Genomic DNA, 108,234 nt, shown 5'->3' on the forward strand with positions numbered 1-108,234 from the left:
AAATGGTTGATGGGCTCTGGACAGGTGTCTCCATCTCACAGAGGCTCCCCACCCCCCTGCTCTTTTTTTTTTTTTCTTCAAATCTAAGCCTCCAAGGAGCCTTTGCACCCACCTCCTAGGCCCTTGGATCAGACATCTGGTTGTGATGAGAGCCTTGCCCTCCTCTGCCCCACTCTCCACCCCCCCCCCCCAGGCTGGCAGCTTTCCTGGGGTGGAGGCCTGCACGCGGCATCAGGAGACAGCCCCACCATGGGATCGAGGTGCCAGAGATACCGGAAGAGAATGGGAGAGAAGGAGCAGGGAGGGAGGAAGAGAGCGTGGGTGGAGGGGCGGGACAACGGGGCGGCCAGACGCAGAGGAGAGAACACGGGAAGGAAAAGATCTAAGGAAAGGAAGGAAAATCTGTGACCAGGAGAAATGGGGGGGTGGGGGGGTGGGGGGAGGGGGATAAAAGAACAGTAATCAGGAAGGAAGTGGGGAAAGAGAATGGGGCTAACACCAGTACAGAAAGGAACCAGACCAGAAAGGAGTAAAAAGTCACTCAGTTCCTTGGCTCACCCAACCTCTGACAAGAACCTTCTCTGCCCCCAGACCAGGTGAGGGCGAGAGATGGGGCGGAGCCCCTGCCAGGTCCCTTTCCGGGGAGCTCACGCTCCAGCAGGGAAGATGGGCATTGGCTCCTCACTTGAGTTCACCACGGAGCGAGGCGAGAGCCCATTCAGCACACTATGCTCATCTGGGACCTGGAGGAGACCTGGTAGGGGTGGCCGGAGGGGGCCTCGGGAGTCCTGATGTCACTGGTGGCTCAGGCTCCAGCCCCTTCCCTGGCTCCCCTGCCCCTCCCTTTTCCCCCCTCCTGGACTGGGCCCCTCACCCCAAGAATAGTTGCCAGGGCTAGAAATCAAGCGTTCTCTTCAAGAGCCCGGACTGAGGGCACGTTCTAGAAGAGAATGGGGTGCCGGCTGGGCCTGGATGTGGGTAGCCGAGGGGAGAGAGGGCCAAAAGCAAGGGGGATCCAGAAAAAGAGCTCAGGAGAGGGAAGGGTGGGGGAAAGAAACACAGTTTCCTGGAAGAAAAAGAGGAGGGAGGCAGAAGACAGACAGACAGACAGACAGACAGGAGTGGGGGTGGCTCCGAGCAGGCAAAGAAAGAAGGACAGGAGGGAGGATGGGGCATCTACTCACTCTCCTCCCCTCTCAGCTAAGCTCCTCCTCCAAGCCGGGAGCTCTCCGACCCCATTTCCTGGCCTCCCACTTGCTCCCCAGCTCCTCCCAGTGTGGCTTCGCCACCCACCGAAACTTAGGGCGCTAATCAATCACCGCCATGTTGCCAAACCCAGGGAGCATTCCACCCCTTGTACTAATTCTCTCTGCAGCATCTAATTCTCCCTCCTTCTAGAACAATCTTCCCTTGCACCCACCAACCCTGTCCTCCGCGCCTTCCTACTCCCACTCTTGTCCTGTCTCCCGTGCGTGCGGGGCTCCTCCACCCCTTCCCACCCCTTCAACCGTGAGGGTCCTTATCGCTTCTCGGCCTTTTGGCTAAGATCGAGTGCGGCCATGAGGGTCCTCAGGCTCATCCCAGCCCTTCACCGCTCCTGCCTCCATGATGACGCCCTCCACACCACCGTCCTGGGGTCCCACGTAGGGCTGTCCTCTGAGCTCCAGACCCAGCCACCCACGGGTTTCCCGCACCTTGCTGACCGGACGTCTCGCGGCACCCAACACCCCACGTGGACAGGCTTCCTCCCTCACCTTCCCCCTGAGCCTGGAAAGGGTGGAAGAGACGGAGGGACATCTCGGAAGGCTGAGGGACTTGGATGGAGGCTGAGGCTGAGAGAGAACAGAGCCCGGCCTGGAAGCCAAAGAACTTCGCTGAGGCTCCAAGGGCCCCAAGGGAGGAAGAGAGGATCCCACACACTTGGGGTCTGCCCCAGACTCTGTCCCCAGGGACCCTCGACAGGACCCGAGCAGAGCTCTGTGATGGGGACCCGTGGAGACCAAGCTCTCCACTGCAGTCACACTCTCAGAACCCCTCCCCTTCTCTCTCTTCAACCCTCTCCTAGGGTCCCTCCATCACCAGCTGCGGCCAGGGTGGGGTAGAGGGGCATTCTGGAGGGTCAGACTGGGGAAGGAGAGTCAAAGCAGCTGCAAAGGGCTGATCCCCACCCCCCCCCACTGCCCCCAGGTGCACCACTTCCTCCTTGCCCCACACCACAGAGTCCAGACGGGGGACCTGGGGGGGGGGGTCCCGAGGGAGGGGGGGAGCTGGGGCACCCAGGCCTGCCCTCTCTCTCATGGAGGGAGGGCACTTGGGGAAATTTGGAGAAGCAGAGAACTCAGAGCTCAGCATTTTCCTCTTTCTGTTTTTCTTCTTGAGGAATTTTTTTTCCCTAAGTGCTGATGACTTTACCATTGCTTGGGGTGTGTGTGCGGGGCGGGGGGTGGGGGAGATTTTTGGCTTTTGCTCCCCCCCCCCAACTCCAAATGCCGGACAAAGCCTAACATTCCAGAAGAAGCCAGAGCTTCAGAGTTTCCTAAAGATGAGGTGGCGTCTCCTCCCCTCTCCCAGCTCCCTCCCTCGTCCCTCCGCCTCCCCCCCCCCCCAAGTCTCAAACCCAAGGAGGCCCAGCCAGGCTGGGAGGAGACCCCAAGCACATTCTTCCTCTCGCTGTCATGCTGCAGAAATTAAAGACACATCTTTGGGCTGGGTGCCCGCCAAGCGTTTCAAGTCGAAAGTGGCAGAGGAGGCCCTGGGCCTCCGCTCTGTGCCACGTGTAAAAGAGTGTAAAGGATGCTTGGAAAACCTCTCCCCGCAGCTCCGGGGACAGAAGTCTGAAACTGGATGTTGGGGCAGTGATTCTCACACACACACACACACACACACACACACACACACACACACACCACCCGCCAACCTCAGGGGTCCCTGAACATCCTTCAGAACCCCGGGCCCAAGAACCCCAAGCTCCTACTTCTCATCCGAGGCTTAATCTCTTAAGACAGGCGTGGGACAGCCTGGACCAGGGGACTGCAGGCTGGAGTCAGTCAGGGAGGTTGGCATGAGGCACCAACCCTCACCCCAAGCCTGTGACGCCCTGCCCCAGGCGATCACTGCCAAGCGACAGGACCCTTGTCCTCTGTTGGGGGGGGGGCGCCCCTTGACCCTGACCCACACTGGGGGGGGGGGGTGCAGAAACTGCCATCTCAGCACCTCAGCCCCTGTCCTGCCCTGCAGTCGCTGGCACTAGGCGGGGGCAGACCCTGGGCCACAAGCTGCTGCCACATGGTGAGGATAATTGATGAAGGCCCGTCCCTCCATGGCTGTCTGCAGCCCTGCCTCTCTGGAAACTCTATATTTTCCCTTTAATTATAGCCCCTGCACTCTCCCTCTGTCGCCCCACCCGCACTGCTCATCCTGGCTGCCCACGGCCCACGCCGACGTGGCTCCCTCCCCTTCTGTTCCCTTGGTCTTTTTTTTTTTTTTTTTTTTCCTTTGCCTTCGTTGCACAAAACCAGCTGGGGGAGGGCGTGGAGAGGGGCGGGGTGGGGGGGAGGCAATGGAATCTTGGATGGTTTGGGGGAGGCGGGGACTCCCCGCTTCCACGTTAGCAGCTCTGGAACGATGGGGGTGGGGGCCCCAAGGCAGGAGGGCCTGGAGTTGACGGGCATTGCAAGGGACCCCAACTGGCTTCTCTTGGGCCCCCAGATTGTGGTAGAGCCAAGGGTAGGGTGCCGTTGGGAGGTTGGGACACGGGCAGGGGAGGACACTAGCTTTGGGGGCATCTCCCCCCAGTAGAGCCTGTTGTTCTTGGGATCCTCACCTCCATGCAGGGTACAGAAGAAACTCTCCTGGTGCCAGGGGCAGAGAGCAATGCCCCGGGGTTTTCAGGAAAGAGGGACAGCAGTGGGAAACATCCTCTAAAATAAAGTCATCAACCTCCCCTTCAATTCCATCCCGAGCCCCCAAAGCCTAGTCCCCCCCCCCCGACACCCAAATTCTCCCTCTGTCCCCAACTTCAAGTCCAGGTACAAGCAGAGAGCGGCTTTCTGCAGCTCCCGAGGGAGCACCCTCTCTCTGACCCAGTGCCTTCCACCCAAGTCTTCCGCTATGCTGTGTACGGGGGTCTCTAACCAGGCCCTGGCTGCAGCCTGGGCCAACCCCCCAGAGGACCCTTTTCTAGGTCACTAGCGATCTTGGCGCTCCCCGGTGCAAACCCACTCGCCTGGGGGTAAAAGAGTCCCGGCCACTTCCCACGACCACTCGGCTGCCCGGCCACTTAACCACCAAGCCTCCTTCTGGAGAGACCACGCAGTCAAATTTCTCATCCAGTGCCTCAGCCTCCCCACCCCATCCTCTCTCAGTCACGCCTCGGGTTTGGGGGAGAGCGTTCCAGGCTTCCATCCTGAAGCCTCAAGCATGGCAGAATTGACATCCTCAAGATAAACCCCTTCTGGCCAACACCCCCCCCCCCTGCCAAGTATCTGATTCTTAATGTCTGCAAAGGAATCTCTAACGTGTTCCCCAAATATGCCTAAGCTTCATATCCCAGCCACACCAGAAGACACCCCTAAACGGGCACATCTTTTAGAGGGAGAACCTGGTCTCTTCCTACCCATCCTTTAGCTGTGGCGGGACAGGTCAGGAAGGCGAATGAGGCATGGCCAGGACGGCCCTCTCCCAATCACCCCCAGTCCTTCCACCTCGGGAAGGCTCCCCTGCCAGCCCCTCAGTTCCAGATCCCCCAGACGGAGGGATCCCAGGAAGAAAGCCCAAGGGGGCCCCACGACCCAGTCTTTAGCCCGCACTGTACTGAGGACCTAGCCGTCCCTCCGCAGCAGCACCTCTGGCCCAGCCTGGGCTGGGGGGCTGGGGAGGCAGCCCTTCGAAGGGGGAAATGCGTGGTGGACTCCCTTCCCCGTCCTCCCCTCCCCCTCTCCCTTCCAACTCCCAAATTGGGGGCCGGGCCAGGCAGCTCTGATTGGCTGGGGGGCGGGCGGCCGGCTCCCCCTCTCCCAGGGACCGAGTTCCTCCCCGCACTCGGTCAGGATGGTATAAAAAGGGCCCGGGCCAGTCGTCGGAGCAGACGGGAGTTTCTCCTCGGGGTCGGAGCAGGAGGCACGCGGAGTGTGAGGCCACGCATGAGCGGACGCTAACCCCCACCCCAGCCGCAAAGAGTCTACATGTCTAGGGTCTAGACATGTTCAGCTTTGTGGACCTCCGGCTCCTGCTCCTCTTAGCGGCCACCGCCCTCCTGACGCACGGCCAAGAGGAGGGCCAAGAAGAAGAAGACAGTAAGTCGCAAACTTTTGGGGAGTCCAAGGCTACTTGGTACCTCGCCCTGCGCTCTGTCCCGGGGGTCCGCGACTTGAACTAAGACTCGGGATGCTCCGGAGACTCAGGGACGGAAGGGAGATGGCGAGGGCTCTTCCTGGGCGCCCCGGGAGAGAAGGCAGTGTACCCTGGTGGGGGGTGTAGAGGAACGCGCCCCCCCCCGCCCCGCCGGTAGTGAGAGGGGAGAATGCAGCGCCGCCCGAGTTGGCACAGGAGGGAGTCCCGGGCTCGCTCTGTGGAGCACCACGGGGGAAATGGGGGTCTGCGCGCCGGGTGAGGGGAAAGTACGTCGGAGATGGGATGGGGGGCGCCGTGCTGGGAATCTGGAGCCCGAGATGTAAAAGGGATCAGGAAGGCTTGGGATGATTCATAAGGAAAGATTGTTTGCCCTCTCTGCAGGCTAGACAGTGTTCCTGGGGCTGCGGGGGTGCTGGGCTGAGGGGGGAGGGGGCGCGGAGAGTGGGCGGGTTGGAGGACGAGAAACTTTGGCGCGGAGTTGACAGGGCGGGGTCCTTGCGCCCTCTGCTGATCCGCACGGAGCCCCGCGCCTCCCGGTCCAGCGCTTCCCCGCGCAGGGGCTGCGTGGAGTGGACGGGCGCTATTGCCGGTTGTGGACCCCGCCTCTAGACCTGGGAAATAAAACTGGGGACCCGGTAGCCTCAGTCTCTGAAAGAAGTGGCCGAGGCGGAGGAAATTGCTTAGTGTTGCCCGCCACCTAGTGGCTGTCTGGGTAGACGCTCGCGCGGTGGGCGTGGTTAGCTAACTTCGTTACTATTTGCGGACTTTTTGGTTCTTTGGCCAAGGAGTGACCCAGAGGTCCTGGCTAGGTTTAGGAAACGGAGGTTGTCCCGAGAGAGGGCTTTTGCGATGTCTGGGGGCTGGAGGGTGGGGTGTATCCTACTTTGGAGGTATAATTCAAGTCTTTGGGCGGGACCTCAGGCCAATAGGCCCCGCCCCATCCTCCTAGCACCGCCCACGCCATCCCACCTGCCCGGGGATGGGCGGGATGGGCGGGATGGGGGCTGGACCTCCCTTCTCTCCTCCTACCCGTCCCCGCCCCCGTCTCCACCCAAACCACTCCCCAGGAGCCTGCCCTCTGGTTGGGGCCCCTCTTGTTCTCCTCCCCAGTCCCCCAACTCCCCTCCCCCACCCAATGGCTTTTTATTTCACTTGGCTTCAGCGCCGATGGGCTGGGGTTGGAGTTGGAAGCAACTCCGGCCTAAAGCTTTGTTTAAATTCCTGAGAACTGGAAAGAGTTATAGCCGCCCTGGCCGGGCGCCTCGGCGCTGTCACCGGCCCTGATGAGGAGCAGATGAGCTTTTAAGGATTTGGGGAAAGGGTTGGGGGGCGGGGCGGTGGTGAAGGAGGCGGCGGGAAATGGAAAATCTAAATGTGTCTCTAAGACAAACGGGAAAGGAGGGTAGGGCTGGGGGTCCCTGGAGCCCCGAGGTGGGGGGTGGGGGCTCGAGCGCCGCTGACAGCCCCTCCTTTCCCCTCTTGCCCCAGTCCCACCAGTCACCTGCGTACAGAACGGCCTCAGGTACTATGACCGAGATGTTTGGAAACCCGAGGCCTGCCGGATCTGTGTCTGCGACAACGGCAACGTGTTGTGCGATGACGTGATCTGCGACGAAACCAAGAACTGCCCCGGCGCTCATGTCCCCCCGGGCGAGTGCTGCCCCGTCTGCCCCGACGGCGAGGGTACGGCGAGGGGCCTGGGGCTGGGGGAGGGCGGGGCCGCCGGGAGCACCCGGTGCAACCCCGCCGCTCACCCGCGTGTCTTCTCCCCTAGCGTCACCTACCGGCCAAGAAACCACAGGAGTCGAGGTAATCCTCTGCCCTCGACTTTTGCCACCGCCCCCCCCCCCAGAGTCCTCAAGCGCCTCCCTTCTCTAACTCGACTTCTTTTGCTTCTTCTCCCCCTTACCCCATAGGGACCCAAAGGAGACACTGGCCCCCGAGGCCCAAGGGTAAGCGTTGCGCTCTCTGCTGTCGGGGCTGGAGGTGGGCGTGGCTCCAGGCCTGCGCTCACCGCCGCCCGCCCTCTCCCGCTGCAGGGACCTGCCGGCCCCCCTGGCCGCGACGGCATCCCTGGACAGCCTGGACTTCCTGGACCCCCCGGCCCTCCCGGACCCCCCGGACCCCCTGGCCTCGGAGGAGTAAGTGAAGATTCAACACACTCCTGGCAGACCGGCCCTGGGTGCTCCCCTCACCTCCTGTTCTTTGGTTTTCTGTGTGTTTTTTGGCAGATGGCATACTTTGTATTTTGAAATGGTTCCAAACTTACAGAAGAGCTTCAAGAATAGTGCCAAGAACTCTCACATACCCTTCGCAGTTTGTCACATTTGCTTTGTCAGTCTCTATGTATACATATAATCGTCGTTACTTTTCTTTCTGAACCATTTGTTCCAGAATCAGTTGATGTTGTGTCCTTTTGCTCCAAACTACTTTAGCTTTGGTTGTATTTCCTGAGAACAAGAACTTTCTCTTACGTGACCGTTGTAGAGTGATTACATTTCGGAACGTTAACACTGATACATAACTATGATCTGAATATACAGTCCCTATCCAAATTTCACCAATATCCCAATAATACCCTCTGTGGCATCTTTTTTCTGGATCCGGGATTATAAATTGCATTTAATTGTCATAGCTCCTCGGTTTCCTTTACTCTGGAACATTCCTCAGACTTCCTTTGCCTTTCATGACCCTGGAGTTTTTTGAAGAAGCCAGTTGCTTCGTAAAGCCCAATTATTTTAGTGGCCCTCAGCTCAGGTTGGCGGGATGTGTCCCCATAATTGGAGTTGGGCCGTGCCTTCTGGGCAGGAATATCTCACAAGTGATGTTGTTGACTTTCTTAGTGCATCAAGCCAGGAGGCATATGTCAATATCCCATTGTCAGTGATGTGTTGCCTCTCAACTCACTGATTTCTCATGCCCTCTCCTCTCTCTTGTTTCTTCTAGAACTTTGCTCCCCAAATGTCTTACGGCTACGATGAGAAGTCAACTGGAGGAATCTCTGTGCCTGGCCCCATGGTGAGCCACTGGGGTGCAGAGATGACAGAAGAGGAGCCCGTGGGAATCTAGACAGGATGGGCCAGTGGTGGTTTATGGGGGGATTTCAGAGGTGGTTTCAGAGGTGGTTTATGGTGGAAATTCAGAGAGGATGCCAGACGAGTGGGAACACTCCAACAGGAACCACTGGAAGACAGCAAGATCACACCCATGTTGCATCTTCCTACAGAGGTATCAACACGGCCGCTCTTTTTTTTTCCCCCTTCTGTAGGGTCCTTCTGGTCCTCGTGGTCTCCCTGGTCCCCCTGGTGCACCTGTAAGTATCCAGGATATCATCATACACCACCCTGGGCTTTGGTCTTTTGAAGGGAGGATGGGGATGAGGGCAGGTCAGGTGCTCTGAGAGATCTCTTGGTGAGATGGGGAAAGACTGACAGGGACCTGTCCTAACTGAATTCCTCTTTCCTTGTCCTCCAGGGTCCCCAAGGTTTCCAAGGCCCCCCTGGTGAGCCTGGCGAGCCTGGAGCTTCAGTAAGTGCCACCACCCCCCCACAAGTTGTACTCTATCCAAATACATACTCCCTCTACAAACATGTGGATTGTCCTATTGAAGGACTCCTCCACCCCTGCCATCTGAAGTCTTCCTTGACTCCTCCTTCTAATCCCAGCCTCCCCCTTCTTTTTTTCCCCTTATCCTGGTCATTCTAATCTCCTTTCTTCCTGTTTCCTCTAGGGTCCCATGGGTCCCCGTGGTCCCCCTGGTCCCCCTGGCAAGAACGGAGATGACGTAAGTAACCCAGGCAAGATGATCCCATCTAGCCCCCAATGCCTCCATGGGCTAGGTTCCTGTAATCTCCACTCCAGTGCCCCACCACCTTTGAAGGTGATACCCAGAGAAAGGAGGCCAAGTTCTCCCTGATGCATGGGACTGCCCTTGAACAATGATCTTCACCCTTTATGGGATGTTCCCCCTTTCCCCAGTGGAGGTGACTGACCCTCCCCTCACCCCAGCCACTTCAAAGCAATCCCCAACACTGTCCCTCGGGGTGAATGACTTCCTGAGGCTTGACTGCCCTGGGCACCTCAGATTTGCTCTCCCTAAACAGAAATAAACAGAAATAAACAGAAATTCCCTCGGAGGGACTCAAAATTCACCAAGCAAGGATTTCACTGTAGATTTAAGCTGTGCTCTAAATCCAAAGACAAGATTCTGGGCTCCTAAACCTGACCTTCAACAATGCCAAGAAAATTCAGACCTTCCACCCGTTTCCAAGGCATGGGCATCATGGCCTTTTCTCTCCCTCTCAGGGTGAAGCTGGAAAGCCTGGTCGTCCTGGTGAGCGTGGGCCTCCTGGACCTCAGGTGAGCAGGAATGCGTGGCCGGCCCTGGACGTCGCCACAGGGGGGCTCCACTTGGGCACTGGGTCCACAGTGGCGTCTTCTAATGGCCCTGCCTTTCTCCTTTTCTTTTCTCTCCAGGGCGCCCGGGGATTGCCTGGAACTGCTGGCCTTCCTGGAATGAAGGGACACAGAGTAAGTCCCCTTTGTAGCACCCCACCATCCTACCCCTTCCCCCAAAGGATCCTCCTGTGGGTGTCGAGGTGGGGTGGCAGCTACAGAAGTCCCAAGGGATAGAGAGTAGACATCCAAAAGAACTTCCCTCCATTGGGAAAGAAATCTCCATAGGATTGGGTGAGATCTTGGGCCAGTTGGGGTCTAGTCTAGTGCAGAGACAGGGGGGTGGCTGTGGTGACCCCCTGAGGCACCGTGCCAGGTCAACATGAGGGCCAAGGTGGTCCACCCCTTCCAACGGCACTCACCTTGGCCCTTCTTCCCTATCTTAGGGTTTCAGTGGTTTGGATGGTGCCAAGGGAGACGCTGGTCCTGCTGGTCCCAAGGTAAGAGGATGCCTGAGTATCCGGGGCCCCCACCACCCAGTCCCACCACGAACAAATTCCTAACTTCATTCTCTGTTCTCTAGGGCGAGCCTGGTAGCCCCGGTGAAAATGGAGCTCCTGGCCAGATGGTGAGTGTGTCCAGTTCTAGAAGGAAGAGATGGAACAGGGTAGAGGGGCGAGATGGGATTTGGGGGGAAGAGTGTGTCTCTGATCTCACTCGTCTTTCCTGGCTTTTGTCGTCAGGGTCCCCGTGGTCTGCCTGGTGAGAGAGGACGCCCCGGAGCCCCTGGCCCTGCTGTAAGTCCTCTTGGCCCCTTGGGGGGATCCCGGGGCACTGGAAGGGGTTCCTGAGGGGTTGCGGGGACCCGCCAGCACTCGGTGCACGTGACTGGGGCCACCCCTCTCTCTCCCGCAGGGTGCTCGTGGAAATGACGGTGCTACCGGTGCCGCCGGCCCCCCTGTGAGTACAGCCCCCGGGTCTCTGTGCCTGGGAGCCCCGAGGGCTCCTGGGGCTCCCACCGGGGGCGGGCCCCGTGGCCACGAATCCCAGGACCTCTTCTGCCGCCGGGTGTGACTCACAGTGGCCATTTTCCTTCTCACTAACGGCTCCATTTCATTCACAGGGTCCCACTGGCCCCGCTGGTCCTCCCGGCTTCCCTGGTGCTGTTGGTGCTAAGGTGAGATCCCTGCCCCCGCTCTGAGCCCAGCACCCACAGGCAAAGGGATGGGCGCCTCCCTGCTCTCCAAACCCAGAGAAGCCCATGCCCCAGCACCTTTGTCCTCAGGTCCTCTTCTGTGATCTTGGAGTCCTAATTCCTGCTCTCCTGTCCCTGCCCTCCACCCTCACCTCCCGGCGTCCAAAGATGCGCTTGGGCTCCTGACCTGTCCTTGTCTCCTACCCAGGGTGAAGCTGGTCCCCAAGGAGCCCGTGGCTCTGAAGGTCCCCAGGGTGTGCGTGGCGAGCCCGGCCCCCCTGGCCCTGCTGGTGCTGCTGGCCCTGCTGTAAGTGCTCCTCAGTGCCCCCGTGCCACCCCCCAATTCAGAGTCCTCTCCTGTCACTCACCCTCCTCTCTCCGGGCCACAGGGAAACCCCGGTGCTGACGGACAGCCTGGTGCCAAAGGTGCCAACGTGAGTATCCTGCAGCTTTCAGAGCCGCCCCCGGCGCCCCCCTCCCCCCTGCCCCACGCCCTGCGCTCCGGGGCTCAACCTGTTCTGCCTCCCACAGGGCGCTCCTGGGATTGCTGGTGCTCCTGGCTTCCCTGGTGCCCGAGGCCCCTCTGGACCCCAGGGCCCCAGCGGCCCTCCCGGTCCCAAGGGTAACAGTGTAAGTATCACTCTCTCACTTGTGCCCACCCGCGCGCCGGCTCTGTCCGGCGTGGCCCCGCCTGAGAAGCCTGAGGATGCGAATCAGCGCCCCCCCCATCTTTTTTTCCCTCCCGCAGGGCGAACCTGGTGCCCCCGGCAACAAAGGAGACACTGGCGCCAAGGGAGAGCCCGTAAGTCCCCCCGCCCGCCCCCCCACAGCTCAGCCCATCTACCCCCGGGGGACCCCGGGAGGACGGGAGGGGGCCCCCAGGTCAGCCCCTCACCGCGGGTCCTCCCCTCATCTCTGCCCCTCTCCAGGGCCCCACTGGTATCCAAGGCCCCCCTGGCCCCGCTGGGGAAGAAGGAAAGCGAGGAGCCCGAGGCGAACCCGGCCCCACTGGCCTGCCCGGACCCCCTGGCGAGCGCGTAAGTGTCCCCTTCTTCGCCCCCAAGGCCAGCCCGGTGCCCCCCGTGTCAGAGCTCACTGGCCTCTTCTCCTCCTGCAGGGTGGACCTGGTAGCCGTGGCTTCCCTGGCGCAGATGGTGTGGCTGGTCCCAAGGTAACTTCTCTTCATGGCTGGGGTGCTGGCCCTGCTCCGTGGACATCACCTGTCCCTCCCCATGTAGTCACCCCCACCCCCCTCCCGCCCCCATCAGTGCTCCGCGCCGTGGCCGCGCACTCTCTCTTCACACTCGGCTTCGCCTTGACCTTCCCCCTGCCACCGTCTGAGCCACCTGACCCTGCCCCACCGGAGGAATAAGAGGCTGGCCGTGGTAAAAAAGAAGCCCGGACTCAAGCCCCTAATTGTCCCTGTGACTCCCCCCCGACCAGGGTCCCGCCGGTGAACGTGGTTCTCCTGGCCCTGCTGGCCCCAAAGGTTCTCCTGGTGAAGCTGGTCGCCCCGGTGAAGCTGGTCTGCCTGGTGCCAAGGTGAGCCCCCCGCCCCTCTGCCCCGCTTGCCCCGAGACCCTTGCCCTGTGTGGGGGCTGGAATGAGGCACCCGGAGCGGGACCGTGCATCTGCCCTCTGAAGGGCCCTCTCGCCTCTTCTGTCACCCTCACTCACATGTCTCTGTCCCCTCTCTACTAGGGTCTGACCGGAAGCCCCGGCAGCCCCGGTCCGGATGGCAAAACTGGTCCCCCTGTAAGTACCGCTCCCCCGGGGCCCCTCCCCCGCTCCCGACCGCCCACCTTCTGTCCTCGCCTCCCATCTGTGCCTTCCATCCGTCCGTAGGGTCCCGCTGGTCAAGATGGTCGCCCCGGACCCCCAGGTCCCCCCGGTGCCCGTGGTCAGGCTGGTGTGATGGGATTCCCCGGGCCTAAAGGTGCTGCTGTGAGTATTCCTCAAGGGACGTCACAGAGCCAGGGACAGGCATCTCCCGGGAGATGAAAGGCCTGGGCGCCAGTCCCAGCTTTGCCGCTGGCTTGCTGTGTGGCCTCAGGCCGCTCACTGCCCCTCTCTGGGCCTCAGTCTCCTTATCCATAAAAATAGGTCCCAGAGGAGGTGAAAGCCCTTTGCAGGCAGGTCACCGTAGGCATCTGGCGGCGAGAAGGAAAGGGGGGGCGGGGGGACAGCAGCCTGAAGGGGCATGTGGTCTCAGAGGGAAGAGGCCTCAGGGAGACACCAAGGGACCAGCAGAAAAAGCCAGCAAAGCGTTTCCCCAGGCCCAGAGCTGGGCGAGAAGAAAACCCCTAAAAGAACCACTCAGGGTAAACAGGAAGGACCCAGGGGACCCGTGTTCCCACTTAAGCCCCCTTAACTCCCTGACTGTCTTTGCCCGTAGGGAGAGCCTGGCAAAGCAGGAGAACGAGGTGTCCCTGGGCCCCCTGGCGCTGTTGTAAGTATCGCCCTATGGTCCCCTGTCCCCTTCCTGCCCCTGCTCGTGACACGTCCCCTCCCCTGCAGGAGGGGCGCAGAAGGCCACAGCCATCACCAGGGCATCAGAGGCCCCCCAGCGGGGTCTGCCCTGTCCCCCCACCCCCTCCTCGGCACCCCACCTGCCCTGCTCCCTCTGTCGGCTGCCCTCCTCACCTCCCTGATCCTTTGCTCTCTCCCCACAGGGTCCTGCTGGCAAAGATGGAGAAGCTGGAGCTCAGGGACCCCCCGGCCCTGCCGTAAGTGTCCCTAAGAGTCAGCCTGGGGAGGCCGCACTGTGGAGATACCCCCCCCCCCCAACACCCCTTTCCTCCTGGGTCTTCTGGTGACCGCAGCGTTCTCTCTGTGACAGGGCCCCGCTGGTGAGAGAGGCGAACAGGGCCCTGCTGGCTCTCCCGGATTCCAGGTGAGGCCTCAAGGCTGGCCGGGGGTTAAGGTATGGGCTCCCCTTTGTCCTTTTTCAGATTCTAATCCCACCCCCTCCCCTCCCCCATTTCCCACCTCCAGGGTCTTCCTGGCCCCGCGGGTCCTCCCGGCGAAGCAGGCAAACCTGGCGAACAGGTAAGAGGTAGCAGGTGGGGAATGCGGGGCATTTAGTGGGAGAGGTCAGTCCTCCCGGCTGATCAGATAACCCTCGGCTAGGATCAAGGTTAGACCCCCTCCCCAGAGGACTTCCTTCATGAAGGAAGCCACACAGAGGGAAGCTGGGCGCTGCACAGCAGCATGATATGATCTAGAAGTTTCCGCATGGCTGCCAGTCTGGACGACTTTTTTTTTAGAGCTGCAGGGATACCTCTGACACTCCCTCAGCCCAGAGTTTGAAGAGAGGGCCGTCTTTGACACATCCCCAGGAGAAGTAGAGAAAGCATCCCAGTTCAGGTCGTGAGAGGGGCTGGTCTCTAATGACAGACCCCAAGGGCCAGCCCCCAGGAGGAGAACAGGAATGCTTTCTAGTGGGGGGGGGGGTGCTCACTGTCTGTCCCTCCCTCCCCCTCAGGGTGTTCCTGGAGATCTTGGTGCCCCCGGCCCCTCTGGAGCCAGAGTAAGTAACACTGTTCCCGCCAAGATGCCCTACGCCTGGCCCTGTCTCTCGAGCAGCCATCACGTGCCCTGTCCTTCTTTTCCAGGGCGAGAGAGGTTTCCCTGGTGAACGCGGTGTGCAAGGTCCCCCCGGTCCTGCCGGTCCTCGGGGAGCCAACGGTGCCCCTGGCAATGATGGTGCTAAGGTGAGGCCAGCACGGGGACCGGGTCTAGCCCCTCTCGAGGCAGGGGCGCCTGGCCATGGCCAAAGCCACCTAGATGTGGGGGAGGGCTGGGAGGGGGACAAAACTGGGCGGGGTCCCCCAGCAGCCTGAAGTTCCAGGCTGGGAGCCTTTCCTCTTCTTAGCCGGCTCATCTTTATCCTCGCAAGCAAGCCTGGGAGATCTCACGAGGGCGCTCGGGGCTGTGACCCACTCCTGGGACCCCAAAGCTCATGGCCGTCCTCTCGGTTGTCACCTAGGGTGATGCTGGTGCCCCCGGAGCCCCCGGTAGCCAGGGCGCTCCTGGCCTTCAGGGAATGCCTGGTGAACGAGGTGCAGCTGGCCTTCCTGGCCCTAAGGGTGACAGAGTAAGTCCCACAGTCCCACACCTCCTCCCCTGATCCATGTAGGGTTCCCATCTCTGTCTCCCTCTACTTTGGATGCTTCAGCCTCCCTCTTTACCCTCCCTGGGGTCTTTCCCTCTTCTCCTTAATCCTCTCTTCTTCCCTTCTGGCCTCTTCACTGATAAATCCTCCACCAGCTATGCAGGCTCTTCCCTCCCCCTGAATTACCATGGTAACGGGAAGCAGGGTGGCCTCCTGGATGGGGGAATCCCTTATTCATCCCTCCACACAAGGCATGGGCCTCTTAACCTAGGTTCCACCACGCTCCCCTGAAAGATCTCGAGTCCCGAGCACAGGTCGGGGCAGGGCAGAGCTGGGGAGGAGTGGAAGCCGGTAGCAGGATGCTATGGGTCACCTCCCTGCCCCCGCCGGAAGTCTCAGGCCTTCCCTGTGTCTTTAGGGCGATGCCGGTCCCAAAGGTGCTGATGGTTCTCCTGGCAAAGATGGTGTCCGTGGCCTGACTGGCCCCATTGGTCCTCCTGGCCCCGCTGGTGCCCCCGGTGACAAGGTGAGGTGGCCCCACCATCTTCCCTAACACACAGCTTCTCCGGCGAACCTGGGCGTGATTCCGGCCTGGGGGAGGGAGGTCCTGCCATTCTGAGCTGGTGACCTGAAGGTGGGAGGTTCCAGAAAGGAGGGGAGACTCTCCCGGGGTCATCTGCTGGGAGCGCTTAGAGCGCGCAGCTGACCTGCGCCTCTTGTCCCTCCCTCTCAGGGTGAAGCTGGTCCCAGCGGCCCCGCTGGTCCCACTGGAGCTCGTGGCGCCCCCGTAAGTACCGAAGACCCACACGCCGCCCGCCCGTCTGCTTCACCCTTCCCGGCCCTCTTTCTGTGCCTCGTCCGCCTTCGCTCTCACCTGCTCTGGGCCCTGGGGCATGCTCCTCAGGGCCCCGCTTCCCCTCCTGCCTGCATGTCCACCCCGCCTCCCCCAGATCAGAGCCCCTCTCAGTCTGCCTCCTTTTCTTCTAGGGAGACCGTGGTGAGCCTGGTCCCCCCGGCCCTGCTGGCTTCGCTGGCCCCCCTGTGAGTACCAAGACCCCCATCGTTTTCTATCACCGCCTGGGACCAGGGACCTCGGGTGACCGCATAAGGACAGAGGCGTGGAGAGGGGACGGTGTCCCATTCAAGCGTCTTTGTGCCTGGACTTACCGCCCTTCCCCAGCCCCGCGGAACCGCCCAGTTCCCCACGCTGCCCCATCCCCCTCCTCCGCTCACCACACCCCTTCCTCCCCCAGGGTGCTGATGGCCAACCTGGTGCTAAAGGCGAGCCCGGAGACGCTGGTGCTAAAGGCGATGCTGGTCCCCCTGGTCCCGCTGGCCCCACTGGACCCCCCGGCCCCATCGTGAGTGTCCCACCCTCTGAGCCCCGAGCCGCAGGCGGGCCTGGGCCTGGGTCTGGGCCTGGCCCAGTCTTCATGGCTCTGTGCTCTCCTACAGGGCAACGTTGGTGCTCCTGGACCCAAAGGTGCTCGAGGCAGTGCCGGTCCCCCTGTGAGTATCGCCCTCGGTGCCTCCGCTGGGGCTGTCACTCCAACCTGGGTTCAGAGATGGGGGCGCTGCGCCAGGTGAGGGGGCTGCTGTCCTCCTGACTCCTTTGTCGTCTCCTGCCAGGGTGCTACTGGTTTCCCTGGTGCTGCTGGCCGAGTCGGTCCTCCCGGCCCCTCTGTAAGTATCTGTGGAGGTGACTCCATTGCTCGGGGAGCGGGGGACAGGCTGTCGGGAGGGTGGCGGGCCCATCTGAGGCCTCAGCGGCGCTCCAGAATCCACCGGAACCTGACGGCCCCTCTTCTCCCCGTCCAGGGAAACGCTGGACCCCCTGGCCCTCCCGGCCCTGTCGGCAAAGAAGGCGGCAAAGGCCCCCGCGGTGAGACTGGCCCCGCTGGGCGTCCCGGGGAAGTCGGTCCCCCTGGTCCCCCTGGCCCTGCCGGTGAGAAAGGATCTCCTGGTGCTGATGGACCTGCTGTAAGTGCTCCGGAGGGGCCCCGGGGCGGGGGCCGCGCTCCCGGGGCCCTGCAAGGTGCCTCACCTTCATCGCCCTCCCGCAGGGTGCTCCCGGCACTCCCGGACCTCAAGGCATTGCTGGACAGCGTGGCGTGGTTGGCCTGCCCGGTCAGCGAGGAGAAAGAGGCTTCCCTGGTCTTCCCGGCCCCTCTGTGAGTGCCCCCCTCACCTTGGGGGACCCCGAGAAGAACCATCACGGGGCTTGGAGGCTGCAGGGGCGGGGGGGGGGGTGTGTGTGCTGGGGCCAGACAGGACAGGTGTGGTAGACGAGCTTGGGGGCCCTCGGGCCCTCCCCCCAGCCCATCTCTGGCCTGACTCCTTCTTCTCCTTCAGGGTGAACCTGGAAAACAAGGTCCTTCTGGACCAAGTGGTGAACGTGGCCCCCCTGGTCCCATGGGCCCCCCTGGATTGGCTGGACCCCCTGGCGAGTCTGGACGTGAGGTGAGCGGTCGCCAGCCCCACACCCGCGCCCTCAGCATGGCCATTTTGGCCTCTGCCTGAGCCTGACTTCCTCTGGCTGACACTCACCTCACGCTCTCTCTCCACAGGGATCTCCTGGTGCTGAAGGCTCCCCTGGACGAGATGGTTCTCCCGGCCCCAAGGTAAGGTGGCTGCATCCCAGGGCCCCAGCCCCACCTGCCACTCCCCTGCCCCAGCCTAGCCTCTTGAGCTGGGACTGATTCATAGCCCCCTCCCCTCCCCTTCCCAGGGTGACCGTGGTGAGACCGGCCCTGCTGGCCCCCCTGGTGCTCCTGGCGCTCCTGGTGCCCCTGGTCCTGTCGGCCCCGCTGGCAAGAGTGGCGACCGTGGCGAGACTGTAAGTAGCCAGGCCCCGGGGACTCTCCGGGCCTGCCTACGGGCCCGCAGATGGACATCTGGCTTCACCTAGGCTGGGGGAGGAGAGGAGGTCTTACACGACATCGGGGCCCCTGGCCTTCCTGAGAAAACTGAGCCACAGCTCAGTCCCGAGGCCCCTCCCCCAGGCAGTACCACCCTTATTCCCCCGGGGAATGGGGTTCGTCCCCAGGTGCCTGCCCCAGCTCACGTGAAGCCTGAATTCACATGAAGGTTCATGTGGGGCTCAGGAGGGATGGGCACGGCGGGGAAGGGTGTGAGGAAGGGTGGATGTGGCCGAGGGGTGGTTTCGTCCCGCAGCTCAGGCTGTAGCAGGATCTAACACACTCTTCACTCTCCCCAGGGTCCCGCTGGTCCCGCCGGTCCCATCGGCCCCGTCGGTGCTCGTGGTCCCGCTGTAAGTGCCCTGCTCTGGCCCTCGTGTCCTCAGAACCCAGCCCAGAGGTGGGCTATGCCCGACTCGGTGCTGACGGATCTTCCGCCTGACAGCCTGTCCTCTCCTCTCTCCTAGGGACCCCAAGGCCCCCGTGGTGACAAGGGTGAGACAGGCGAACAGGGTGACAGAGGCATAAAGGGTCACCGTGGCTTCTCCGGTCTCCAGGGTCCCCCTGGCCCTCCCGTGAGTATGCTCGGCACCCCTCCAGCCCCCAGCTGCCATTGAGCCCTGCCGCACAATGAGGGGCGATTTTGCCTCAGTTTCCCCTCTTGATAGTCATTTTCACTCCTCCTTAGCGGGGACCGGGGCCTGAAGAGTTATGGGCATTTCCAAGGGGCTTCTGTGACGGCGAGGCTCACAAAGAGGGGTTGTGGGAGGCGTCTTAGCCTGTGGACACCTTGGGACTAGACGTCCAGAATAACGAGGCGGGGGGCAGGTTGCTGACCGCGTGTGACCCCCACTGAGCTTGCGTCGCCTTTGCATCTGTCCTTCAGGGCTCTCCTGGTGAACAAGGTCCTTCCGGAGCTTCTGGTCCTGCTGGTCCCCGAGTAAGTCACGCCTCTGTCTATCTTCTCCTGCTGGGACCCAAGCCCAGGCTCCCTTCAGGGCCCTCTGCCTGGTATACAGGTGTCCCCGCCCCTCTGCAGAAGGGTCTGGGGGCAGGGGTCGGGAGAAGAAGGGTCCTGGACAGTCTTGCCCGACTGTGGCAATGGCCGATGATGAGGTCGTGGAACCAGAGGCAGGCAGGGAGGGTGGTGGGTTTCTCCGAAGAGTTGGGCTGGTGGTCCTGTGCTCTCTGGCAGGCTTTCTCCAACCACCTTCCCCTTTGCAGGGTCCCCCCGGCGCTGCTGGCTCTCCTGGGAAGGACGGACTCAACGGTCTCCCAGGCCCCATCGGCCCCCCTGGTCCTCGTGGTCGCACTGGTGACGCTGGCCCTGTTGTACGTAGCCCCTCAGCCCGTCTGCCCCTGGCCCTCCAGCCCCAGGGGCGCTCGGACCCTGGTAATCCCGACTCCTCTCCCTTTCTGTGCAGGGTCCCCCCGGCCCTCCTGGACCCCCCGGTCCTCCCGGTCCTCCCAGCGGTGGTTTCGACTTCAGCTTCCTGCCCCAGCCACCTCAAGAGAAGGCTCACGATGGCGGCCGCTACTACCGGGCCGATGATGCCAACGTGGTCCGTGACCGTGACCTCGAGGTGGACACCACCCTCAAGAGCCTGAGCCAGCAGATCGAGAACATCCGGAGCCCCGAAGGCAGCCGCAAGAACCCTGCCCGCACCTGCCGCGACCTCAAGATGTGCCACTCCGACTGGAAGAGCGGTGAGGGCCTGCCCCAGCTGTGCCCTTCCTCCTCCTCCTCCTCCTCCTCCTCCTCCTCCTCCTCCTCCTCCTTCCCCCATCCTCCTCCTCCTGCCAGCACGGGCCTGAGCCCTGAGGGGCCCAGGGGCCCATGTATGTCCCCACTGCCGTACCTCCCCTGACTCCATCCTGCTCGGTCCCGCTGCAGGAGAATACTGGATCGATCCCAACCAAGGCTGCAACCTGGATGCCATCAAGGTCTTCTGCAACATGGAGACAGGTGAGACCTGCGTGTACCCCACTCAGCCCCACGTGGCCCAGAAGAACTGGTACATCAGCAAGAACCCCAAGGACAAGAGGCACGTCTGGTATGGCGAGAGCATGACCGACGGATTCCAGGTGAGGAAGTTGGCCCTGGAGCCACTCTCACAAGATGGGGCGGGAGGGGAGGTCCGCGCCGGGCTAGGGGCAGACGGAGCTGGGTGGGGAGGCTGGAGTCCTGGGTCCCCGATGCTGGCTCAGACATCCGATGCCCACGCATGATGCCACTTCTGGATGGGGGAGGGGTCCGCCGGGACGCCGTCGGAGGACTCCAGGGAGGGAGGCCAGGACTAGAAGCTCCATCGTGGTCACTCACCGGCTTCTCCTCCTCCCCCCGCAGTTCGAGTATGGTGGCCAGGGCTCCGATCCCGCCGATGTGGCCATCCAGCTGACGTTCCTGCGCCTGATGTCCACCGAGGCGTCCCAGAACATCACCTACCACTGCAAGAACAGCGTGGCCTACATGGACCAGCAGACTGGCAACCTCAAGAAGGCCCTGCTCCTCCAGGGCTCCAACGAGATCGAGATCCGGGCCGAGGGCAACAGCCGCTTCACCTACAGCGTCACCTACGACGGCTGCACGGTAAGTCCCTGGCCGGGCCCCTCTCCGGGCCACACTTCCGTCACCCCCTCACTCCCACCTGGTGACACCCCTCTCCCGTTGTCTCCCCTTCACCCCAGAGTCACACCGGAAACTGGGGCAAGACAGTGATCGAATACAAAACCACCAAGACCTCCCGCTTGCCCATCATCGATGTGGCCCCATTGGACGTTGGCGCCCCAGACCAGGAATTCGGCATCGACATTGGCCCTGCCTGCTTCCTGTAAACTCCCTCCCACCCAACCTGGCTCCCTCCCACCCAACCCACTCGCCCCTGACCCTGGAAACAGACAAACAACCCAAACTGAACCCCCCAAAAAGCCAAAAAATGGGAGACAATTTCACATGGACTTTGGAAAATATTTTTTTCCTTTGCGTTCATCTCTCCAACTTAGTTTTTATCTTTGACCAACCGAACGTGACCAAAAACCAAAAAGCACATTCAACCTTACCAAAAAAAAAAAAAAAAAAAAAAAAAAAAAAAAAAGAATAAATAAATAACTTTTTAAAAAAGGAAGCTTGGTCCACTTGCTTGAAGACCCATATGGGGGTAAGTCCTTTTCTGCCCGTTGGGCTTATGATACCCCAACACTGCCCTTTCTGCTCCTTTCTCCATCCCTCCTTGGGGCCTCCCCTCCACCGCTCCCCAAATCTAAGTCTCCCCAAAAAAGACACAGGAAACAATGCATTGTCTGCCCAGCAACCAAAGGCAATGCTAAAACACCCAAGTGACCCCCGCCCCACACTCCCAGCCCCCTCCCCTCTCACCCAGCAACCCCCAAACCCTGGGGGGACCTGAGGTTCGCAGACTACCAAAGAAGCCTCACCATCTGGCGTCCCCGTGGCTCCAGCAACATACCCCCTTCGTTTTTGAGGGGGCATGCGGGGGGACCACCGGCCCCTCGCTGCCTGCCTGCCGGGTCTGGAAGAAAGTCAGGAGGGGCCACGACAGAGCGGAAGGAAACATCGGATTCATTCGGGGACACGTGTCAATCCCCCGTGCGACAGGGCTGGGCGGGAGAGACTGCTCTGTTCCGCGTGTAATTGTGTTGCTGAAGGACTACCTCTTCCGTGTCTTTCTGTGTCACCGGGGCAACCGCGTGGGGGCGGGGATGGGGGCAGGGTGGGAGGGGGCTCCCCATTTTATATCAAAGGTGCTACATCTCTGTGATGGGGTGGGGTGGGGAAGGAATCACTGGTGCTAAAGAAGTCGAGACGCCCCACCCCCCAGGCCAGCAAATGTTCCTTTTTGTTCAAAGTCTTTTTTTATTCTTTGGTTTTTTTTTTTTTTTTTTTTTTTTTTCTCCTTGCGGATGGGGACTCGTGAATTTTCTAAAGGTGCTATTTAACTTGGGGGGGAGAGAGAGCGTCGCAGCTCTGCGCGCTCCTTTCCACCCCCTCTCCACCCCGCTGGCCGCCTCTCTCTCTCCACCTCTCTCTCTCTCTCTCTCTCTCTCTCTCTCTCTCTGGAAGCCCTCCTCCTCAGCTGCACCCCATCCTCACCGCCTCTCTGTCCTGTGTCCTCTCTCTGGGTTCCAGAGCACAACTTCCCAAAGCACAAAGCAGTTTTTTTTCCCCCTAGGGGTGGGAGGAAGCAAGATTCTGTACCTATTTTGTATGTGTATAATAATTTGAGATGTTTTTAATTATTTTGATTGCTGGAATAAAGCATGTGGAAATGACCCAAACATATCGGTAGTGGCCTCCTAATTTCCTGCCTTGGAGTCTGGGGAGGGGAGACCTGGGGAAGGGGCTTTGGTGGGGGTGGGGGAGGTTGGGGGATGGGCTCTCCTGTTTCCTGCCCCTTCCCTCCTCCTCCTCATCTAGCACCCTCCACGGGGAAGGGGCTCCCGGGGCGGGGGGGGGGCTCCCCCTGCCTCTTGCCTTTCTTATGCCTTAACCCTTTCCTCCCCACCTCCACTTATGCAGGCTTCCTGCTATACAGGCAACCCCCCCCCCAGCAGGCGCCTCCCTTCAGATCCCCGGCCACCCAAACCTCAGGCCCACCCTCCACCAACACCATCAACTCCGCCGGGCACCCTGCAGGCTTGGGGGGCTGCGGAAGGCACGGCCCACAGGGCACTAGGAAGCCCACATGTGGCTGAGGGAGGTGGGACCGGTGGGGAGTACCCGGGAGCCCCTCATCTGGCCACCCCTTCCTCCTGCTCACTCTGAGTCCCCCCCCCCATAGGAGCAACAAGCAGGCCAGCTGAGAGTCCCTGAGCCTGTCCTGAGGGCCTGTGAGGAGAGAGAGGAAGGGCTCCTGCTCCAGGGTTCCCGGGGAAGGAGGCAGGGAGCCTCCCCAGGGCCTTCGGAGAGCTGCCGTCAAGGCACTGACAAGGTGCTGTCCTGAAGGCAACAGGTGCTGACCCTTCTGAGCATGGGTCCCTCTTGGCCCTCTAAGTCCCTGTAACACCTGGGTGCAGGGTGGCCTGGCAGGTCATTGTGCCCAGGCCCCTGCCTCCTGCCCATGCCTTATCCTTTTTTTTAAAAAAAAAAACTCTTGCTTCCTCTTCCTCCTCCTTCTCTCTCTTTTCCCTTTGCTCTCACCCTCTGCCTGCCCCTCCCTGCCTGCTGGTGAACCTGAGGCCCCTGGAAGGAAGGTGACTGGTCAGCTCCCCAGTCTCAGGGAAGGGGGACGGCCGTGAGCAGTCACGGGGACACAGAGGTATCCAGAGGGTCAGAAGTCTGGAGCAGACACGGCACCCAGAGACTTGGAGACAGGGAGAAATTGAAGCTGTGCCCCACCCAGCCACCCAAGGTCTCAGGGCCGATACCTCAAAGGCAGGAAAGGCCCCCAAGTCCCTCCCTCGGGTCTCAGAGAAATGGACAAGTCTACAGAGCCCATCGCCTGCTTACTAATGCCATCGCTGTCGTTAAGTGGCCGTGGTGATTAATTGTGCCTTTTAATAATTCATCGTTAGCACGTCCACCACAATCTGGACAGTGTAGAGAGGGAATTAGTCTAAAGTGGTTAAGAAATCATGACACAGAAATGAAGGTTTCTTCCTATGCAAACCACCTGAGCCGCTGCGCTGATTGACGGGTGAGGCCTTGGTAACCCCCCTCTACCTGTGGGGAGGGGGCCTCCAGGCTGGCTCAGCCCCCACCCCCTCCCTGGGGCCAACCAAGGCCCTACCCACCTGTCCTCACAGCCCCCTCCCTCGCCCGCACCTGTCACGCTAGCCAAAAGGGGTGACTCCAATTCTCACAGAGGCACCACCCTTTCCACCTCTAGGCCTTTCTTTGTGTCTCTTCCTCTGCCTGAGCGGACAGCCCTTCTCAATGCCTGCTTAGCCCCACCGTCCAGGCCACGCTCAAACGTCTCATGTCCCCTCATTCTCCTGCCCAGCCCAGGCCCCGGTCTGCCCTCTCTCAGTTTCCCAAGCTCTCCACACCTGCAAAATTCATCTCAGCCTTACCGGCAGACACGGCCTGGCAGGGGCTGACTGAGGCCAGACACCAGGTGTGTGTGCCACACGGGGCTGGGCACCAGGGCCTGGGCCAGGGCTTTCTGCAACGAAGGACACTCTCTGTGTGCTTTCCAGTACCACAGCCACTAGCCACACGTGGCTATGGAGCCCTTGACATGTGGGTGGTGCCCCTGAGGAACTCAGTGTTAAGTTGTGCTTAACTGGGATTAATTTTTTTTTAATTTATTTTTTTTCCAATATATGAAGTTTATTGTCAAATTGGTTTCCATATAACTGGGATTAATTTTAACAGCGACAAGGGGCCCGTGGCCGCCACATCTCCGCACGAACGAGAGAATATGCCTCTTGCTATGTATGTACAAATCCGCACATGGGGGCATGCGTGTGGGTGCGTGTGTGTGTGTGTGTGTGTGCATGTGTGTGTCTGAGGGCACCTGAGGTGACAGCGCCCGGTAGGGCTGTGGTGGCGGGCCTGGTGTGACAGCGCTGGTGTGCCGTGCCTGGGTCACGTGGGTGCGAGGCCAGAATGTGGTTTCGGTGTGTGTGCAGGACAGGAGGAGAGGGGGACAAAGGGGCCATTGTGCCACATTCCCAAACTCAAGCCCTCCTTTCCGCTGACATCACGGCTGCCCTAAATAGAGCTGCCCAGACCCGCTCCCCCAGACCCGGGCTGCCCCCTGCATCGTGGCGAGGAGCCGGCTGTCCCCAGTACCGCTCCACGGGACTCACCTTTGCCTTCTCTGTGACGAGCCGGGCCACGTTGCCCTGGCTGACTTCTCAGCCGACTTCAGGTGGAAAATTCTAGAAAGGAAAGAGGCTTCGTTGGGATGTGTTATTGCTGCTGCCGCTCTCAGAATCCTGGGTCCCTTTGGTGCTGCGAGCCCACCTCCTGGCAGGATGTTTTACGACCGAAATATGGCGGACTCCCCCTCCTTTTTGGGGTCAGCTCTTTACTCCTCGGCTGCCTGGGGGCCTCCAAGACTTTTCTGGATGGACACGGGTGAGCGTGAGGGGGGAAGAGGCTGGGGAGGGTGGAGTGTGGGAGCCTCAGGTGAGGGGGCACGTTGGGCTGTGAGTAGAATGGGAGCGAGCGTGGGGCTGCTCTCAAAACCAGGACCCACAGGGAAGGCTGCGTGGACGCCGGGACTGTGGGCCGCTGTGTGAATGGGTGAGGTGGGTGCCACCCAGCCGTCCCAGTGTGGATGAGAGTGCGTCTCACTCTCTGGTGCCCACCCACCCGTGAACACGTATGTCTGTGCTTGAAGGGGCCCTACACACGTGTGGGTGTGTTGGGGGTGGATGGGGGGCTTTTGGGGGGGGGGGACGGCTTCCCCCCACACACGACGGCAGAAGAGATGACTGTGAACTGAGACCATAAGGGTCAAGCCCTGGGGACGTGCGTGTGCCTGGGCATGACAGAGGGCACAGGAGGGCCTGCTGATGAATGGGGGCAGCTGATCAGGAAGGAGCTGGGAAAAACCAGGAGAGCTTGGGTATGGGGGAGACCATTGTCCTTGGGGGAGACCATTGTCCCAGGGCCAGTGGAGCCCTAGTACTTGTGAGCAGCTGTGTCTCTGTCCTCTTCCTGGTGTGCCTCCAGAGGGTACCAAGCAGAGCTGAGAGATGTCCACGGACCGGGAGGCAAGACCCCGGAAGAAGGATGGCCCTTATCCTTAAGGGCAAGCAGACCCTCACACCCGGAGATTTCGATACCTTTTTGGAGCGTGCGCACTGCCTGGAGGGAGGTGAGTCTGGCGCGTGCAGGTGCTGGAGAGAGTGGGGGTTTCTCTGCCTAAGACAGTGGGAGGAAGAGGAGGACGGGGTGGGATGGGGACCAAAGCACATTTTAGAATAAGGAAGCCACATATTCAAGTTCTAGGTGACTTTACTGCTGTGGGCAGACCCCCACCCCCCCCTCCCCCCGCCAACTCCTCAAGACTTTGGAAAACTCATGCATGCACAGAGGTCTGGTGTAAGCCGGCGTTCTGGAGGAAGCAAGGAAAGGGGCCGAGCTCTGGGTCTGGGGCGATCTGGAGTGGAGATAAAGGAAAAGCCATGAAGCCAGCGCTGCCCAGTAAAAACAGAAGGGAAGCCGCACACGTAATCTTTCGGTTTTTTGCAGCCGTCGAAAGACCACAAAAAGAAAACAGGTGACGTTAATTTTAATAACAGATTTCATGGAACCCCAATTTACCCCCACGTAGCATTTCACTGGCCAGCAGATCAGCGCCAGGAAGCATGGGAATTTCAGCCTCTGGCCCCAAACTTGCAAGGGCAGCTTGAACCCTTCACAGGGTGCAGAATGTAGACCGAGCTCATGTAACCTGGGCCTTGGGGGCCAGGGGGACCCCCCGGGGCCTCTGGTGCGGGGGGGGGGGGTGATCATGCCAGTGCTTGTATGTGATAATGTCTCTCCACTCCTGGGCGCTGGCCAGACACTGATCGTTATCACCAATCTTCACAACGGCCCCGGGGCACTTATGATTAATGTCTTACGTGTAAACTAGTCGTCAGAGCCGAGATTTGAGTCCCGCTCGCTCTGATCCCAAGTCCCAACAACACAACACAGCCTGTAAATGGTGTGTGTGTGTGTGTGTGTGTGTGTGTGTGTGTGTGTGTGTCAATAGTAAGGGAGACACACGCCATATGGGGACTGAGGCAGGCTGTAGGCAGGGCCCTGGGTCCCCGCCCTGGCAGAGATCCTCCTCCAGGATCGAGAGGTGGTGAGGGAACATCTAGAGGCAAGCTGTGGCGGGGCTCTGTTGAGGGTGACAGTGGAGGCCCCACACGCCGTGGGACTGGCGGAGCCGAGGGTGGAGCCGGGTGTGAGGCTGAGTCTCAGGGTGCGGGGGCTGGGGGGACACCGTGGCTACTTTTCCTTGGCTGTGGAGGGTTGGGCGTGACCACCGCTGGACTCTTGCCCCTCAGTGGGAAGAGAGGGGCCGAGGACTTCCACGCCCTCCCCGTGTGCCGCCTGGGTGCGCTCACGCCATCCTCCCGGCTGTTTGTCTGGGCCACTCCCTCCCAGGCCGGCAGCCAGGCTCCCGTGTGCTCCTTGGAGCCAAGATCCCAAGGCAAAGCCGGGAAGCCCAGGGGAGCGAGGGGGCTGGCCCGGGAACTCTCCCACCCCTGGCTGGTGCACAGGAAGAACACGGAGGCCTGAGCGGGCCTGGCTGCCAGGGTAGGAGCAGAGAGACGGGGAGAGGACAGCCCTTGCCTCCAGGGGGGCAGGGATCAAGGACCCCAGATGGCAGGCTGGCAGCTCAGAGCCTCCAACCTGAGCAGATTCGGCACGACTCCAGGTTTCCACCGGATGAGGGGCCTCAAGGGAGAGGAGGAAATGACGCACGAGACAGAAACACTGTCTTACCAGAGGACCCATGTGGTTGGGGGTGGCCACCCCAACAGGCCTTCAGTCCGTCAACAAACGTCTACCGAGCGCCTCCCGTGTGCCGGCCCTGAGCCTCTGCCTGCCTCCGCAGATGCTTATGGGATAACTAACCAGCTAACCAACCAACCAACCAACCAACTAACAGGTATGGGATGCCCAGCAGGGGGGGAGGAGGGGGGCCGAACATAACCATAGAAGCACTTGCAATGGCCTTGCTTACCAGCTTTGCCCAGAGAGGAGGAGTGACTTTCTTAAGAGCTCTGAGCACGCCCAGACCCGAGCACTCCTTCAGAACCTCTGCCCGAGCACCTACTGTGTGCAGCACTTCCCCCGTCCCCAGTGGGCACCAGAATCCTGCCCTCCTGCAGCGTAGGTCTAGGGTGGGAAGCCGGCCTGGAACAAGGGACCCAGACACAGCACACCCTCTCGGAGCACAGGGAGGGTGCGGGGTGCGCTGGAGGCAGGGGGGCCGGAGGGGGCTCTCCGAGGAAGTAGGGGGGCTCTCTGAGGAAGGGGGGCTCTCTGAGGAGCTGCTATTTGGGCAAAGACCAAAACAAGCACAGTGAGAGTGCAGTTCCGTGGATGGGGGCGGCGGGGGGGGGGGGGCACTGGGAGTTCCCAGCAAAGATCTTGAACAGAAGCATGTTATGAGGCAGTAGGGCTGCGGTGGGCGTGGGAAGAGCAGGGATGAGGTCAGAGGGCTGGGCAGGGCCAGCACGGCTGGTCAAGAGCATGGATCTCACTCTCAGTGTGACCGGAAGACGTTGGAGCGTCAAAAGCAGGGGGCGAGATTCCCGATCTGATCTTTCTCCTGAAAGGACGGCCCGGCTCCTGCTGGAGCTGAGGGGCTCGAGGGGCAGGGAGCCAGGGGGGCGCTGTGCAGGGACCCCGGGAGCCAGATCCTGCTGCTGCACCGGGAGGGTCAGAGTGGAGGCCGAGAGAAGCCGATTCAGGACACGCTTGAAGGTGGGGATTCCGGGGAATGAGAGAAAGGGCAGGGGGTCCGAGGGCACCCTCACCACCCCTTTGCCTGTACATTTCGGGACACCCGGACGCAGTATTCACAAACCCAGGGGTCCTTGGCCCAGGAAGCACCACCATCAGACTGGGGCCCCTCCCCATCGGCCCTCAAGCCCGGGGCCCTGCCTCCAGGGAAGGGAAAACCTCCACCGCCCCATGGCAGCCCCCTTCAGGGAGCGAGAGAGATGATTAAGAGTCAGTTCCAGGATAATGGGTAGATCCCAGGCCTGGTGGGATTTAGAGGCCACCGTGGCCGATGTCTTGCCCTTGTTTGGATTTTCTGGGAGATGCCTCCTGGAGCCAGGGGCCTGGGACCTAGGTCACAAGTCCTTGCCCCTCTGCCATCCCTCCTTTATCTGGGTCCCCCCTCGGGTCTAGTCTCTGGCTCATCCTCGAAAGGGAGTGGTCAGATGTGAGCCTGGATGTAGGCTCAAGATGTAGGCCTGGAGGTAGGCCCCTGCAGTGGGCAGGGGCACGGTGGCCCGGCGAGGTTGTAGCCACCTGGGAAAAACCAGCTCGGGCCTCTTCCTAGCCAGCCGAGCTCTGCAGGGCCAAGCCGGTGACGCTCAGCTCAAGGGTTCCAGGTCGTGCAGTGTCCTCTGGACCTCGGTCCCTGGAAAAGCCCACTAGGAAGGGGGTCATTGAGCCCGGGCATTCGGGGTCCTGTAGCTCAACCCCTTCTCTCCACATACAGACTAGGTTCCCTGGCAGCATGCGTTACAAAGGGGCTCTTCCCCTAGGGGATCTTGACAGGTAAGAGCCTCTTGCTTCCAGAACCCTTCAGCCCTCCAGAAGGCAGGGTAGAGATGGACATGCCAGGTTCTAATCCAAACTCTGCCACGTGCTTGCTCTGTGACCTTGGGCAAGTTGCTTACTCTCCCTGGGCCTCAGTTTCCTCATCTATATAATGGGGATAATGACGCATCACTATCAGGTTCACGTGAGGATTCAGACCAGGGCCACAGGGAGCTGGTCCCTCCCTCTTTCTTCCAGAGAAGGTGAGAAAACAGCAAAACGCCAAGAGTCCAAAGGGCAGGCTGGCAGCCCCTGGCTGCCTCTGAGGGCTCCCAGGAGGCAGAAAGGGAAACTGAGGCAGCGAGTGCTGGTGGGAGGCTGCTGAGAAGAAGGTGCTGGTGGCAATAGGTGAGCAGAGCGGCAGCTATTTATTCTGGGGGTCCTGATCCCAGACACCCTCACCTCCCCCACTGCCGTCTCTCTGCTTGTTCCAAGCCTGGGGGCCATGAGGCCGGGAGCCAGAATCAGGAGGAAGTATGTGGCTGTGAGTCGGCTGCTCTGTGCATGGGGGGAGAAAGGAGGATGAGGCTCTGGACCTGGAACGGCAGAGGGAAGGGATGAGGGGCCGTGAGGCCCAGGCCCTGGTCCTCCTGCCCTCCTGGCCACCCCAGACCTCTGACACCCCGAGTGTTTGGCCCTGTGGGGCACAGCCCTGGCCCTGCCGAGCAACCCCCACCCGTACCTCAGAGGAGCGGGCAGGTCTGTGTGCCCCTTCCCTGGACCTCACCCTCCCCACCGTCTGCCCCAGCCTTGAGACAGAAGCCACCTTGTTCCCCCAAATGAGGCTGGCACCGCCCACCCAGACCCACCTGGCTGTGCCCTCAGTGCTGGTCCAGGATGAGGGGCACCTGGGCGCTGTCCACCCGGGGGGGCAGCCGCTCGCCCGTGCGCACGTTGAACATGGGCAGCGTGGAAAGCGGCCGGGGCACCTCACGGCTGGATGCCATCTGTCGTAGTTCCTCCGTGTTCCCGCGGATCGTGCAGTGGTGGACCATCTGGATGCTGGGGGCACAGAGCCGGCAGAGTCATCAGCCCTGGGAGTCAACCCCCGTGAGGTGCAGCGTGCCGCTGGCTGCGAGCCCCCCTGCCACCTCCCCCACCTGGGGGAGAAGCTCGCACACACGACAGGTGAGGGGAGGACAAACTGGAAGGTCTTCGGTGACAGCTCAGTGGCCAGTCATGGGAGCAGAAGCCGTGGCTGCAGACGGCCTGGATTCAAAGCTCTGTGTCCCTGGCAAGTTGCTTAACCACTCTGCACCTCAGTTTCCCCAACCATAAAATGGGGATGATAATAATAGGACTACCTTCTAGCGCTGTAGCAGCAATTAGGGGAGAAAAGTGTTTTTAGAAAAGCACCTGGAGCATGGTAAGAACTTCCGGGATGCTAAGACATGAAGAGATACCCACGGTGGATATATTATTTCCAGAGGCCGGTGTCTGCTGGGCTTTACATACTGATGACCCTGTAGGACCCTTCTAGCACTCAGCTCCCTCCCCTAATACTCTCTCCTACCACCTACCGTCCAGCCCTCCCCGCCTCATCCCTGTCTGAGTCTGGCAGACCTACCCCCTCTCTCTTCCCACCTCCCACTTTTGCTCACGCTCTCTCCTGCCTGGCCTTGACAGTCTCATCTTCTGGCTCCTCCCATCTAGCCTCCCCTGCCTTTGTACCTTGACCCCTCCCAACCTGCTCCAGTCTGCCCCCAGCACCAACTAGCTCTGGACACCGAGTCTCTTCTTCCTGTCTTTATTTCAGACCAAGGCTCCTTGAGGCCTGCACCAAGCCCCGGGCTCAATGGGCCTGGAATCCCCGCGTCCTTCCTGAACTCAGTTTCTTCCCAGAAGGCTCAGCCTCGTTCTCATCTGACAAAGTCTCATGAGCTTGCTTCCCGCTGTCTGGGGCAAGCTTTAGTTCACTCTGAGAAGGAGGGTCGCGCTGCAACCTAGCACGAAGACTTGCTTTGGGTTCGAATGTGAGTTCTCCTCCTTCCTGGCTGTGTGACCTTATGCAAGTCACTTAACTTCTCTGTGCCACGATTTCCCCGACTGTAATGCGGTTGCTGTGCAAATTAAATGAGTTAATGCAGGGAAAACAAATCTCGCCTGGTCAGCATCGCGGCAAGCGGCAGCTAATATTACAGGGAGCTTGCTGTTGCTATCATAATTATCAATGTTGTTTTGTTATAGCGGGCCCACTGCTGTGCTTAGCCTCCAGTAAAGGGACGTTTCCGAGCCCCTTTCCACGAACCCACCCACATTTGTGAGTCCAACTTGGAGATATTTTCCCAGACTACTGGTTGCCAGGTGAGACAGCACGAACCTTTCATCACAAACAATAAAGGGCTGGGGCCCTAGGCAGGGCGGAAGCTACCCTACTTGCCTCTGGGCTACTGATCAAATGGGGAAGGGGCAATGACCCCCACCCCTGTCCAAGTCTCAGTTAGTGGACTGAGCTAGACTCCAGCTAGACTCCGGCTAGAACCTGACAGATGAGACGACAGGTCAGACTCTCTAGCTTCACGCCGAACGGGCCACACTCCTCCTCGGGGGTGGGGGAGTAGGACCAAGTCCCGTCTGGTTGGCGGGAGGGGGCGGGGTCACCCTAGAAGGCCAGGGTAGGATCCAGATGAGCTCTTGAGTCTGGAATTTGGCAAGCAGAGTTGTCCAAAACACAATTTTCCATTCCCAGGCAAGGGGAGGCTGAGGGAGAAAGGAAGTAAGCAACATGTGGATGCTCAGGGCTGGAGGCAGCAGGGCAGGTAATGCCCTGGGTAGGAGAAGGGCCTGAGTTAACGGGCCCCCTCCCTGCCCCCAGCCCCACATCTGGGTCTCATTACTGTGGCAACACACACAGGTGGAAAATGTTCTGGGGGATGTTTTTCCAGAGCAGGAGGAGAAGCCAGACCCGCATCGCCTTCTCCCACAGTCCTTCCACATCAGCACTTGGACAGATGAACGAAGGGGCAGGCATTGCTACACATGCACGCACACACACACACACACACACACACACACACACGGCCCACTACCAATACACAACGCTCGAGCCCTGTCTCTGGCACACAGACCACACGAGAGGGTCAGGCTGGACGGCTTTCTGGCCAGCAAACTCTGATACGGACAGCAGAATCACAATTGGCGGTTTGGAAAAAAAAAAAAAAAAAGGTCGTTTCAAAAAACTTATGAAAAAATGGTAGACATTGAACAAGCAAAAACAAGAATTGAATTTGTGGAGATAAATCGACGCAAGCCAACAAGGGCTAATATGGCACCTGGTAAACCCGGGGATTGATTGAAACTTGATGAAGATTTTCTGATACCTTCGGAGCTACAACACTGACCCAGGAAAGCTGGCCGCTGGTGGAAATGTCAGAAGAGGATTTCCACAATGGCAGAAGATGTGAGTGATCAAATTGGGCACGGCCAAAAAAATGGAAGAATGAAATCTTCCTTGAAAAACGTACATGGAAAATCCTCTCCCTCTCTGGGAAAAAATTCTATCAAATAAAAATGAGAATAAGAGGGGCGCCTGGGTGGCTTGGTCGGTTAAGCGTCCGACTTCGACTCAGGTCATGATCTCACGGTCCGTGAGTTCGAGCCCCGCGTCGGGCTCTGTGCTGACAGCTCGGAGCCTGGAACCTGTTTCAGATTCTGTGTCTCCCTCTCTCTCTGCCCCTCCCCTGTTCATGCTCTGTCTCTCTCTGTCTCAAAAATAAATGTTAAAAAATAAATAAATAAATAAATGAGAATAAGAAAAAAAAAAAAAAAAAAAAACAGAGGCTTTCCATTGCTTTGTGGTCAAAGATGACCAAGGAATCAAATCGACCTAGGTAAGTTGAAGAAGTACATTTCCGTTCACTCTGGAAAATATTTTCCCCATAAAAATTCACAACTGTTGATGGGGCACCTGGGTGGCTCAGCTGGTTAAGCGTCTGACTCTCGATTTCAACTCAGGTCATGATCTCATGGTTTGTGAGTTTGAACCCCGCGTAGGGCTCTGCGCTGACAGCACAGAGCCTGCTGGGGATTCTCTCTCCCTCTCTCCCTGCCCCTCCCCTCCTCTCAAAATAAATAAATAAACTTAAAGAAAATTCACAAATGTTGGTATAATTCTGATTCTAAAAGTGTTTCTATTCCTCAACCCAATGGGTTGCGATGGTGGGGTCAAAATGGTGGGTTGGAAACCAGGGTCTCAGAACCCCCTGAAATCAGCTGGCACATTCGTTTCAAAACACGCATGCAGATGGGAGGCCCCACACCTCAGCCCTTCTTCCCGGGGTACCTGGCTTGTCAGATGCCCACACTACCTGGCAGCTCCCGTCTGCACCTCCCAGGAGGGAACGATGGCACTATTGTGACCCTCACAGGATTCTGGTGACCTCACAATGTCCCCCTGAGGTCACCACAGAGATAACCTTGCCGCCTCCTGCACCTGAGGCACAAGTCTGTGAGGCCAGCCGTGGGTGATCATCCTTGGTCCTCCTTCTGGCCACCCAGGGGAAGGCTTGGGCCGGAGCCCTCTGCGGGCAGAAGCCTCTGAGGGAACCAGGAGCAGAGACTCACCTCACCCACCGAGGAGAGACTAAGGGGAGACTTCCGGCCACCACCCTGGAGGTCCTTGCGCCTAGTTCCCTTCACCCGCCCCAGGGAGAGATGCAAAAAAAACACTTCGCTGCCGCCCACATCTCCACCCTTGGCCTCGAACGCTCTGCAGGGTGCGGGCCGGCAGGCCAGCCCATCCGGAACCCCTAGCGAGAGTGAGACTGGGTGCCCAGACAGCCCCAAAGTCCACCAGAAGCCCAGCATATCCAAGGTGATCCTGGGGGTTGTGACCCACAAGGGGGCGCACAGACACGTGACGCTGACCACGCTGAAGAAGGCCGTCGCCACCGCAGGCTACAACATGACCCAAAACGCCTGGCGCTTCAAGCGAGCGGTCAAGGGGCTGGTGGACAAAGGCATGCTCAAGCAGGTGACCGGCAAGGGGGCCCTGGGCTCCTTCCGCATTGGCAACAAGTATGCCTCCAAGGTCAAGGGCAGGTCCCAGAGCCGGCGCCAGTCTGGGCAGCGCCGGTCTGGGCAGCGCAGTTCTGGGCAGCGCCGAGCCGGGCAACGCCGGCCTGGGCAGCGCAGGTTGCAAGCAGGCTCCCAGAAGGGGCACAAGCGACTAAACAAGGGGGTCCGCAGGGTGGCCAGATGCCGCCGCAATTAACGAGGCAGGCCAGGCAAGCAGGCAGGGGTGCCAGGCCCGCCAAAGGCTCAGTGCAGTGGAAATAAAAGGAGCCTAACTTATTTCACGTCTGCCTCCTGGAATCTTTGGGGCTCAAGGGGGTGGGAGGGGAAGAAGGCTGGGAACAGAGGAGGGTAAGGCCGTGGGGAGCGGGCACCTGGGCAAAATAAGGGTGAGACGGATTTGGGAAGGGCTGGGGGAATTGAAAGCATCCACGGACATTTAGCTAGTTCAATGACAACATCAGTGATGTTGCAGGTGGAGAAACCAGGGCCAGAGAGTGTCATGGTAATTGTGTGACAGAACCCAGCCTGGAACCATACGTGGTGTGAGAGTGTCTGTGTGTGTGTGTGTGTGTGTGTGCGCGCGCACGCGCGCGCAGCCTCTTAGGTTGCTTCTCAACCCCCCCCCCACGGCGGCAGCGAGCCCCCAGACCTGGCTGGCTCCCCACCCTTGCCCATCCCAGGTTAAAGTCTTCCGTGGAGACCAGGAAATGAGAAGGCTGGGTCAGGAAAGGTCAAGCCCAGCAACCAGTCAGCCCAGAACTGGAGCTCAGAGGCCAGGGGCAGACCCCATCATCCCAGGGCAATCTGGCTTGTCTGTGCCGCTCATGGAGGTTAGAGGGTCCACCCCAACAGTCTAGGGGGGCTCCCACCCAGCCCCCCGCTTTCCCCTACTCACTCAGAGGTGGCCAGGTCTCTCTTCAGCCTGTGGGAAAGCAAGGGAAGGGATTAGTTATTACCCATAAGCCTCTCCTGGTTCCAGGCCAGGCAAGAGGTCCCCACTCCCTTCCTGGATGAGGACCCTGCTCCCTGAGAGGTCTGCGTACCTGGGCAGCCACAGTGCCCTCCCTGCCCTCTGTCCCCCACACTCACCGTCCCTCCCGCCGGCAGCACATGATGTAGGCCAGCAGCAGGGTGAGTAGCAAAGCCACCAACAGTGGCACCAGGAGGGTGACCAGCGCGTCAGTGAGGAAGTCTCGGGCCGTGGCCTCAGTGGGTGGGCAGAAGAACGGGTCATGTTCCAGAATCCCATCGCCTGGGGTGGGCACGTCATCTGCAGGCTCTGGCACTGACTTATCCACCTGCTCAGAGAGCCCAGTTGGCTAGACACAGAGACCCCACGGGGACAGGGCAGGGGTGCCCCCATGCCTGCCTCCCCCAGCTTGACCTAGCAGGACAAGCACTGGAATAAGAACCAAGACAGAAAATCTAAGAAAGGCAGGTCCATACAGTGGTTAGAGCACACCTCTAGGGTCCTCCCACCTGGGTTCGAATCCTGATTCGGACAAATGCTATGCTGGATGACTTACCTCCAGCTGCCTCAGTTTCTTCCCCTGCAAAGTCAGAATGCTAATAGTGGTACCTGTCTCTGGGGTGGTGGGGAGGGTAAGACATGTTGATTGGATAGTGCCTAGCACACAGCAAGTGCTCAGAATTGTTGATTATCAGTCTTTGGCCGCACTGTCGGTCAAGTCACAGGGACAGAGTATTCCAGGGGTTCCCAGCCCGGGGAGCCGGGGTCTCTAGGAACCGTAGATAATTCTGTTCAATATCCCAAAGGGCAGTAGCGAGCATCTTTGGTTTATAACTTGGAGGTGGAAACTATCTGGAAACTATCCCAGGCAGATTTGGACACCTTGGAAGGAAGCAGACAGAGCTGTCCCAAAGAGTACCCTTGTGGGGAAAGGGTGCTGGAATTGCTCTACAGGGAGTGAAGTTTCCAACTATTGGAGACTGCTGGAGCCGGGAGATGCCTTTCCTGGATTATGGACTCTGTCGCCCTCTCGTGGAACGAGGTGGAACTTCGGAGCGCGCGCATTCGAGCACGGAGGGGTGGGGGGAGGGGGCGGGGGGGGGCTGTGGCGCGCAGTGTCTACTCAGAGAAAAGAAACAGGAACAGAGAGATGGGGTGGGGAAGAAGGGTACGGGGGAGACTGTGATGGGAGGCATGCCCCATCCCCATCCCCAGAGCCAGAGCCCCTCCTCACCAAGGACACATTGCACCAGTCCACACGAAAGTGAGGTGCCAAGGTGTCGTAGCAGGACAGAAGCGGAGGCTGGCCCTGGGCGCAACGAGCATGGCTGTCGGGAGATGCCACCATCTTCAGGCAGGTGGAGAAGGGTGAGGCCGAGCCCACCTTGATGTAAACCCTGGGCCCAGACAGAAGCCACGGTTAACAAATTGGGGAGGGGATGTACACTGGGCACTGGAGGTTTGGGGGTTGCGGGGCCACCTTGAGACCTGGGTTATGGGTGAGAGTACATAGCTCCACATCCTTCTAGGGGGACTTACACTCCCACGAATGTCTTTGGATAGCTGGATCATTTACGTCCTCGGAGGGTACCAGGGAGTGCACCGTTTGGGGTAACTAAGGTTTGGGCTCCTCCTCCAGGTGGCCCTCCCGGATTGCACGCTTACCCTTCCTTACGACCCTCAATGGGAAGGGGGACGCGACCCCCACGGTCCAAGGCAGAGGTAACGTTGAGTAGCTGGAGCTCCCCTGACTCCCAGAGCCCTCCCAAGGCTGTGAGAAAGCGACTGGCAGGCGTCGAGGGCAGCACTTCCTCCACATCGTGGCTTCGAACCAGGAACTCAGCCTGGTAAGGCAGCAGGGGGCCTGGAAATGCCAGGTTGGCACCCAGTTCTGCATGGATCCTTCCCAAGCCTCCCCCCCAACCCACACTCAAGCCCCTCCCCATGCCCCCTGACTCCTCCCTTCCTCCCTAAAATCCCCATGCGTCACAGGCCCCAAATGCCCTCCCCATGGCCTCAAGGACTTGCCCAAGGCCCCACGCACTGTCAGCAGGACAGCCAGTTTATACAACTCTAGAGCCCTCCCATGATGCCCGGCTCCCACTATGCCCAAGTGTCCCCTTCACACCCCCTCCCTCCTTCCAAGGGAAATCCCCCGAGACGGGCTTGGTGGGTGGGAGTGGGGCAGGGGTATGGCTGGTGGTACCTTCTGGGTCTCCAATCAACAGCACCAGCCTCTGCCAGGTGGTGTCAAAGCTGTCCCGATTGTACGCTATGACCTGGCAGGGGGAGGGGATGGGGAAGAGGGCTGAGGGACAGGGTTAGGGGACAAGACGTGGAGAGGACAGAGACACCCTCACCTAAGAGGCATCTAAATTATGTAAAGGAACATGAACGAATGCCCACATGGGACCCAGCCACTGGGGTCCCTGCTGGTACCTCGATGACCTGGCGCCCACGATCTTCTGGGGTGGGGGTGCCGTAGAGGAAGCCAGGGTGGTGGGGGCTGCGCTGGGTGTAACGGAGCCACCGAGGCAGGTCTGGGTGTCCCTGGAGGTGGGCGTGGTAGGTGATAGGGACGGTGGGTGGGACATCTGGTGAAAGGGAAGAGATTGGAGAAATGACCGGAAACTTCGCCAGCCCCTGGCCAGTCCCCAGCCGTCCGCCCAACGCCCTTGGGGCCCCTCTCACCAACGTGCTCAGAAAGACTGGGGAAGGTTTCCTGGTCCAAGGTGTGCACAAAGACGCGGCCCACAAGAGGCTGCAAGGTGGTCTGCTGGGCCTCCGTGTCCCCCAGCCCTGCCAAGAGACCTGTGGGGACCCCAGAACCCCCAAACACACGCATCAGCCTTAGTGTCAGGCAGGGGATGAGCTCCTGGTGCCCCTAAGAGACAGAAGTGGTGGTGGCGAGGCCGGGGTGGGGCGGGGGGGGGCTCTCAGGAAAGGACAGGGTGGGGCCTGGCTGTGACAAGTCCTAGACCTTTGTTGGTTTGGGTTCGTGGGAGCCCTCTCCCCCACTCATTTTAGGCTTCCTTGGAGGAGTCACAGTGGGCGGGGACTGCTGTCGGCCTGAGAGGGGTGTGAGATGGGGGGGTGGTGTATGTGTGTTAAAGGCACTTGGAAAAGAACCCTTAAGAATGCTGGGTGTCTGGGAGGCTGGAGGGGAGGGGGAGAGGGAAGGAAATTTTGGAGGAGGTGGGTAGCCATTCTGGAACCCTCTCCCCTTTCCCCGCGTACGCGGGAGAGGGACCCACAGGAGAGGCCAGGAAAAGCTGAGCCAGTAGGAACCTGTGCCCCAGGGAGAGTATTTGCCCCAGCGGGCCCCCACACCCTCACGGCCAAATTTAGCCTGGGCCTAGAAAGAAGGCAGACCAGCCAGCCCATTAAAGGGCCCACGACGCTCCGGGCCTGTGCCGTCAGGCCCACCTCAGCCTAGGGCACCCCACCCTTCAGAGCTCCCGGCCCCCCACTTCCCGGAGCCCTGCTCCCAGCCCCATTTCCCTGGACCTCCCACCGGACACAGCATTAACACCCCAAAGTCCTTCTGGCTCCTGCCCCCAGACTCCTCCCCTGAGGGACCTCTGTACTTTCGCCTCTCCACCCCTAAATCCTGTCCCTTCATCCTGGGCCTCCTCCCAGAAGAAGGCCCCAACTTGCCCACAAGGAGAAGAATCCAGATTACTGCTGCTGCCATGGCTGCCCCAGCCTGCCCGGCCCCCGTGAGTGACAGAGACAGGAGCGGTGGGGAGGAGAGAGGGAGGGGAGGAGGGAGGGGAGGAGAGAGGGAGGGACAATGGGGAGGTGTCCCAGAGCAGCTGGCCCCAGCTTCTGCCGGCGGGTCCCTCCCCATTCCCACCCAGAGCAGGCACTGACCCTGGGGTGGACACTCTCTTCACATGACAAGGTCCCTCCAACGATCCCCTCCAGGTGGTCAGAGAATGTTCTCCAAGCCACTAACCTGATTCCCCCCTAAAAACACTAAGGGCTCCCCCTTGCCCTGAGTGTCCGGCTGTCGATGGCTTTCAGACCCTGCCTGTACCTGGCCCTCCTGTCCAGAATCCCCTCCCCTCCCCACTACCGACCACACACACACTACCCCAGGGCTTCTGCACAGCCTCGCCCCACCCCTGACACACTCCCCTAAGCCTCCCAAGTGCCTTGCACAAGCTTCGAGTTCCCTTCCTGCCCTCCTCCGGCCGGCACACTCCGTCACCTCGCAAGGACTCGGCACAGGCCTCCTCTCCTCCCTGAAGTCTCCCTTTGCCCCCTCCTTCCGCTAGGCTGAGCTGGGTGGCCCCTTGGCCCCTGTGCACAGCATCGCGGGGCGGACCAGAGTCTTATTATCTTTGTATCCCTGGATCTGACGCAGGCAGGTGTAGGGGACTAGGTGACGGCCTCCTTACGAGTACGCTGAACAGCCGGGTGCCTGTTCACCCAGCCCATGTCCCCAGACCCAAGTACTCCCAGCGTGTACCCCAGGTCTGGGAAGACAGACTGCGGCCTGCAGGCCTGGACGCACATCCTCCCCTTGACCACTCAGCTGGAGACGGGGGGGCGTGAAAAACTCAATTGCCCTCTCTAGGCTCTGTTCCGGCAACCTCAACTTGGCCAGGACACTGCTTACCTCTCGACGCCCTTGTGAGGAAGCCTCAACATCATGAACTCTGGCGCATGCGTACAGAGCACCTACCGCGTGCCAGGCACCGAGGAAGCCTCGACGGGCAGCACCCTGCCCCCCACGGAGCTTGCACACCACCGGTGGGTAATGACAGGTAATCCCCCGCCCGCCACTCTGCTCCAGGCTTTACGGACATTTCCGGGCAGTAACTCGTTCCATTCCCCCAGCAGTTCCGTGAGGCCAGTGTTATTTCATCCCCATTTTCAGGTGCGAAAAGGGAGGCATGAGGGCTGCTTGGCTTCCCCAAGGCCATGCTCCTGACCAGCTGAACACATGTGAACCACTCAGCCCAGTGCCCTACTCAACCCCCGTGGGGCGGCTGCTCTTGCTGGTGGGGCACCCTTCCCCCTCCTTCTTGCCTCCGCCCAAGGATCTTGGTCCAGGCGCGAAGGGGGTGGGATGCCCTTCTCTTTGGGGGCTTCTTGGAGCAGACAGAGGGGACTCTCCCCAGCTGCCCTGAGGAGGAGGCAGAGACCCACAGGTGCCAGGGTTCCAAAATGCTCTGCGTTCGGTGAGCACCCCTCCCGGGCCCTGAGATGAAGGGCCCTGGCATCTCACCGCCATACCCAACACCCCAAGCAAGGGTGGTGGGGCCCGAGGGACAGGGTGTCGGCCTGCCGGCGGGAATGACCAGCACGTGGGCAGCTTACTTAGTCCTCGTCTTTTTTGCTGTCTCTCCACCTGACCGTCCCACCCGTCCCTGGAGAGCCACCAAATTCCAGAGTCAGCGTCCACGCAGGCTCTCAGGCAGGGCAGGCTTTGTCCCAGAATCACCTTGGCACCTGTCCGCCTTCTCAGAGATGGAGGGCACGAGGGAGAAAGGTTCTGGAGAAAGCGCAAAAGTCAGAGGGCTCTGGGCGGGAGAGGGGGGAGGCAGAGGTGCCAGGACTGGCTGGCGGCCCAGGCCTCAGCCCCTCCGTGGCTCCATGTGACTCCTCTGCTATATTTGGAGCGACCCACTCACACCCTCCGCTGTTTTCAGGTAGCAGGGCCCGAACCCAGTGCTGCCAGGCCCACAGAGGCCAGCTTCCTTACGGATCCTTTTCCCCTCCGCCTCCAAACCAGGGGACCCGGGGACTGTGCCAGGGGTCAGCTGGAAGTCCCCTGTGGCCCACCAGAGGACCTCTCCCACTCAGAGCTGTCTGGATGGTAACTTGCCTCTGTAACTCTCAACACTTGTGTTCCTTGGGAGCCTGGGCGGGGGAGGGGGGGCGGACAGAGAGTGGGGTCACACATCCTTCAACTTCTTACTTTGCAAATTTTACCTAAAACCGAAGTCCACAGGCCCCCCCCCCCCCCCCCCCCCGCTCCCCGGTGGCTCAGTCGGCCACTGACTTCAGCTCAGGTCATGACCAATCGTGATCGTTCGTGAGTTCGAGCCCCGCATCGGGCTCTGTGCTGACAGCTCAGAGCCTGGAGCCTGCTTCAGATTCTGTGTCTCTCTCAAAAATAAATAAACATTAAAAAAAAAAAAAAAACTAAAGCAAAACCAAAAACAAAGCCAAAGTCTACAGAATTTAAGAACGAACTGCCACGTACGCATCCCCCAGCTTCAATAGTTAGCAGCTCGTGGCCAATCTCCCGTCACATATACGACACCCGACTTTCCCTCCTAATTTCCTCTGTCAATACTTTGGCATGTATCTTTGAAAGATAATGACTCTTTTTTAAACAAGCACAATCATTACACCTAGTGCCTTAGTATTCCTTAAAGTTAATAATAATTCCTTAAATCAGATCTATAATGTTCAGGTTTCCATCCGTCAAAAATGTCTTTTTTTTTTTTTACAATGCATTTGTTTGAATCAGGATCCGAATAAGTACACACACTGCAACCGATTAATGTGTCTCCTTTATATCTCTTTAAATCCATTGGTTCCCTATCCAATCCTCTCTCTCTCTCTCTCTCTCTCTCTCTCTCTTTTTCCTTGAGGGAATCAGGTCATTTGTCGTGCAGTTTTCCAGTCTGGTTTTTGCTGATTTGCATCTCTAGGGTGTTCTTTAACATGTCTCTCTGGCCTCTGTACTTCCTGTAAATTGTATTTCCTGTACATTGTTATTTCCTGCAAATTGTAGTTGGATTGAGAGTCCTGATCAGGCGTAGGTTCTATTTTCTTTAGCAAGACCGCTTCACAGATGGTGGTATTGCTTCTTCCATCCCAAAGCACGGGCAACCACTGATGCTCTGTGCCTCATCTATCAGCCTTTCCCCGCCTCCCTCCCCAAAATGGTGATATTCCCATTCAATCACTCCTTCCTTTATTGGCTGGAAAAATTCTAGACCCAGCAATTGCCCCTCACTTACTGTTTGGTTACTGAGTGGTATGAAAGCAAGGTGGGATAAATACTTGATTCTGTTCTTGTATTTACCAATTTTGAGATAATGAATTGATTCTCTAGCATCCCTCGAACTTTGGCCGGTTACCTTTTTTAAAAAACGTTAGTAGCACAATTATGACTTTATGGCTTTAAACATATTTGATCTTCAATCCACGGTGACTGGTATCGCTCCTGACCTTCATACTGTCCCTTCATGAGCTCCCGCTGTGGCCCCCTCCCGCTGGAGCATCCTTCTGGGGCGACTGCATCCTTCTGGGTCATCTCTGCATCTCAGTGTCTCAGCCTGGTCTCCACCTGTGCCACCCGCACCTGTCTCCCCAGCCTTCCACCTGACCTTCGCCTGTCAATGTCTCAGTTTAAGTCCTCTGATCCTTTGTCCCTGGCTCTGCCCATCTCAGTGAATATTTCCTGAATGAATGAATGATTGAATGAATCAATGCATCATCTCCCCAACTCTCTCAATCTACTCTGTCTCTGTGAGCCTCTTGATTTCTGAAGGCCATATTTTCTTCGTCTGTATCTGCAACCGGGGATTATTTGTTGTCACGAGGGACAAAGGAAAGGGATTCTCATCATTGTGATCTGATTGTCGCATCTGCCTCCCAGACTCCACCCACATCTTTCCTCCCCTCCTCTTCGCCGCCCCCAGCCCACAACAAAGGATGTGATCTGTCAGTCTGCCACGAGAGGGCGCGTTCGCGGCTGCGACCCGGACCTGCGCCTGCGCAATGTTGGGACAGAGCAGGGCCTGGTGGGGGCGGGGGGAGGGGTCGGGTAGGGGGGCGGGGGGAGGGGCGGGAGCGCCCCGCCCCGGGTTGGGGATGCGCGTCACTAGTGTTGGCTGAGAACCGCAGCTAGAGGAGGCGACGCAGGAGGAGGCCGACGGCCTCGAGCCTTACCTCGTCCTCCCCTTCCGGGTCCAGAGGATGTTCTTCCAAGTGGGGAGGAGAATCCGCATGGAGGCAGGGAACTGGACACAATGCCCTCTTCCCCACCATCCTCATCATTTCTTATCAACCCTCTGACTTCCAAGCACGTCTATCTTTGCCCACGGCATTGGGGGCACCAGTCTGAGGACCTAAGGGTACCCAGAATCCGCCCTTTATCCTTGAACTTCAGCCCTCAAAGAGGTTTCTTGAAGCCTTGTGACCGCCCAGGGCAGTCAATCCTGAGTCTGAGAATCCCAGAGACCATCCCTGACCAAACTTTTTAGCTTACAGGAGAAACAGAGAAGGGGAGGGGACAGTCAGAAGTCTCACAGCACAGCATTCTGCCCAGCTAGCTCTCCGGACACGGACACGCACGGAGCGGAGGGGAGACACTCCTTCCCTGGAAAGCGGGGGTAATAAGAACCAATGAGATAATGGAAGCCAAAGTGCTTTGTAAACTGTATAAAGCTCTGGAGAAAGGAAGGGGTCTTTTATTTATTTATAGCTGACGGTGCAAGACAATAGCTGCCCAGGGCCAGCCCACTGGCACAGCCCGAGAGCTGGAAGAAGTCAGATTTAGAAGCTACTGCTCAGTGATAGAAGGATTAGGGAAAGAAAATAAAAGAAAGGAACTCTCTGACATTTTTCGCGGATGGTATGATTATTTATATAGAAAATCCAAGAGATACTACAGGCATGTCATGAGGGCTATTAAGGGAGATCAACAAGGTTGCTGGACCAAAATTAACATCCAGATGCGATTAAAATACCAAATGCCACGGTGTTCCTGGACACTCGCAATGTTACTGGAAACTGTAATATATTTTTTTAAAAATAAATTATTAACAATACTATTAAGATTGGGCAGAACCCTGAAAAAACCGCGCGGATCCTTATGAAGAAAAACTGTGAGCCATAAAACTATAAAAACTTTAGGCTATAAGAGGAATAAGCGGAGAGATGTATTGAATTTAGGGGGTGAGAAGCCTCAGTGTCCAGAAAACAGCTCTCTCCGTATTAATCTTCTGATTCGATGCGAGTCCAATAAATACGCCAATAGGACTTTGCAGAGTCAGGCAAGGCTCTTCTAAAATTCATACGGAAGAGCTGGGGACCAAGAGGCCAGACAGTTCTGAAAAAGAATAAGCCCCTGACAGATACCAAGACTTCTTTGAAAGCGATATTAATGAAAACAATGTGGTATCAGTGCCGGGCTAGACAAAGAGATCAATAGAAGAGACCGCCCAGAAACAGATCCAAGCATATGTGGGAACGTGATTTATGATGTCAGCGGCATTGCGACTCAGTGAGAGGGAATAGGCTATGTAATAAAAAGGGTCTGGAATTTTTAAAATAATAATAAACAAAAGGTTAGCGTCCAAGATAGAGAAAGAACTCCTGCAAGCCGATAAGGAAAGCACAGACGTTTCGAGTGCCACCCCAAATGGCATTCTTTCCCTTCCTCCCTGCTCATGGAACCCTGGTCTGATTCAGGAATCAGGACTCCAGGCTTTTGAGAAGGCTGGGCCTTCCCCAGCTGCGTCAGGTGAACGGCGATCGGTCTACATATAGCATAATTCAGTTCCTCCGGTCCGTGGCTGGCTTAGGGGTGGACGTGTATGCGATTCTGGCCGCCAAGACCAGAACGGAGATCTCCTGTGGGGCCTCTGGAAGAAAACGTCCACTTCCTTCTACCTTCTGGACATTTGTCGGCACACGACACCTGGAGCAGAGGCCACTTTTGTGGCCCATGAGGGGCTGGTCCTAAGAGGCAAGCCACCGTGATGAGGAGGATATTGTGGAAAGATGGAAAGAACCTGGTCCTTGACTGTCACAGCTGAGATTCTGAATTAACCAACCCTAGGACTTCTTGCTACAAGGAGGCAACAAAATTCCTTTTTTGCTTAAAGCACATCTAGTTGGGCTTTCTATAACTTGTATCAAAAGGTGCAACAGGGGCGCCTGGGTGGCTCAGTCAGTTGGGCGTCTGCCTTTGGCTCAGGTCACGACCTCACGGTTCAGGAGTTCAAGCCCCTTGCGGTTCAGGAGTTCAAGCCCCGTGCGTCGGGCTCCCTGCTGTTGGCATGGAGCCTGCTTCAGATCCTCTGTCCCCCCCTGCCCCCCTCCCCCACCTCTCTGCACCTCCCCCACTTGCACGTGCACTCTCTCTCTCAAAAATAAAATAACACGTTAAAAAAAAAAAAAGGTGCAATGGATAGCAAAGGAGACGGGTCAGAAGCAATTCGACCAGAGGGAACCCAGATGGCCAACAAGGACGAGAGAGTGCTCGACTTCTCGCAGGCAGGGGACGCAGGCTCAGATGAGATACTGCTTCACACCCATCAGACCAACAAAAATAAAAAGTCTCCCAAGAGCAGCTGTTGGCAAGGATGTGGTCAGACAGGACATCTTGTACAAACGTTGGTGGCGAGGGCACAAAGTGGAGCCGTCGCTGGGGAGAGCAGTGGGGCGGAACCAGACAAGTTGAAAGTGTGCCTGCCCACGCCTCCGGCTCTCTTGCTCCGGGGTGTACCTTCTCCGGACGGGCTCACACGAGTACCGGGGTGTTCATTGCAGCCCTGTTTATAATGACGAAACACAGAAACACCTCAAACGCCCTTCAGTAGAGAGGAACTGATAAATAAATTGTGGCTTATTCCCCTGCCGACATGACAACCAGAAGTTAAAGTGAAGGAATCGAAGCCACACGTGTCGGTGGGGCTCCGCTGTGAAAGTCCCGCCAGATGAGAAAAAGACACAAAATGATCCGCACGACAGGAGGGTGGTTATATACATCCCAATAATGGAAAAAGCGTTACTGTCTCCTGCTTTAGGAAGACATCAATGTGTAGGGGAAATATCAAATTACGGGCTGGACTTAATAAAGCGAGGAAATGCTGATCACATGCTACAACACGGAGGAGCCTCGAAGATGTTGTGCCAAGCGAAATAAGCCAGGCACAAAAGAACATATGCTGTATATGATTCCGCTTGCATGGGGTACCGACAGTTGTCACATTCATAGAGACGGACAAGAAGTAGAACAGTGGTTGCCAGGGGCCGAGGGGAGGAAGACACGGGGAGTTGGTGTTTAATGAGTACAGGGTTTCAATTGGGAGGACTAGAAAGTTCTAGACATGGACGGTGGTGTTGGTTGGTTGCAGGACAGTGTGAATGTCCTCAACGCTACTGAACCAAACACTTCAAAGGGTTGAAAGAGCCAATTTTATGTTCTTTTCCATATTTCACAATTTAGAAAAATAATAACTTGTGGGCTATAAAGGATGCATCCCAAATTTATGACGGTGGGTAGGGTGGGCAAGGGGACCCGGGAGAAAGAGAAAGCACCAGCTTCTGTGTTCTGTTCTCTTCTATGAAGGAACCCGAAGCAAAAATGATGCAAGGCTAGCATTTGTAAATTCTGTTTGTTAGGTGATTCTCTGAACTTTTCTTATTTCTAAAGAAACTTTTCAAACTGAAATTATATACGTCGTGTATCATATATATGATATATGAGATCATACGTATCATATATGAGATCATACATATCATACATGATATATCTCATATATCATAGATATCACATATATCGTCACACTTCTTTTTTTTTAGAAAGAAGAGTTTTCTGAAATAGAACTGCTCTGAAGTGGCAGGATTTGTCCCCTCGAGGTCACCCGAAGCACAAGGGGTCGAAAGTGGGAGGCGGGAGAGCTGGCCTGTGGAGGTTGTACCTATGCCAGGTGCCACACCAGGCTGAGCCTGGCAGAGCCAGGTGGGAAAGGGGCCGCATGGGCAACATTTTCTTTTCCCTGACCCAGAGCAGGTGAGGCAAAGGCGGATGGAGGAAGGGAACTCTGAGAGCCGGTCTCCTCCTCAGGCACCCACTGCACAAGATCCAGAGAGCACATGAAAAACAGAAGCCACCATCCAAACACAGGAATGTATATTATTAGCAGTTGGAGCAGGCACTGGCGTCCTTCGAATCCGCTGCCGACCAACTATATTGCCCAATCCTTCTGGTTAATTTTTTCCTTTGACCTCCCTGCATGTCTCTGGAGCTCCCACAGCTATGGCTGTCTGCGTTGCAAAATACATATTTACAGGCCCTCTAAGCCTGGCTAAATATAGGCTTTCTTTTAAAGCAACTGATGAGTTGGAGAAATCTTTCTTCTGTCCCATCCCTTCCCCACTCCCCAACACACACACACACACACACACACACACACACACACACACACACTGACTCTCCTTCCACCGGTGGGCCCCAAAGGACCCCTGTCCTTGCTTAGGCAATGGGGGACTCTTGAGGCATCAACAGCAGGAATGAAAAACCCTTTGGGAAGTGGAGAAGGGAGGTCACTTTCACTTCAGGGATGACCCCAAAAGATCTGGAGGACCTTCAGGCAGGGGGCGTTTATATTTCAGAAGTCCACACAATAGACCTCAGAAGGAGGGGCGCCCTGGTGGCTCAGTAGGTTGAACGTCCGACTCTTAATTTTGGCTCAGGTCATGAAGTCACGGTTTCAGCATCAAGCCTTGCATCAGGCTCTGGGCTGAGCATGGAGTCTGCTTGGGGTTCTCTCTCTCCCTTTCCCCCTTCTCTGCTTTCTCTCTCTCCCTCTCTCTCGCTCTCTCAAAAATAAATGGACATTACAAAAATTAATAAAAAAAAATACAGCTTAGAAGGAAACAAGAGGCTGGAAGCTTCATAAAGACCCGCATGGATGGGGCGCCTGGGTGGCTCAGTCGGTTAAGCGGCCGACTTCAGCTCAGGTCATGATCTCTCGGTCCGTGAGTTCGAGCCCCACGTCGGGCTCTGTGCTGACAGCTCAGAGCCTGGAGCCTGTTTCAGATTCTGTGTCTCCCTCTCTCTGACCCTCCCCTGTTCATGCTCTGTCTCTCCCTGTCTCAAAAATAAATAAAACATTAAAAAAAAAAAAAGACCCGCACGGAGATGCCAATGTGGACGCCCAATTTTGGCCACACCTGCTCACACATGTGCACACACCTCCATACATGTTCAGATGCACATGCAGGCAACAACAGGAGATTACCAAGCTCCTACTTTGTGCCAGGAGCTGTTCTAAATGCGTAAAGCACTCACAGAACTCATTTAATCGTTAACACTCTGAGGTTGCTATGTTTTCTCCAGTTTACAGATAAAGAAAGTTGCTAAAATCCCTTAACTGGCAAGTGGCAGGTTGGGAACAAAGACAGTCTGGCTTCAGAGCCCCTGTTCTGCCTGGCTCCACAGAGAGTGGGGGAGCCCCAGGGTCCCCTGTGCTCAGGAGACTCACTCAGACATACAAATTGAGCTTTCTGAGGAAATTAGGCTTAGGGAGGGAAAATGACTAACCCCAGGTCACCCGGCAAATGCACGAAGCTATGATTCAGTTCAGACCTTTTGAACCACAGCCTAGTCTTTCCTCTAAAACTGGGTAAGTCACTTCCCTCTGCCTGTGTCTCAGTCCTTCTCACTCCCCTGGGAAGCGGTCAACCAAGGGCCACTAAAGCCCCCCCCCCCCCCCCCCGTAGCAGCACCGACATCCTGGATTTATGTTATGTGAGAACACACAAGCCTTTCCCAGCAGCTTCCTATCTGCTGAAGCCCCTGGCAGAGGAGGACAAATGAACAGGAGTGATTGGGGCGGGGACCACTGGCTCCCCACAAAATGGTTGAAGGGCAGGGTCTAGGTCGGCCTCTGCTCAGATGACTGTGGCCACAGAAACACAACGTTCACAGGCTGAGTCTCAAGGCCCCAGGGCTGGGAAGAGAAGTCAGCCTTGGCGCCCAGCCCAGGCCTGAGCCCAGGGCACTGAGGGCTTGGGACTTATCACAGATCTCCCTGCCTTCATCACCCGTGACACCTGGTGTTTAAAACTGGCCAGCCTCGAGGAACAGTCTCAGGGGGCCCTCATCAGATCTGGGGCTAGGTGGAAAATGGGGAGGGGCTCTCTCAGAAGGGTCAAGGGCAGATGATCTCTCCCTGCAGAAGCCCCCAGACTTTTGATCAGGAACCCGGAAAGGCATCTCCTTCCCCACACACCCTACTTTCTGTGTTCCAGCTACTTCTGTTTATCTTCTCAGAGCAGAGACACCGAGTGACTTTCCCAAGGTCACACAGCTAGCAAGTGGAAGAGCCCCGATTTGATCTCTGACAGCCTAGCTCCTGGGTCAACTTTGGGAACTGCCTCACCCTCTCTTCCAGTGCAAGGTGAAGAAGGAACTTCCATTTATAAACATTTTTTTTGTAATGTTTATTTATTTTTGAGGGGGGGGGGCAGAGGCAGAGAGCGGGAGACACAGACAACGAAGCAGGCTCCAGGCTCTGAGCTGTCAGCACAGAGCCCGACGTGGGGCTCGAGCTCATGAACTGCGAGATCATGACCTGAGCCGAACTTCCACTTAAAGACCACCAGACAACTTGGCCATCAAGGCCTTCTCCACACAGGACTACAGAAAGAATGATTAAATTACCATGGGGTGTGGGGTGCTGATCCCAAGGAGAGAGGTGAGGATTCACGGTGACAGGATGGAAATTAGGTTTAAATCTTTCCATTTGGATGGTAACCCTTCCAAAAGTACCCTCACTGCAGGGGGGATTACTGCTCCAGACAGGCAGGGAGGGGGATGGAAGAGATTACACCCCATTCCCCACCCGTCTAGCCTAATCTCACAGGCCAGCCGGCTTGGTGCCTGACCCCAGGGAAGGAGTGATGGTAAAGCATTTACTGCTCCTTAAAAGCTTCTTCGGGAATTCTGGCTGGGGGTGTCGCTGAGCTAACCAGGAGCCCATGAAATAATAATCCCGCTCATTAGCCTCAGCCTTCCAAGCTCTGGGCTGACTCCACCCTCCTACATCCCAAAGCACTTAAAAAGGTTTCACCCTTGGAAGTCTCAGGACGAGGGAGATCCAAGCACCTCGGTAATCCAGTTTGCCCCCATGCTGCTGCTGCTGGAGGTGTTGGGGGTCCCAGGGTCACTGGTCCTGACTGCTGGTTCTCAGCTCCTCCTCCCACCCTTAGAAGCCAACTTCCCCACCTGGCCAGAAGCGTGGGCCCAGACCCCTTGGGCTGGGACCAGTTAAGATGACTCACCAAAGGGTGTGGGAGATTCTGGGCAGAACACCCAGGGGCCTGCGCCCTCCTCCAGTCCACACAAGAGTTTCTGGGGACACTGTCCAAACTTCCATCCCTCAGCTAGGTGAGATTTCTGTCTCACCCAACTTCTACAGAGGGGTCGGGGGACCTTTGAGGGGAGGCAGGATTCCAGCTCCAGACTGGAACTTGGAAACCCAAGTCCCAAAGCTTGTTCTTTAAAGAGGTCTTCTAAAAAGGGCTAGGAGGGAGGGGAGATTGAGGATGGTTTCTTCAGCCTGTCCCAACCCAAAGTGTAAAATTGCCGGCCGGGGGGGGGGGGGGGGGAGGCAGGGGAGGGGGAGGAGCGGGGGAAAGGGCAGAAAGCAACCCTGGGCAGCTGGGCAAAGGAGGCAGGTGTCTCCTGGAAAGCCTGAGGTCTGGGTTCATTTCCGGTTCCTGCTTGGAGCCCAAATCTTCCCTCTCCCTTAGCCTCTGGATCCAGTCCTGTGGTTCCTGGCCCCTCCCTGTCCCAATATTCAGGATTCCCAGGCAGCTTCCCACACCCCATCCCCCATGCTCCTTTGCACGTGTTAACCGGCTTATATCCCCGCAAAACCCACACACACCCCTACAGTGGAGGGGTGGGAGGATCCCCTACAACAGCCCTTCTAGGCGAGCTGGAGAGAGAGTGGGAGATTGGGAAGAAGAGGAAGAGGATGGAAGAGAAGAGGGCGGGGGAGGAGGCAGAGACCGCAGGAAGGCCTTAGATGCAGGAAGCAGCTGGGAGTGGGGGGAGGCTTTGTGCCTGAGTCGTTCCCTGGGTCCTAGGGTCCACACTGTTCAGCATTTTCTGGGATCTGTGGAGTGAGGCAGTGCATCTGGACCTGTCATGGTCTATTGGGTGGACATTTACTCCCAGCCCTGGCAGCTGGGGATGGGTAGAGGGCAACCCAGGCTCCTTGTTGTATATGTGGGGTTGGGGAGAGCATCAGAACAACTTTCTGGGTTGCCGGGACAGGGGATGTGCAGATCACTACCATATTTCTCCCTGCCTCCCTAACACACACTTGCACACAGTGACCAGGATCCTTTAGATCAGAGATCCAAGCTAGACCTCTCACTGCTGAAACTTTGGCCCCAGGCCTCCAGAATTCCTCCTCCCAAACTCCTTCTTGTTTGAGAGGCAAGAGTGCCCTAGCAGGGGCTTGAACACAGACAGGGATTCCGCCCCCTCTCTTGCAGCCTGGGTGCTGGGCAGGCTGACACCCCTTTCAGACTTCCAAAGGGCAAAGGCCAGCTTTGGGCTGCCACCTGGGCCATGAGGACCATTTCCTTTCTCCTTTCCTCCTCCACCACAAAGCCAGCAACAGGGGACCCAGCTTTCACACCTGAGAGAGCGCAAACGGTTCTACACGAGAATTTGTGAAAATGCAGATTCCTGCGCCGGCCTCTGAGATTCTGTTTCACAAAGTTTGGAGGAGGGCCTAGAAATCTGAATTAAAAAAAAAAAAAAATAAGTGCCCATAGATTTTGATGCTGATGGTCTTGAACCCTACTGGGGAACTCCAAGGACCATGAAGGATCCTTTGCCCCGCCCCACTAATCTCCCCTCACGTTTGGAATGGAGAGGGGACCGCACAGAGACCACTGGGGCTGGATTGCCTCCCCGCACCCAATATTTGGTGGGGGTGTGCTTCTGAGCGTCGGGATAAGCCGCAGGCAGAGGTTGGGATGGAAGGGCCGAAGAGGACAGGCCGGGAACTGGGGTCAGCGTCAGGCGGTCGGCGAGGGACCGGCAGGGGAGGGGATACGTTCGGGAGGAGGGGAAGGGGAGGGCTCACAGACTCCGGCCCCGGAAATCCGATCCCTTTAGGACCCAGAGGTGCCAGTCCCCCAGCGGCGGCGGCGAGAAGGGCAGCCGCTCGGTCTCGGGCAGCCGCCGCTCGGGCAGAGCCAGAGAAAGACCGAGGCTCGGGGCGCGGGGGGGAGGGAGGGAGGGAGGGTGGCGCGGCGGCGGAGCGGCCCGGGCCGGCCGAGCAGCCATGGGCGCCGGGGTGCCGGGCCCCCCGAGAGCCGAGGCCCCCGGCCGGGGTGGGGGACGCCCGGGCTGCCAGCCCCGCTGACACCGCCTCGGACGATGTGAGCCGGCGCCTCCGCCGCTGCTTCGCGGGCAGGGCGCGCGGTCCCACCGGCCCCGGCCGCCGCTTTTCTAATTTGGGTGGGGGCGACCGTAGCAGGCCGCTCTCTCGGGCTTTGAAAGAGGGGCTGGCTGTCTGTGGCAGCTGGATTGGGGGAGGCGACCCACACAGGGCGCTCGGAGATTTTTTTTTTTTCCTTTTTTTTTTTTTTTCTTCAAGCGGGGTTAACTGTTTTTGGCAGCTTGGTTTGGGGGGAGCCTAAAAAAGGCCTTCCGGGGTTTCTTTTCTCGGGGGGGAGGGGGGCGGTGGTCCCGACTTGGCCAGCCGCCTGTTGGAGGGGGGGAGCGGGAAGCGAGGGGATGCGCCCCCGTCTCCCCCCACCATGATGAAGACGGAGCCGCGGGGGCCCGGGGGTCCCCTCCGGAGCGCCTCCCCGCACCGCAGCGCCTACGAGGCGGGCATCCAGGCGCTGAAGCCGCCGGACGCGCCCGGGCCCGACGAGGCACCCAAGGCGGCCCACCACAAGAAATATGGCTCCAACGTCCACCGCATCAAAAGTATGTTCCTGCAGATGGGCACGACGGCGGGGCCGCCGGGCGAGGCGGGCGGCGGCGCGGGCCCCACCGAGGCCCCGCGGGCGCCCGAGCGCGGCGTGCGCCTGTCGCTGCCGCGGGCCAGCAGCCTGAACGAGAACGTGGACCACAGCGCCCTGCTCAAGCTGGGCACCAGCGTGTCGGAGCGCGTGAGCCGCTTCGACTCCAAGCCCGCGCCCTCGGCGCAGCCCGCGCCGCCGCCGCACCCGCCGTCCCGGCTGCAGGAGACGCGGAAGCTGTTCGAACGGAGCGTCCCGGCGGCCGCGGGCGGCGACAAGGAGGCCGTGGCGCGGCGGCTGCTGAGGCAGGAGCGCGCCGGCCTGCAGGACCGGAAGCTGGACGTCGTGGTGCGCTTCAACGGCAGCACCGAGGCGCTGGACAAGCTGGACGCCGACGCCGTGTCGCCGACGGTCAGCCAGCTCAGCGCCGTTTTCGAGAAGGCCGACTCGAGGACCGGCCTCCACCGTGGGCCCGGGCTCCCCAGGGCCGCGGCCGCCGGGGTTCCCCAGGTCAACTCGAAGCTGGTCAGTAAGCGGTCCCGGGTGTTCCAGCAGCCGCCGCCGCCGCCGCCGCCCGCCCCGTCGGGGGATGCACCGGCCGAGAAGGAACGCGGCCCTGGAGGGCAGCAGCCTCCGCAGCACCGAGTGGCCCCTGCCCGGCCGCCCCCCAAGCCCCGGGAGGTGCGCAAGATTAAGCCCGTGGAGGTGGAGGAGAGCGGGGAGTCGGAGGCCGAGGCGGCGCCCGGGGAGGTGATTCAGGCGGAGGTGACGGTCCACGCGGCCCTGGAGAATGGCAGCACCTTGGCAACCACAGCCAGCCCCGCGCCCGAGGAGCAGAAGAAGGCCCAGGCGGCCCCGGAGGAGGCCACGGCGACCGTGGCTGCGCCTGAAAGAGGGGTGGGCAACGGCCGGGCCCCGGACGTGGCCCCCGAGGAGGCGGATGAGTCCAAGAAGGAGGACTTCTCGGAGGCAGACTTAGTGGACGTGAGCGCCTACAGTGGGCTGGGGGAGGACTCTGGGGGCAGTGCCCTGGAGGAGGACGACGAAGAAGACGAGGAGGATGGGGAGCCTCCTTACGAGCCCGAGTCGGGGTGCGTGGAGATCCCGGGGCTCTCGGAAGAAGAGGACCCGGCCCCGAGCCGGAAGATCCATTTCAGCACGGCGCCCATCCAAGTAAGTGAGCCCCCCTCCCGCCCCCGCGCCGCCCCTGCCACGTGCACGCCGTCGCCCCCGCCTCGCCAAGCCGGGTTTGGCAGGCTGAGTCAGCCCCTGCCACCCAGCCCCCTTCCCAGAAGTTACCACCCTGAGGGGGGCGTGGGGGAGTTCCAGCTGTTTGTCAGAGGGGCACGATTTTCAGGCCTGAGACAGGGCGGCCTGCCCCGACCTGCCCTCAGGTTCCTCTGCCTGCTACCTCGCCCAGGCTCCGCCGCACCCGCATCCTGGGACACCTGCTTTCCCTTCCTCTCCCAGACGCGCTTCCTCCGGAGGCTGCCTGAGGCTGGGACTTGGGTGGTGGGGAGGTGTGCGTCTGTGTGTGTGTCCTCAGGAGACCCTCCCCACATCGGTCCTTACTCCGCTCTGGGCGCTCTGGGCGGGAGAGGTGGGGGGAGCTTAGAAACACCCCCACCCCCACTTTTCCCCTATAGAGGAGGGAGGAGCCAAGAACTTCCTAAAACGAAGGTGTAGGGCACCGCAGCCCTTCATCCTGTCTGTAGCCCCCACCCCAAGTTTGCAGAAGTGAAAGAGGGAAGCAGGTCTATGAGGGTGAGCTGGGCCGGGCCCATGTGACTGGGGGTGGGGGAAAGGCCTGGCGCTGGGGCCCTGTTTCCTGGGGTCGGTGCTGGGCCATCTGGGGAGGTGGAGGTGTTGGGTTCCACAGGGAGCAGGCACCTTGCCTGGGCCATGAGGGGGCTGGGCCTTGGACTGGGCACGAAGAGAGGGGGTGGGGCTGGGAAAGCCCCCAGGATGCCTGGCAGCTGCCCACATGCCTTTGCTCTTGGCTGCTCAGTAGGACAGACTCTCATGGCCTTGGCAAACTCCCAGTGCTCTTGCCACATTCTCTGGGTGCCCTAAAAGAGGGATGGGAGCTGCCCCTTTTGGGGGTCTCAGTCCCCCCCCCACTTCCCCACCATCGCTCTTGGTGATTGGTTTGTGGCTTGTGCCAGTGCCCTGAGCTCCTCAGAACAGTGCCGACGGGGTCTGGGTAGGGGGACATCCCTGGGAAGAACTAAGAGTCCCAGGTCACCACCCCCCACTTCCTGCCACCCTCCAATCTTGGCTAGCACATCCACTCTAGATGGGCCTTTCTCACCACCCCAGGCTCAGCTGTGCCCAGCACCAGGTCTGCTGCAGGGGGGTGTTCGGGCCCCTGGACTCTCCTAGGCCTGGACCCTGCCTTTACCCCTCCCCTGCCAAACCCTCATCTGTTTGCTTGAAGTTTCCATAACTGCTCTTGGACACTGAAGCTGCCCAGGTTTCCTCCCACCCCTCCTATCGACGGCTGCCCCTCTCCCACCTCCCCGCTCCCACCCCAGCGGAGGCCTGAGAGGTGCCACTCCAGCCACGCCATCCCTTCCCCATCTGGGGCTGCGACCTTACGTGTCCTTTCCCAGCCCTCCCCCTCCTGAGGGCGACAGGATCCTGGATGGTCTGGAAGGAAGATTATGGTGTTTCTTGGGACCCGAGGAGGAGGTGGGGACCACGGAGGGAGTCAGGACCCTCCCATCCCCAACCAGTTCTCTGAGTGGCCTATCCCTTCAGAGGTGGAGTTTGGTTTTTCAGTCCTGGGCCTCTGACTGTCTATATTTGACACCTTACCCTGATTTTTGGGTAAAAAATAGCGCATGATTTGGAGCAGTGTTTCCCGACTCCCTGGTGACCGTCGCTCGCAGGAGTGTGGGAGCCAGTGGTCTGTGGTGCTGCCGTGGTATGTGTGACTTTTGACCTTGCTGGAGATTTCCTCGTCCCCACCCTGGGCAGTGGGTCCCTGTTTTTCCCCTTTCCCTGCCCCCATTCTGCATTGACACTGATTGGAGGGTCTTGTGTCCTACCGATGACCCGGTTGTTGCCTCTACGGAGGCTTCTGCTGAGGACAGAGAGCCCGATTCCACATGGTCAGTTGGGGGCGGGGGACTGGGCCTTCTGATAGGCTCGGCACATCGTGGTGGGCAATGTGAGGGGTGGCCTGGGGCCTGGGGTGAGGGTCAAGGGACTCATGCAAAAGTGGGCCAAAGCCGATTTGCGAGGCCCGGGGGCATGAGTGCAACGGGGACGAAGTCACAGGTGACCCACCTGCCAGGGCCCACCGGGTGGAGTCTCATCCTGCCCGACCACTGGCCAACCCGAGTGACCTTAGCGGCAGACCTGGCATCTTATTCTGTCTGCAGACTGGGTGGCCCCTCCCTCCAGGGGGCTTGGAGGCCAGAGGCCAGATGTCAGGGGGCCACTGCACAATTGACGATGGGCTTTAAGGGCCTGAGCTCGAGTTTCTCTGATGCAGCGAAATCGAGGGGAGTGAGTTAAGTGACCACATAGGCCCCTCCCAGCTGCACTTCTAATCCTATGAAACACCACCGTGGGAGCGAGGCTCCTGTGGGGAGTGGAGGATGACACCGAGCGAGCCCGAACAAAGGCTGGGACACAAGTCTACTGCCCGCCAGGGTGCCCCTGGGCCTGCTCCTGGAGGAGAGAGGGCCCCGGCAGGGGCCTCGGGGGACATGGTGCTCCACTCCAGCTGCTCAGGCCTCAGGCCCAGCCGTCGGATAGAGCTGCTCCCACCCTTCCTCGCCCCCGCTTAGCTCCAAGTGGTGCCAACCTGTCGCTGCAGGCAACGAAGCATGAACGCGTCATGGTACCCCAAATGGTGCTCATTAACCTCCCACTGGGGGTACCCCCGCCTGGACCCAGAATTAGGCACTCCCACAGAGCCCCTGCCCTAGCTTCTCTGTTCTCTGGGGGAGGGTCGGAATTCTCCTTCTCACAGAGAGCCACAGGAAGGAGACAGCAGAGGGTACAGGGGCCGACAAGGTAGGGCTGGCCTTGGGGCCTCCCTGCAGGCTGGGCTCACTGTGGACCACGTCAGAGAGGCTGCTGCCTGCCCGGGCTCCTTGCTGTCACCAGGGCCCCGAGCCTCTGGCCTGGGCCTCCTAGTGCACCAGGGATAAGGGGCACGCCTCAGAGCTGCTTCTCTGGAGGGAAACTGAGGCCTGGCCATGCAGGCAAGGCCACGTGGGCCTGGCGTTCTGCCCCCCACCCTCCCCACCTCCCGTCACCTGAGGGGCACCTCAAGTAGAGTGCTGCCCTTTCTCCATGGGGCTGGGATGATCCTGCCTGCCTCCCTCCCCCACCCCAGCCTCAACTTCAAGTTCAGGTCAGCTGGGGCCTGGGGTCCTGGGTGCCTCTCTGTCCCATTCTCTCCTCCTCCCTCCCCTCTCCCTGCGTCTCACACCCGCTCCCCCCTCTCTCCCCATCTGGCAGCCTCCCGGATCTTCTCCATTCTTACTCCCCTCCTCCGCTTCCCCTCTGCTCCTGCTCAGCCTGTTCTTTCGACTCTCCCGGACTCTCCCGCCGCCGTCTGTGTCTGCCCTTGTCTGGCTCTCTGGGTCCTCCTGTGTCTCTTTCTGCCCCAGTCTGTTGGTCTGCCTCTGACCTGGACACCTGGCCTCCTGAGTCTGACGGTTTCTCCAGGGTCGCCCTTCCTTTCCTTCCACAGCAGCCATGCTCATGCCCAGCTGGGGCGGCAGGAGAGAGTGACGGTGTGGATGGGGCGACGACGTCCCTTTGTCTCTCGCCCCCGTGGACTCACGCGCTAGCAGGCCCTTCCCTCCGAGCTGGGGTCATCTTGGGGCTGGGGGAGGCCTGGAGCAGGCCAACGGGTGGCCTCAGCCGGCCCTGGCGGCCTCTCCGCACCAGCTCTGCCCTTGCCCTCTGACGAGCGGCTCCTCTGCAGGTGTTCAGTACCTACTCCAACGAGGACTACGACCGGCGCAACGAGGACGTGGATCCCATGGCCGCCTCCGCCGAGTACGAGCTAGAGAAGCGGGTAGAGAGGCTGGAGCTGTTCCCTGTGGAGCTGGAGAAGGGTGAGACACGGCCGCGGAGTGGGGGTGGGGGGGGGTCTCTCCTCTGGCGCCAGCTCTGCCCTGGGCCCTGGCGTGGGGTGGGGGTGGGGGGGGGCTTCCTCGGGGACTTTGGTGTCGCCCCGGCCAGCGCCCCCAGCCACACGGACTCCATTGCGGCCGGAGCTCCCACCACCGACCCTGTCCTGCCCCACTCTGTGCTCACTCAGCCCAGCTGCCAGGTCCCCGGGGGGGGGGGGGCGCTGGGGGCTGGGCTCTGGGCTCTGTGTGGGCCTCGCGCTGATGGGAGGCCAGCACTGATGGGACACTCCCAGCCAACTGTGTCCTCACAGGCTGTCATGGGTGCCGGGCAGGGATGGGAGGGGCCGCCGTAACAGCATGTAGACTCAGGTCAGTGGGGTCCCCGAGGAAGGAATGCTTGCATTGAGCTCTGAAGGTGGAGGTTGGGGGGGGGGTGGAACTCAGGAGAGCTTGCGGGAAAGAGAAAAGAGAGACTCGGCTAGATTTTGGTCACGAGGGCAAGGGGGGTATTGTGGGGCCTCGTAGACCACGTGGAGGACAGGTGGTCCCCGTGGATGGACCGGGAAACCGTGGCAGGGCATGGGAAAGGTATTTTAGAAAGACCACCGCAGGCTGTGCTGTGGGGAGAAGGGTCATAAGTGGATGGGGGAGAGACCACAGTGGTGTGGACCAGACGATGGCTGTGTGGGAAGTGGGTGCACCGGAGAGATCCTTGCGAGGCAGAATCTGCAGGATCTGGAGGTTATTTGGCCCTGGCTGAGGCCGTGAGGGGGGAGGGAGGAATCCAGGTGACTCCCAGGCCCCAGGAGGGAGTGGCAGACGGGAAGAGCCTGTTCGTGGGGGAAGATAAGAGTTTGGATGTCAGAGGCCCGTGAGACAGGAGGGGGGCAGCTGCGGAGAGCAAAGCGGGAAATCCCCAGTCATTGAGGCTGTGAGTATGGGTGAGTCTGTGTAGAGGAGACCAACCCCATCGTGGCCACCCCCACGCCATCCCATCCCTCTGCACCCCTCATCTGCGTGCAGAATCGTCTCTGGCCAACCCCCCGGGCCACCCTCGGCCTGCCCTGCTGCCCAGTGGTTCTTGGGGGTGGAGAGCACAGAGCAGGAGTGACCCACGAGCCTCCTGGTTGGCTTGACAAAGAGAGGGGAGAGAACGGTGTCCCTTCCCCAGTTGCGGGCATCCCCTGAGTGCGGGGCCTGCTGCTCGAGGTCGGGCCGTGCCCTGGGGTGAGGTTGGAGACTGGGGTGGGGGGGACGTCTCTCTCTCTCTCTGTCCCCCTGCAAGCCCTGGCTGGAACGCCTCACCCCACCCCCACCTCCCAACACCAGCCTCTCACGACTTTTTGCTCCACAGACTCTGAGGGCCTGGGCATCAGCATCATCGGTATGGGGGCCGGGGCGGACATGGGCCTGGAGAAGCTGGGCATCTTCGTGAAGACCGTGACCGAGGGTGGTGCAGCCCATCGGGACGGCAGGTACCGCCTCCCCCTCCCCCACTGGCTGCCAGCCGCGGGGCGGGCCACTGTCTGTGTGGGGCTCGGGTATTCCTGGAGCCTTACTGTGCTAGATGCCGGACCAGGGGGTACAGCGCCGAACACAACTGATGGGACCCCTGCCCTCAAGGCACTTACATTCTTTGGAGGGGGGCGGCACGGAGGCATCACACGTCCTGGCTTTCGGTGTGCGTTGGGCTGCGGTAGGGAGAGCACAGGCGTGGAGGTTGTGTTCCTGGCGGAGACCTCTGAGCTTTTTGATTTTCACTTAGCAAATACCGAGTCTCTGGCTCTGTGGGCGGGGCTGGAGCCAGCCCTGGGGAGTCAGTGACGAGGGCCTTGCCCTCAAGAAGCATGTGGTACGTTGAGGCAGACGGGCATCCAAGTGGACGCACAGAAACCACGGGAACAAGTAGCACAGGGGTGCCACGAAGGCATCAAAAGGAGGACTTGTTCTCTCTGGCTCGCAGGGAAGGCTTCCTGGAGGAAGTGACGTTGGAGCTGAGACCTGAAGGATGAGCAGGAGTTAGCCAGGCTGAGGGAGTAGAATGTGCAGCAGGTTCCAGGAAGGGGACTGAAAGCAGGCGGGTGTGGCGGGAGCATAGCAGGCAAGGGGGATCCAGGTGCGTGGTGTGGCTAGAAAGACTGGTGGGCCGTGCCCGGAGGGGAGACACTCCTTGTGTGCGTGCGTGTGCATGTGTGCGCATGGGTGCTCTGCTTGGCGTCTGAGGCCGGAGGGGTCAGAAGGTTCAGGGGGGGCCTCCTGGAGCCCCAGGCAGCCCAGTGACCCCACTGTGGGCCCCTCCACTGTGTGTGTGTATCGCAGGGGGGAAGTGGGACGGGCTTTAGGGCGCCCCCGGGGTTGTCGGAAGTTGGAGGTCGATAATCAGGGGTGCCCTGTGGTGGTACCTCCCAACCCGGACCCCCTCAGTGTGACAGAGGTGAATGGGTGTCCCTGTGAGGGCCGGGTGACTTGGGGTCATGTTGCTGGAGCTTGGGTTGCCTCATTCAGGGTGCTGCTGCCTGCTGTGGCCCTGGGGGCTCGGGGGACAGACAAAAGGAAGGTGACGGCCTCCGCCCTTTCCCTTACCCCCTCATTTGAATTTCCAGAGCCTTCCCTGTGGTCCTCCGTTGGTGGTGTGGGAAGTGTGTGCCCATGTTGAGAGTGTGGCCACATGTGGGGCGTGCGGGGGTGAGCTCTTCACAATAGGCCATTTCCTCCATTTCCGCATAGGAGGCCGGGGAGAAGGCCTGGAGCTTGCAGGGAGGTGGGAGTGGAGGAAGGAGGTGGCCAAGGGTCCCGCCAGTCCCTTCGTCCCCCTCGGCAGGCTGGGCTGGACACCCCCGTCTCTCTCCTTGTGCCGAGAAGCAGGGCCCCTCGTGCCACACCGAGAACGTGGTGGGGGCTGTGTCCCCGTATGAGGGTGCCGTGAGCCTACGGGCCAGCACGTGAGCGCCGCAGTTTGCTCCGCTACATGGGTCTCGGGCATTTGGGAGCCACTCGGCAGACCCGGGTCTGTAGACGTGGACTTAGAAGCGGACCGTGTGTCACCTGTGCTTCGGGCCCCCGCCGGCGTCCGTGGTGGTAATGAACTCTGGATGCTCTACACCCGCTCTGTCGGGTGTGACGGAGGAGGGACAGGGGTGTGATTGTCGCAGGACGTGTGCCTGCCACCACTCGTGGTCCTGCGTGCCCGTGTCTGCTTTGCCTGCCCGGGTCTCCCTGCCCGCTGGTGAGTCTGGGGCGATACGGGATGCTCTGGCCTCATGCGTTTTATGCAAGTAGACAAAGTACCAGGGCCCAGCGGGGACTGAGCCTCGAGTTTCGGATGGGAGGGGGACCACCTCTACCTCAGCTCCGGTTCCCCGGTGACCCCCGCTGACCAGTGTGGCCTCTCCCAGGATCCAAGTGAATGATCTCCTTGTGGAGGTGGATGGCACGAGTCTGGTGGGAGTGACCCAGAGCTTTGCAGCCTCCGTGCTCCGGAACACCAAGGGTCGAGTGCGGTAAGGGCCCGGAGCAGGGGGGGGCTGGGGGGGGGGTGGGAGCGGACGGGAGGTTTGGCACTCAGCCCACCTGGCCGTACCCAGGTAAGGTTCTGGGCAGCCCGCCTTATTTTTTTTTTTAATTAAAGTTTATTTATTTTGAGAGCGAGAGAGCAAGCGGGGGAGGGACAGAGAGAAAGAATCCCAAGCAGGCTCTGCCCTGTCCGTGCAGAGCCCGACGTAGGGCTCGAACTCACAGACCCTGAGATCGTGACCTGAGCCGACTCCAAGAGTCAGATGATTAACCAACCGACTGAGCCACTGGGCGGCTCACCACACAGAGGAGCTTTCATGGCCTCCCTCCCCAAAGGAATTGCTGTGTCCGTATCCCTACCCTACGCCTGCCGTCCTCTCCCAAGCCCCTGAGTACTGCTGGCCACCAGCACAGGCTTCAAGGCCCATGGCCCGCTGCACCTCCAAACTGGCCTCTTGGACTTATTCTTCCCCTGCTTGTCCGTGACTAACTCACCAAAGAACCAAGATGTGCAGGGAGAATGCCATCCAAATTGGAGTCTCCCCCACCGGGCACCTACCCCATCCTTCTCTCTCACCCACTGTGTAATCCTGGCCGACTCTCCTCCCTGGGCCTGTCAGTGAAGGGAGCTGGGCTAGGAGCTCCTTACGTCCCTCTCTGGCATAACATTCGGGGACCGCTCCCTGCCCCCTCCAAGAGGGGCACTGCCCCCAGGAAAGGGTGGTGGACAGAAACAGGATGTGGGTGGCCACGGAGAGGAGGGGCTGGTGCCTGGAAGTTCCACTACTTCCTCTCCATCCCAATCTCCACTCACCATCGTCCCGCCCCTTCCTGAAGCTTGGGGGCTTGGAGCGCACACAAGGCACACCCCCACAGCCCCAGGGCAGTGGAGTGGGGAAGCCGGCTGCTGGGATGGGTCAGGGCCCCGATTTCTCCCCCGGTGGTGGAGGAAGAGCCCCCTGCCCAGGCGGCTTCTGAGCTCCTGTCCCCTGCAGCCCAGCAGGGGGTTTGGCTGACATCACCCCTCCCCCAAAACTGGCCGCGAGGGTTAGCGGGCCTTCTGCCTCTCTGGGGAAGGAAACCCAAGAAGGGCCCCCAGCTCCCCCATTCATTATTAACACTCCACGGCCTCTGGACTCAACCCTCTCATTTCACCTCCCTTGGGAGGGTCCGGGGGGCGGAGGTGGTGCGCCAGCGGGGAGGATGGTGGCATCACCCAGTCGAAGACAGAGGCGAAGGCATGACGCTAGTGCCCCTGCAGATTTATGATTGGCCGGGAGCGGCCAGGCGAGCAGAGTGAGGTGGCCCAGCTAATTCAGCAGACCCTGGAACAGGAGCGATGGCAGCGGGAGATGATGGAGCAGAGATACGCCCAGTATGGGGAGGACGACGAGGAGGTAGGGACTGCCGGCCCGGCCGGTGGCATCATCGCCCCCTGGTGGCTGGATGGAGCATTACAACCACCCTCTGTCCCTGCTTTCCCAGGCCTTGTGAAGAAGGCGGGCACACACCAGTCCCTATCCTGGGGGAGTCCCCAGACTGAGGGAGGACATGCAGACCCTTCCTTCAAAGAACACTTAGTCTTCTGGAAGGGGTCACACTTTCTGTCTTCAGAGACCCTTCCTGCTCCTACAAGGAAAACACAGTTCCTTCAAAGAGTCCCTACTCTGAGGGGAAGGCATACATAGCCTCTACCCTCAGGGGACCTAATCTAAGGAAGGAGACGGGGCTCCAGACCTCAGAGGACCCGTGGAGTGAAGGGAAAAGCACAGGCTGTTTCTTCAGGGCTCCCAGTCTTACAGGGGAACTACCTGGGCCTTCAGGGGACTCCCCAGGCTGCTGGGGGCAGACGCAAACCATGCCCACTGGCGTAGCCCCAGTCTGATGGGGGAGGCATGAACCACACCCCCGGGTAGCCCCCCAGTCTGACTTGGGCAGACCGTTGCCAGTCTAAGCCCCGCTCATCAGGGCTGAGGGAGGCCGGGGTGGACAGGATGTGCAGTCGCCTCTCTCCCTTCGCAGACAGGAGAATATGCCACCGACGAGGATGAGGAGCTCAGCCCCACGTTCCCGGGGGGCGAGATGGCCATCGAGGTGTTCGAGCTGGCGGAAAACGAGGACGCCTTGTCCCCCGTGGACATGGAGCCCGAGAAGCTGGTGCACAAGTTCAAGGAGGTGGGAAGGGGGGGGGCGGTCCCTGGGCTGGTGGTGGGCAAAGGCAGGCCATTATCCCTCCCAACAGCACGGCCAACTCCAGCCGGAGCTGAGCGTCTGCCTCTCTGCCCCCACAGCTCCAGATCAAGCACGCTGTGACTGAGGCAGAGATCCAGCAGCTAAAAAGGAAGGTAAGAGCATGGCAGGGGCAGTGGGGTCACTCACCGAGATCTCTAGGGACGCCCACTCGGTGTGGACATCGAGACACTGGACTCGGGCTTCACGTGACCGTATACGCAGGTGTGTCAGCCTGCATAGGTACACCCTCGGCATCCGTCTGCCGAGACGCAGAGGCACGACCCTCCCTCGGGAAGAGGGTCACAGGGACGCGTGCATTCTCGCAGAGGGGCTGATGTTGGAGGCTGGCAAACCAATCAGAGGCCCTGGTGGTGTCCTTGGGGGCGTGGTGACCAGGGCTGCCCAGAGTGCCGGCAGAGGGTATGGATAGGAAGGACGGGTTGGGGCTGCATCTCTGAGGTGGAGATGATGGGCCACACCCCATGCAGAGCACGAAAGCGAGTCAAAGGTCTGTTCGTGCTTTCAATCTGTAAAAGCCTATCAGGCACCTTCTAAGTGCCCAGCACTGTTCCGGTCCCCATGGTGGGCAGAAGCAGATTTGATGCCTGCCCTTGTGCACAGTGACGTCTGTGTCCTTACCAACTGACACGGGGCTCTGTAGGAGGAGAGTACAGGGGTGCCGAGCACCTAGAGCAGGGGAACCTGATCCAGCCCGAGTGTGTGTAGGGGCGGGTGGGTGCGGGGGGCAGAGCTGTTGGAGGGAATCACAGGAGACTTCTCTGGGGAAGTGATACACTGAGCAGAGGGCCGACGAGTAAGCTAGGGGGAGATAATGGGGCAAGGGGGAGAGGAGGTGGGGGGGCATTCTAGGCAGAGGGAACGGCAAGGGCGAGGGCCCTGTGGCAAGAGGGAATGTGGCAAGTCTGAGGATCTCCAAGAAGGCCCATGCGGCTGGGGTACGGACAGCAGGTGGCGTTTGCCACCAGCAAGGCCGGAGGGGGAGGCAGGGGCTTGAGGCTGAGCGCTGGCGTGGCAGTGAGACCGCGGAAAGGAGGACTAGATTTGTGCGGGTGGGGTGACCGTGAGAAGCGGGAGACAAGGTGGCAGAGGAGCCGGGATTGTTCAGGAAGCCACTGAAGCAGGGACTGGTCAGCAGGGCCAGAGCTGCGGAGGGGACAGAGGGCGACGGCGACCCTCACCGGCCCTGCTCTTTTACACCTACCCTCTTCCTGTGGCCCTGTGAGCTTGGCAAGGCAGGAAGCAGTCCCATTTCACAGATGGGAGGCCGGAGGCTTAAGACAGAAGTTGCCTTGCCGCAGGTCACAGAGCTGGTCAGTGACTGACCCGGGCCTCTGGCCTGCGAGGCGCGTGCACGGCGCAGGGGCCCTGGTTGGGGGCTCTGAGGCTGAGCTCCCGCCTCTCCCCACTCCGGGCACTGGTTCTCAGGCTCGGCCAAGGAGAGTTACTAGTTGGGGGGCAGCGGGCTCCACACCTGCAGGCATCCTCCAGAGACTGGCCCCGGGGCCAGGATGGGGGCGCTCCTCGGCTGCCTCTGGCCCGCACCAATCCCTGGCTGCTCCTTCCTCAGCTACAGAGCCTGGAGCAGGAGAAGGGGCGGTGGCGGGTGGAGAAGGCCCAGTTGGAGCAGAGCGTGGAGGAGAACAAGGAACGCATGGAGAAGCTGGAGGGCTACTGGGGGGAGGCCCAGAGCCTGTGCCAGGCTGTGGACGAGCACCTGCGGGAGACCCAGGCCCAGTACCAGGCCCTGGAGCGCAAGTACAGCAAGGCCAAACGCCTCATCAAAGACTACCAGCAGAAGTACGTGGCCGGGGCACTAGGAGCAGGGGGTGGGGGTGGGGGGCAGGTCCTGGCCCAGGGTGGACTGAGAGAGGCCTCTGGTGGTAGAACCTCCCCACCGCCACCTGAGTAGAGAGGCAAAGAGCACAGAAGTTGGAGGGCGCCCTGGTGAGGGTGCCTGAGCCCAGGATGACTGGCCACCGGGGCCAGCACAGGCCCCAGAAGCTTTGGAAAGACCTGGGGCCTCCCCACCTAAGAACAGGGGGAGAGAGAGAGAGCGAGAGAGCGAGCTGCTCAGGTGGGGCTAAGGACAGGGCTGAGGGCCCTGAGACTCCTTGGATGGCAGTCAGACCACACACCCTCACCCATGGGCTGCCCCCTGCTGACCCCTAGGGAGATCGAGTTCCTGAAAAAGGAGACCGCACAGCGCCGGGTTCTGGAAGAGTCAGAGCTGGCTAGGAAGGAGGAAATGGACAAGCTCCTGGACAAGGTAGGCCCAGGGGTGCGCTGGGGTAGGGGACAGCAGGTAGACCCCTCCTCTCAGGCTCCCTGTGGATCCTGGAGGGAGACAGAGAGAGTCGTGTTGCTGGCTCGGGGTCCTGCCACCACCAGGGTGGGCAGAGGGGCAGGGCCTGTGCCTGGTATCAGGCCTGACCCCTCTCCCTTTTGTTTGCCAGATCTCAGAACTGGAAGGAAACCTGCAATCACTGAGGAATTCCAACTCTACTTAACAGGAATCACTCCTTGACGGGACAATAATTAACCCCTCCCATTGTCCTCCCTCCCCTGTCCTCAATACTTCACCCCGCCCCCTACCAGCCTGGGGACAGGTGCCCCGACTCCCCCACCCTCCGCCCCACCTCCCCCAGCTTCAGGGACCAGAGGGCCTGGGCAGACAGAGGTGGCTGGAAGAACGGCCTCTTGCTCGCCCTGCGGGGCTGAGGCACGGAGGCCCAGGGATGCCGAGGGTTTGGCCTGGGTGGTGGATGGACACAAGGACCTGCAGACCATACTGCCAGACTTTACAACCTCCAGCCTTTGTCTCTGGACTGGAATGGGGCTGGGGGCTCTCCCAGCATCTCACCACCTGGAGGCTGCTCCCTGCCCACGGGGCTCCTACGTGGCCCCTGGGCCTCTTGACTTGAGATTCTACCTTCTTGGCCCCTTTCCCCATCCCCCATCATTGTGCTGTCTCTGTTGCATTCTGACCCTCCTGCTGGGAGGGGTTGCCTCCACGCCTCCTCCTCCCATCCTGGTCCCTCCTCCCAGGAGGGACAGAGTCCACCCTGGAGCCTGGAGGCTGGGACTGGCCCTGCACTGATTTCTCATGCTTCCTTCGGGAAAAGGGGAGAGTCCAGGACACCTGGTCCCCAGCTCCCCCTTCCCTGGGGCAGCAGCCCTCAATTTTTCCTTGTGCCTCCCGACCCCCAGGTGCCAAATAGCCATAACCTCCTCCTGGAACTGTTCTGTGGCCTCTCTGGGCTCCGAGTTTCCTGGCCGAGCCTGGGAATACCAGGGAGGAGAGGTCAGCTTAGGGGGCCTGGCTGCAGCTTAGGCAAGGCGAACATTTCCCACCCACCCACCAGAGAGCCAGGCCCTGCCCTGCCCAGGGCCACACCTGGAAGCCTTGTACTAACATCGCAAATTCCGCCTCGCTCCACCCACGCCCACAGTTTTCCAATGTTTTGACCGGAGGGCAAAATTTTACTACTACTCATCTTTTTGGAGACCAGGGCTGCCCTGCTGGCAGCCTGCTTTCTAAGTGAAATCCACTCCGTTTCCCCACTCTAACCCCAAATTGGGGATTGGACCAAGGGAGGTGAGACCCACCCCCACCCCCACCCCCAGGTCCCCTCCTCTTTTCAGGATCCACCTCTCATTCTGCCTCTTCCTCATGCCCCTGCCCCAGACTGGATTTTTGTTCATTTTTTAAAAACAGACAACCCCCATCACATCCGTTTGGGCTTCTCGACCCCTGTAAATACACCACGCCATCGATCAGTATTTCTCGCCCCTCCCCCCACCCCTTGCCCCCAAGACATGCCCCTACCCCCTGAAAGAGCTGGCTGTCTCAGTGCCCAGACCTACGCACTTCTTCTCCTTCGCCCCGGCAGATGGAGTGGGCGGGGCCGCGGGGCGCTTCCGGTTTCTCCAACCGGCACCGCCCCCGCCCCGCCCCCCCGCAGGACTGCGTCTCTGTATATAATATATATATGTATGTATTGTTCCCGGTTTTGTACGGACCATGCCCTCTGTCAAGTCGCCCCCATAAAAGCAGCCCCCAGAGCCTCGCTGACTGGTATCTTGTTTCGTGGGGGAGGGACAGGGTTGTCGGTCTGTGCCCCGTGGTCCCCTCCTACCCGTGCTGCCTCTGACCGTGAGGCTTCTTCTACAGAGATCCCATATATGCCCGCTTCCAGCAAATTCCTTGTCACCATTTCCTCCATCAGCACCCATACATTTTTGCCCATTTCTCCTGGTCAGGCCTGGGCTTTCCAGAGAGTTCCTTAGGCCTATTGCATTTCCTCTTTTTAGGAGCCTTCTGAGTTCAGAGAATGGGTTAGATATGATATGGTCAGGCAAGGCGCAGGTCCCTCCCCTGAGAAGTCTAACCTACTGGGGATACCCAGTCCCTACTCTCACAAGGCACCTTACCTGAGGTACCTGAAGGATCAAAGGTTTCCTAGAGGTGGGAGGGGACATGGCAGAGCAGTTTTGTCCCCCGGGTGCTAGAAAATTTAAGTCGTTCTAGCCCCCAGCTCTGTGCCAACGTGTCTGATTGCTATAGAATGGGTCTGACAGTCCAGATACCAGGGTTCTAGGACGAGATTTGGTGAAGTCCCAGAGAGTGGAGAGAGCAGGGGGGAGTAGGGCCAAGGCTGGGGCAGTCCCCAACACCAGCCTTAGCCTTGCTGTGGGCGCTGGTGCGTGTATATGTGAGAGAACAGAAGCACGAGGCACTTGTGTTCAGTGGCCTGGCCCCCAAGGGGATTCTCATGTTCCCCTTTGCCTGAAGGAATGAAGTCCCAACATCAGGGCCCTTTAAGGTCACTTTGATGGGTCCCTGACAACACCCAACATGACTGACCTCTACCAGAACCCCTGGTGGCAGTCAGCACCTGAGGCAGGCACTCCCTTGCGGAGGGTTTTGTCACACAAGTCTCATGTCAAGCCAAATTCTGGCTTCCCACTCCTTCCTCTCAAAAATCCTAGTTCTACACTTCAGGACCATAGAGCACCCATCCAGCCTGCCACCCACCTGGAGGGTACTTAGAAACCTAGGGATGGTGACCATGCCTCTCAAGTCGTCTTCTCCAGGTGGATCATCCTTCAAGGATCCTTAGAATACTTCTGGGAAGAAAGATCCAGGTGCCCAACCAAATCCCAAGATCAGAGACAACCAGACCACAAGGCCACAGGTCATGGCTCCAGAGATAGAGGTCACTGAGGCCCTGCTCAGGGAACCTAGCCAAGAAATCCCAAGAAGTGAAGTGGCCGGACCAACACGCGTGGGAAGGCAGACATGGGGTTGTGACACCTTCTGCTGGTCTGACTGGGGCTATGTGTATATGGTGGGCTCCCGGTGCCCCCATCTGTCCTGTGCATTGTGTGAGGGTCCTGCACACTGCATGTTCCAAAAGGTGGGCCAAGTGGTTCCCCATGTCTAAGCCTTGAGTGTGTTGTATGGCTGGGGGTGTTATGTGTGGCTTTGCTTTGAGTCTCCCAGCCCTAAGGTGTGACATGACCATGACGTCTGTCCATGTTTGGGGCTATGTCAAGTGGCTATGGGCAGGCCTATGTGAGGCTTGTTACCACGGCCCTGCTCTATCGCCTGCTTGAGCCGGATGCCACAACCCCAGCACTTGCCATAGTGGAGGGAAATCAAACGAAGGGCGTTTTCTGAACTCCCAGAAGCTTAGGCATCACTAGAAACAGGGCTCCTTCCAGGTCTTATGGCCTAGCAGACACCCTCTCCCACACAACCCGCACCCCTCAACACTGGTGTTCCACACCCATGATGTCCCCACTCCCTACAGGGCCTATGTAATCAGCCTCTCGCTCCACCCTGTCACCCAGACCTCACCAGATGCCTGAAAATCATGTCCTCTTGAAAGATCCCAGACTCAGCCCTGTAGGGTGTCACCCAGAGTCCCCGGCCCCCTCCTCCGCTCCCCACAGTCTAGCCAGCACTCCATGCGTGCCAGCAGATTCCAAAGACAGACCCAGAGATCCCTAAAATGCCCACAGATTTCCTAGGACAACTTCAGCCTTAAGGCTTATTAATTCTGTCCTCACCCACAACCCTCAGGCCATCCGGGCTCAACATGCCATTTCCCACAGCTCCTCAGAGCCCTGTGACTACAGATACTCCAGCCAGCCATTGGAGAACTCTATCCCTACAGGCTGCACAGTTCCCCCTTGAGCTCCGGACCCCCTATTTGCTCTGGAAGAAGCCACTTTCATTCTTCAAAGTCTCTGTTTCCCCCCTCTTAAAACGGGGGTAATAGAAACAACTACCTCATGGGTTTATTGTAAGGGTGACATTAACTATCAGGGAAAAACGTGCTTAGTACAGCGCCCGGCTCCTACGCCATCACAGTAGGGTAGCTAGTTGTTGACTATTACACTATTTCCCCCCCGGGGCTGGCCTGCCACCAACTCCAGCTCACTGCTCCAAGTGTGATCTCATCCCTGCCCCCACCCCCCACCCCCGACTCCAGGACTCCAACCTCAAGCCAGGCCTCCTTCTCCTTCAGTGGCCAGTGGTCCCCCAAATCTGGCCAATTTCTTTCATTCTCTATCCCGAACAGTTCTCAGCTTGACCTGTGATCTTCAGGCCTCCTGCCCTCACCTCTCGGCCTCACCAGGGCTCTCCCTGCCTCCAGCTGGCTTCTCCAATCCACTCTGCACAGGGGAGCCAAAGGGTGCTTCCTAAAAGGCAAATCTGAGCCCCTCATTCCTCTGTTACTGCCCCCCCCCACTCCATGGCTCCCCGTTTAAACTGCAAGCACTCCCTCTGCACCTTTGCAGCCTCACTCCTCTTCCTTTTTTAGCCTGCCACCCCCTAGCCCCACTAGCACTCCTACCCTATGCTGCCCGGCAGGGGTATATGCTGCCCGGCAGGGGTAGCCAACACAACACCTCCACCTGGAAGCCTGCCGGATAGCCACCACCTCCACCCTCATCCACCCCCAGGCCTGGCTTGCGTCCTCCAGTGCGCACTCGTGGCGCTGAAGTGTCCTCTATGAACCGAGGCTCACGGCACCCGGGCTCGTCTGTCCCCCTGACAACGCCGCGAGCCCCGACGGGCCGGGGCCCTGGTGGTTCCGTTCCCCTCGGTGCCCTCAGGCCTTGGCGCCCAAAGTTGCTCGGTGGACGTCGGTTGAATGGATGAATCGGGAGACCTCACAGACCTCGCCGAGGAGGCGGAAGCCCCGTGAGTCTAGAGGCGGGGCCGCTCTCCCACTCGCCCCTCCCCCTCCCCGCCGGACTTCCGAGGCCCCACGAGTAGCTGCAACTCGGAATCCCCTCGCCCGACCACCGCGCGGGGCCTCCGCCTCCCTCCCGTCCTGCCGCCTCCGCCCCCTCTCGCTCCCTCCCGCCCTCCCTCCCTCCTGCTCTTTGTCTCCGGGCGCCCGCCTCCCCGCCACGCGCCCCCCGCACCGCCCCTTCCCGGGAGACCCCCGCGGACCCCAGCGGACGCGACGCGACGCGTGTCGGCCTGCCCGGCTGGGGGCCTGCATCCGGCGGGGCCCGGCGGGCGGCGGGGCGGGGAGGTGGTTCCCTCCGTCCCTCCCTTCTCTCTCTCTCACTCACACACACACACACACACGCACGCACACACACACACACACGCGCGCACACACGCGCACACGCATACACGCGCGCGCGCACGGAGCATCCTCCCGTCAGGGCTCTGGTCCAGCCCCGCCCGCGCCTCCCGCTCCCCGCAAACCCTCTCCTCGTCTCCCGCTCCCCCCATCGCCTCCGGCTCCGGGACTCTCCGCGCCCGCCCCTCTCCCGGGATGGAGCGGCTCGAGCCCGCCCGCAGCCCCCCGCGGCCGGGGTGACGGTCCCCCGCCCCTCCCCGCCTGGCCCGCGCCCGGAGGACCATGGGCCCGAGGGGCTCCCGCGGCGCCGGACGCTGAAGATGACTGATGCTGGAGGTGAGGACCCCGGCGCGGACCGGGAAGCAGAGCGTGGGTCACTGGGGATCGCGGCGGGACCCCGAGTGGGGTCGGATAGGGCCTTTCTTCCCCAGCCCTGGGGGGCCGCGCGGAGCTGGGGTGCTGGGGCTGTCGGGGGGGGAGGGGGCGGAGATGGGATTTGTGTCCCTAATCCTCTCCCTCCCGGAGAAATTAATTTTAAAAAACTGATGGGGGGGGGGAGGGGGAGAGGGCTTAACTCCTTCCTGCTCGGCGCGGAGTGGGACGGCTGGACCGGAGAGAAACTAGCCGCCCGGCCCCGACCGGGAGTGCGGTAGGTGCCCTGGCCTCCGCGGTGCTGGGAGCGCGCTCCGACTCGTCCGCCGCCCGCCGCCGCAGCCGGGGCCTAGGGGAGGGGGCGCCGCTTTCTCCGGCTCCCCATTGCCCGCACCCCCACCTCCAACCTCCCCTCCCGGCCTTTCCTTCCCAGCCGTTCCCAGTCGCACTTCTGTCTTAGTCTCTTTCTCCTCTTCCCGGGCCCCTTTCCCGCTGGGGCCCGCCCCTCTCCCGACAGCCACCCCTTGGGTCTCTCCTTGCAGCCCTTCCTGGTGCCTCACTCCCGGCCCAGGGAGCCCGTCTCCACCACTGCTTCCCCGGCCCCACTCCTCTCTTCCCAGCTCTTTCTTCCTCCGCTCTGCAGCTCTGTGGACTGACTCTCCATCAACCTGTCTGCCCCTGTTCCTACTTCCCGCTTCCCTCCTGGGCTCGTGCCCCTTTCTCTTTCTCCTTCCCGGGCTCCCAGAAAGCCTCCCTTACTCCCAGAGAAGAGTCAAAGGTCATGGGTGCTGCTCCCCTGGGAGCTGGAAGCTTTGGGAGGAAGGAGTGGCCTCGTAGCACCAGTCCCCAGCCTGTGCCCCGTTTCATTTCCACCTTGTGGCAGTTGCTGGTTGAAATTGCGCATGAGTGTGTGTGTGTGTGTGTGTGTGTGTGTGTGTGTGTGTGTGTGTAGGAGTGTGAAGGGGGGTGGTGGTTTTCCAAAGCTCAGTTCTGGTGAGAGGGGTCTGGTGACCTCTTGGATGGCCTGCTTCCCAGAGTTCCCCACGGGTCGCCCCATACACACCCCAGGGAGTTAGTTGTTGAGGGGAGGGAAGGAAAGCCGTTTGTGCTGAATCAGGATGGACGAGGCACAGGGTGAACTGGAAGGCCCGGCCTACCCCAGAGGGTGCCTGAAAGAGGGCTCCATCCACAAGAGGGTCTCCACCCAGGACTGGGACTTGGAGTGCAGAACATGGGGCATCTCCATTCTCAGCTCGTCTAAGAGAGGAGGCACCGCTGCTGACCTCAGAGAGCCTCCATTCTGATGGGAGAGGCCATTCTTCTCTTCAGAGAGTCCCTAATCGGATGGGGAATACCCTCCCCTCTCCTCAGGGAGCTCCCATCTGATGCAGGGGAGCCATGACCTATTTAGGGAATCAGTGAAGTATGAAAAATCCCCCATTTCCCAGTGGTTGGGGAAGGGCGGATTTAGAAATTATGTGGACAAATGGGAGGAAGGAGGGCTGTCTAAGACAGCTTTCTGAAGGAGGGGTCGGCCAGGTCTTGGGCAGATGAGGCTTTGTGATTGAATGAGGGAATTGTGCTCATTCTTAGGGGCAGCCTTGCTTCCAAGGCGGCCCTTCAGGCAGGAAGAGAGGTTCTAGAATTTCTTTGCTATTGGCACCCAGAGGTCAAGAATGGCACGAGAGTTCTTGGAGGACCCCTTCTCATACCTCACTTCCTGCTTTCAGCCCCAAGCAGGGGAGCTAGGGGTGGAGGTGGTTTAGAAGTTTCTCCCATCCTAGACAGTGTGGACCAGCTCCCCTTCCACGACGTCTCTCCCTTCTCCCAGCAGGGGCCTTTCCTCAGTCGCACCCTCCCAAACTGCCAATCGTCACCCAGGATGGGGCTGAGGAGCAGGAGACAGGTTGAGGTTGAATTCTGCCTCTTATCCCCTGCATCTGAGTTTTCCCGTGTGTACAGTGGGGATACTAAGAATCTCAAGCCTGGACAGCTCCCAGCGAGATGGTGTCTATGTAGTAACAGAAGAGGCAAGTTGGAAAAGACTCCAGCAAGCATGAGGCCAAGCTTCCCCATAGCTGTCAAATGCATTTCTAGCCCAGTGCCCTGCACTGCTCACGGGACCTGAGTGTTAGCCGTAACTGGAGAGCGTTTTCCAGCCCTGCAGTGTGCCCCTGCCCCTGAGCGTCCTCTCTCTCTCACCCTGTCTGGTATTCCCCTTCCCCTCTAACACCCAGGCCTTGGTTTAGGGCTGCTGCTATCCTAAGTCTGCTCAGGAGCCTGCCCACATAGTTTCAGATGCATTGCACATCCTGCTTCCCCACCTGCCTCCCTTCTTGCTTCCCCCACCCCCCACAAAGCAAAACAAAACCAAACCCCTACCCATCACGCTTCCTCCCGGAACATACTTGATGTATCACAGAGATTTGGCTGTCCACTGTTCTGCTGTGAGTACTCCCCATACCCTTCTGCATCTGTGAGTCTGTCTGGAACTGTGAGAACTGTGAGTTTGTCAAGAACAGTGGCCCTGCTGATGGTGCCAGCTTCCTGAACAGCTCATGTTCAGGAAGGCAGGTGGTGAGCACACCAGGGGTGGGGGACGGGGGGTGAAGTAGGACTGGGTGATAGATGGGAAGACGGATGGGTGGATAGTATGAACTAATGGATGCAGAGACGAACTGAGGGATGCAGAGATAGTATGAAAAAATGGATGCAGGGATGGATGGATGGATGAATGGATGGATGGATGGTGGATGGGTGAATGAATGGATGGATGGATGGTGGATGGGTGAATGAATGAGTGGATGGATGGTGGATGGGTGAGTGAATGGATGGATGGTGGATGGGTGAATGAATGGATGGATGGTGCATGGGTGGATGAATGGATGGATGGATGGTGGATGGGTGAATGAATGAGTGGATGGATGGTGGATGGGTGAGTGAATGGATGGATGGTGAATGGGTGGATGAATGGATGGATGGATGGTGGATGGGCGAATGAATGGTTGGATGGTGGATGGGCGAATGAATGGATGGATGGATGGTGGATGGGTGAATGAATGAGTGGATGGATGGTGGATGGGTGAGTGAGTGGATGGATGGTGGATGGGTGAGTGAATGGATGGATGGTGGATGGGCGAATGAATGGATGGATGGTGGATGGGCGAATGAATGGATGCTTGGTGGATGGGTGAATGAATGGATGGTGGATGGGTGAGGGAATGGATGGATGGTGGATGGACAAATGAATGGATGGATGGATGGATGGATGGGTGAGTGAATGGTTGGATAGTGGATAGGTGAGTGAACGGTTGGATGGATGGGCAAGTAGATAGATGGCTATGTAGGTGGGCAGGTGGATGGATGGATGGAAGAACCTGGGTTCTGCTCCTGATTTTGCCATTGGCTTGCCACATGACCTTAAATTAACAGTGATCTTAACCGTCACTCTCCCCTCTGTTTCTTTATTTGTAAAACGAGAGGATTAGATTTAATAATCCCCAAGATTTCTCCCAGATTTGATGTTGGACAATTTATGACGATCAAAAGTTTTTAGGGAATGGTGATGATAGAAAGGCCCAGCACAGTGAAGGGGGGCAGTTCAGTGAGCCGTGTGAAGGCACACAGCAAATCAGCTTGGCCACAAACCATAGGACTCAGCCTGTGTCTACACCCCGGATTTGCTCCTGCCCCTAGCCACTCTTCTATTTCTGCCTCCTGCCCTAGCTCTCACAGTCCAGAGTATGGTTCAGGCGACTTCTTTTCCAAGGAGCTGGAGGAAGAGTTCTAAGGGAAGGTGAGGGGCCATAAGACCAGGAGCAGGTAGCCAGCGGCAGCTCCCTGGTCTCCACCAACCTGAACCTCTTATCCATAGTCGTGTTTTTTTCTCTCTCTCTCTCTCCCACCCGATCCTCCCCAGCTTCCTTGAGTCATGGCTTCTTCAAAGCTACGAGAACCTGCGGACGAGGTTTTTGGTAAGTTCTGTTTGCTCTAACTCTATCCAAGGCCATCGGCATTGGGGGGATTCCCTCTGGGACTTCAGTGTGTGTCAGTGTGTGTGTGTGTGTGTGTGTGTGTGTGTGTGTGTGTGTATGCGCGCGCGCGCGCGCGCGCGCGCGCTTTGTGGCCTTTCAACCTGGGTCTTTGTCATTACTATCTATGCCAATTACAACAACAATAAGGGTCTTCATTTATCAAGTACTGTCTCATGCCAGGTACTAGGCTAACACCCCAGTCTCCCATGCGCTATATCATTTACTCCCCACAGTCATGCTAAGAGGTGTGCCCTTTGTCCAGACAAGGTGCCGAGAGCACAGAGTGCTGCAGTGACTTGCTTTAAAGATCACATGGCAGGTTAGTGGCAGAGCTGAGACTAGAACTCCAGACCGCCTGACTCCCTGCTCTCAGTCACCGTGCCGTGTCCCCGTGTCCCCAGCACAGGTGATACACGTTACCTCCACATCGCATAGTGAGGGACCTTAGCCTGCAGGATGTGCGTGGAAATCAAATGCATAGGGCACAGAGCCTCTGTACCCCCAGGCTGGCCCCCTCTTTACCCACTGGGGTGCATGCGCGCCCCTGCTCCTTCCATCATTTACCCCCTGCAGTCTTTCTATTGTGTGATATGGGGAGAGACCCCCCCTGACAGGACCGAGTTCCCAGCATGCACTGGGGTGGAGAGGCTGTTTCCTAGCTGGATTTGGTGGAGGAGTCGGGGAGCAGGGAAGGTGAAGGAACATGGAGGGAGAGGTGGAGACAGAAGCGGTTGCCCGAAGCCCATGGCAGGTGTGGAGCCCAGGACACTCACATTTGTGTGCGCAAGCCTCAAGGGGCTCCCAGGTTCTCCTCCCCTGCCTTCTCATCTCTACCTGCCCTCCCCTCCTCTCCCCGCCCTCTCCTGCTCACCCGGTTCTCCCCTGTGTGGCCACATGCCCTGGCAATGCCAGGAACTCCTGCCTCTTGGTTCCTGGGAAACTGCTTTCCTGGCCTCCCTGGGGCCCGTGGAATGAAGGGTTTGCCTCCTGGACTCCTCCAGCCTCCAGCTGCCTCTGGGCCTCAGACTCTTGGGTCTCACCATCTGCACCCAGGCATGGCCTGACAGAAGTGAGCACCCCCTTACCTCGGCTTCTGGGCCTCCCAACACCCCCTAACCCCAACTCTGCCTGTTTTCCTGCTCCCAGACCTGCTGAGGTAGCTGGCCGCCTTGCCTGCTTCCTGATTCGAAAGGCAGTTAAATATTCATGACTCCCCAGTGCCCAGGGCTGGGCTAACTCCCTGCTGGGGAGAGAAAGAGAGAGACAGAGAGACAGACACAGAGGTGGAGGGAAGCCAGGGAGCCAGGTAGAACAGGGACCAGAGGAGAGACAGGCCCCACCTTGTCTCAAAAACACTTGGGGCGCCTGGGTGGCGCAGTCGGTTAAGCGTCCGACTTCAGCCAGGTCACGATCTCGCGGTCCGTGAGTTCCAGCCCCGCGTCGGGCTCTGGGCTGATGGCTCAGAGCCTGGAGCCTGTTTCCGATTCTGTGTCTCCCTCTCTCTCTGCCCCTCCCCCGTTCATGCTCTGTCTCTCTCTGTCCCAAAAATAAATAAATGTTGGGAAAAAAAATTAAAAAAAAAAAACACTTAAGCCCCCCTAGAAGTTCCTTTGCTCCCTCGACCCTCCGACCCTCCGAGGTAAGCTGCCTGCAGTCCTGATGTGGCCCAGAGTCAGGAGCAAAGGGCCCTTCTCCCTGGGCCGGGGCGGCCGGGCACCAGCTGTCCAGGCGTCCCATAACGGCGAGAACACTAGTCTGGGAGCCAGGAGGCCTGGATGCTGTCCTGAACTCCCCCTGCACCTTTGGCCAAACCTTGCCTGTCTGAGCCTCAGTTTCCCCACCTAGAAAATGAGAGGTTGGGCTCACAAGGTGCACCCATCTCCGCCTCAGGGGAGGTAGAGCGGGCTGAGTACTTACACACTGAGCCTCCGGAGCCAGACTGCCTGTAACCTTGGCCCCTCTCTTCGGCAGCCGTGGGCCTTCAGGCAAATTAAGGCTGCCCTGGGGATTCCCGGAGTCTCTTCCTCCTAGGGTTGTGGGGAGTTTAAATGAGCTAGTGATCGGAAAGCACTTAGAACCGGTGCCTGGCACAGCGAGAGCCCCGTGAGTGGTAGTCATTCTTATTCTGTGGTTCAGTCCTTGCTGCTTGTAGATAACGCTTGGAGAGTCTGTGTCAGGGATCAGGGGGCAGAGGGCTCCCTCTGGAAAACCCCAGAAGCGACGCAGGGGCAGCTAAGGAACTAGAGGCACAGCGTCAAGGCTGGGGTCCCAAATAGCAGTTCTCTGGCAGGACCTCTCCCCTCGCCAAGCCTCCGCCACTGCGTCTGGACAACTGTGACCGTCCCCGTGGGTCCACCCTCCCCGGTGTCCGGGCCGGTCCCCTCTCCTTGCGGCCTCCACTGGCCCACACCATCCCTTCTCCTTGGAAAGTTCTTCCCTGTTCTCTCTACCACCTTAGCTCTTCACTGTCTCCCAGACCTCAGCCCGGCTACCGAACCTATAGCCCCCAGCCCCTGCCTTCGTCCCTTCCGCAAATACCACCGGGCCCCTATCATGTGCCAGGCTCTGTTCCAGGCCCCAGGGAGACAGCACCGAACACGCCAGACAAGGTCACTGCCCTCGAGGAGCTTGCGTTCTAGCGCGGGGGCAAGCGGGGGACCCACACGGAAGCAGCCACACGAGGAGACAAGAAACGTGTCACGGTGCAGAGCGCTCCGCAGAGGACTTAAGTGCGGAGCGTGCACGTCACCACCTTCGCGTGTCTTGAGCCCGTCTCTGCCCGGCTCTGCGCTGGTCCCCAAAGGGTGACTTAGCTTCAATACAGCACACACCGACTGACCACCTCCTCTCTGCCGGGCCCCGCGCCAGCTCTCACGGGACACGGCGGACGGCGCAGGGCTCGACCCTCTGCCGCGTGCGGACTGGCGCGGGACAGTCACTTCCGACCAGACCGTAGGGCCAGGCCTGCAGAGGGGCAGCGGTCCTGCTGGGCCGGCGGGATGATGGATTTGAGTTGGCAGCCGGACAAAGGAGGGGTGGGGCGGAGGAGGGCTGCAGGAGCGGCCCAGGCAGAGGCAGGTGGAGACAGGGACCCAGGTGCGGCCGGCAGGTTAGTACCGCTCCCGCCAATGCCACCGGCAGCTTGTGCTCTCTGAGCCCTTAGCCACGGGCATTCTGGGACAGCTTTATATAGTGATCTGATTTAACGCTCACACAACCCTGCGAGGAACATACTCCTGCCATGACCCCGTCTTGCTGACGCGGAAGCCAGTATCCAAATGTAAGTGACTTGTCCAGAGTCACCCAGCAAATGGCACAACTGATTTCAGCCCCGGCCAGCCGGCTCTTAACCATGGTCCCTATAAGAGCCTGCTGTGCAGAGGAAATGTGGGAAACACAGAAAGGGGGAGCTGGGGACCCCTCCGGCCTTCCCTGGTGGGCTGAGGGGCACGGGCTTTATGTTGTTGGCTTTGGAACCCTCCCCCCTCCCCCGCCCCGCCCTGGGTTTCAAAAGCAAGCAATTTATGGGACACAGTCAGAAATGCGCTTTAGAAAGTTTCTTCTGGCTCGTGACAAGCGGGGAGGGAGGCGGCCCGTTGGCAGGGAGTTCAGGATGGAAGGACGCTGAGGCCGTGCTCAGCTGGCTGGGTCTTCGGGGAAGTGGCTGGTGAAGGCCTGAGCTCAGGCGGTTCAGTCCCAAGGGAGAGAAGAGGCCGGGTTGCAGAGGTGTGAGGAAGGCAGATGGATAGAACCACGGCTTTTCCATTAGAATGATATTTACCAAGACCCTACTATGTGCCAGCATCCATCCTGAGTTAGAGCAGTGAACAAAACAGAGGAACGTCAGCCCTCACGGAGCTGGCATTCTAATGACTGGAGAGACCATAAACTAAGCAAAATACACAGCATGCCAGAGAATGATACATGATATAGGGAAAAACAGAGATTGGGGTTCTGGGGCGGGGGGGGGGATTATAAGTTGAGTGGTCAGTCAAGTCCTCGGTGACAGAAAGCATTTAAAGCAAAGACCTGAAGGAGGTGAAGGAGAGAACCACGCAGAAACCCGTGGCGAGAGCCTTGCAGGAAAGGGAAAGAGGAAGTGCAAAGGCCCTGAGGTGCAGGCGAGGCTTGTGTGAGGAAGAGCCAGGAGGCTGGGACGGCCAGGAGTGGAGGGAGCACGAGGGGGAGAAGGAGAAGCTCAGAGAGGTAAGGGGAGCACGAAGTGAGCCACTGGGATGACTTGGCGCTTACTCTGTGCGAGGTGGAAGTCCCCAGAGGGTTCTGAGCAGAGCAGTGACAAGGGCTGACATGTTCTATCAGGATCACTCTGGCCACCGCTGTGTTGAAAATAGACCGTAAATGGGAAAGGGAGGACAAGGGAAGATCAGCTTGGAGGCTTTTGCGATAATTGAGGCAGGAGGTGATAGTGACCTAGACCAGGGAGGCTGTGTGTCCCCGTCTCCTCCCTGCCTTCCCATCCTCTCCCTGCCTCACCTCTTCCCCCTTCTTCCTCTGCTGTCCCTCCCCTTCTTCTCCGTGTGTATGCCACGCTCCACTCCTATTCCCCTGGATTATTTTGAACCTAATCCAAAACATTGCATCGTTTCACCATAAATATTTCAGTGCGTCTAGAGGTATGTCGAAAGTGGAGCTAACAGCCGAGGGCAAAGGGTAGCTTGGGGCTGAGTTGGGGGGCTGGGTGGATGACGGGGCCTTCTGCTGAGCCGAGGAGCAAAGGGGAAGCCGGTGTGAGGCAAGGCGGTGGGTTCATTTGGGTGGATTCCTTGAGGAGCCTGGGTGCCTTGGACGTGGCAAGTCCCCTGGCCGGCGCCGAGGCGCCCCGGGCTTCGGGGGTGAACCAGGAGGTGGTAGTTAAGTCAGGCCAGCAACTGGGGTGGCTTAGGGGGTGTCTGCAGACAGGACAAAGAGGAGCAGGGAAGGCAGGGCAGGCATGAGTGATGGGATGGGGGACCCTGAGATCGTGGGGGAGGGACGGGGGGGGAAGAAAAGGTCTGAGAAGGACATCTTCTGCCCGGAGACCCCAGTGCCGAGCCTGGAGATGCTGCGGAGTGGGGGCTTCGTTCCCAGGTGGAACAGATGAGAAGGAAGACGAGGAGCAGTTGGGATTTTGCATGATACGCTGGGTTTGCCTCGTCTTCCTCCACGTCTTCATCCGGGACCCAGCCCGGCACCGCCGCCCCCAGGATGGCGGAGACAGGCCTCCCGGGGCCTGGGTTTCCCCCCTGACGCCGCTGTTATGTTCCGGCTCAGCTGCGAGCCTTCTCGGCAGTGCTGTGTCTGAGCGCCAACCCCAGGCGTGGCCCGGCGAGCCCGTCTCTGGAGCCAGACGAGTCAGGCTCGGATCCCGGACCACTGCCAGCTGGTGGCTGCCCTCAAGAACTTGACCTCCCCGAGCCTCAGTTTGCAAGGCTGTAGGACGCGCGTAATAGTTGTCCCTCGCTCACTGGGGTGTTTTGAGCGGACGGGGCGAGGTGTGAACCTTCTGGCACGTCGTTGGGGCTTCTTCAAGGGGAGCTGTTATTACCCTGATCTGTCCGGCCTCATCCCCAGCCCTCCTCTCCACAGAGCGACCCTGCAAGTGCCCCGGAGGTGCTCCCGCCGTGCGGAGAGCAGGTTGCCAAACCTCCTCTCTTGTAAACTCCCACCCAGACCTTAGACCAGCTTTGGTGCTTCCTCCCCTGACCCATCCAGACAGGAGCCTCCTGTCCTCCTCGGTGTCCGTGAGCGTTTGCCCCACACGGCCGCATTCAGGTGCTGACGCGTCTGGCTTGCCCGGCGACCGTACGGGACCCTGTTCTCCGCCTCATTCGTACTCCCGGGGCCCGGCACTCACAAACATTGGTTGAATGTCTGGGGTGTGAGTGCAGGTGGCTGCCTGAGGTGGGTGGGCCTCTGGGCTTGCTGTCCTCACGTGTCTGGTCTGTATCCCCCCCCCCCCCACCTGGTTCACAGACCTGGACTTGGCCGTGCCAGAGACCGTCAGACTGGACAGCAGTTTACATAAGGCCCGAGCCCAGCTACTGGCCAAGGGCCGGAGACACCGACCTTCCCGCTCCAGGCTTCGGGACAGTGCCAGCTCTGCAGAGGACGGCGAAGGCTCCGATGGGCCCGGAGGCAAGGTCGGGGCAGCCCACCCAATCACACGTACCCTACCCACCCCCCTCTGGCCCGCCCCGCCCCTTTCCAGGGAAACCCCACTCCCAGATTTCTGACGTAGTAGCACCAACATTCACATCTGGCTCACGTCAAATTTTACGCAAGGTGTGATCATTCCCATCATGCGTGTGAGGGACCTGAGGCTCTGAGAGTTTCAGTAACAAATGCACGCAGTTAGGAAGTAAGGAGGGCGGGATCCAACCCCAGCCTGCATGACCGAAGCCCCCCCCCCCCGCCCCCGCCCCCCGCCCATCTCCCACATCTCACGGCCCAGCCAGCCCCTTCAGGGGGCCCCCTCACAGTTTGCGGGGTGAAACCAATTCCCAGCCCCTCGGGGAAGAGGCGGGGAGGGTTGGCAGTGAGCGGCTGCCCCCTCCCCCAGGTGACGGACGGCTGCGGGAGCCCCCTGCACCGGCTGCGCTCGCCTCTGCACTCGGGCCCGGGGTCCCCGGCGGGGGGCTCTTTCTGCCTGGAGCCTCCGGGGTTGCGGCGCAGCCTGGACGAAGACGAGCCGCCGCCCTCGCCGCTCACACGCTACCGGCCCCTGCACAACGCCACCTCGCACGAGGGCCTGGCCGCCGCCTCCTGCTCGCCGCCGCGCTCCGCGCCCTCCTCGGACAGCTCGCCCAGCTTCGTGCGCCGCCACCCGCGCGCGGAGCCGCACAGCGAAGGTGAGCGGTGGCCTGTGGCGGCGCCCCCTGCTGGCGGGCTCCGGGACTGCAGCGGGCGGACCAAGCAGGGCCGAGCACCTTGGCGACGGGGGGGGGGGGGGGGGGGGGGGGGAGGGGATGGGGGGGAGGACACATCACGGCTCACGCATTCGCTTCCTGTGTACCAGACTCTGTTGCGCACTGGGGACACACAGGTGGGGAAACAGATGCAGCCTTTTCCCTCGCGAGGCTTGCAGTTTGGGGGAGAGGCCATCTAATAATTCCCTATAGGTTAAGGGGGAAGCGATCAAATCATCTCTCAACTAAACGTGCGGGTTACAAGTGTAATCGGCACTATGGGAGAAACGTGCGCGGTGGCGGGGGCGACACGGAGCAGGGCGAAAGGACCCAGCGGGGAGCATCCTGTAAGGCTTCTCTGAGGGCGTGACATGGGAGCCAAGATCGGAAGGCTGGTTAGAAGTTGGTCAGGATAAACTGAACCCTGACTAGCAGCGGCCCCTACGCGTTCGTGGGTTGCATAAGGCTTTTTGCACACATTCCTTGAAACAGGCGGGTGTCATCACGGGTCCCGTGAAACAGGTGTTATTGTAGATCAGGTGTGATCATCCCCCTGTCTGAGATAAAGGCAGCTCAGCGAGGTAGGGCGATTTGTCCTCAGTCGCACAGCTAGCGAAGGGCACCGGAGCCAAGTTACCTGATCCTAAGTCAGAAGGGTTTCCATCACCTCACCCTGGCAGCTCAAGGAGGCGGGTAAGCCACCCCACAGGCAATGTCCTTCCCTCTCCTCTCCAAAAGATGACAGCCGGGACGCCAGCCCCCCTGAGCCTGCCAGCCCCACCATCGGCCTGGATAAGAAGACTCGCCGCAAGTTCTTGGACCTGGGGTGAGTGGAGAACGGGCCAGCAGCAAAGGCTTGGGGCTGTGGGGTACAGGGTAGCACGGCGGGCCGCCCTGCCCCACTCCCCGCCTGCCCTCCCCACAGGGTCACCTTACGCAGAGCATCCACTAGCAAGAGCCGGAAGGACAAGAGCAGCAACCGCTTGTCCATGGGCAGCAGGTGAGTGGTGCCCACAGCCCCTTGGCCACGGTTTCCGCCCGTGGTTCCCTGTGGGCCCGGCCCTCGGCTCGGTGCCCCCACCCATGCAGGGTGCTCTCTCCGCAGGGAGTCAGTGGAGGGGTCCGGCAGGTCAGGGGGCTCCCCGTTCCTGCCCTTTTCCTGGTTCACAGACAGCAGCAAGGGCTCGGCGTCCTCTGGCAACACCACCTCCCCCGCCTGCTCCCCTAAACACGAGGGCTTCAGCCCGAAGAAGTCGGCTTCTCAGGTGAGCCCGTGGCCTTCCTGCCCTCGTGCCGGCCCCAGACTCAGGTGACACGAGGGCACGCTTCACCCTGGCTCGGGCTGGGATCCAGGCCTTCCTCGAGTCCATTTGTCTACCCACGGAGCCATCCGGTGACTCATTAGTTCGTCCGTTCTCATTCTCTGAGTTCATTCATTCACTTGTTCGCTCACTCACGCTCTGAGTCGTTCCTTCGTCGTTTCATTTACTGAATTCCACGCGTCAGTGAACACTGGGCTTCCCCTGGTGTATTCCCCCCCCCCACCACCGCCCCCAGCCTGAGGCCTCCTCCCCTCGGGCTAAGTCTCCTCCCTGGCTCGGCTCTAGCCCCACGTCCTGTCTTAGGAGCCGGGCTCCCCGGGTGGTGGGGTGAGGCCTGGAGGCGACAGAGATGAGTGGGGCCCAGACTAGCCAGTGCTTAGGAAGCTCGCCGCCCTCTGGGAGGAGTGACACCGGGGGACAGAAGCAACAGTCTCTGCTTATGCTCATGCTCGTGCCGCCCTCCACGGTTTGCAAGGCTTCAAGTGCATGCTTCTGCTTTGCTGTCCCAAAGCGCGGGCACGCTGCCCCAGTCGAATAGATGAAAGAATAAGACGAAGAGAGAAGGACTTACCGCGTGGGTTGCTTGCCAGGCTCCAAGCCTGTTCCGTGGCTGTGCCTTATGTGCTCCCGGGGCAGAGGAGATCAGAACACTGGGAATTCGGGGGAGAAAGAGTTCCTTCGGACCTGGCGCTTCTCTGTTGCCTCTTTCCCTCCACGGACTCCTTGCATCTCTTCCTTCCCTTGTGCTGAGCCCTGGGATGACATAGTGAACAGACAGCCCAGGGCCTCAGAGAGCTTGTGGTCTCTACTCAGGCACTTAGCAGCCGGGGTGCCGGAGGCTGTGGTGGGGAGGCACGAAGGGGGACCCCTGACCTAGCCTGGGGGAATCCTGGTTGGCTGCCTGTAAGAAGTGACACCTCCTCCATTCCTGCTAACTATTCTGCCTCAGTTCTAGCCCCACGTGCTCCCAGAAGCCTTACGTCCTGATGCCTCCCGTGAGTCACCGTGTCATATGTGCCCGCCCGGCTCCTGGTTCATGCCTAGGAGGCACTGGTGCCCCGTCCCCAGATTCAGCTCCATGCAGACAGGGGGCAGGGGGTTGGGAGCGTGGGGCGGGGGGGGCTCCCTTGGGCTTGCGGGTGAGCTGTCTTCAGCACGCACCCCCCCGTCTAGGAATCCACCCTGAGTGATGACTCCACACCCCCCAGCAGCAGCCCCAAGATCCCCAGTGGTCCCCGGCAGGAGACCAAGTGTTCCTACCCCTACCACACGCTGTCCCAATCTTCGGATGAGGTGAGTAAGCCCTGACCTCGGAGCGTCGGGTGTTCGGGCCACAGGCCGGGTCACCCCTCCTCACTGTCCTTGGTCTCCACCCCAGTTCCTGGACGAACCTCTCCCCACTGTCCACCACTGGACCAGTCAGCAGGTGGGCCAGTGGCTGCACAGCCTCAACCTGGAGCAGTATGCCGCTGAGTTCGCCGCGCGGCAGGTGGATGGGCCCCAGCTCCTGCAGCTGGATGGAAGCAAACTGAAGGTGGGTCAGAGGAGAAGAGCCGTGATCCAGCTGGAGCCCGAGGCAACCTTCCGGGATCGGGACCCCCTCACCCTGACCTTTCCTTTCACTTCCTTCGAGGCCATTCCCTGACCTCTGACCTCTGGGCAAGGTCCATGGCCTGATCTCTGGACTCTAGCATGGGTCCCCAGTCTGCCTCGAAACTCAAGCGCAGGTCTTCGGTTTGACCTTCAAGCTCCAGCCCCAGTCCCCAGGTTGACCTTGACCTCCACGACTATCGTATCACCTGACTCTCGATTCCGAGTCTCCCGGTGTCCTAAGAAACCAGGCCTCTCCCTGATCACCTTGACTGATTCTCAGTCTTGGAGGGTGCTGGTAGTCAGGGGAGGTCGGGGGGCGCACCTCGGATCTTTGTGCTGGGAGGTTTCTGGCCTGTTCCCCACCCTCTGTTACACTGCTTGGGGAAGGGGTGGTGAGGAGAGTCCCCAGGGAGTCTGAGTGGGGGGGGGGGGCCTCGGCTACTTACTAGCTGTGTGCCCTTGGGCACATCACCTGCTCTCTGTGGGCCCCGGGGGTGCTGGGGTCGTGCCACGGCTGAAATCCAGAGTGGCGGAACGGGGGCTGAGGATTGCCAGGGGTGGGGGCAGGGGCTAAGGGTCTGGAAAGATCCTCCATTGGCATCTTTTCCGAAGGCTCCCCTTCCGAATTCTTGCCCGGCGGGGTCTGGTCCACAGGCAAGTCTGGGGGGTGGAAGAGAGCTTACGCCCGGGGCACAGAGAACTTGGGGCTCGGGTTGGCCAGGGCTCCGGGCGGTTCTGGGGCTCGTTCCCTCACCCTTGAATTCCTCCCCCAGAGCCTGGGGCTCAGCAACTCGCATGACCGGGCGCTAGTGAAGCGGAAGGTGAAGGAGCTGGCAGCGGCCGCTGAGAAGGAGCGCAAGGCCCAGGAGAAGGCCGCACGGCAGCGCGAGAAACTCCGGCGCAGGGAGCAGGAGGCCAAGAAAAGCTAGGGGAGGGCGAGGGGCAGGCACCGGCACCCAGGCGCTGGCGGCCGCCGGGCTCGGGGGGCACAGGCCTCAGCGAGAAGGCGGGGCCTGGACGCCAAGCTTGGGCTGGCCTGGCCCCACACTCTCAGGGGGGTACGTGCCCTCTCCCACCCTGTCACTCGGTCTGGACCCAGATCCCCCAGAAAGGGAGACCCCAGGAGAGGGCCCGGTGATAAATCCAATTTTAAGGACGTTTGGCACGGAGTCCCTAGGGGAGCTGGCAGGTTATGGGCAGAGGGCAGAGAGGCCAGGGCTGAACGGGTCTGGGAGCCCTGAGGCACCTGGGTCAAGTCTGACCCTCTGCCCTCAGGCCACGGCGGTGCTGGCCGGCAGTGAGCTGGGACACCTGCCTGGCCTGCCTGCCTGCCTTCTAGAGGCCCTGAGATGGGGCCAGGGTCCCAGGGCTGAGGGAGGTAGGAAGCACCTCAGCAGGAGTGGGTGGATAGAGCTGTCCCTCTCCAGCTCTCCGAGGTGGCGGTGTGCTGGGAGAGCTCCGTGCTCCCCAGGGAGGCCGGGAGGTGCTGCAGCAAGTTGCACTCAGGGTAGACTCCCGGTCTACACTCCTGAACGGGAGCGCGGAGAAAGCGACATGGTCATCCCACGCGATCTTTGCAGGGACCTTAGGGGCAGGAAGGGAGGATGAAAACCTCCCCTTCCCCTTCCCTGTCCTGTGGGTCCCAGTGGTGAGATGACAGCCATACAGATCTGTCCCTCTGGGGCCCATTCAAGGCCTGGTCTTTGACCTGCTCTCTAACAACAGGGCACACGTCTGTTGCTCCCTCAGAGGACACCTGAGACCTCTCTGGGGACAGAGCAAACTTGGGAGCTGGGGGGGGGGGGATAGGATACCCCCAACCAGTGCCTAGGTGGTACTGAACAGGTGAACCGTCACGCTAGCTGGGTAGAGAGGCACCATCTAGGAGTCCCCCCGCAATCTCTTGGAAGGGTTCATCGACTCTCCCCCATCTGCTCTGGTTCCTGTCTGGGCCTCAGTGGGTTCCAGAAACCCGCAGGCAGTGCAGGCTCTGGGTCGCTGGGCCACAAGGAAGGGTGGGGCCAGCCCCCTGGGTAGGGGCGGGATCTATCCCGGGGGCCCAGGGATGACCTCTATCTGTCCTTGGAAGGAGGGGGCTTTCAGACGGTCCCCTGTCCTCAGCAGCACTGGCCGGCAGCTGGCCCAGCTTCTGGAGGATTGGCCAGTTATCAGTGGGGCTGGGGGAGGGGGGCTCTGATTAGAAGTCCCCCTCCACCTCCCCCTGCCTGGAGTGGGGACAGGACCCAATGCATGCCAACACCCCTCATTCCTGCTCAGGGGCTCAGGCTTCAAGGCCACCCCTGCTATGGCCAGGGTCCTGTCCGTGGGACTCAGCCCTTTGCTCCTCTCTGCTGTCTGTGCTGGGAGAGGGGCTTCAGAGGAAACTGAGGTACGGGGGCACCGGCACCATCTGCGCCTGTTGGAGGGGCTGGTGGGGAGGGTGGAAGGCACCCAGGCCTTTGAAGCTATCAGGAGCTATGTGGGTGCCCACCTGCATGTGAAGGGGGGGATGGTACTCAATTTATTTCAATAAACACTTATGATGTGCCAGTGACCTTTGTCTGCCCCAGGTGGGAAGCTGGGCTGGGTCGCGAGGCTGCGCTGGGCCCTGAGGGTGGTGGGGTGTCAGCAGGTGCTGTACTGTCGGGCGTTCTGAATGGATGGCTTTGCCTGGTGCTGTGCTCGTGGTAGACACTGAGTCATGCCCTGGGCCGGGTGTCCTGGGCGTGTCATACGGTAGTCACAGGGACCGCAGTCTGCGTGTGTTGTTTATGCATGTGGATCTCCTTCCCGCCGCCCCCCCCCCCCCCCAGGAAAGCAGCCAGGACACGGACTCATTCAATCTCCTCTTTACTGTGGATGTCACGGTCATCATCACAGCCACTAGGAGGAACACACAACTTTAACCCCCTGTGTGCTAAGGGGAAGGGTAGGGGCTTTCAGGGCTATAAAACTAGCTATGCACATAGATCATTCTAGGGAGAAAGCCACCCCAAGCACCTGCGTGTCCAGGCACAGTGGGAGGTGGGGTCTGGAGCTCAGGTGGAACCGTGTGGGTGTGGGGCCGGCAGGTGGGTGTGTGCATGTGAGGACATGCCAGGGGAGGGCTTGGGAGGTGCCTGAGGGGCTCTGAGAAGCTTGGCTGAGGGCAGCTGATCTCTGGGGCCTCCCAGGGTCTCCCACTTTAAGGGTGAGCCCTGGGTGAGAACTCCCGCCTCCTAACCTTGACCTTCAAAGCTCCGGGTGGAGGGAGGCGCTGTCGGACCAGGTCCCCAGCCAGGGGCCCAAGGGTGCAACCCCCTTTCTCCACCCGGGGACGCCCGGCTCCTTCCTAATGCTGACACTGGACGAGGGCCAGGGTGCCCGCACGGGCTGGGGGAGGAGGAGAAGGCAAGCAGGGTGTCCACTTGGAAGGTCAGGGCCGTGGAGGGCAGTGAGGGGGACCCAGGACCCCTGGCAGCAAAGTGGCAGCCCTGGTCTCAGAAGGAGGACGGCCATGGAAACAGCTCTGGGACACCCCATCAGGATGGAGACGGTCCCCCGTCCTCAGGCATCGCCCACCGAGCCTGAACACCAGGGAGACTACTTAGGGGTCTCCGTGGAGACAGAGATTGGCACTTAGGGGCCCCCCACGGACTGGTCGCCATGATTTCCACAGAGACAGAAGCTGGTCATCAGGGGGAGCCTCCCCCCCACCTGGGGGGGGCTGGGGAGGGTCACCGTGGTGGCCAGTCCCAGAGACAGCAGTCCATCCTCTCAGGTGCAGGGGAGCGAGGCAGCCCCTAGCTGACACGGTAGGTGGACGTGTTCTTGGGCTCCGTGCTGGGCACACACCAGTCGCCCGCCTCCTGGATGGTCTGGTAGTGACGCCAGGCTGACTTGTTGTAGACGGGCAGGCGTTCCACGGAGTCCGTGGACAGGGCCTGGAGAGCACTAGGGTCAGCTCGTCCCGCTTCCCAGCGCCTCACCCACTCCTCAGGAGATCGCCCTTTCCCCCCGGGTGGGTTGTGGTGGCCTCTGAACGTGACCATGTCTGAGTCAGCCCAGCCAGGTGCCAGACACTGGCTGAGACAACTGACCCTGGCCCAGGAAGACCCACGAAAGGACCTGTCCCTTCTGTGCCTTGCTCCTGCCCATTCAGGGAGGCTGCTCACTGAAAGGGTCAGGGAGGCAGAGGGAGGGTAGGCTGTGACCTTGAACAGGGTCACGGACGCTGGGCCTCAGTCTCTTCCTGAGCTGAATGACAAGTTCTCTATGGTACGCCCCTTCCTCCTGGGTATAAGAAGTCAAAGGCCCCCAGAACAGGGGTCTTGGTCATAGACCGTGGACTTCCTTAAATTGCCTGCCGGGTTGGGAATGCCTGGGGGTTGGGGAACTATAGCTTTGCTCTGATTCTCGGTCTGGAATGGGGAGAGGACTGGGGGGATGGAGAAGAAACCCAACAGCAGGCCGACACGCCAGGAACCCCCACAAGCCGGGCCCTGCGGTCTAGGAGCCTCACCTTGAGGTAGATGACAGCATCGGTCCCAAAGCCCTCCATGGAGAAGAGCTGCAGGTCTCCCTGGAAGTACTTGGCATAGAGGCGGGAAATGGGGAGCCCGTACCCGAAGCCAGCCTACAAGGGGGCAGCAAGGGAGCGTGATGCGGAGGCTGGTGCTGGGCCTCCTGGAGCTGCAGGGACCCATGTGCCGAGTTGGGGTTAGGGCCAGGGGATTCCCAGGATCCCCCAGGGGCGAGGGAAATGGGTCTGGTGGAGCCAGAAAGGCTGAGCCGTCTCAGCTGGGGTTGGTAGGAAGCAGGGGAGGCAGAGGAGCTCGGCCCTGGGAGCCAGTGGGTCTGGACAGGTCCAGGGGCTCCCGTTCCCACACCTCCTGCTCTGCTGGGAAGGCAGGGAGGTGCTGGAGAGTGAACAAAGCAGAGAGAGAGGCAGTAACTTCGTGGGGCCCTAGTGTGAGAGGGAGAGTTGAGGAAAGGTAGACAGATACCTGCAGGTCAGGTCAGAAGGCAGCCACAGGCTGGGGGGTGGGGGGAGTGGGAGAGGTGCCCTCCCCCGCCCCCCAACCCCCCAGACTGGGAAAGATGACTGACACCACACACAACCATAGAAGAACAAAGACCATGGGAATCGAGGAGGCAAGTGATGGGGACAGTGACTGTTTGATGAGGTGAAAAGACAGGCACTCTTTAGGAGGTGGGGGCGGGGTGGGGGGGACTGGAGAGAAGCCGTCTCACCAGCGGGGTCCCTCCAGTGCCTGGCTGGGGGGTGGGGGCTGTGGAGTACATGTAGCTGAAGAGTCGCTCGATCTTCCTCAGGGGGACTCCCCCACCCCGGTCACTCATCTGGGGGAGACGGATATGTCGTCAGTGCTCACGCCGCCCACACCCTGACACCCCTGACCCTCTCTTGGTCGTCCCCATCCCCAGGGTCTTCTCTGAGCCCATCTCATGGTAGGAGGGAAGTTCCCACCCTGCTGTCCTCCGGCCCCAAACCAAGAGCCACATACTTTGATGGACAGATCTTCCTCACCCAAGGCCACCATGACCTTGATAGGTGGGAGGACAAGGCTGGACTCGTGGCTTTCCACAGTTGCGCGCATGGCATTCTGTGAAGGGAAAGGGGGAAGTGATGAGCGGGAGCAGCCTGGCCCAACCACCCCCAACCCCACAGAGGGAGGGCCATCCCCCGCCCCCTTACCTTGAAGAGTTCAAAAAGCATGTGGTAGAGGTGGGAAGGGACATAGACCATGTGAATTGGCTGTTTGGAGTTGGAGGCTGCGGGGAAAGTCAAGACCAAGGATCAGAAAACTGTCGAGAGGTCACCATTCTGCATTCATTCACTCAGCACCTAGGACCCAGCACTCAACCACCCATCTATCGTCCAACCATCTGCTGGGCCACCCATCCGGCAATTGTTCATCCAGCTGTCCATTCGTTCGGCGTCCGTTCAACCATCTATCTATTCATACGGTATCCATCCATTATAAAATGTCCGTCCATCCAACTGTTCATCCATCCATCCAACCACTGATGTTTAATGGTCAACATTTATGAATTCCTCTAACTACCCATCCAGTGTCCATTCAACCATCCAACTGTCCCTCAACTATGCATCTATTCAAACATCTATCCTTCTCAGTTATCCATGCATTCAGAGGGTACAGATCCATTCTGCCCTTGATCCACTGTTTATCGATCCACCCATCCACTCAAGAAGTATCTATCCATCCCATATCCAGCCTCCTAGCATTCACCCGGACACCAGAATCCCTGGGAGTTCTTTTTTTGTTTTTGTTTTTTTTAATGTTTATTTATTTTTGAGAGAGAGACAGAGCACAAGTCGGGGAGGGGCAGAGAGAGAGGGAGACACAGAATCTGAAGCAGGCTCCAGGCTCCGAGCTGTCAGCACAGAGCCCGACACGGGGCTCGAACCCACAAACCACGAGATCATGACCTGGGCTGAAGTTGGATGCTTAACTGACTGAGCCACCCAGCGGCGCCCCCTGGAGAGATTTTTTAATCCAGTGGGGAGAGGGGAGAGGTGCTGCACATGACTCTTAGAGCAGCACTGTGCCCCTCAAGAATCGCTCTGGCCTGGAGAGTTTCTTGGTGGTAGGGACTGGTGTCTTTTCCAGGTACCTGGCACAGAGCTTTGTAGCAGGAGCTCAAAAAGTGTGCGGTGGATTAAGGAATGAAGGAATCCCAGGCCCTGCGCTGGGCAGTGGGGCATAAAGTTGAATAAAATTCAGCCCTACCATCTTGGAAATTCAAGTCTGGACAAACACACAACTGACTTTCACATTGGGTGTGGTACCCAGAGTTATGTGCCAGGCCCTGAACTTGACCCCAGGGATACTGAAGTAAAGTAGCCTGTCTCTGCCCTTCTATCTTTGTCCCCAAGGAATTCAAACAGAGGTAGGTGGGTGCCTAACCATGTTTTCTAGGAGGTGCAGGAAGGCTTTTCCGAGGACCTGAACTTGAACTGGGCCTTAAGGATGTGGGCAGCATGACTTCCAGGCATGAAATACCTACCCAGGTTTCTGGAACCCAGGTAGGGGGCAGCTAAGGAGCAGGTGGGGGAGGGGAAGGGTATAGAAGCTTCCAGATCCCTGATGGCCCTTTCTCCTATGCCCCTGATTCATCAGCAGGTCCTGGCCTATTTCTTTTTATCAAATCTACCCTCTTTTTTTCGTCTCTGCTGCCTTGCCCTCCCGTGGATTCCTGCAGTGACCTCCTAACCGGTCTTCCTGAGGTCTCACCCACCCTCTCCAACCTCTAAATATCTTCGCAACGTAAGTCAGACCCTGGCATCGCTGTGTTTCAAATCCTCCGATGGGCTTCCCGCTGCACACAAAATCCCAGCTCCTGTCTGTGGCCATGGGCCCTGCGTGCCCTGGTCTCTGTCTCCAACCCCTTCCCGCCCATCTCACTGGTCCTGCTGGTCCCTGACCACCCCATCCAAAGTAGGACCCTTGCAGCCACCTTCTTGTATCCCCTCTTGCCTTCCTCTTTTGGTAATAGACACCCCCTCCCCCAAAGTTTTAACGGGCACATGGCTGCCCAGCTAGACTGAATTCCCAGGCTCCCTGGCAGCTGGGCATGGCCAGATGACTTAGGGGAGTGACTGTCCACCCCCTGAGCCCTGCCTTCTACATCTTCTTCCCCTTCTCCAGCTGGAACTGAGACCTCAGGGTGGGTGGCCAGCTCTGACTGCTCTGCCCCAGGGGCTGGAGAGGGGGAAGCCTCTCTTTTAATTAAGCCACTGTTGTCTGGATTCTGGAAGGGCAGCCAAATTGATACCCTATTAAATACACCGCTCCTCGCCATCGCTGTCGTGTGACCTCATCTTGCTTCCTCCCCATCACTTGTCACCGTCTGAAATTAGCTTGTTTATTATTTGTTCACTGGCTAACACCCAGCACCAAGAACGTAGCCTCCACGAGGACAGAGTGCCTCGCCTGGCGTGTTTACTGCCTAATAAATGCTTAATATAAATTAGTAATGATACTGCTAATAAGAAGTCAATACTAGCTCTGCTTCTGCCCCATCGAGTGCTTTTCCTTTTTTTCCCCCCCAGGTCTTTTCCTGACTCTCCCATATCACCTTCTACTCCGGAGCCCTTAGACAAACACACACACACACACACACACACACACACGGCCTTGTTCGCTCACTATTGATCTCTTGGATCTCCAAGTCAGGGGAGGCCATGTAGTACTTGTCACACAGGAGCTTGGCCATATCATAGGCATCTGAGAGAAGAGAGAGGCCATTTAGGGAATGGGGCGGTCCCAGCAGGCAGCCGGCCCTCTTGGCACTGGCTTGGGGGGGGGTGGGCATCGCTAACATTACACCCAAGGGGACGAGGTCCCCACCCGCCGGGCAATGGCTCAGCCTCGGGCCAGGTGGCCTGAAGGGGGTCTCTCCTCCGTGTGGGCCAGCACGGCGGGCACGGCTTACCCTTCACCACCTCGGAGACGTTGCAGTTGGGGTCGATGCTGCCAATGTGTTTGGGGTGGGCCGGGTTGGTGCTGCCGTCAAAAATCAGGGCTGTAGGCAGGAAGGAAGGGTGCTGTCCGTGGGGCTCCCCTCCTGCCCCCAGGGCTCTCTGACTCCACCCCTATGCTTAACACCTCTCCCCCCCACCTCCTCCCCGTCTGGACTGTTTGCAGACCTGAAGTCTGCTCAGAGAGCCTCCTCCCCCACACAGCCCACATTACATTTCTTCCTCCTTCTGCTAAACCACTTACAAAAATGATCTTCCCCGTCCTGCATCAGAAATGATCTGAGCATGAGGAACTCATTTGATTTTCAACTGGTTACGATCTCTCAACAATCACAGTGAATACTTTGGGACTGGGGGGACTCGGAACAGCAAACTGTTGCCGAAAGTACTAGAGGGTTTTGACGAATACCACACGGGACAGTGTGTAGGGAGGGAACATGATTTTGCATCCTACAAACACGGAGAACAACACGCCTCGTTGCTGCCGTGTTCCTTCTCCGCCGTGGAGCCAGGATCCCTCTTTCGGGTCCTGAGCCACCTCCCCCAGCCCCTGCTCACTGTGCTGGTTGATGAGCATGCGGATGGAGATGCGGCTGAGGTAGAAGCGGTCCAGAAAGTACTGGATGTTCTGGTTGGAGACCGGGTCGTCGCCGTAGGTGTCCTTGTACTCCAGCACGCCCTGCGCCATGGTGGGCACCACGTCGTTGTGGCGGTTCCGGATGGTGATCAGGGCATCGGTGAACCTGCAGGGCACGGCGGCTGTCTGGCCCCTGCCCTGTCCCAACCCTGGGCCCCCTCGGGCTCCTCCCCACCTCTGACGTCCTCTCCCCGAGTCTTCATTCACTCGACCCTTCCCAACCTGACGGACACACGGTGCCTTCCCCACTGCTTCCCAAGCCTGCCCTGAATCTCCCACCGCCTGTCTGACAGCTGGGAACTCTTCACGGGCAGGGGCTCGGATCCCCCAATCAGACTCAGGGACACCGAGGCCAGGGGCCAACTCCCCCCTCAGACTAGATAGCCTTGAGGACAGAGGTCATTTCTTCCATCCTCCTGGCATTTCTGCATCTGGGCTGTGACCCCGAGCCCCCTCGCCTGCACCTGCCCTCCTGCCCCCGGTGGAGGCCCTCACTCACTGGCTCAGGGTACGATGGTCCTCGGGGTCTTTGTCCAGGAACTCCATGATGTCCAGGAGACTTTGGACATACCTGTGTGCAGTGGGGGAGGGGGGACATGGCCTCAGCTCCAGGCCAGGTCAGGCCCCCCTTCCCACCTGACAGCTGGCCCCATGCCTGCCCCGCCCCTACGGTGGGCGGCACCCGGACGGCACTGGTCGACAGGCCGCACCACACTTTTTCCCAATGCGTTTCATCTGTATGCGAATCTCCCTGACAACACAGTAAGTTATGCAAGAACATCTCTCATTTGCTGGTCCCCCATATAGCACCTTTGCTTTGGATCTAAGAACGGCAGTCTCAGGAGGGCACTGGAGATCATCCCACCCCCGGGGCCTCATGGATTACGGACCAAGATTCTGCAGCGAGAGGAGGCTGGAGCAAGTCACTTAACCTCCCTGAGCGCCCTTCACGGAAACCGACTGTAACATCTGACCTGTCGGGTTGCTGTTTCATCCCACGGGGCACGGCTGGCCAGCCCGGGGCATGTCGGAGCCCAGGCTCAGTGAGGATTATAGCCTAACACTCTGGGCTGGGCACGGGAGCCGTGCAGTCTGCCCAGGGGAGTGGATTTTGAAGGGCAGGTGGGAAGGACACAGGAGTGGGGCAGGCAGGCCCGGCCCTGGCCATGGGTGGGGCTGGAGCCTGAACTCGGGGCAGCAGGGCACCGGCCAGTGAAAGGGAGTCAGGCCCACCCGTGGCAGCAGAGGGTATCAACCCAGAGCCTGTGTCAACCTAGAGCCCCTGTGAGCCGGGACCCCCGCTGTGCCCCGGCTGCCATGCCCAGTCCACAGGCTGTTCTCCTGGGGAAGGCCACCAAGCGGAGCCTCTCTCCGGGAGAAACACTTCTAGCCAGCAGGAAGGGGCTGCCTGGGGCAGAGGGCTGTGGGGCCCAACAGTCTCTAGGAGAGGCCCCTCCGCAGCAGGAGCATTCCTTTGTACACAGTGCTTTGACCTTGACAGGTATGACGAGCAGGAATTAGCCCCATTTCACAGGTTCCTCAACTGAGGCCTGAAGCCGCCGTACAGCTGGGAGGTGGTGTAAGAGAAGACTCAAGCCTCCGGCACCCTTGCCACCCCGTAGTGCCGTCTGCTCAAAACGCTCACCTCCGTGTCCCCGCGGGTCCCTCTGTGCAGAATACCCTTCCCCCTTCACCTACCAACCGCTGTCTTCCCTCTCTTGCTTCAGACAGCGGAGGAGAGAGTGGGAGAGCTGGCTTGGGGGCTGGCTCTACTGAGTCGTCGTCCCGGCTTTCCCGCTTCGTGGCTGTGTTGCCTGTGTAAGTCGTGCAGCCTCTCTGGGCCCGAGTTTCCGCCTCAGGAAAACGGAGGGTCTTGTACCTACTGCCATTGCTACCTTTCAGTGAGGGTCGAAGAACGTGACCATTGGCCCAGCGCCTAGCACACAGTGAGCACTCTCTAGATGTGCGTCCTTGTCACGAGTGGAGGTTTAAATGTCGCGCTGGGCTTCAAATCCACGTCTGTCTGACTCCAAGTCCACACCGTGTGGCCAGCTGCCCGCCACCTACACTGGTCCTCACAGTGCTGGGGCCGATGTGATGGTGGCCGGCATTTCCAAGGGGCCAGGCTCGGACAGAGCTCGGCCCTGTGCTTGCCTGCTCCCCTACGTTAGCCTCCACGTTAACCAGGGAGCTAGGTGCTCCTGCTGCACCCATTCCACAGATGAGGGGGCTACCATGCAGAGCAGGGCCTCTCTCTCTCTCTCTCTCTCTCTCTCTCTCTCTCTCTCTCGCAGGCTGTGTGCCGCCAGATCCCTGTTCCGCCCCCTCACCGCCATGCCCAGGATAAGCTTCACGCTCAGGATTCTGGGAGGGCGAGGGGATCTGGGGAGAACACCTGCAAGGGTGCAAGGCTGGGGTAGGTAGAAGAGAGGAAGGGGAGGAAACTAGCTGGGGAGTGGAGCCCAGAACCCCTGGGTTAGAACCCCTGCCGGCCCGCCTCGCAGGGCCTTTCCTTCCGGGGAGTAGTCCTCCCAGGTGGACTCTCGGGAGGGGAGAGGAGAGGATGGGAAGGATTTTCCCAGAGGACCCCGGCCCCCGCCTGAAGCCTTGCAAGGTCTGCTGCACCGGATGTCACGATCGGGTCCTAAAGGGAGAGGCACCGGGGAAGGAGTGAGGCTCGCTGGCTCCCGCGCTGCCCCCCACTCCGAGGGCCGGAGAAAGAACTGGGCTCGGACCCGGGAGGCCCGAAAGCGGTGGTGCAATGACAGGCACGCCACTTCACTTCTAAGTTTATCCGCCCCCCAAACCCATGGCCGGACAGAGCAGGCCCAGCCGGCAGCGGGGGCCCGACACAGCTGCCCTAGGGAAGGCCTGGGCCTGCCGACCTCAGCAAATCAGGCCCCGGGGCGCCTGCCTTCTGGGGCCTTCTAGCCTGCCCAGAGCCCTGGATTTGGGAGGCGGGGGAGGGGTGGGGGTGGCGGAACATGTGGCGAGGTGGAGGGGGTGAGCGCACACCATGCAGTAACGTCCACAGCCGCTGGGAATAAGAAGTGTGAACGAGGCCGTGGCCATTTGAGGAGGGGGAGGTGACAGACCTGTCCTGCATCGTCCAGATGGAAGCTGCTCTGTGGAGGGGTGCTGGGTGCAGTCCCTGAGCCAGGCAGACTCGGGTCCTGTGGCTACAGAAGCCGCTGAGCCGCTCAGGTCCCCGGCTATAAAGTGGGGTTCACGGCAATAGCACTCTGAGGTTCTCAGTCTCAACTCTGATCCTGGCAGGAGCGGGTGAGGGGGTCGGTGACGATTTGGCCCCAGCCCCAGCCCCATGCCTGGGGTACGGCGGGCCCTGGGTTCTCAAGGGCTGTGGTTCCTGTAGGGTTGGGGTGCGGGGTCTAGACCTCACTGACGGGCAAGGGAGGTTCATGAGAAGGTGCTGGCCATACGGCCCCCAGCCCCTTTCCCTGCCACCCCTTGGTGGCAGGAGATTCTTAACCTCACTTAACCCCCTACCTTCTGGAAGCACACGCCTACCAGCGCCACGCCCTCCGCCTTGGGCTGGCTTTCTCTCCTGCTCCGTGCTCAGCATCCCTAGGCGGCACACGTTCCGATAAGGGGAGCCCTACTGTCTGTGGAGGACTCGCTTCGTGAGCGTGGAAACCTCTGATCCACGTCGCTGCCCACTCCCTCCCCCCCCCAAACACAGCACTCTTCCCCTCCCCTTATGAACGCAGCCACCAGGTCACAGGGCCGCCGCTGGAGTCCCGGCTCTCTCACCAGCAGCCTGAGTGATCTCACACCTGTGTCTTCACCTCTCTGAACCTCAGCCTGCTCATCTATGAAATGGGGATAAAAACAAGGCCTCCTTCCTCGGGCGGTCGGGAGCACCAAGTGCGGGAATACACAGACATGCCTAGTTCCTGATGCGCAGCAGGCCCTCCGGGTCTGTTTGCTTTGGTCATTGCCATCGCTATTATTACCACGTTGTCTAAGAGAACCTCGGCCACAGTCACAGATCTTTGGCCTGGAGGGACTGCCGCCCCGGAGCTCGGGGCATCTAACGGTGGCATCTGCCCTTAGAACCGGGATGGATCCCCATTTTTACGGGGGAGGAAGACGAGGCTCAGGGAGGCCAGAGGCTTGCCAAGGAGGAAGGGTCCAGCAAGCAGCAAAGCCAAGCCTCAAAGCCAAGTGTGCTGACACCGACACCAACGACCAGGGCTTTCTACTCTCTTCCAGTCGCTTCCAAAACAGGCGCCCTCTGCACCAGGTCTGTCTGGTTGAAACAACTTATCAGGTTTATTTAAAACCAGGAATGCTCAGCTTGTCACACTGACCCTCCACCCTGGCCTAGACTCTCTCGGCAGCTGAGAAACTCGCTAGCTATCGCCACATCTTAGCACCACTGCCTCTGATCGCATTTGCACAGGCCTCTTCCATTTCCCAAGGGACGGCATTTCCTCCCTACCCATCAGGCTCTGAGGACAGTGGCCCTCCTGCCAGGCTCCTTGGTATGTTGTCCCCCTGCCGTCGTGCGAACCCTGCCCACCTCCACCTCTGCGTCCAAGCTCCTGGAGGAGGTATGCACTCTCTCACAGGCAGCCACCTCGTCCCCATCCGAAAGTCCTTCCTCCCCTCACACTTCAGCTTCTCTTGCTGCGGCCGATGCCCGTTCTCTGGAAAAAAAAAACCTCAGCAGGCTTCTCTTCAGTGCACCAGGACACTCACTCTAGCAGTCCCGTCGCCTGCTCTCCTGTGAGTTAAATCATCCACCGGGAGGGGTCCTCTCTTGTCTAACTCCGCTCCCGCCTTCTGTTGCTGGACGCCACTTCCACGCTTTCGGGGAAGAAAAGCCAGGCCAAGCCCGCCCGTGTGCAATTCATTTTCAGGAATGGCCTGTGCAGGAGCCTGGGGGCGTCACGGGCAGTTCAGCAGCTCCCTGCTCCCCTACACCCTGACAGACATCCTCCGGCTCTCCTAGGAACACGGCGTCCCGGGAGGGGCCCGAGAGGGCCTGTCTTGGAGTCAGGGACCTGCTGGAGAGGCAGTCAGCCAGTCAGCCGGGCAGAGCCGGAGGAGGAGCGGGGGACCAGATGGCACCTTCTGTCTCCTCCCTGCGACTTCCACACGCCCCATGGTGGGAAATACCGGCTGGCTCAGATGTCCTGCACCTCAGAGGGACAGGGCCCAGCAAGGGGTAACCTGGTGGGGCTATAGGAAGACCAGTTTCCGCCCTCCCCCTCCCACCCCCCTTCACAGCTTGTATCCAAAGCACTATAGGCACAGAGTGAGGTCTCAGAGGCCTGCCTCTACACCTTGGCACTGGCAGTTCCAAGGCCTGGAATGCCCTTCCCTTCCTTCTAGTTCTAGGCTCACGGAGGCACCCTATAAGGCCCAGGGATGTATTCCTTCCGCTATGTGTCCATTTCAACTTCCCCACAACTTTCTGCTTCTTTTTCTAAACGTTTGTTAATTTTGAGAGAGAGAGAGAGAGAGCATGTGCATGCGAGGGAGAGGGGCAGAAAGAGAGAGGGAAAGCGAGAATCCCAAGTAGGCTCTGTGCCACCAGCGCAGAGGCGTGTGCGGGGCCAAAACCCCTGAACCGAGATCATGAGTCGCCCAATACACTGAGCCACCCAGGCAGGTGCCCCTTCCCCACAACTTTCTGACTCAGTGGGCACCTTCTATGTGCCTGGCCTTATGCACAAAACGCTTTCCTTACTGCGTCTCATTAAGTTGGAGAAATTCCTGCGTGTGCCTATCCACGCATAGCAAAAATGCTGGAAAGGCCCCAGTAAAACCTTATGAAACGCTACCAGTGTTTGGTTACGGGGTGGAGGGTAGTGGCTGGCACTCTCTTCTGGCTGCTTTTCCGTGTTTTCCAAATGTCAAAGTGGGCATGTTATACTTCTACAACGAGGAGAAAAACCTAGCCGATGTCACTTTTGAATAATATTTTGGTTCTTGGGGGGGGGGGGCGCCCGGGTGGCTCAGTCGGTTGAGCGTCCGACTTCGGCTCAGGTCATGATCTCGCGGTGCGTGAGTTCGAGCCCCGCGTCGGGCTCCGTGCTGACAGCTCGGAGCCTGGAGCCTGCTCCGGATTCTGTGCCTCCCTCTCTCTGTCTCTCCAAAATGAACCCACGTTAAAAAATTTTTTTTAATATTTTGGTTCTTAAGTAAAAGTAACTCTTCTTCAGCAGCTCATGGCTCCCACCACTGCCTATGGAGCTCTGAATTTACCCGCTCTGCTCCCTACCAGATCGCAGGCTCCCTGAGGGCAGTTGCTCCTGCTGTTTTCCCATACCCAGCATGGCCCTGGGCTCACAGCAGGTGTGGACCCACGCTCCTGAATCCAACAGGATTCCACAGCCACATCACACCGTTGCCAGAAGAGCCAGCAAAGGGCTTCTGCACAGGTACCACCGAAGACCAACAATGCTTTAGCCACTTTCGTGCCCCTTACAAACCCCTGTTTGTTCTTCACGTGACTGGCCATTGACGGATGCCATCCAGTTACTTAACCTGGGACAGAGCTCTAGCGTGAGCTTTGCTGAGGATTTCCCTCTGCTACGGCTACGACTTTTGGGCCTTGCCCCTCCAAAGTTCTTGGGGGTAGGTACTAGGCCTGGGTCTGAGTGTTTCCCAACATCCAAAACAGTCTGACTTGTAGCTTGGATTACCTAATTTGAAAATTCGTTTCTTTCTGTTTCCCTGGCCCTACAATGTTGCCCCAGATAAACATTACCCGGTAGGTGCTGGCTTTTCAGAACCAGGGCCAGTGGCGAATGGCGACCTGAGCTTGGTTTGAGTTTTGGCTGCGGAAAACGATTTCCCAGGGGGATCCTGGGTTTCCAGAGGAAGGAGAGTGGTTAAGTATAGGGATGGCCCACAGGCATGGAGGCTAGGAGCTTTATCTTGGCCTCGCATTCCACTTGACCTTGGGTAATTCTCTAGCCTCTTGGAGCCTCTGTGCTTCCCCACTGTCCCCACCTCCCTCAAGGCTGCTGGAAGCACAAAGACTCCATCTCTGAGCCCAGGGGCATCTGGCAGCGGCATGGGCAGTGGAGTGGGAGTGGCCAGGGGTCTCACCAGCTCTGGACCAGCTGTACCGAGGGCGTGCTCAGCACCCGGTCGGGAAGCAGGTTAATCTCTTTCATGATGTTGGCCAGGCGCACGGGCAGCTCCTGCCTCAGGAAGGTGAATGACGTTTTCTCACAGGCATTGCTGGACCCTAGAGGGAGAGAGAGAGAGAGGGGAGCCCACCCAGCTGCAAACCACTGGAGCCACTGATCATCTCAGGGTCAGGTGGAAAAAAATCCTTCATTTCCTGAGAGTGCAGAGAAGCGACCAGGGGCACAAAGCAAAGCAGCTCTCCTAACCCCCTGCACTGTTCTCACCTCCATACCACCCCTCCGAACCCTCTTCAAGCTTGCGTCCTCTCCCCAGCCCCCACTGACCCCTGCTTGCCTTCTACCACAGGGGACAGGGCCACTCCCAGGCACTCTTGGAGCCGCCTCTGGCCTAAGCGACCTCACTTTGTGTCTTTCTGTCTCTCTTAGCAGAAGCTCCAACTGCAGAGTAGAGGGGGTGGGGTGGGGCTGATCCAGGTGGGCAGAGGAGCCCGGGAAAACCACCCCTTCCCGGGGCTGGAAATGGCCGAGGGGAGCTAAGCCTGCTCCATCGCCGCTGCAGGGGCCCAGCGTCATTGTGGGCCCAGTCCGTCCTCACCTAGGCTGGTCTTGATGACCACTGTAGAGTTGCTCCTGCATTAATGCCTGCCTGTGGGGCAAACAGGGCCCAGGCTTGGGAACCCAAATACCTTGGTCCTTGGTCTGGCTTCAAGATGAAGACCAAGTGATAGACTAAGGCCATGGCCTAGGGTCAGAAGACCTAGATTCGAGTCTAAGTTCTGCTCCCAACTCTGCCACCAAGGGCATGTCACCGTCCTTCTGAAGATCTGTTTCCCCCACTGCACTACAAGTGGACCCAACCCTACTATGAGCCCCACCTAGCCCATTTCTATAACTGGGGTCCAGTTTGGACCGGACAACTGCTGGTGGCTGGGAATGGGCCCAGGAGGCTTTCCTACACGGAGACAGCTCGAACAGGGCAGGGGGACAGGCAGACAAGTCCTGGGGAACAGGGGCCCTGTGTCCTGGCTGCCACCTCCCCACCCCCTCCCATCGGTGACGCAGCTGTAACTCGAGCCAGGCACTGTCTCTTCAACTCTTGAGAGACCTGGGCATCCCCTCCTAATCCCCAGCCGGCACCACGGAAATACACGTAGACAGACAGGGCCCACACAATGCCTGTTTCAGTCGCCACACTGGCACAGCTTTGCTTCTGCTCCAGAGGCGCCCCCAGCGCGCTGCTGGTGGGTGATCCTGGCCCAGCAACCTAGGGACAGCCAAGGCTGCAAGCCTCCTGACTCCACCTCATGGTGCCCCAGGCCTTGGCCCGGTTGGGGACAGGGAGCCAGGCCCAAACAGATTTGCTCTTCAAGTGTCCTTGCCCACTGGGACAGCTGGGGGCCAGCTCCTTCAGCGGGTGGAGGCATAGGGACCAGCGACCTCCCTCCTGTTGACACTTTCTGAAAGAGCCTGGGCCCCACCTGACCCCAGGGTGCCCAGCCCAGCCCAGGTCTTCTTCCAGATGGTTGCACCTCCCAATCCTGCCTTGTTACTGCCACCAGCATCCCCACCCTATTTCCTCTCCAACTCCTACCCTTTGAGCCACTAGGGCAACCACCATTAACCCTTTCTGTCTGGATATATGCCACTCCCTTCCTGCCCTAACATCATCGTCTCTTTGCCCCTTACTCCAAGACCTCTGGCAAAGCCCAGCAAGACACCTGGACCCCTCCTTGTCAGTGCTCCCACTTCCCATTAACGACCTAGTCCAGAGCTCTTCCCCAGGGCACCTTAACCCTTTCAGGGCCAGTCCCGGCCCCCTCCCTTTAACCCTTTCCTGCCTGGTACCCTTCCAAGCAACCCTTCGCTGTCACGCAGGGCCTTTCTTCTCCGCATTGATCCTTCATGACCAGGGCCTCTTCACTTACCGCCCCCCGGCGCCCCGCGGGCCCCCGCGGCCAGCCGCCCCCCGCGCACTCCGTACCGAAGTCCAGAAACTGCTTCATGGACAGCGGGGACGGGGAGAACTTGCTGAAGTGTTCGATGTACTTGGGCGCCCCTGCCAGGGACGCATTTTTCAGCAGCGCGCGGACCCAGCGCATGGCGGCGGCGGCGGCGGCGGCTGCGGCGGCAGCGGCCGCTGCTCGGGCTCGGGCTCCAGTCCCTCCGCAGTCAGCGCTGGCTCTAGCGGCGGCCCAGCCCGGCCCAGGGACTGGGGCCCGCGGTCTCCTCCCCGCCCCGGTCCCGGCAGTCCTCCAAGCCCCGGCCAATCGGCTCGTCGAGGTGCTCTGACGTCGCCAATGGCCGCTCACAAACAACCCCGGCAGAGCCAATCGCCTCTTGCCCCGGCACGTGGCTTCCCCTGGACCCGCCCCCTTAACCCGTCCAAGCCCGGCGAGGCCCGTTGTTTTCTTGGGTAGCACCGAGAGCCCGCCCCCCGAGCGTTCGTTCCGCCCTTTCCTCCTCCGGGCCAAGCCCCGCTTAACCCCTGCCTCCCCAGAGGTCCGTTATTCCTCCTTTCCACTTCCTTTCCCGCGCTCTCCCCGAATCTCCTTCGCTCGCCTTCCCTGAAATTATCCGGATAGTTTTCAACGAATCCCTTCCCTCCCAAAGGGACCTGTTTCACCCGCCCGGATCCGCATTTGCGCTCCCCGAGGGGGACGGTCTGGTGGGTTCCCGGTCCGGATGACAGTGATTTAGACTGGAAATGTTTGCAAACTTCAGGATCAAGATGCAAGCCCATGCTCACCCCTCATACAGATTTGCCCCCACCCGCTTCTACACAGATCCAAGCGGCTCGGGAAAAGGCGACACCCAGAGTCAAAACCCTCACGACTGGCGGCGGCGGAGGCAGCCGCTAGCATCGGCGCTATGAGTGCAGTTTACAAAACACTTATTTTATTATTCTCTACTCATTTGACTTGAGAAAGCGACCATCTTCGCCCTGGGCTTCCTTAGAGAAAGGTCCTGGCAGGTGATCTGTGCTGGGGATTGGGGAGCCCTCCCTTCCCCAGTAGCCCTGAGCTCTCATAAGAACTTGGCGCCCCCTCTCGTGGTGGTACGTCCTGACCCCGCCTTGCCCCTTTGATGTTTTCACTCTTTCACTGTTCAGTTCTTGGGCCCCACTGACCAAGTGCCCAATAGGCTCTGGGCTTTGTGCTGGGAACAGGAAACACAGAAAGAATAAAGACGTAGTCTTTCCCCTTGATCGTTTCATTTCTCAGTTTGGGAGGTAGCTGCTTAAGTAAGTAGTTGCTGTATAACAATGTATTACAGTCACCACGGAGCTATGTGGAAGGCTTCACAATGGCAGGGACTCTTAGCTGAACGAATAATAACCTATGTGCCGGGCACGGTTTGCATGCGTTATTTTATTTAATTCTCCAGATGGCTCGATTGTGCTGTTATTGTCCCCATTATATAAATGAGGAAACTGAGGCTCAGGGATCCTTCTCAAATGCAAATCTGACCTTGTTTTCTGTTGTTGTTTTTGTTTGTTTTTTTAGTTTTATTTATTGAAGTCACCTCTGCACCCAACACGGGGCTCAAACTCACTGCCCAGAGATCAAGAGTCCCATGCTTTTCCAACTGAGCTGGCCATGAACTTGTTACCTCCCTTGCTCACGGCCTTTCAGTGGCACTACACTTCTTACTGGTGCCTTTCCTGCTACTGCATGATGTGCTTTGGCTTAACTCTCCAGGTTCATCTCTCCATATTCCCCTGCTTAACTCCCAGCCATAATCATCTACTGCCTTGAACCAGCCTCCAATCTCCAAGACGTTACAAAGGCTGTCTCTTCTGCCGAGATCGTTCTTTTTTCTCACCACCTGCTCCTTCTTCAAGTCTCTGACCCTACCAGGCTGGGTTATGGGTTCCCTCCAAGGGCTCCTTGGACCTCCCAACCTTAGCACTATTTGGGTCTTATCACACTGAGTGGAAATCGTCGGCTGACTCCTCTGTCTCCGCCACTAGACTTGAAGCTTCAGGAGGGCAGGGATGTCTGTGTCTGTGTAACTCACTGCTCGATCTCCAGCCCCAGGTATAGCACCTGGCACACAGAAGGGAAAAGAATGTGAAAATAGAATTGGGGTCACCAGGGAGATATGCCACAGAGGCACCAGGGAGGAACAACGAAACATCCTTCCAGCTGGCAATTACATCATTGATGATGTTGGTGAGTGCAGTCCTCAAGATGCCAGGAAGAGTATGTGGCATACTACGTGTAAAAAGCCCGGCCCTGGGGGCGCCTGGGTGGCTCAGTCGGTTAAGCGTCTGACTTCAGCTCAGGTCACGATCTCGCGGTCTGTGAGTTCGAGCCCCGTGTCGGGCTCTGTGCTGACAGCTCAGAGCCTGGAGCCTGTTTCAGATTCTGTGTCTCCCTCTCCCTCTGACCCTCCCCGTTCATGCTCTGTTTCTCTCTGTCTCAAAAATAAATAAACATTTTAAAAAATTAAAAAAAAAAAAAAAAGAGCCCGGCCCTGGGCCTGGCACATAGTAAATAATCAGTAAATAGCAGCTATTACTATTATTGTCAAATTTTAAGTAATAATGAGAAGGCTGTAAGCCCTGAGGCTAGGTGTAGGAGAGAGATTTCCCGTGATCCTCTCGTTAGTGCTGGACCTCTGAATTTTTTTTTTAACGTTTATTTATTTTTGAGACAGAGAGAGACAGAGCATGAATGGGGGAGGGTCAGAGAAAGAGGGAGACACAGAATCTGAAACAGGCTCCAGGTTCCGAGCTGTCAGCACAGAGCCCGACGCGGGGCTCAAACTCACGGACCGCGAGATCATGACCTGAGCCGAAGTCGGACGCTTAACCGACCGAGCCACCCAGGTGCCCCAAAGTGCTGGACTTCTGTAATGTGGCCTCTGTGCTTAGGTCTGCAAAGCTTGCTGCAGGGTGATAACGGGAGTGGCATGGAGTGGTCAAGCTAGGTTTAGGTGATGCTGAGGTAACCTCCACCCACACCATGCCCAGATTTCCCACTATATATACAATGCAGGTTGGTGGGGGGCGGGGAGGGGGGGGCTCTCAATCCAGGCTTCTACAGCAGCAGCAGCAGCAGAGGAGGGAAAGCTGGGGAGGGCCTCGCCCAGCAATTAACTCTCTCAGCCCAGAATAGAGCCACTTCCCTTCTGCTCACAACTCACTGGCCAATATTAGTCACATGACCTCATCCAACCAGGAAGGCCCAGGAAGTGCCATCCAGCCATGTGCCCAGAGGGGGAGAATCACCTTATGGGTCCTTCTAGTGACACAAAAGCCGAGACCCTCTTGGGGAACAGTTTGGAGGTGCTACAACTCCAAGGAGCTCCCGAAGCTTGACATGATCGAGGACCCTTTTATATAAAGTGGGTATTGCTGCCTCTCTACCATGATGTTTCTTTCATAAAAGTGTAGCACCAGTCCTGAAAATGACTACTTACACTGCGGTGTGTGTGTGTGTGTGTGTGTGTGTGAGAGAGAGAGAGAGAGACAGACAGACAGCGAGAGACAGAGACAGAGAGAGAGACTGTGTTCTCATCCAAGCATAAACAGTCTGTCATACACACACACACACACACACACACACACACACACACACACACATGAGACTGGGGGCTGAGCCTGTGAAGGTGGCCAGAGGAAAGCGTAGATCCCTAGATCCCACCTTTTTTCATAAGTAGAACGTGTCTGCAAAAGACAGGAGTGAGCCGGACTGAGCTCTGCAGCTGGACTTTGCCACCCCACGCGTGGTGTTACTCCCGACTGAGCGAATAACCCAGGTTTTGGAAAATGAACTGGGGGTTCCGATTATTATTGGTTCTGAGAGCTTTGGGTAGTGGCTGGGGTTTTCCTGGAGGAACTGGAGCTTCCACTGTCAATCATCCCGGAAAGGGGCAATCCCAGCCCAGAAAGTGAGGGGCAGGCAGTGAGGCAGGCTGGGAGACACCCAGACAGACATCAGCAGGGGGTCCTGGGAGAAAAGCCTGGGTTTGTGGGCTCTCAGAGCGGCTGAATAGAGGATCTGCCTCTAGGCTTCACTGAGTAGTAATTTTCAGCCTCCGGGGAAGTCTTCCAAAGGCCATAGCTTTGAGGACGATTGACGGAAGGACCCAAACCACAATTTAGGACAAAGAAGTCAGGGGGAAAGCTCCGTCCTCCCAGTCCTCCCAGGCTCGTATGGAAAGGGGGCCTTAGGGAGGGCTTGGGCCAATATTGTGGGCCGAGGGGGCTCAGTACCGAAGCAGCCCTGGAGCAGTGGCCACAAGACTAGGACTGCAGGTACCCCTGCCCAGAGTCTGCACAATACATAGTAGGACCTTT

General features: G+C 59.3%; 5 protein-coding genes and 3 long non-coding RNA genes across 11 annotated transcripts; 5 read left to right on the plus strand and 3 right to left on the minus strand.

Moving 5' to 3' along the window:
* Positions 1 to 5,071: 5,071 nt before the first annotated feature.
* COL1A1 (collagen type I alpha 1 chain) lies at positions 5,072 to 22,270 on the plus strand. 2 transcript variants are annotated; one of them, XM_003996699.5, is made up of 51 exons: positions 5,072 to 5,294; positions 6,841 to 7,035; positions 7,127 to 7,161; positions 7,269 to 7,304; positions 7,392 to 7,493; positions 8,299 to 8,370; positions 8,621 to 8,665; positions 8,827 to 8,880; positions 9,083 to 9,136; positions 9,658 to 9,711; positions 9,829 to 9,882; positions 10,194 to 10,247; positions 10,331 to 10,375; positions 10,491 to 10,544; positions 10,663 to 10,707; positions 10,871 to 10,924; positions 11,151 to 11,249; positions 11,332 to 11,376; positions 11,474 to 11,572; positions 11,691 to 11,744; positions 11,872 to 11,979; positions 12,060 to 12,113; positions 12,386 to 12,484; positions 12,644 to 12,697; positions 12,788 to 12,886; positions 13,338 to 13,391; positions 13,615 to 13,668; positions 13,782 to 13,835; positions 13,937 to 13,990; positions 14,427 to 14,471; positions 14,557 to 14,655; positions 14,931 to 15,038; positions 15,475 to 15,582; positions 15,790 to 15,843; positions 16,044 to 16,097; positions 16,310 to 16,417; positions 16,512 to 16,565; positions 16,686 to 16,739; positions 16,875 to 17,036; positions 17,120 to 17,227; positions 17,409 to 17,516; positions 17,624 to 17,677; positions 17,785 to 17,892; positions 18,274 to 18,327; positions 18,442 to 18,549; positions 18,861 to 18,914; positions 19,199 to 19,306; positions 19,399 to 19,681; positions 19,869 to 20,059; positions 20,322 to 20,564; positions 20,663 to 22,270. In XM_003996699.5, the coding sequence occupies exons 1-51, from the start codon at positions 5,201 to 5,203 to the stop codon at positions 20,807 to 20,809; spliced, it is 4,386 nt and encodes a 1,461-aa protein (XP_003996748.1). In that variant the 5' UTR covers positions 5,072 to 5,200; the 3' UTR covers positions 20,810 to 22,270. The 2 variants fall into 2 exon arrangements, with proteins under 2 accessions (XP_003996748.1, XP_006940277.1); XM_006940215.4 differs by lacking the exons at positions 16,875 to 17,036; positions 17,120 to 17,227.
* LOC123381893 lies at positions 7,571 to 10,844 on the minus strand. Its single transcript, XR_006589445.1, has 2 exons — positions 9,606 to 10,844; positions 7,571 to 8,535 (listed from the first exon to the last, which is right to left on the minus strand). It is a non-coding gene; the product is annotated as an uncharacterized LOC123381893 (long non-coding RNA).
* Positions 22,271 to 24,537: 2,267 nt separating the features above from the next.
* Positions 24,538 to 32,817, plus strand: LOC109494334. Its single transcript, XR_002737981.2, has 3 exons — positions 24,538 to 25,016; positions 25,617 to 30,350; positions 30,979 to 32,817. It is a non-coding gene; the product is annotated as an uncharacterized LOC109494334 (long non-coding RNA).
* Positions 29,572 to 39,016, minus strand: SGCA (sarcoglycan alpha). The gene is made up of 10 exons (XM_003996700.5): positions 38,866 to 39,016; positions 37,900 to 38,019; positions 37,648 to 37,802; positions 37,415 to 37,487; positions 36,874 to 37,072; positions 36,443 to 36,605; positions 35,328 to 35,536; positions 35,134 to 35,160; positions 30,032 to 30,224; positions 29,572 to 29,758 (listed from the first exon to the last, which is right to left on the minus strand). Exons 1-9 carry the CDS (start codon positions 38,900 to 38,902, stop codon positions 30,044 to 30,046), a joined length of 1,164 nt encoding a protein of 387 aa, XP_003996749.3. The 5' UTR covers positions 38,903 to 39,016; the 3' UTR covers positions 29,572 to 29,758; positions 30,032 to 30,043.
* Positions 38,178 to 47,300, plus strand: LOC102899609. Of its 2 annotated transcripts, XR_441865.4 has the most exons (4): positions 38,178 to 38,927; positions 39,791 to 39,966; positions 40,869 to 41,035; positions 46,974 to 47,300. It is a non-coding gene; the product is annotated as an uncharacterized LOC102899609 (long non-coding RNA). The 2 variants fall into 2 exon arrangements; XR_006589491.1 differs by lacking the exon at positions 40,869 to 41,035 and having other exon boundaries at positions 38,183 to 38,927.
* Positions 47,301 to 52,235: 4,935 nt separating this feature from the next.
* PPP1R9B (protein phosphatase 1 regulatory subunit 9B) lies at positions 52,236 to 67,892 on the plus strand. Its single transcript, XM_003996702.5, has 10 exons — positions 52,236 to 54,138; positions 57,914 to 58,046; positions 59,419 to 59,539; positions 61,460 to 61,564; positions 62,839 to 62,974; positions 63,600 to 63,752; positions 63,869 to 63,922; positions 65,398 to 65,627; positions 66,000 to 66,096; positions 66,284 to 67,892. Exons 1-10 carry the CDS (start codon positions 52,756 to 52,758, stop codon positions 66,335 to 66,337), a joined length of 2,466 nt encoding a protein of 821 aa, XP_003996751.1. The 5' UTR covers positions 52,236 to 52,755; the 3' UTR covers positions 66,338 to 67,892.
* A 3,454-nt stretch (positions 67,893 to 71,346) lies between these two features.
* SAMD14 (sterile alpha motif domain containing 14) lies at positions 71,347 to 88,217 on the plus strand. The gene is made up of 10 exons (XM_023244659.2): positions 71,347 to 71,773; positions 75,729 to 75,783; positions 81,817 to 81,983; positions 82,403 to 82,691; positions 83,487 to 83,574; positions 83,674 to 83,748; positions 83,854 to 84,013; positions 85,244 to 85,363; positions 85,449 to 85,604; positions 86,437 to 88,217. The coding sequence occupies exons 2-10, from the start codon at positions 75,741 to 75,743 to the stop codon at positions 86,590 to 86,592; spliced, it is 1,254 nt and encodes a 417-aa protein (XP_023100427.2). The 5' UTR covers positions 71,347 to 71,773; positions 75,729 to 75,740; the 3' UTR covers positions 86,593 to 88,217.
* A 279-nt stretch (positions 88,218 to 88,496) lies between these two features.
* On the minus strand, positions 88,497 to 104,130 carry PDK2 (pyruvate dehydrogenase kinase 2). Of its 2 annotated transcripts, none has more exons than XM_003996734.4 (11): positions 103,912 to 104,130; positions 101,887 to 102,028; positions 95,303 to 95,374; positions 94,725 to 94,909; positions 94,121 to 94,210; positions 93,835 to 93,912; positions 91,359 to 91,435; positions 91,168 to 91,266; positions 90,896 to 91,003; positions 90,165 to 90,278; positions 88,497 to 89,586 (listed from the first exon to the last, which is right to left on the minus strand). In XM_003996734.4, exons 1-11 carry the CDS (start codon positions 104,027 to 104,029, stop codon positions 89,446 to 89,448), a joined length of 1,224 nt encoding a protein of 407 aa, XP_003996783.3. In that variant the 5' UTR covers positions 104,030 to 104,130; the 3' UTR covers positions 88,497 to 89,445. The 2 variants fall into 2 exon arrangements, with proteins under 2 accessions (XP_003996783.3, XP_044901277.1); XM_045045342.1 differs by lacking the exon at positions 103,912 to 104,130 and adding an exon at positions 99,347 to 99,473 and having other exon boundaries at positions 101,887 to 102,025.
* Between the last annotated feature and the right edge of the window lie 4,104 nt (positions 104,131 to 108,234).

The sequence above is a fragment of the Felis catus genome, chromosome E1, assembly GCF_018350175.1.
Source record: "Felis catus isolate Fca126 chromosome E1, F.catus_Fca126_mat1.0, whole genome shotgun sequence".
Taxonomy (NCBI): Eukaryota; Metazoa; Chordata; class Mammalia; order Carnivora; family Felidae; genus Felis; species Felis catus.

Coding starts and splice junctions, on each gene's coding strand:
- PDK2 (XM_003996734.4), bottom strand. CDS start 104,029: ATGCGCTGGGTCCGCGCGCTGCTGAAAAATGCGTCCCTGGCAGGGGCG. Junction 94,910..95,302: donor GACCATCGTACCCTGAGCCA/GTGAGTGAGGGC, acceptor CGTGCCCTGCAG/GTTCACCGATGCCCTGATCA. Junction 93,913..94,120: donor CGTCTCCGAGGTGGTGAAGG/GTAAGCCGTGCC, acceptor CTCTTCTCTCAG/ATGCCTATGATATGGCCAAG.
- COL1A1 (XM_003996699.5), top strand. CDS start 5,201: ATGTTCAGCTTTGTGGACCTCCGGCTCCTGCTCCTCTTAGCGGCCACC. Junction 12,887..13,337: donor CCGGGCCTAAAGGTGCTGCT/GTGAGTATTCCT, acceptor CTTTGCCCGTAG/GGAGAGCCTGGCAAAGCAGG. Junction 18,550..18,860: donor AGGGTCCCCCTGGCCCTCCC/GTGAGTATGCTC, acceptor TCTGTCCTTCAG/GGCTCTCCTGGTGAACAAGG.
- SGCA (XM_003996700.5), bottom strand. CDS start 38,902: ATGGCAGCAGCAGTAATCTGGATTCTTCTCCTTGTGG. Junction 38,020..38,865: donor CTGGATTCTTCTCCTTGTGG/GCAAGTTGGGGC, acceptor GGGTCCCCACAG/GTCTCTTGGCAGGGCTGGGG. Junction 37,488..37,647: donor GTGGGCGCCAGGTCATCGAG/GTACCAGCAGGG, acceptor TCCCCCTGCCAG/GTCATAGCGTACAATCGGGA.
- SAMD14 (XM_023244659.2), top strand. CDS start 75,741: ATGGCTTCTTCAAAGCTACGAGAACCTGCGGACGAGGTTTTTG. Junction 84,014..85,243: donor CGAAGAAGTCGGCTTCTCAG/GTGAGCCCGTGG, acceptor CCCCCCGTCTAG/GAATCCACCCTGAGTGATGA. Junction 85,605..86,436: donor TGGATGGAAGCAAACTGAAG/GTGGGTCAGAGG, acceptor TTCCTCCCCCAG/AGCCTGGGGCTCAGCAACTC.
- PPP1R9B (XM_003996702.5), top strand. CDS start 52,756: ATGATGAAGACGGAGCCGCGGGGGCCCGGGGGTCCCCTCCGGAGCGCC. Junction 63,923..65,397: donor TCCAGCAGCTAAAAAGGAAG/GTAAGAGCATGG, acceptor CTCCTTCCTCAG/CTACAGAGCCTGGAGCAGGA. Junction 66,097..66,283: donor TGGACAAGCTCCTGGACAAG/GTAGGCCCAGGG, acceptor TTTGTTTGCCAG/ATCTCAGAACTGGAAGGAAA.